This window comes from Jaculus jaculus, chromosome 10, assembly GCF_020740685.1.
Source record: "Jaculus jaculus isolate mJacJac1 chromosome 10, mJacJac1.mat.Y.cur, whole genome shotgun sequence".
Classification (NCBI taxonomy): Eukaryota; Metazoa; Chordata; class Mammalia; order Rodentia; family Dipodidae; genus Jaculus; species Jaculus jaculus.
In genome coordinates, this window is record NC_059111.1 from 19,577,931 (window position 1) to 19,715,174 (window position 137,244).

At 41.1% G+C, this 137,244-nt stretch overlaps 1 protein-coding gene and 1 long non-coding RNA gene across 2 annotated transcripts; one reads left to right on the forward strand and one right to left on the reverse strand.

The window, feature by feature from the left end:
* Positions 1 to 7,995: 7,995 nt before the first annotated feature.
* On the reverse strand, positions 7,996 to 18,117 carry LOC123464038. The gene is made up of 3 exons (XR_006639327.1): positions 17,266 to 18,117; positions 11,688 to 11,790; positions 7,996 to 8,996 (listed from the first exon to the last, which is right to left on the reverse strand). It is a non-coding gene; the product is annotated as an uncharacterized LOC123464038 (long non-coding RNA).
* A 222-nt stretch (positions 18,118 to 18,339) lies between these two features.
* Arih1 (ariadne RBR E3 ubiquitin protein ligase 1) lies at positions 18,340 to 119,815 on the forward strand. The gene is made up of 14 exons (XM_004666712.2): positions 18,340 to 19,157; positions 64,275 to 64,342; positions 76,862 to 77,006; positions 86,633 to 86,725; positions 88,131 to 88,186; positions 93,264 to 93,330; positions 96,435 to 96,541; positions 97,597 to 97,639; positions 98,122 to 98,193; positions 100,680 to 100,810; positions 106,387 to 106,444; positions 112,814 to 113,074; positions 114,620 to 114,732; positions 116,492 to 119,815. Exons 1-14 carry the CDS (start codon positions 18,756 to 18,758, stop codon positions 116,574 to 116,576), a joined length of 1,701 nt encoding a protein of 566 aa, XP_004666769.2. The 5' UTR covers positions 18,340 to 18,755; the 3' UTR covers positions 116,577 to 119,815.
* The last annotated feature ends 17,429 nt before the right edge of the window (positions 119,816 to 137,244 follow it).

Genomic DNA, 137,244 nt, shown 5'->3' on the forward strand with positions numbered 1-137,244 from the left:
CCCCCTACGAGTCTAGTTGGTTCGTCAGTCATTGTGATTTTAATTTCTTTTCTCCTCCTAATACCTTCTTTATATCTCAGAGTGTCCGGATCCTGAGACGCCCCATACAGGCCCCGAAATTGTGACTGGAGGCTATCTAATACAAAAACAGGAAAGGTCTTATCTAGTTTCTTTGCTAAAGGCCTAAACCAACAACCTACCTTTCTGGTAGACCTTGCAGACCTCTGGTCTTCCATCACCAGGAAACTGCCAAGGGCCTGAGACCCCCTGGAGGAATCAATTTACTCATATACACTTATGACCTGTGCCCCATGAATCAATACATGGGTGGTCATCTCTGTATTGAGGGGACTAGTTTTTGTGTACAATGGGGATGTGAATCTGAGACAATAGGGCCAGGAAAATGGAAGGTCACCAATCCTGATCCTGACCTCGCTGTCTCCCTTTCCTGCATCCAACCCTGTAGTTCAAACCATTGGGGGCACATGTTATCCCTTTACCCTAATCATAAAAAGCTGGAATCCAGCTGACCCCAAGCCCTGGCAGACAGGAAAAACCTGGGGGCTGAGAGCCTAGGTGGCTGGCCCAGACCCTGGAACTTCTTTTACTATCCAGTGTGTGCCACAAAGGAAATCTATCCCCAATCTCCCCATTGGACCCCTAGCCTCTCTACCTAGAGGCACACAGCCAAAGGCTCCCAGACCTAGCCTGTCCCTCTGTCACTACCCTAGTGGACCTAGTTAACACCACATACTCAATCCTAAACTCTAGCCGTCCCTACACCACTATTTCTGGCTTTGTCTGGACCCTAGACACTCCTACTATATGCAGGTGGCCTTTCAGGACCCCTTTCCGTTTTCCAAACTAAATACTGTTTCTTCTAATGACTCCCACTCATGCCCTTGGTCATCCTCCATTACTGTGGGTGACATCTCAGGAAATGGTACCCGCTTTCACTCTGACAACTACCAGTTAGGGGGCTCCCCTACTCATCACTATGCCATCCCTCCTCCAACCATGTTGTTCAAGTCTCTAACTCCTGGGGAGGGTGAGGTGAATACACTCTATTAGTTGCTCCCATCCGGGCATGCTTTGCTTGCACCCTAGGACTGACACCTTGCCTCTCAGTACTCTTCTTCACAAAGAAAATAGCCCTGGGGCTGCAGAGATGGCTTAGTGGTGAAGTGCTTGCCTGTGAAGCCTAAAGACCCTGGTTCAAGACTCAATTCCCCAGGACCCACATAAGCCAGATGTGCATGGTGGCACATGCATCTGGAATCCTTCTCTTAGCCCTTACCGTTTTCAGAGGGCTGTTCCCACCCTAATCCCCACCTTAGTGGGAATAGGGATAGCAGGGTCTACTGCCATTGGGGCCACCTCATTGGCTCTTGGACTCATCAACAGCTCACTGAAGTGGTAAACAGGTACTTAATGAGACTTCGGGAGACGACAGCCTTATTAGAAAACCAAGTCAAGGGCTGGAGAGATGGCTTATCAGTTAAGGCGTTTGTCTACAAAGCCAAAGGACCTCCGTTCTATTCCCCAGTACCCACATAAGCCAGATGCAAAAGGGACACATGCGTCTGCAGTTCATTTGCAGTGGCTGGAGGCCCTGGCGTGCCCATTCTTTCTCACCCTCTCTCTACCTCTTTCTCTCTCTCTCTCTCAAAGAAATAAGAAATAAAGTTAAAAAAAAAAAAAAAGAAAGAGGGCTGGAGAGATGGCTTAGCTGTTAAGTGCTTGCCTGTGAAGCCTAAGGACCCTGGTTTGAGGCTTGATTCCCCAGGACTCACATTAGCCAGATGCACAAGGGGTTGCACGCATCTGGAATTCATTTGCAGTGGCTGGAGGCCCTGGCGCGCCCATTCTTTCTCTATATATCTGCCTTTCTCTCTGTGTCTGTCACTATCAAATAAATGAACAAAAAAATTTAAAAAAAAAGAAAAGAAAACCAAGTTAATTCCTTGGCTGATGTAGTCCTTCAAAACAGAAGAGGCTTAGACTTCTTGTTCCTTAAGGAAGGGGGACTATGTGCAGCATTAGGAGAAACTTGCTCTTTTAATTCTAATCATTCCGGGGTCATCAGACAGACTCTAGAACTCCTAAAAGCAGACAAAGAAAATAGGCAAAAAGACAATGGACAGTCATGGTCTTTTGTTCACAAAATATTCAACTGGTTCCCTTGGCTAACTACCTTGCTTACTGCCCTCGCTGGTCCGTTAATTCTCCTGCTGTTAGGATTAATCATAGGACCTGACATCCTTAATTAGTTGATTGATTTATTAAACAAAGTACTTCTTCCGTAAAACTCATGGTACTCAGAACTCAATATGACCCCTGGTCACAGAATTATCTGAGGGACATAATCTTGAATCAAAGGTTTGATTCATTCTCAAGTCAAAGGAGGGAATGAAAGGACTAAGCTGACCATGGAAACTCCATTTTATTAAACATCCTCCATTTTGTTCATGTACTTTTGTTGACCTCCAGTTACAGCAATAACCACAAAGTATTTCCCTGTAACTGAGCCAACCAATAGGAAGTCAGATCCCCTCTCAGAATGCTCTCCATGTTTGCCAACATCCTGGAACCAAAACAACTAGTTCCTTATCTACAGTTTCAAAGTGTCTCTCTTGGGCTGGAGAGATAGCTTAGCAGTTAAGGCATTTGCCTGTAAAGCCAAAGGACCCTGGTTTGATTCCCCAGGACCCATGTTAATCAGATGCACAAGGGGCATACTTGTCTGGAGTTTCTTTGCAGTGGCTGGAGGCCCTGGTGCACCCATTTTCTCTTTCTCTCTCCCTCTTCCTCTGTCAAATAAATAAATAAATAAATAAAAATAAAGAGAAATTGTTTAAAAAAACAAAGTATCTCTCCATCCGGATCCCACCAATCCTGTTAAAGGTCACCCCAACTCCTCCCTGAAACTGTTGCTTTGTTTGCCTAGCACCTGGTGTGGTTTTTTCCTTTAAAAGGCCTGTGAGCCCACTCTTGGGGTCACCGTTCCAGCTCCTGAGTTTGGCTGCCTTACTGATCTATCAGCTTTGTTTTGCCTTGACTTTAATAAACTTCTTTCTGGTTTTGGTTGAGCTCCAGAAGTCTCTGCCTCATTACTTGTGCAACTCCTCTGACCCAACAATATGCTATTTTATTATATAGCTTCCATATTCATCGTGGAACACAAATACATACATATATATGTATTTAATTTATTTAAAAATTTTATTGGGCTGGAGAGATGGCTTAGCGGTTAAGCGCTTGCCTGTGAAGCCTAAGGACCCCGGTTCGAGGCTCGGTTCCCCAGGACCCACGTTAGCCAGATGCACAAGGGGGCGCACGCGTCTGGAGTTCGTTTGCAGAGGCTGGAGGCCCTGGCGCGCCCATTCTCTCTCTCTCCCTCTATCTGTCTTTCTCTCTGTGTCTGTTGCTCTCAAATAAATAAACAAATAATTGAAAATTTTATTTACTTATTTGAGAGAGAGAGAGAAAGAGGTAGATAGAGACAGAGAATGGATACTCCAGGGCCTTCAGCCACTGCAAACAAACTCCAGAACCATGCATCACCTTGTGCATCTGGCTTATATGGTAACTGGGAAATCAAACCTGAGTTCTTTGCTTTTCAGGCTAGCACCTTAACTGCTGAGCCATCCCTCCAGCCCTGTATTTAAATTTTTTCATCTTTTAAAAAAAGTATTTATTTGAGAGAGAAAGAGGCAGAGAAAGATAGAGAGATAGAGAATGGGTGCACCAGGACCTCTAGCCATTGCAAACAAACTCCAGAAGCATGTGCCACCTTATGCATCTGGCTTACATGGATCCTGGGGAATCAAACCGAGATCTTTTGGCTTTACAGGCAAGCACATTAACTGCTAAGCCATCTACCCAGCCCCTTCATTTTCATCTTTTTGAAAATTTATTTATTTTTTAATTTTTTACTCACAACTTCCATAATTGTAAATAATATCCCATGGGAATTCTCTCCCTTCCCCCACTTTCCCCTTTGAAACTCCACTCTCCATCATATTCCCTCCCCCTCTCAGTCAGTCTCTCTTTTATTTTGATGTCATGGTCTTCTCTTCCTCTTATGATGGTCTTGTGTAGGTACTGTCATGCACTATGAGGTCATGGATAGCCAGGCCATTTGGTGACTGGAGGAGCACGTTGTAAGGAGTCCTACCCTTCCTTTGCTTCTTACATTCTTTTAGCCACCTCTTCTGTAATGGGCTCTGAGCCATGGAAGGTGTGATCTATTTCAGTGCTGAGCACTCCTCTGTCACATCTTCTCAGCACCATGGTGCCTTCTGAGTCATCCCAAGGTCACTGCCATCTGAAAAGAGAAGTTTTCTATGCAAAAGTGAGAGTAGTATTAATATATGACTATGAACATTAAGAGAAGTGCTTACTGGGCAGTTTGGTGAGCATAGTCAGACACCAGCAGACATTACACCCCTAGGGCTCCTGACTACCCCTATTGTAGGTTTTCAGTATCCAGGATGTATTCCCTCCCATGGAGCGGGCCTCCAGTCCAATTGATTGAGCATTTGGTTTCCCCCATAACAGACATGCCACTATTGTACCCATTGGCTCATTTGGCCTGGCTGGCCAAATAGACTTACAGTGTCCACTGTTGAGCATCTTCACTGGTGATTTCTCTCTCTCCCATTGAACTGCACGCAGCATGGCTGTTTCCTGCTTTCTGTCAGCTGGTCTACATGGAGGAGGTTTACAGCTCAGCTCCAGCAGGATTTCTCAGTGACCTTGCAGCCCAAGTATGTGGAATCTTTGGCAATATGGTCTTACCATCTACTCCTGATGGGAAACCAAGGGCCTCGACAATGGCCTGTAATGTTTCGGGGGTATCAGGGACCTCCCTGGCCAATAACTCACTGGAAGATGTCCCATCTCTGGCGCTGAAAATTTTCTAGCAACAATCTGTGACTTCTGAGTGTTCCATTGTCCAAAAAATAGGTTTCCATATGACTTATTTATATCCTCTTAGAATTTGATTAGTCCTCCCTCCACCTTTCCGGTACTCAATCTCTTCCCCTGACCTCACTTAGGCCGTTTCACCCACAGTAATCTGTTCTTCTACTTACACACATACAATACCATCCTATTAAGACCCCCGCCCTTTCTATTCCCTTTATATCTCTTTTCTAGCTTACTGGCCTCTGCTACTGAGTTTTATTCCTACTTACATAGACGTTCAATCATTTGTAGCTAGGATCCACATATGAGAGAGAGCATGTAATGTTTGGCTTTATACTACTTTCTAGCCCCTTCATTTTCATTGTTTTTAAAAAATTATTTATTTGAGGGAAAGTATATTTAAACTTTTTAATTTATAAAAGAGAGAGAGAGAGAGAATGGGCACACCAGAGCCTCTTGTTGATACAAATGAACTCCATTCCCATGTGCCATGTGCTTTGGGCTTCTGTGAGCACTTTGGAATTGAACCTGGGCCATCGGGCTTTGCAAACATCTTAACTGCTGAGCCATTTCCCCAGCCTGTGATATGGATGTGTGTGTGTGTGTGTGTATATATATGTATATATGTATATATGTATATATATATATATATATATATATACACACACACATACATACACACACACACACACACACACACACATATTGTTGTTGGTTTTTTTTTTGAGGTAGGGTTTCACTCTAGCCCAGGCTGACCTGGAATTCACTCTGTATTCTGAGGGTGGCCTCGAACTCACAGAGATCCTCCTGCCTCTGTCTCCCAAGTGCTGGGATGAAAGGAATGTGCCACCACTAAAATACTTTTTTTAAAATTTTTAATTTTTTTTTAATTTATTTGAGAGCGACAGACACAGAGAGAAAGACAGATAGAGGGAGAGAGAGAGAATGGGCATGCCAGGGCTTCCAGCCTCTGCAAACGAACTCCAGACGCGTGCGCCCCCTTGTGCATCTGGCTAACGTGGGACCTGGGGAACCGAGCCTCGAACCGGGGTCCTTAGGCTTCACAGGCAAGCGCTTAACTGCTAAGCCATCTCTCCAGCCCCTAAAATACTTTTTTAAAGGACTGGACAGATAGATGGATTAGCAGTTAAGGCTCTTGTCTGAAAAGCCAAAGGACTCAGGTTTGATTCCTCAGATGCACAAGGTGGTGCATGCTTGTGGAGTTTGTTTACAGCAGTTTGAGGCCCTGGCATGCCCATTCTCTCTATCTGCCTCTCTCTTTCAAATAATTAAATAAATATGAAATAGTTAAAAATATATACATTCCAAGGCTCAGGGTCTATTGCAGAAGAGGTGGTGGAAAGAATGTAAGAGCCAAAGGAAGGGTAGGACTCCTTACAACGTGCTCCCCCAGACACAAAATGGCCTGGATATCTATGACCTCACAGTGCCTGACACTACCTATACAAGACCATCATAAGAGGAGGAAAAGATCATGACATCAAAGTAAAAGAGAGACTGATTGAGATGGGGAGGGGATATGATGGAAAATGGAGTTTCAAAGGGGAAAGTGGGGGGAGGGAGGGTATTACCATGGGATATTTTTTATAATCATGGAAGTTGTTAATAAAAAAAATTTTGAAAAGAAAAAAAAATATATATAGGTTTTTGTTTGTTTCTTTTTTGAGGTAGGGTCTCATTCTAGCCCAGGCAGACCTGGACAGATGAATAATGGTTGAAATTCGCCAAAGGCTCACTGCTTTAAAACAGACTGGTCAAACCAAACAAAGCATGGTGAATCTTCTGTGCCCAGTAATTATAATGTGAGTCCTTTACTTTTTTTTTTTTGAGGTAGGGTCTCACTCTGGTCCAGGCTGACCTGGAATTAACTCTGTAGTCTCAGGGTGGCCTTGAACTCACGTTGATCCTCCTACCTCTCCCTCCCGGGTGCTGGGATTAAAGGCATGTGCCACCATGCCCAGCCTTTACTTTTAACTCAATTATTCATTATAGCTATTCATTATAGTTCAGTGAAAAAAAATACTATTTCAGCTTTCTATTCTGACAAGAAATCAGGCTCATAAGAGGATAAATAATTTGCCTAAGATGATATACTTAATAAGCAGAGTTTTAGCCTCTGGTGCCAACTGCCTCTGAAAGTTACCTGAGTATGGGCATGGTGATACATGTATGTCTGTAACCCTGGCACTTGGGAGAGAGACCAAGGTGGGCAAGGAGACTTTTTTCAGACCAGCTTGTGCTACACAGGGAGACCCTGTCTGAAAACAAAACAAATACAACAAAAACAGTGGAATAAGAGAATGGGATGGAATTCAGCCACAGAGAGTCTGCTTAGCATACATAATACCTGGTTTCAATCCCCAGCACCCAAAAGAAAAAAAAGAAAGTACAAAAAGTTAGCTGGTCAAATAGGATATCTATTTTTCTTTTTCTTTAAATATTTATTTATTTGAGAGAAAGAAACAGAGAAAGAGGGAGAGAGAGAGAGAGAGAGACAGAATAATGGGCATGCTAGGGCCTCCAGCCACTGCAAATGAACTCCAGATGCATGTGCCACCTTGTACATCTGGCTTACGCGGGTACTGGGGAATAGAACCTGGGTCCTTAGACTTCACACCATAAGTGCCTTAACCACCAAACCATCTCTTTAGCCTGAGGATATCCATTTTTCTTTTAAAGATTTATTTACTTATTTGAGACAGAGAGAGAGGAAGACACACACACACACACACACACACACACAGAGAGAGAGAGAGAGAGAGAGAGAGAGAGAGAGGGAGGGAGAGGGAGAGGGAGAGGGAGAGGGAGAGGGAGAGGGAGAGGGAGAGGGAGAGGGAGAGGGAGAGGGAGAGAGATAGGGAGAGAATGGGCACGCCAGGGCCTCCAGCCACTGCAAATGAACCCTAGTCACATGCACCACCATGTGCATCTGGCTTACGTGGGACCTGGAGAATTGAACCTGGGTCCTTAGGCTTCACAGGCATGTGCCTTAACTGCTAAGCCATCTCTCCAACCCAATATCTATTTTTCTACAATATCCTTCTGTCTGGTCCTCTTTACCTGCAATGTCTCACATACATTCATTCACTTAGTTACAAAGGGCTCATAGCTCTTACCTGCATCTTATTATATTTTATCTGAAAAGGGCCCACACATACCTTGCTTTGCCTTATGTGAAGAAATGTACTGATCCATAATATAATATACCCCTTTGGTAGCATTCTATGTTAGTAACATTGAGCTGCAATATAGTGATTTTAACATTTTATTGCCCTTTCAAATTTAAAATAGGAACTCCAGTGCATCAGGAGTTGAGTGTGTCAAATCACATCTCCAGTCATGTTAAATAATCTTTCATAACAGCACCATGTGAAGCAGCTCATCAAAATTCCAGACAAGAGGCCATGGATCACAAGCCTCCCATTATTACTTTGCTGATGACGCCAGTGATGGGATAGCTGGAAAGACAAAACTGAAAAACCGGTTCTCTGCCGTATTGCAAAATGACTGAAAGGAGTGGCACGTGGTCCCTGAAGTTGGGAGAGATGACTATGTCTGTTATCATTCTTGTTGTGCTGGGGAATCAAGCCCAGGGCCTTGTCTGCTGAGCAGCTGCCCTACCACTGAGCTATGTTCCCCAGTCCCTTTACATTATTCCTTTTAAATCATGGTATTGTTTCAAAAAAAGCATACCAGAAGATCCAAAAAACCAAAAGAGAAAGGAAAAGAAGAAAAAGGTAAAGGAAGACTGTTTGCATGTCTGAAGTGTTGGTGTTCTCTGGCTGTATCCAGTGCTGCTGTTTATGGCTTCTCTCAGTTACCCCATCTGTAGTCCTTTGCTCACTGAGCACCACCAAGCCTACCTTGCAATGGATTCTATATTAAAAGCAGAGGTACTATTGCAAATGTGGAAGGTGAGCCAGATATTTGCCTCAAAGAAACCCTAGATTAGAAGTGGTGTGGAGGAGATAGGCATCCGCAGTTTCTTCCTCTTTTCTTCCTTCTCCTCTTCCTTTTCTACACAACTTTCGAGTTTTCATAGAGACCTAGAAGAATTAAGCAGCATATCAATTTCTGTTTAATTTTGGCAAGATTCCTGTACTTGGAGGTAAGAAGGATTGAATACCTATTGGCGCGTGGCTTTAGGGTTATAACTAATTCACCTCAACATTGTCAAAAGCTTAGATGTGTGTTGGGAATGGGAGATACATAGAGGATTCAATTTTAGGCATTAAGTGCCAGGTTTGGAATGACTTGAAAATAAAAAAAGTTTGAAGCTCATAGATTAGGTAGGGGAAAGAAGGTCTGGTGGAGGAACCAGTAGGTTAAAAAGTGTTGAGCCGGGTGTGGTGGTGCGTGCCTTTAATCCCAGCACTCAGGAGGCAGTAATAGGAGAATTGCTGTGAGTTCTAGACCATCCTGAGACTATATAGTGAATTCCAGGTCAGCCTGGGCTAGAGCAAGACCCTACCTTACAGAAAACCAACCAACCAAACAAACAAACAAAAAGTGGTGTAGCAGGAGAAAGTCCCGTATATTCTGGTTTCTTAGAACACCCTAGTTTAAGTGACTTTCGTCTCCCCTGAACTCCTTCAGCACTACCATTTGTTCCATTCTTCTTGGCTTGTGACATCTCTCCAATTACACAATTACAGCCTTTAAATTTTGTAAAATACTTTATTTGTGAGGGGAGAGAGAAGGGGGGCAAGGAGCTAGAGAGAGAATGAGTGTGGGCACACCAGGGCCTCTTGTCACCGTAAAGAAACTCCAGCTGCCCGCACAGTTGTGTGTCTGGCTTCACATGGTACTGGGGAAGTGAAGCCAGGCTGGCAGGCCTTACGAGCAAGTGCCTTTAACCACTGCGCCATTGCCCAGCCCCGCACAGTTACGTGTTAATAATTTGCCTTTTCTTCTAAAATCTCTCCTTAAAATAAATTATGACCTCTTAGATGGCAAGATTCTGCATTTCTCCAGAATGCCTAGAGGTGTTTTAGAGTGACTAGACATCAATAACCATTGTTTGACAAAAAATCATGTTTATATATTTTTTTCATTAAAAGTGCAAAGACAAAGGGGAAAGTGTGGGGGAGGAGGGAGGGTATTACCATGGGATTATTTTTTTTATAATCATGGAAAATGTTAATAAAAATTAAATAAATAAATAAATATATTTTTTAAAAGTGCAAAGATTAAGCCGGGCATGGTGGTGCACGCCTTTAATCCCAGCACTCGGGAGGCAGGGGTAGGAGAATTGCCTTGAGTTCGAGGCCACCCTGAGACTATATAGTGAATCCCAGGTCAGCCTGGGCTAGAGTGAGACCCTACCCCGAAAAAACAAAACAAAACAAAACAAAACAAAACAAAACAAAACAAAACAAAACCAAGAAACAAACAAAAGAAAAAAAAAAAACCCAGGGTCTCCAGCATGCTATGCATACACTGAGCTATGTCCCCTGACCCTATATTCTTTTTATTTATTTGTAAGCAGAGGTAGAGAGAAGACTGAGGGAATGGGTTTGTCAGAGCCTTCAGCTGCTGCAAAGGATCTCCAGATGCATGAGCCACTTTGTGCATCTGGCTTTACATGGGTACTGGGGAATTGAACTTGAGTTCTTAGGCTTTGTAGGGAAGTGCCTTCACCGCTGAATCATCTCTCCAGCCCACATCCTACTTCCTTTTTTTTTTTCTTTTTCTGAGGTAGGGTCTCACACTAGCCCAGGCTGACCTGGGTTTCACTATGTAATCTCAGGGTGGCCTCGAACTCACGGCAATTCTCCTACCCCTGCCTCCCGAGTGCTGGGATTAAAGGCGTGTACCACCATGCCCGGCAGACCTAACTTCTAATGACCAGGTAACCTCAGTATTTCTATGTCTTATTATTGTTTATCACTTATAACTGATGAGATAGTATCTGCCTGTCAACAATGGTGTAACAATTTGTATGTTACAAAGTCAAAAGTATACAGACAGATGTTTTTAAAGAAATGCAACATTATAAATTAGCTTAGTAATTCCTTGTGTTAATGATAAAAATTGCTTTTAAGTTAAAATGAAATTAAATTTACTTTGTGTCTGGCTTTATATGTGTGCTGGGAGTAATCTCCAGCCAGCAGGCTTGCAAGCAAGCATCTTTACCTGCTGAGCCATTTCCTCAGTTCCCTCCATTTAGTCTTCGTGACAATTACATACTGCATTTTTTGGTGTCGTGTCCTATAGGGTGACCAAACTATCTCTGTTCACCTAGGCTTTTCAGTTTCAGCATTGTGAATCTCGTGGGCCAGCATATTTGGGTCCTGAGCCACTAGTGTGGTCAGGTTCTCTAGTAACCTGTCATGACCATGAGGCTTTCCATAGTTTACAGTTCTGGTATCTGTTGATATTTATGTGGTTTTGTTCCATGAGTATTTTGGAAGTATATACCAATATTTTGTGAGTGGTTTTGTGGTCTTTGGTTTTTTATGAGATTCACTTACAGAACAGGCTGGTTTCAAATTCATGATCCTCCTATCTTCTAATTGTTGTGATTACAGGTGTGCCCTACCAAGCCACAGGATGTCTTGTTATGTTGTCTGGGTTGGTCTCAAGTTTCTGGGCAGAAGTGATTTTTCTGCCTCAACCTCCTTAGTAGCTAGGGTTACAGGTGTGCTCGACAGTGTTTCAATAGCTAATATACATACACATAGGTATAAATATATATAAACTTATTAGGGTATGGGATGATGGGAGTACTGGATTACCAACAGTGTCACTTCCAAGGAAGTAATGTTGTCTCTGTTTCTTTCTTAAGGTTCTTGTCCTGCTGTTTGCAGACTTTGCATTTCTACCCAGGAATCACCATACCTGAGAAGACAATAATACAGCAATACCTTTAAGAGCAAGTCAGTCTAATAAAGCCAAACACTGTATGTGGGTCATCTCTTGGCTAATTTGGGGCTATAGAGAAGTTGTTATACTGGTTTTCCTTAAAGAGCACCATGAGTTAACCTTAATCTAAGATAAATAGTTTCCAAAGTATGAATGGCATGAATATTGGTTAGCATCATGTGATTATGAAGGCTTATCCATGAGTAGGAGATTAAAAAATTTAGAAGTACTCTGATACTGCTGATAATATTCATCAAAACATTCCTGAGCAGCTGGAGGGATGGCTTAGTGGTTAAGGCGTTTTCTTGCAAAGCCAAAGGACCCTGCTTCGATTCCCCAGGATCCTTAGTGAGCCAGACGCACAAGGTGGCACATACATCTGGGGTTTGTTTGCAGTGACTGGAGACCCCGGTGCACCCATTCTCTCTCTCTCAAATAACTAAAACTTAAAAAAATAAATATTTTTTAAAAAGCATTCATGAGGGCTGGGGATGTAGCACAGTTGGTATAGTGCCTGCCTATCATTCACGATTCCCTAGGTTCAATCCTAAGTCCCAAATTAATTGGGCATGGCAGAACACACCTTTAACCACAGCATTTATAATTGAGGTGAGAATGGAGGCAGGAGGATCATATGTTCAAAGTCATACTTGGTTAAAATTTCCTGTACCAAACAACTTAGTGCATTCGTTTTGAATTCAGCCTCATTCAAGTTTTCAGGACATGGACAGAATCCATATATTTTTGTTTTTCCAGAATGTAACATAAATGGTTTCTAGCTCAGTTTTTGAGAGACTATTTCTCTTGAAAACCTCTTGAGACTGACCTCCATTGTCTGCATTTCTCTTGCCATTCTGGTCCTCCAAATTCTTTTTTTTTTTTTTTTTAAATATTTTTTGTTCATTTTTTATTTATTTATTTGAGAGTGACAGACACAGGGAGAAAGACAGATAGAGGGGGAGAGAGAGAATGGGTGTGCCAGGGCTTCCAGCCACTGCAAACGAACTCCAGACGCATGCGCCCCTTGTGCATCTGGCTAACGTGGGACTTGGGGAACTGAGCCTCGAACCGGGGTCCATAGGCTTCACAGGCCAACGCTTAACCGCTAAGCCATCTCTCCAGCCCATGGTCCTCCAAATTCTTAACAGAAGGGCACAATAAGCTGTTTACAGCATTCTAGGGCATCTTTAGGCCACAATTCCAAACTTTTCTGCATTCCTCCAGAAACCAGGTCAGAAGACCTATGAAGCCAAATGGTCAGGTTTATCACTGAAATGGCCCTACTCCTTGATATTAATTTCCTGTATTAGTTACTCTTATTGTTGCTGTGACAAAATCCCTGACAAAATAAATTTAAGGAAGGGTTTATTCTGGCTCACAGTTTGAACAGATACAGTTCATCACAGTAGAAAAGGCATGGTAGCAAGAGGGCGGGCAGGTGGTCCCATTGTGCCTGCAGTCAGGAAGCAGAGATGAATACTGGTTCTCCTATCAGCAAATCTGTTGGCTCTGCTTTCAAATCACATGGGAATCTGAACACATTGTGTTCAATGCCACAATCTACCTTAAATCATTATTACTATCCATCTGAGTTACTAAGATCATCTCATATTGGCCTCTGCCATTGTAGCCCATATTCTACAAAGCACCTAGAGTTATTTTAAAAAGTTTTTAATAATTTATTTATTATGAGAGAGAGAGAAAGTGAGAGAGAGAGAACTGGCATGCCAGGGCCTCCAGCCACTGAAATCAAACTCCAGATGTGTGTGCCACCTTGTGTGCTTGTGTCACCTCATCTGTCTGGCTTACATGGGATGTGGAGAGTTAAACACAGGTCTTTAGGCTTCATAGGCAAGCACCTTAACTGCTAAGCTACCTCTCCTGCCCTAATATTTTATTTATTTTGGTTTTGGAGGTAGGGTCTTACTGCAGCCCAGGCTGACCTGGAATCACTATGTAGTCTCAGGGTGGCCTTGAACTCATGGCGATCCTCCTACCTCTGCCTCCGAGTGCTGGGATTAAAGGGGTGCACCACCATGCCCAGCTTGTGTTTTATTTCTTTCTTTATGAGAGAGGAGAGAATGAGTGCGCCAGGGCCTCTAGCTATTGCAAATGAACTCCAGAGGCATGTATGCACCACCATGTGCATCTGGCTTATGTGGATTTTGGGGAATTGAACCTGGGTCCTTAGGTTTCGTAGGCAAGCACCTTATACTAAGCCATTGCTCCAGCCCTTAAAAAGTCTTCTTAAAAAGTTAATTCATTTGTGTGTGTGTGTTGGGGGGGCGGGGAGGGCACAAGTGCCATGGCTTATGTCTGGAGGTCAGAAAATACCTTCTGTGTTCCTCCTCCTTTCTGACAGGTTCTTCTTGCCATTGCAAACAAACTCCCAGGCTGCAAAGGAACACCAGACTAGCTGGCCCACAGGCTTTGTATTCTAGCTCTGCCTCCCAATTTTGTAGGCATGTTGGGATCACAGAGGCATGCATGTACCACTTTGCATCTGGCTTCACATGGGTGTTGCAGTCAGCTTTGTGTTGCTGGCAGAAAGCACCCAAGAGCAGCTTCTGGGAGGGAAGGGTTCATTTTGGCTTACAGACTTGAGGGGAAGCTCCATGATGACAGGGAAAGTGATGGCATAAGCAGAGGGTGGGCATCACCTCCTGGCCAACATCAGGTGGACAATAGAAGCAAGAGAATATGGCAAACACTGGCTATAACACCCATAAACCTGCCCCCTACAATACACCATCTTCAGGAGACTCCAATTTCCAAATTGCCACCAGATGGGGGACCTAGCATTAAGAACACATAAATTTATGGGTAACACCTGAATTAAATCACTACAATGGGTGTTGGGGAATTGAACCCCGGCCACTAGGCTTTGTAAGCAAATGCCTGTAATTTAAAGCAAATCCTTAGCTTCCAAAGTTATCTTTAAATTTTTTTTGTTTATTTTTATTTATTTGAGGGCAACAGACAGAGAGAGAAAGAGGCAGATAGAGAATGGGTGGCCAGGGCCACCAGCTACTGTAAACAAACTCCAGATGCATGCGCCACCTTGTGCATCTGGCTTACGTGGGTCCTGGGGATTCAAGCCTTGAACTGGGGTCCTTAGGCTTCACAGGCAAGTGCTTAACCACTAAGCCATCTCTCCAGCCCCTCTTAGATCACATCATTTCACTCTTCTGCTGTAAATCCTCTAATGCTGGCCTATAATGCCCTGGTGGCCTTCTGCCCTGATGTAACTCCTCTAACTTGCTCAGCATGTTTCAGTCACATTGGTCCTAATACTTTCAATCTTCTTTGTGACTTATAGTCATCTGCTTTGAGAGGATTGGAAAGTGCAGGTTTGAAGTGCTTATCATTGTTTTTTGTTTGTTTTGTCTGAGACTTGGTCTCCTTAGGTAGCCCAGGCTGGCTGGTTTCAAACTTGAATCCTCAGTCTCCACAATGCTGGCATTACAGGTGTGAGCCACCACACCTAGGAGGGTTGGAAGTTTGAAGAAACCAGCTTGAAAGAGTACGTTAGAGAGAACAATTCAACAAAATTTAACAGGAGGGCTGGGGAAATGGGTCAATGTTTAAAGATGTTTGCTTGCACAGCCTGCTGAAACAGGTTCAATTCCCCAGCACCCATGTGAAGCTGGCTGCAAAGTGGTACATGTGTCTGCAGTTCATTTGCAAAGGCAAGGAACTTTGGCACATCAATACACACACGTGCAATAAAATTAAAAAAAAATGAAAGAAGAGGATTTTCAGACTTGACATGTTAATAGTTTTTTCTGTAGCTGTAGTACAACAGGGATGGGGTAGAGAGAAAGGTGTTTATGTCTATGGTTTGTCCAGTTGTGGCAACAACCTACAACTGGTAAATAAAACACTGACTTTAAAAGAACCAAGATAAGCCAGGCTTAGTGGCCATGCCTTTAATCCCAGCACTTGGGAGGCAGAGGTAGGAGGATACTGTGAGTTCGAGGCTACCCTGAGACTACATAGTGAATTCCAGGTCAGCCTGGGCCGGAGTGAGACCCTACCTTGAAAAACAAACAACCAAAATAACCAAAACAACAACAACAACAACAAAAAAGAACAAAGACAACTCAGCACATTAGTTAGGGCAGCTGGGGCAGGATCCCAAATCCCAGGATAGCTTGGGCTCTGGGCTATTTAGGGAGACAATGTCTTAAAAACAGGCTAGGGAAATGGTTCAGTGGATAAAGCATTTGCCTCCCACATGTGAAGTCCCCAGCACCCATGTAAATGCCAGCGGGGCATGGAGGCCTGCCTACCCGTAATGCCAGGACTTGACAGAGATGGGGATCCCTGGGGCAAGCTGGTTAACAAGACTAGCCTTATCTAAGAGCTCTGAGTTCAAGAGAGAAACTGCATCAGTAAAGAAAGTGGACAGCAGGTGGAAGACACAAGATGTTAACCTCTGGCTTGCAGGCACATATGCACCCATGTATATACACATGTACACCACACACATACACAAAATAAGCAGTCCTTGAGTTTGTAAATTATGAGATTTTAAGAAATGTGATTGCTTAAGTCGGTTCAAATGGTTCATACCTGTAAACCTAGCACTGAGAAGTAGAGGAGGCAGAGGGTATGAGCAGTTCAAGGAAGAAAAAGGAAGAGAGAGAGATAGAAAGGAGAAAAGTCTAATTGTTTGAATACAAAATGGGCAAATTAGTAAAGGCATATTTATATTATTTTACTTTGTTTTAAACCAGGTCTTTTTAAAACATTCATTTTATTTATTTGAGAGAGGGAGAGAGAGATAGAGATAGATAGAAAGAGAATATGAATGGGCACACCAGGGCCTCCAGTCACTGCAAACTCCAGATGCATGCATCCCCATGTGCATCTGGTATACGTGATTCCTGGGTAATTGAACCGGGGTCCTTTGGCTTTGCAGGCAAGCGCCTTAACCGCTAAACTATCTCTCTTACCCTACTTTTTTTTTTTTTTTTTTTTTTTTGAGGTAGGGTTTCATTCTAGCCCCGGCTGACCTGGATTCACTATGTAGTCTCAGGGTGGCATTGAACTCATGGTGATCCTTCTACCTCTGCCTCCTGAGTACTGGGATTAAAGACGTGCATCACCCGCTGGGCTTTTTAACTTTACAAAATCAATCTCTAAATGCAATCTATATGTTAAGTTCGTTCAATACATTTAGGGTTCAGATGTTAAAATATTTTTTCAGGCTGGCCAATCCTTTATCAGAAGAGGCAGGCTTCTCCTATCCTTTTTAGAGACAACTCCAGTCTTGGAATGGCACAAAATGCTCTGACATGATCTCTGATTAACTTGTCCAATATTTTCCCACTTACTATCTGAATTTTCAGCTCCTCCACTATTGACTACCATACACTTTCTGTGCTTTTACTTCTGTTTTCAAACCAGACCATCTTTCTTCTTCGTTGAACTAACCATTTTACCTACCCTCAGCTCACAGCACCCACTCCAGATTGAGTCAAGCAGTGTCTAGCTGCATTTGGTCCTTGTTGGCATCTGTATTATTTGCCTGTATTGGGCCATAGAATAATTAATACATCCTATATACTATGTAATAGATATTACGTATCATAAAGCCTTTTGTCTGTCTCTTGGGGATTGAACCTAGACCCTTTGCACGTGTAGGGCAATCATGCCACCAAGTGGGCTACATACACCCTTATCCCTTCTTTCTCTTGAGTCCTGGGGCTCAGTGACAATGAGAGCTAATGTACGTATGGAAGGCCTTTAGTGACCAAGGAAAGCCCCGGCCAAGTTCACATTGTTTGGGACCCTCAAGAGGGGCTTGTCAAGACGAGCTCAGGAAACGCCTCTTGGCCATGACGTCACTATGGGAGAGCCGGGAGAATCAACGTTAAGCGTGGAACGACTTAAAAAACTGAGGTTCGCCTGTCACGCCGCTGATGGAGGTCCCGCGTACAACCACCTAGCAGCCAGTATCTTGGGCAACAGGGAACTTTAGCTCAGCAGCAGGCGGAGGCTTCCTGGAATGACCCCCGGGCGGACGGGAGGGAAGTGCCTTTTAGGGGGGCCGGGTAGGAAGGAAGGAAGGAAGGAAGGCCGCCTTCCCAGGTGGACTGCATGGGGGAGCCGGCTTCCTAAGGCCTGCGGAAATAACCTGCGCCTGGGCGGTCCCGGGGCCCTTCTCCCGGCGACCCGTACGCCCGCAGCTGCTTCTACGGCGTCTCCGTCGGGTCACAAGCACCTCCGCGAACCGGACTGGGGCGGGGGGGAAGGCGATTCCCGCGTCCGCCCTCGTTTCCCTCAGCCTCCCACCACCGCCACCTCCGCCACCGCGGTCGCCGCCACCACCAGCACCCCGACCCCCGGGGCCGTGGGGTCTCCTCACACTGTACGCAGGGGCGGAGGGGAGGGGCGGGGCGCCGTGACGCCCGGGGGAGGGAGGGCGTGACGCCACGACGCAGCGCGACGCGGTGACGCACGCCCCTTTGTTGGCTCAGTAGCGGTAGCAGCGGGGCCGCGGAGGTGGCGCGGGGGGGGGGGGGACTGTTTTCCGTCGGAGGCCGGAGCGGAGCCGCGTCTGACTGGAGGCCGGCGGCGAGCGGCGCTCCGCTCCCTCGTGCGCCTCGCTTCCTTCCTACCCTTCCTCCGCGTCCTCTTCCTCCTCCTCCTCCTCCTCCACCGCCCCGCCGCCGGCCGTCAACCGCCGCGCCCTGGGAGGAGCCGCGGCCCGCGGGGCCAGAGCCAAGGCCTTGCGTCGGGACATCCGTAGCCGGAGCGCGAAGCCGGGGCCTCGGCGTCCCCGCCCTCTCTCCCTCTCCCTCTCTTTCTCCCTCTCTCTTTCCGCCTCGGCCCAGCGTCCGCCGGGGGGGGTGCTCCGCTTCCTCCCCCCATCCTCCTCCTCCTCCTCCGCCTCCTCCACCCCCCGCCCCCCCAGCCCCAGCGCGCGTCGCGCCATGGACTCGGACGAGGGTTACAACTACGAGTTCGACGAGGACGAGGAGTGCAGCGAGGAGGACAGCGGCGCCGAGGAAGAGGAGGACGACGAGGACGACGACGAGCCGGACGATGATAACCTGGATCTGGGCGAGGTGGAGCTGGTGGAGCCCGGCTTGGGCGTCGGCGGGGAACGGGACGGACTGCTGTGCGGGGAGACGGGCGGCGGCGGCGGCGGCGGCGGCAGCGCCCTGGGACCCGGCGGCGGCGGTGGCGGCGGCGGCGGCGGCGTCGGTGGCGGCGGCGGAGGAGGAGGACCCGGCCACGAGCAGGAAGAGGATTACCGCTACGAGGTGCTCACGGCCGAGCAGATTCTGCAACACATGGTGGAATGTATCCGGGAGGTCAACGAGGTCATCCAGGTGAGAGTTTTGGGTGGGGGGATGGACGACGCCGACGACGACCCCGGCCGCGCTGTCCCTGACCGGGGTTGGGGTGCGGTGGGGGTGGGGAGGAGCGGAGTGGAGCAGCCCGCGCGGGTCCCGGGAGACGGGGCGCCCTCCTCCCCCCACCTCCTCCTGGGCCTGGTGCGCACTCCAGCCCGGCGCTTCCCGGGCCTGTCTTCGCTGCTTGGGGAGAAGAGAGTGGTGGAACGCGCACGTTAGGCCGGGGCGGGGTTTCGGGGGGAGCCGGGGTGTAAGGGAGGTAGGCCGGGGCGGTGCTTCCCCACGTCCTGCCATGGCGGAGGTCTGAGGACGGCTAAGCCTTCTTTGGCCGGCAGGGATTGCCGGCTCTAGTTGTTCTTCCTCGGGCCAGGGCACAGGAGGAGGAGTGGGGGGGGTGGGTGGGTGTGTGTGTGTGTGTGTGTGTGTGTGTGTGTGTGTGTGTATGAAAGAGGAGTCACACAATTTGGGTCCCTTCCACCTGGGTCATCCCGGTCTTCGGTATCTTGAGCAGTTTGGGACGGGATTAAGGGTAGGCCTAAGGGTGCTCGGCGATTGCCCCAAGTGGGCACCGGCTAATAAAGACACGGATCTCCTTGGCAGTATGGAGTGTCTACTTAAAAGGTGGGGGGAAGGGAACTGTTTCTCAGCAAGAGGGGCTGATGTGGGACTCCTGTTCTGCTTGTTTCTTGTTAAAAACGCCTTTTGCTGTATTGGTGACCTGCTATCGTTTATAGCAGTAGCTTAGAACTTGGAGCTGTTTGAATGGTTACTACAGATTGCCTGTCTGTCCTTGCAGCTACAACAACAATCAAACGCCCTGTTGTCTAATTGGACAAGACGCTATTGTGAGTCAGAAAGCTGCTTTTGAACTTTTCGCTGAAAATTTCTAGTTTGTGTTCAGTGAGTTAGCTTGGTTCAAGTGAAGAACTATGTCTCAACGTTGGGCGTCAGGTGTTGTGCTCTGAGTTACAGGAAGTACATTTTTCAGTTGTTTATCACGAAGGGTCGAGGGATATGATTGACAAATAGTGCCACCTCCTTGGGATGCTGAAGCAGGTGTACCCTAGTTAAAGATAAGCCTGGGCAATTTAGTGAGATCTTTTCTGAAAGTAAAGCCAAAAGACGGCTGGAGATGTATGCAGGCTCAGTGGACGAGCACTTGCCTCGTATGTTGGCGGCTCAATCCCTAGCACTGCAAAATAAAAGCGAAATTTGACTCAGTACGACTTTCAGAAAACACGAATAAAGTGGAAGGCACATCACTCATTTTTTCCTCTTTAAAGTTGGTTGCTCAGTATTCTATCAGCAGATTACAACATGTCACTGCCTACTTGTTGACTGGACGTTATTAACAGACTTTTATAGTATATACTAAGCCTCGGTTTTGCAAATTGAGCCAACCATTAAGGCGATATTTGACACAAGCTTTGAATAATAGAAAAATATTATCTAGTGCTCTTTCAAGATAGATACTGCAGTCCAAGAAGGAGATAAGTTGTAGAAGTTAAGTTTTATTGCTCTTTTTCTGATCTTAAAAATCCAACAGTTCTTGGCCACTAGTTGAGAAATTTATTTGAGTGACACAGAAGGGAGGGGTGAGGGGCATACTGGGGCCTCTAGCGCACTGCAAACTGACCCCAGACACATGCACCACCTTGTGAACATCTGGCTTTACGTGGGTACTCAGGGATCGAACCTGGGTCCTTTGGCTTTGCCAGCAAGTACCTTAACTGCTAAGCCATCTCTCCAACCCCTTCATCGTCTTTTTTGTTGTTGTTAAGGAGCAAAAGAATTGCCGAGTCGAGCCTGGAACTGGGGTCCTTAGGCTTCACAGGCAAGCGCTTAACCGCAATAACTTTTAGTAAAATTTTGGATTCTTTGTCACTATATAAAATCTGATATTCTCAGAGTTTACTACTACTAGCAACTACTTAGCTTACTAGAATTTTACTCAAGGTTACTTATGAATAACTTTTTCACTTATGAATGCTTATTTTACTATAGTTAGGTCTCATCCAGTTTTGTCAGTTCTTAGATTTTTTACAAAGGCTAGAAACATATTCCTGTGTCATTTCTGGAATAGAAATGTAGCTGATTATTTCTTAACTTAGGTGAGAGGATAAATGCTGATTCCCTAACATGGGGTTTACTTTCTTTTTTTTTTTAATTTATTTATTTGAGAGCGACAGACACAGAACAGAGAGAAAGACAGATAGAGGGAGAGAGAGAATGGGCGCGTCAGGGCTTCCAGCCTCTGCAAACGAACTCCAGACGCGTGCGCCCCCTTGTGCATCTGGCTAACGTGGGACCTGGGGAACCGAGCCTCGAACCGGGGTCCTTAGGCTTCACAGGCAAGCGCTTAACCGCTAAGCCATCTCTCCAGCCCCAAGGGGGTTTACTTTCTTAAAATACTTTTAATTTAATTTTTTTTGGGGGGGAGAGACAAAGAGGGATAGGGGGAGAGAGAGAGGGAGGGAGGGAGGGAGAGAATGGGTACGCTGGGGCCTTCAGCCAGTGCAAACGAACTCCAGACACATATACCACCATGTGCCTCTGGTTTACGTGGGACCTGGAGAATTGAACCTGGGTCCCTTAGGCTTTGCAGGCATGTGTCTTAACCGCTAAGCGATCTCTCCCGCCCACATTTCCTAATTTTTGAGAAACTTCCCTTTTAGTCTGCTTCATTCTAAGAACGTTCCCCCCGCCTCCCAAGATAGGGTTTAACTCTAGCCCAGGCTCACCTGGAATTCACTGTGTAGTCTCAGGGTGGCCTTGAACTCATGGTGATCGATCCTTCTATGGAGCTTTGCCTCTTGAGTGCTGGCATTAAAGGTGTGCACCACCTAAAAATACTAAGTTTACTTCATGAGTGTGTAAGTTACATACCTTGTTTAAGGTTTGTATTTAGACATGTCAGAAAAATCCAAGGTAGTATCTTTCTGTCTTACTACATCTAAACTAGACTTAGTTTTATTTTTAGATTATGTTAATACAGTTAGACTTGAATTATGCAGGTGGTAATGTGTGTATTGTAAGTAAAAGCTTCCTGAATTAAGAAAAAAATTTAAAGACAAAGTGAACCTGCCACCAGGGAGATACACCAAAATGTGTGAATTTTTTTCTAGATCCTGCCTAGCTATACATACATTAATTTTTTTGTTTATTTCTTATTTACTTATTTGAGGGTAACAGAGAGAGAAAGAGGTAGAGAGAGCGAATGGGCACATACCAGAGCCTCCAGCCACTGAAAACAAATTCCAGATGCGTGCACAACCTTGTGCATCTGGCTAACATAGGTCCTGGGGAGTTGTGCCTTGAACTGGGATCCTTAGGCTTCACAGGCAAGCGGTTAACCGCTAGGCCATCTCTCCAGCCCTGAATATACATTAAAAAAAAAAATTCTCATTTATTTGAGAGAGAGAGAAAAGGAGGCAGATGAGGGCAGGGAGGAAGAATGGCTATGCCAGGGCCTCTGGCCATCGCAAATAAACTCCAGACGCATGTGTCATCTTGTGCATTTGGCTCACGTGGGTCCTGGGGTTATTAAACCTGTGTGCTTAGGCTTCACAGGCAAGTGTCTTAACCTGTCAGCCATCTCTCTAGCCCTATATATATATACTTTAAAAGCAGTAGAATGATTTTATATGTTCTGTTTGTTTTCAATAGGGAAATAAAAAGCAGGTTATGAAGCAGAAATCATTTGTACAGTCTATCACTGTTTTTTGTTTTTTTGAGGTAGGGTCTCAGGCTAGCCCAGGCTGACCTGGAATTCACTGGAGTTTTAGGGTAGCCTCGAACTCATGGCGATCCTCCTACCTTCCTTCCAAGTGCTCTGCCTTCCAAGTGCTGGGATTAAAGGCATGCACCACCACACCTGGCTTTATCGCTGGTCTTTTATTTATAGTTTTTTTTTTTTGTTTTATTTTGTTTTTATTTATTTTTTTGAGGTGGGGTCTTGTGCTAGCCTGGGCTGACGTGGAATTCATTATGTAGTCTCAGGGTGGCATTGAACTCAACAGCAGTCTTCCTGTGCCTCCTGATTGCTGGGATTTAAAAGTGTGTGCCACCATGCTGGGCTGTTTGTGACTTTTATAAATATACAGTATCATAGAATATTAGTGTTTGGATATGTCCAATTAAGAGTTAAGAGAATTGGCTCATTTTCAGGGCTTTGACACATGCTACCATATGGCTTTCAAGTTGCACTAATTGTTGCCTAATGAGCATCAGTCAGTTTATCTCGTGTGTGTGTGTGTGTGTGTGTGTGTGTGTGTGTGTGTGTGCGCCCCCTCCCCCTCTCCCTCATCCAGGCTGATCTCAAACTCAGTGATTCTCGCACCTCAGCCTCCTGATTGCCCATTCTCTTTCTCTGCCTCTTTCTCTCTGTCGCTGTCAAATAAATAAATAAAAAACCAAACAAACAACTTAAAAAAGCCAGGTTTAGATCCCAGTATGGTGGCACACTCCTTTAAAAAAAGTTAAATATTTATTTGCAAGGAGCGGGGAATATAAATGGATGAATATGGACATACTAGAGCCTCTAGCTGCTGCAAATGAACTCCAGATACATGCACCGTCTTGTGCATCTGGCTTTACGTGGGTACTGGGGAATCAAATCTGAGTCTTGTGGCTTTGCCAGCAAGCACCTTAACCACTAAGCCTCCTCTCTAGCCTTTGTGTTTTTTTTTTTTTTTTTCATCTATCTCTTACTGGTATATAAAACTTCTTTATATTCATAGAGATCTTAAGTGTCAGGTTTTTAGATTTTCCACTTGAAATAAACCATAAAGTGAGTTTAATACAATAGCGCATTCCTAGCTAGCCTCAGCAGTTTCTTTTTTTTTGCTGGGGATCACATGCTAGGCAAGCACACATTATCCATGAGCTAAATGCCTCCTTCCAACCAACAAAAGGGCTTTGTTTTTAAATTTAATTTAATTTTTTTGTTTGGTTTTTCGAAGTAGGGTCTTGTACTAGCTGAGGCTGCCCTGGAATTCACTGTGTTGTTTCAGGGTGGCCTCAAACTCAGGACAGTCCTACCTCTGCCTCCGGAGTGCTGGGATTAAAGGTGTGTGCCACCATGCATGGCTTTTTATTTTATTATTTTGGTTTTTCAAGGTAAGGTCTCACTGTAGCTGAGGCTGACCTGGAATTCACTATGTAGTCTCAGTGTGGCCTCAAACTCACGGCGATTCTTCTACCTCTGCCTCCTGAGTGCTGGGATTGAAGGTGTGCGCTACCATGCTCGGCTTTATTTATTTTTTAAATTATATATATTTACTTGAAAGCAAGTGCCTTTAACCACTGAGTGATCTCCCCAGCCCAATAGTTATTGGAGAGAGACTGAGGGGGAGGTAGAGAGAGAGAATATGAGAATATATATGGGCATATCTGGCCCTCTTTCTGTTGTTTAAAAAAAAATACTCCAGACACATGTGCCAAGTTGTGCATCTTGTTTTAAGTGCACACTGGATAATGGCACCCAGGCTTGCAGGTTTTCCATGCAAATACCTTTAACCACTGAGACATTTCCCCAGCTCCAAGAGCAGGTTTTGTCAAGTTAAAAAATAATAAATTTTACTTAGTTCACAGTAGAGAGCTTTTGGAGCTAAAATGCCAAAAAGTTTAAAGTTCCTGCTTTCAGTGCTTTTTTTGGGGGGCATTTGTGTGCATGTTCTTGCCTGTCAGTGCACATGAACATGTGTGTGCATGTGAAGGCCAAAGGACAATCTCCAGATGTCATCCTTAGGAACACTGTCTACTTTTTATAATAATATTATATTTATTTATTTATTTATTTTTTTCCCGAGGTAGGGTCTCACTCTAGCCCAGGCTGACCTGGACTTCACTATGGAGTCTCAGGGTGGCCTTGAACTCATGGCAATCCGCCTACCTCTGCCTCCCGAGTGTTGGGATTGAAGGCGTGCGCCACCACGCCCGGCTTAATATTATATTTATTGAGGGAAGTACAGAACCAAGGAAAGGCATCCATGTGGCTAGAGCTCCCATGTGCAGAGCCTGGAAAAACTGTGGAAAGAAAAAAATTCATGGAGCTCTTGCCATGTGTGGAGGTTCAGGGGATAAAGAACCCATGTGGAGAATAAGGGCTGGGGGGGGGTCCCTCCCCTCATCTCAGTCCCAGTTGAGGGAAAATTTCACCCATAGCTGGAAGTTCACAAGTGGTCAGAGAGCTACTTTTTGGTTTTTTTTTTTTTTTCTCAATTTTTATTAACATTTTCCATGATTATAAAAAACATCCTATTGTAATACCCTCCCCCCTTTCCCCTTTGAAATTCTATTCTCCATCCTATCCCCTCCCCATCTCAATCATTCTACTTACATATATGCAATACCAACCTATTAAGTACCCTCCTCCCTTCCTTTCTCTACCCTTTATGTCTCCTTTTTAACTTACTGGCCTCTGCTACTGAGTTTTTTCCTTCTCATGCAGGAGCCCAATCATCTGTAGCTAGGATCCACATATGAGGGAGAACATGTGGCGCTTGGCTTTCTGGGCCTGGGTTACCACTAGTATAATCCTTTCCAGGTCCATCCATTTTTCTGCAAATTTCATAACTTCATTTTTCTTTACTGCTGAGTAGAACTCCATTGCCACATCTTCATTATCCACTCATCTGTTGAGGGACATCTTGGCTGGTTCCATTTCCCAGCTATTATACATGGAGCAGCAATAAACATGGTTGAGCACGTACTTCTAAGGAAATGAGATGAGTCCTTCGGATATATGCCTAGAAGTGCTATAGCTGGGTCATATGGTAGATCAATCTTTAGCTGTTTTAGGGACCTCCACACTGATTTCCACAATGGCTGGACCAGATTGCATTTCCACCAACAGTGTAGAAGGGTTCCTCTTTTTCCACATCCCCACCAACATTTATGATCATTTGTTTTCATGATGGTGGTTAATCTGACATGAGTGAGAGGGAATCTCAGTGTAGTTTTAATCTGCATTTCCCTGGTGACTAGTGACGTAGAACATTTTTTAGATGCTTATATGCCATTTGTATTTCTTCCTTTGAGAACTCTCTATTTAGCTCCATAGCCCATTTTTTGATTGGCTTGTTTGATTCCTTATTAGTTAACTTTTTAAGTTCTTTGTATATCCTAGATATTAATCCTCTATCAGATGTATAGCTGGCGAAGATTTTTTCCCATTCTGTAGGTTGCCTCTTTGCTTTTTTCACTGTGTCCTTTGCAGTGCAAAATCTTTGTAATTTCATGAGGTCCCAGTGATTAATCTGTGGGTTTTAAAAAAAAATTTTATTAGCATTTTTCATGATTATAAAAAATATCCCATGTTAATTCCCCCCCCCCCACTTTCTCCTTTGAAATTCCATTCTCCATCATATTACCTCCCCATAACAATCTAATCTGTGGTTTTATTGCTTGAGCAATTGGGGTTGTATTCAGAAAGTCTTTGCTAAGACCAATATGTTGAAGGGTTTCCCCTCCTTTTGCCTCTAGCATTTTTAGAGTTTCCGCTTGTTGTTTTGTTTTTCGAGGCGGGGTTTCAGTCTAGCTCAGGCTGACCTGGAATTCACTCTATTCTCAGGGTAGCCTGGAACTCATGGTGATCCTCCTACCTCTGCCTCCCGAGTGCTGGGATTAACGGTGTGCACCACCATGCCTGGCTTCTAGAGAGCTACTTTTATTTTTTTTGGTTTTTCGAGGTAGGGTCTCACTCTGATCCTGGCTGACCTGGAATTAACTGTCATCTCAGGGTGGCCTTGAACTCATGGCGATCCTCCTACCTCTGCCTCCCGAGTGCTGGGATTAAAGGCGTGCGCCACCACCCCCGGCTTTTTTTTTTAAAGATTTATGTTTGTTTATTAGAGACAGGGAGTGGGAATCAGTGTGCCAGGGCTTCTAGCCACTGCAAACAACTCCAGAAGCATGTGCCACCATGTGCATCTGTTTTATGGGGGACCTGGTAAATCAAACCTCAGTCGTTAGGCTTTACAGACATGCATCTTAACCACTAAGCCATCAGCGCAAGAGCTACTTTTAATAAATATTTTTATTCATTTAATAGAGATGAGGGGGAAGAAAGGGAGAGAAAGTAGATGGAGAGTGAGTATGAGCAGGCCAGGGCCTCCTGCCACTGCAAAGGAGCTCTAGATGCATGCAACGCTGTGCATTTCGTTTCATGTGGGTACTAGGGAATTGAACCCAGGTGGCCAGGCTTTGCAATCAAGCGCCTTTAACCAGCGAGCCTTCTCTCCAGTCTTCTGTCATCATACAGTTTTGAAGATTAAAGGATAGGCTGTATGGATCAATAAAATGATGAGCCTGCTGATATACTTTTTTGGGGGGGTGGAGGGGGTTGAGGTAGAGTCTCACTCTAGCCCAGGCTGACCTGGAATTCACTATATAGTCTCAGGGTGCCCTCGAACTCACCATGATCCTCATACCTCTGCCTGTGCTGGGATTAAAGGTAAGGGCTGCCATGCCTAGCTCATTGTCGTTGTCTTTTTTATTATTATTATTATTATTATTATTATTATTATTTTAATTGTCGTTGTCTTTTTGAGACTATCATTGGCTTGAAACTCACCAATTAGCCTAGACTGGTTAGCCAGCCAGCTCCAGGGATTCTCCTTTTCCTGCTTCCCCAATACTGATTGATTACAAGTATCTTGCCTGCTGCTCCTGGCATTTTACATGAGTACTGGGGATTGAACTCAAGTTCTCTTGTTGGCATGGCAAGCATTTTTTTTTATCCACTAAGCTATCTCCCCAGCCCCTAGTGCTACTTTTTAATATGCATTCTGCTATGTTATTAGAAAACATGAAAACACATTTGGAGAATAAAAGCTTGAAATGCAAAAAGATGACCAAGTTAATCTTTCCATGTGAATTTTTGGTGTTTTGAAAATCTTACTATGTACTTCAGAATGGCCTCCCAGCTCTGAGCAGTCTTTCTGGGAGGAAGCCTTAGCCTGCCAGGTGCTGGGATTACACGTATGTAGTGATAGGCTCCAACCTTTTAGTATAAACAAGACTAAAGTAATATTGTATAATTTCTTAGAATTGGTAGGAATTTGGAATTCTCCAGCTATTTTTTAAAAATATTATTTTATTTACTTGAAAAAGAGGCAGATAGAAAGAATAGGTGTGCCTGGGTCTCTAAGCCACTGCAAACCAACTCAAGATGCATGCGCCACCTTGTGCATCTGGTTTTACGTGGTGCTGGGGAATTAAACCTGGGTCCTTTGGCTTTGCTGGCAAGCACCTTAACCACCAAGCCAGCTAGCTCTCCAGCCATTTTTTTTTCTAAAGATACTTTTCTGAGAGAATTGGCATCCCAGGTCCTTAGCCACTGCAGTTGAACTCCAGATGTGTGCACCACTTTGTGCATCTGGCTTATGTGGCTTCTGGGGAGTCGAACTTGGGTCCATTACTCCAGCCCAAGAGGAAGAAGCTGGGCATGGTAGTGCATGCCTTTTAATCCCAGCACTCAGGACACAGAGGTAGGAGGATTGCCATGAGTTCTAGGCCACCCAGAGACTACATAGTAAATTCCAGATCAGCCTGGGCTAGAGTGAGACTCTACTTCAACCCCCTTTCCGCCCAAAAAAATATATCAGCAGGCTCATCACTTTATTGATCCATACAGCCTATACTTTAATCTTCAAACTTGTGTACTGATAGAGCTTTATTTTTCTTTTTACAAATTTATATTTACTTGCAAGCAGAGAGATAAAAAAGAATGGGTACATCAGAGCCTTTACCCACTGCAAATGAACTCCAGATGCATGCATACTCTGGGTACTGGGGAATTGAACCTGGGTCATTAGGCTTTCCTGGTAAGTGCCTTAACCTCTTGAGTCATCTCCATCTCACAGGATTTTGTTTATTTATTTATTTAGTCTTTCAAGGTAGGTTCTTGCTGTAGCCCATTGTAGCCCAGGCTGACCTGAAATTCACTATGTAGTCTCAGGGTGGCCTCGAATTCTCAATGATCCTCCCACCTGTGCCTCCCAAGTGCTGGAATTAAAGGGCATGTGCCACTATGCCTGGCTAGGATTTGATATACATATTTATTTTTCAAGTATTTTATTTATTTATGAGAAAAAGAGAGAGAATGGGCATGCCAGAGCCTCTAGCCACTGCATAGGAACTCCAGACACATGTGCCCTCTTGTGCATCTGGTTTACGTGGGTCCTGGGGAATCTAACCCGGGTCCTTAGGCTTCATAGGCAAATACGTAATTGCTAAGCCGTTTCCCCACTCCTCTAGGATTTGATATTTTTAAAAAAATACTGATTTGGGATGAAAATTGATTTTGGCTGGCATTTGATGCTTATGTTATGGGAAAATATTCATACTTTTTTATGGTTTTTCAAGGTAGGGTCTCACTGTAGTCCAGGCTGATGTAGAATTTACTTTTAAGGTATCTGGATACAGGTGAAACTGTTTTTTAAACTTTCTTATTGACAGTTTTCATAATTGTAGATAATAAACCACGATAATTCCCTCCCCCATCCATACTTTCCCCCTCAAAAATCCACCCTCCATCATATTCCCTCCCTCCCTCTCTTTTTAAAAATTACTTATTTATTTGAGAGAGAAAAAGAGAGAGGGAGGGAGAAAGGGCGAGCAACTAAGTGTGAGAGAGGGTGGGCACTCAGGGCCTCCAGCCACTGCAGATGAACTCTAGACACATGTGCCCCCTTGTGCATCGGGATTATGTGGGTCCTGGAGAATTGAACCACGATCCTTTGGCTTTGCAGGCAAATGCCTTAACTGCTAAGCCATCTCTTCAGCCACTCAGTTGGATCTCTTTTATTTTAATGTCATCCTCTTTTCCTCCTATATGAAGATCTGTGTAGGTAGTACCACACACTGCAAGGCCATGGATATCCAGGCTGTTTTGTTTCTGGAAGACTACATTGTAAGCAGTCCTACCCCCCTCCTTTGTCTCTTACATTCTTTTTTCTTTTTTCTTTTTTTTTTTTTTAATTATTTTTCTTTCTTTTTGGTTTTTCAAGATAGAGTCTCACTCTAGCCCAGGCTGATCCAGAATTCACTATGTAGTCTCAGAGTGGCCTTGAACTCAAGAGTGATCCTCCTACTTCTGCCTCCCAAGTGCTGGGATTAAAGGCATGCGCCACCACACCTGGCCTAATTTTTTAAAAAATTATTTTTTGTTTTTTGAGGTAGGGTCTCACTGTAGCTCAGGCTGACCTGGAATTTATGTCGTGTAAGGGTGGCCACAAACTCATGGTGGTCCTCTTACCTTGCCTCCTGAGTGCTGGGATTAAAGGCGTGTGCCACCACGCCTAGCTCTGATTTTTTTTTTTTATTGACAGCTTCCATAATTATATACAATAAACCCTTGCAATTCCCTCTCCTCCCACTTTCCCTTTGCAAGTCCACTCCATCATATCCCCTCCCCATCTCAATCAGTCCCTTTTATTTTGATGTTATCTTCTGTTCCTCCTATTGTAATGGTCTTGTGTAGGTAGTGTCAGGCACTGTGAGGTCATGGATATCCAAGCCATTTTGTCTGGAGGAGCACTTTGTAAGGAGCCCTACCCTTTGGCTCTTACATTCTTTTTGCTACCTCTTCTGCAATGGACCCTGAGCCTTGGAAGGTGTGATAGAGATATTTCAGCACTGAGTACTCTGTCACTTCTCAGCATCATGGCTGAGTCATCCCAAGGTCACTGCCATCTGAAAAGAGAAGCTTCTGTAACCAAAAGTAAGAGTAGCATTAATATATGGGTATGAATATTAAGGAGTGCATACCAAGTAGTTTGGTGAGCATAGTATATACATTTAGCCAGACACCAGCAGATGTTATATCACTAGGGCTCATGACTTCCCCTGTCATTCATGACTTCCCCTGTCATAGGTTTCCAGTATCAGGCATGCATTCCCTCCTGTGGAGCAGGCCTCCAGTCCAATTAGAGAGCAGTTGGTTTCCCCAAAACAGAAAAGCCATTATTGTACCTGTTGGCTTATTTGGCCTGACTGGCCAAAGTTAAGGCTTGCAGTGTCGATTATTGTTTATCTTCACTGGTGACTTCTCCCTCTCCCATGATGCTGCATGCAGCATAGCTTTTCCAGCTTTCTGTCAGCTGCTCTACATGGAGGTTTTCAGCTCAGTTCCAGCAGGATTTCTCAGTGACCTTGTGGCACAAGCATGTGGAGTCTTCAGCAATAGGGTCTTGCCATGTATTCCTGGTGGGAAACCAAGGGCCTCGGCAGTAGCCTGTAATGTTTTGGGGGTGTCAGGGACCTCTGTGGCCAACAACTCACTGGAAGGTATCCCACCCCTGGCATTGAAAATTTTCTCATAACAATCTATGGCTTCTGGGTGCTTGGATCTTAACATTTTTTCTGCCATATATGCTGCAATGGACTTTTGAGCCTTGGAAGGTGTTATAGAGATGTTTCAGTGCTGAAGACTACTCTGTCTTAGCAGTATGGTGACTTTTGAGTCATCCCATTGGTCACTGCCATCTCAAAAGATACATGAAACTTATATTTTAAATGGGAGAGAGAGAGATAATTGGCACGCCAGGGCCTCTAGCCAGTACAGTCAAACTATAGACGCATGCGTCACCTTGTGTGGCTTACATGGGAATGGAGAGTCAAACATAAATCCTTAGTCTTCTCAGGCAAGTGTCTTTACTGTTGAGACATCTCTCCAGCCCTAGATGAAACTATTAAAAATATATCTTGGGCTGGGCATGGTGGTGCATGCCTTTAATCCCAGCACTGGGGAGGCAGAGGTAGGAGGATCGCCATGAGTTCAAGGCCACTCTGATACTACATAGTGAATTCCAGGTCAGCCTGAGCTAGAGTGAAACCCTCCCTCGGGAAAAAAAAATTCATATTTGAGAGAGAGAGATAATGTGTGTGTGGACATGCCAGTGCCACCCAGCACTGCAAATTAACTGCAGTTGGATGCACCACTCTGTATCTGGCATTACATGGATACTGTGGAATTATACCCATACTGTCAGGCTTCGCAAGCAGCCCCTTTAGACCCTGAGCCATCGTTCCAGCCCTAGATGAAACTTGTATTTGCATGTTGTTCCCTGGTACTCTATATGAACTAAAATAGTGTTACCAATTGAGTCACTTTAATATACTGGTTCTCAAAGGATGGTCCATCAATATTGGAACTGTTGCTATAACTAGGATATTATTTGTGTACATACGACATTTGTACCATACTGTCGTGGAAGCAGTGGATGGGTAAAACTACTGGTACTTGGCACACTACTGATACTCATTCACTGCTACACTTTTGCAATGTTTGTACCATTTTCACTTTAAAAAATAAATTATGCTGGGCGTGGTGGCACACACCTTTAATACTAGCACTTGGGAGGCAGAGGTAGGAGGATCGCAGTGAGTTTGAGGCCACCCTGATAGTACAAAGTGAATTCCAGGTCAGCCTGAGCTACAGTGAGACTCTACCTCGAAAAACCAAAAAGTAAATTAAGATATATATGTGTGTGTGTACATATATATATATATATATATATGTGTATATATGTATATATATAAATATAATGTGTATATATATATATACATACATACATATATACATATATTATATGTGTGTGTATGTATGTGTATATGTATGTGTATATATGTATATGAGAGAATGGGCATGCCATGGCCTCCAACCAGTGCACAAGATCTCCAGACGCATGTGCCCCCTTGTGCATCTGGCTTACGTGGGTCCTGAGGAATTAAACCTGGTTCCTTTGGCTTTGCAAGCAAACGCCTTAACCCCTAAGCCATCTCTCCAGCCCCCATTTTCCCTTGTAATGGTATCATTTTTACTTCTAATGGATGATGTAAAATTTTTGTTGTTGTTTTTGTTTTGGTACAGCTTCTTGCCTGGAAACTCACTATTTAATTGAGGCTGGCTGGCCTTGAACTTGTCGTACTCCTATCTCAGTCTTCCAAGTACTGGGAACAACAAAGGCATGCGCTACCGTTCCCCACGTAAGCCCGCACCATCTCAGTCGACTATAACAAAGTAAACGACATAAAGGGCTTCTACATGAAAAGTCTAATAGTTGTCTCAAAGAAAACATTACATACACTTTAAAATTACTTTGCAAGCAGAGAGAGAGAGAGAGAGAAGCAAAAGCAAAGCAGAAAAATGTGGGGGCTGGAGAGATGGCTTAGCCTTAGCAAAGCAAAAGGACCCAGGTTTGATGCCCCAGTATCATGTAAGCCACATGCACAAGGTGGTACATGTGTCTGGAGTTGATTTTCAGTGGCTGGAGGCCCTGGGGCGTCCATTCTCTCATTCTCAAATAAATAGATCAATAAATAAAATTTAAAAAGAGTATACCAGGGTCTTTAGCTACTATAAATGAACTCCAGATATATTTGCCACTTTGTACATCTGGCTTTACATGGGTACTAGGGAATTGAACTCAAGTTAGGCTTTGTAAGCAAGTGTCTGAACTTCTAAGCCATCTCTCTGGCCCTGTGTGTGCCTGAGTGATAGGATTATTCATATGTGCTGCCATGCCTGACCTATTTGATTCATTTTTACAGAATCCAATTTTATATTGATCTGTTTCCAGGTATTTGTGTATTTTTTCTTCATTTTCACTAGACTGCTAATCCTTTAATTACTTTTTTTAGTTTATTTGCTTTTTTTTTTTTTTTGAGGTAGGGTTTCACTCTAGCCCAGGCTGACCTGGAATTCACTCTGTATTCTCAGGGTGGCCTTGAACTCGCGGCGATCCTCCTACCTCTGCCTCCTGAGTGCTGGGATTAAAGGCGTGTGCCACCACGCCCGGCTTGGTTTTGTTTTTTGAGGTTAGGGTCTCACTCTAGCCCAGGATGACCTGGAATTCACTCTGTATTCTCAGGGTGGCCTTGAACTCTCAGAGATTTCCCTACGTCTGCCTTCTGAGTGCTGGGATTGCAGGTGTGTGCCACCACGCCTGGCTTCATTTAATTACTTTTTATAAAAATTTATTTTTATTTGAGAGAGATGGAGAATGGGTACACCAGGGCCTTCAGCCACTATAAAGGAACTCCAGATATATGTGCCACCTTGTGCATCTGGCTTACGTGGATCCTGGGGAATTGAACATGGGTTCTTTGGGCTTCCTGGGCAAGTGCTTTAACTTCTAAGCCATCCCTCCAGCCCACTTTTTTTTAAAAATTCTTTTATGTGCTGGGGTCTTATGTACTTCAGACTGCTTTTGGGATTTGGTACTAGCTGAGGATGATGTTAAATTTCTCATACACTTGTGTCTACCTCCCAAGTGCTGGATGTACAGGCATGTGCCACCACATCCATCTGCTTTGAAACAGGGTCTCCATAAATTGTCTGGGCTGCTTGTATTCCTCCTGCCCCAGCCTCCTGAAAACCTGGAATTACAGGCCTGTTTTACCTAGCTCATTCATTTACTGTCAAGGTTTTTCCAGTGAAGAATGTTAAGTATGGTATCTGAATCACCTAAGTCTCTTCTACCATCTGGTTCTTCCCCTTGGTTCACCTGTTCTTGTCACTTGACAGACTTTACAGTGTGCCATATATTGGGTATGAAGTGCATTTAGACATTCCAGATGATGAGATACTCCTCCAGTGAAGATTTTCATTCTTTTCTCTGCTTGATATAAGAGTTGTAGATAAGCACATTAATTTGGTAAAGCTGAGTTTTTTTTAATTTTTATTTATTTATTTATTTATTTATTTATTTATTTATTTATTTATTTATTTATTTATTTGAGAGCGACAGACACAGAGAGAAAGACAGATAGAGGGAGAGAGAGAGAATGGGCGCGCCAGAGCCTCCAGCCACTGCAAACGAACTCCAGACGCGTGTGCCCCCTTGTGCATCTGGCTAATGTGGGACCTAGGGAACCGAGCCTCGAACCAGGGGGTCCTTAGGCTTCACAGGCAAGCGCTTAACCGCTAAGCCATCTCTCCAGCCCAAAGCTGAGTTTTTGCTTTGTAGTCTCTCATCTGCCTTTGGCCTTGTTTTTTTTTTCTTTAATGTTTTTATTAGCATTTTCCATGATTATTAAAAAAATCCCATGGTAATTCCCTCCCTCCCCACCCCCCACGCTTTCCACTTTGAAATTCCATTCTCCATCATATTACCTCCCCATCACAATCATTGTACTTACATATATACAATATCAACCTATTAAGTACCCTCCTCCCTTCCTTTCTCTTCCCTTTATGTCTCCTTTTTAACTTACTGGCCTCTGCTACTAAGTATTTTCATTCTCATGCAGAAGCCCAATCTTTTTTTTTTTTTTTTTTGAGGTAGGGTCTCACTCTAGCCCAGGCTGACCTGGAATTCACTATGTAGTCTCAGGGTGGCCTCGCACTCATGGCGATCCTCCTACCTCTGCCTCCCCAGTGCATTACCACACCTGGCTCTGTTAGTCTTGAACTGAGAACTTGCTGTGCTTTTAGTGGTCTCCTATTTTTTCATCATTGCCTCCCTTAGATGACTCAGAATATCACTCTAGGTTTTTTGTTTTTTTTTTTAAGGACCTGTTTAATCCCACATCAACACGTATGGTGGACCTTTTATTGAAATACTTTTTCAAATCTCAGTTGATAAAATATTATTAATATTCTTATTGTTGCTCTGATAACTTACTATAGCTTTAGTGGCTTAAATGCAAATTGACTATCTTGGTGTTCTGAAAGGATTGAGTTGGAGCTCTGTAAGATATTTTTGGCGGCTCTAGGTGGAAGTCTGTCTTTTTGCCTTTTTCTAGACGCCCTTGTGCCCTGTGCTTGCAACAGCGCTTTCTTCCGTCTTTCAAGCTGGCTGCGTGGCATCTTCACATTTTTCATTCTGACTTCTGCTTTTGCCTCCATCTTCCGCTTTGAAGGACTGACCTGGATAATTAGGATAATCTCCTTATTTCAAGGTCAGCGGATTATTAACCTTAATTCTGTCTGCAAGGTTAATTTCTCCTTGTGTTATAATGGAACATATTCATCGGTTTTAGGTATTGGAATGTGAGCATCTTTGGATGCTCCCTACCATGTTGACTTTCAGCCACATCCCTTTCTGCTTTCTTCCAGAAGTACTGGGAGATATCCTCTGAGTTAAAGGCCTCTACAGATATCAGGTTGCCAGCCTCATAGTCTAGGAAGGCATACTAATTTATGATTTGATTATAAGGACAATAACTTGGGGCCCACTATGCCTCTTTATCTGTGTATGTCCTAGTTTCAATGATTTCTTGCTTCAGAACTTGCTCTGGCCTGATTTCCAAAGTTGAGAATCTTAGTATATTACCCCAGCTTGTCATTCATTCATTCATTCTGCCACATAGAACCCAGTGCCCTCACTAATGGTAAGCAGATGTTCTACCACTGAAACTGTAATCCTAGCCTTTCGAGTATTTTATAAGATGTCAACTCTGTTTCACTTTTGAATATTATCCCTTAATATTCAACTTAAGCAAAGCCTTATCCTCCAAATGGACTGGTTGGACTTCAGGGAAGAACTGGACAATCTAGACCTCTGTGAATAAATGCATTCTTGTTTGATGCTATTAGCAGTTACTACAAGGCTCTTTAGAGATGTTGCAGAAACATGACAATGGTAGAAAGTGGATCATTTTTAGTGTTGTTGATTTACAGTTACCACAGTTTTTCAGGGAGTGCTGAAATGTCCCCTCCTTTTAAAAAGCAAGTTAATAATCTTTCTCAGTTTGTGACATTCTTAGAAGTGTTCATATTTGCTCTGTATCTATAGCTTAAGTAAATATAGTCATTACTATTTATAAGTGGGTGTGTGTTACAGGCAAGACAGAACAAGTAATGGTACCAAGAACCTACTTAGCAGTACATGTTCTAAAGCTCGATATCCCAGTAACTAAAGGATGCTAATTAGGATAAGTTTCTTTGGCATAATAGATCAGCTTTTTTATAGTTTTCCCGTGTCTGCTTTATCTGCTATTTCTTGACACACGTTTTAGGATGGCAAAAATATATTTCTTGTGAATTTTTAAGGGCTGTTAAGTACTTTCTTTTAAAAAATATGTTCTTGGGGCTGGAGAGATGGCTTAGTGGTAAGGCACATGCCTATGAAGCCCAAGGACACGTGTTCAGTTCTCCAGGTTCCACATAAGCCTGATGCACATAGTGGTGCATGTGTCTGGAGTTCGTTTGTAGTGGCTAGAGGCCCTGATGCACCCATTCTCTCTCACCCCCCACCCCCATCTCTAATAAATAAATCTTTAAAATATGTTCTTATTTATGAGAGAGAGAATGGGCACACCAGGACCTCCAGCCACTGTGAACGTACTCCAGATGCATGTATTGCCATGCACATCTGGCTTACATAAGTACTGGGGAGTCGAACTGGGTCCTTAGCCTTTGCAGGCAAGGGCCTACTACTAAGCCATCTCTCCACCCCTATATGTACTTTCTCCTGATAAATTCATTCATACTTTAAAACTTAACAAAGCCATCTCTCCAGCCCCTCTAAGTACTTTTCCTGATAAGCTCATTTATACTTTAAGACTTACCTTAAACTTTGTTAATTCTCTGAATTCTTCCCTCCAAATAGGTCTCAGAATTTCCTTTAATGAAGTTTTTCCCTTGTATTATCCTATTAGATAGACTACGCTTTTTTTTTTTTTTTTAATTTTGAGGTAAGGTCTGACTGTAGCCCAGGTTGACCTGGAATTCACTATGTAATCTCAAGCTGGTTCTGAATTCTCAGTGATTTTTACCTCTGTCTCCTGAGTGCACCATCACACCTGGCTCTGCAATTCTTTAAGGGAGGACTAATATACTAACTTTGGAAATCTTATTTCCCAGCACAACCTCTGGGACATAGCTGGTAAGCATTGTTTAAGTAGCCAAATGTGAATTGCTTATTTAAAAAATACTTTTATTTGGGGCTGGAGAGATAGCTTAGTGGTTAAGTGCTTGCCTGTGAAGCCTAAGGACCCGGGTTCGAGGCTCAACTCCCCAGGGCCCACATTAGCCAGATGCATAAGAGGGCGCTCACATCTGAAGTTTGTCTGCAGTGGCTGGAAGCCCTGGTGCGCCCATTCTCTCTCTCTCTCTCTACCTGCCTCTTTCTCTGTCTGTCACTCTCAATAAATAAAAATAATAAACAAAAAATTAAAAAAAATACTTTTATTTGTAAGGAGAGAGAGAGAGTGAGTGAGTGTGTGTGTGTGTGTGTGTGTGTGTGCGCGTGCGCGTGCATATTGGCCCTTATGGAAACATAAGCTAGATGCATGTCCCACTTTGTGCATCTGACTTTATGTGGGTACTGGGGAATCAAACCCAAGTACTTCGGCTTAGCAGGCAAGTGCCTTAACCTCTGAGGCATCTCTCCAGCCCCTGAATTTTTTTTTCTTCAGGTAGGGTCTCACTCTAGCCCAAGCTGGCCTATGTAGTCTCAGCTGGCCTTAAAACTTAAGTGATCCTCCTACCTCTGCCTTCTGAGTGCTGGGATTAAAGGGGTGTACCACTATGGGCTGGAGAGATGGCTTAGCGGTTAAGCGCTTGCCTGTGAAGCCTAAGGACCCCGGTTCGAGGCTCGGTTCCCCAGGTCCCATGTTAGCCAGATGCACAAGGGGGTGCACGCATCTGGAGTTCGTTTGCAGAGGCTGGAAGCCCTGGCGCACCCATTCTCTCTCTCTCTCCCTCTATCTGTCTTTCTCTCTGTGTCTGTCGCTCTCAAATAAATAAATAAAATTAAAAAAAAATAAAGGGGTGTACCACTATGCCAGGCTGAACTTTTGAAGTTGGTTTTGTAGATGATAATGTCTTAGTACTATCCCGGTTTTTTCTTTGGGAGTTGTTCACATTAGTCTTTTGCTTACTTCACTAAATTAACTATTCTTATTTGCTAGCATACTTTTCTGGATTTTACGTTTAGCCAGTTATTTCAGAGTTTTAGGCATAGCTATTTTGTGAAAAAGATGTTATTAATGTGCCCAAGTTCACATAAATAGGTTGGAGCTCAGGGCGTGGTGTGCTTACCTGCAGAGGCAGGATAGAAATGTCCAGTATCTTTCCTCCATTATGTTCATTATTACTGATCCTGGACCTTGTTGTTTTGATTGGTGTTTGTGAGCCCAGTGATTCTTCCATTCCAGCTCACCACAAGTGTATGGTTATAGAGGATACAGATTCTTGTGGCTACTATACCCATCTGTTTATCTGGGTTCTGGGGATCTAACCCAAGGGGTCTTTGAAGGCCTTCTCATGCTTGCACAGAATGTGTTCTTAACTGTTGAGCCATCTCTCCAGCCCACAGAGTTTAATATAAAATAATTCCATTGTTTGATAAAAGTTAGAAAATGCATATATTACAAAATTTATTAATAATTTGTCTGTGAAGTTTCAGATCTCCTGTTCTACAAATCTGATCTTAAAGGAAGAATAGCTGATTACTTATTTTATTCAACAATTAGTGTATAGCTCTCTAGTAAAGATCCCAGATGAGTTTATTGCTGATACTGTTTCATCTCAAATATAAGAAAATGTATTATTCTAAATATTTTTATTTATTTGCAAGCAAAGGGAGACAGAAAAGAGAGAATGAATATGAATGGGTGAATGGGTGCCCCAGGGCCTCTAGACGTTGCAAACAAACCCCAAATTCATGTGCCTCATTGTGCATCTGTCTTTACATGGCTACTGGGGAATCCAACCAGTCGTTAGGCTTTGCAGGCAAGTACCTTAACCACTGAGCCATCTCTTCAGCCCAGAAAATGTATTTTTCTTTTAACCTACTGTTTATTGGAGCTCTTAAGGGGAAAGGTTAGTGGACTTTAAATTACTTGTCATCTAATAAGGATATAATCCTTGAAAAAAGTTATGTATATATTTTGTCACTGGTTTGTTGCTGATTTTTTTGTTTTGTTTTGTTTTTTTGGAGGTAGGGTCTTGTTATGTAGGCTAACTGGACTCCAAACTTTGAAATGATCTTCTTGTCTCCTTAGTGCTGGGATTATAGGCATGTATCACCTGACTTTATTATTGGATTTTTTTTTCCCCTCCAAGGTAGGGATCTCACTGTAGCCCAGGCTGATGTAGAATTTACCATATAGTTTCAGGCTGGCCTTGAACTCACAATGATTCTCCTACTTCTGCCTCCCAAGTGTTGGGATTAAAGGTGTGTGCCACCATGCCCGGCTATTACTAGATTGTGTGTATTGCGTGTGTGTGACAGATGGAGGAGGGAGGGAGGGGATATATATGTGCGCATGTGCAACCTTGCATGCTTGTGTCGCCTTGTGCATCTGGCATACCTGGGATCTGGAGAGTCAAACATGGGCCCTTAGGCTTTGCAGGCAAGCGCCTTAACAGTTTAGCCATCTCTACAGCCCATAGAAACTTAAAAAAAAAAATTTCTCTCTCCTTTTTTTTTTTTGGTTTTTCTAGGTAGGGTCTTGCTGTAGCCCAGGCTGACCTGGAATTAACTATGTAGTCTCAGGGTGGCCTCGAACTCACATTGATCCTCCTACCTCTGCCTCCCAAGTGCTAGGATTAAAGGCGTGCGCCACCACGCCCAGCCTTCTCCTAATTTTTTAAAGATTTGTTTTTATTTATTTGAGACAGAGGGGTGGGGGAGAGAAAGAGAATGAGAATGGGCGTGCCAGGGCCCTAGTCACTGCATACAAACTCCATGTGCCAACATGAGCATCTGGCTTACATGGGACCTGGAGGATCAAACCTGGGTCCTTAGACTTTGCAGGCATGTGCCTTCACTGCTAAGCCATCTCTCCAGGCCCCCCCTCCCAATAAAAACTTTTAAGGTGGAGTTCGTGTTCAGAAACACCACTCTTCTGCCAGTTTAAGGAATAGCAGAACAGGGTAAGATTGGAAACCCGAGAGGAGTGAGAAATCTTTTAAAATAGTCCTGGCAGAAAAAGGTGGTGAGGTTTGTAAGGCTTGAATGGAATGAATGAAGGGTAGCATTCGTAATACTACATTTAATTAGTAAAAAGTGGTGAACTAGTTAATGAGGAGACTGAATAACTTACGTGTTTGACACCATCTTAGTCCTAAAATTTATTTCCATCTTTGCCTTCTTCTTACTTGTGTGACTTTGTATTATTTAACTTTTTTATTTAAATGAATTGTTTTGTCATTTGTAAAATGAGTATCATAGTGTAACTAAACTTTAAACAGCATGTAGTAATCTGGTTGAATTATAACTGTTTTCTGTATTTACTCAATAAAACATACCTGTTGGATACTATTGCAAGCTCTTAGCTTTGTTATTTTTATTTATTTATTTGAGAGCGACAGAGAAAGAAGCAGATAGAGAGAGAATGGGCGCGCCGGGGCTTCCAGCCACTGTAAACGAACTCCAGATGCTTGCACACCCTTGTGCATCTGGCTAACATGGGTCCTGGGGAATTGAGCCTCGAACCGGGATCCTTAGGCTTCACAGGCAAGCAGGTATGGTAGTTGGATTGCTGTGAATTAGAGGCCAACCTGAGTGAGACCCTTCCTTTAAAAAAAAAAAAAAAAAAAAAAGAGTCCGGGCATAGTGTCACGCTGGAAGTTCCAGGCCACCCTGAGAGTATATAGTAAATTCCAAGTCAGCCCGAGCAAAACCTTGCCTCCCCTTAAAGAAAAAGGTTTTCACTCAGACTACCCTAAATGCTTATTTTGTCCTCAGCAAAAGTTTATGTGCATGCAAAAATACTTTTAATATTATATTTTGCATAACCTAAAAAATAGATTGTGTTCCATGTTTGAAGGGGAAAAAAATGTTCCCCCTTCTATTTCCAGGGAATCTAACCATTTGTACATTCCTTATCATTGTAACCTATCAAAGCCATGGTCTCATATATATGTGTGTGTGTGCATATGTGTGTATATATATACACACATATGCACACACACACACACACACACACACACACACCCAAGGCTCCTAGAAAGCCACACTTATGCTCTAGCAACCATATTTATATACTAAGTCAAAAAGTAGTAGAATGATAGCATGCTTAAAAGGGAGTTTCATTCATTTTGAAGTACAAGTTAATTACACAGGCATTAGCATTAGAGCAGGAATGTAATAACTGGCATTTTAACTTTAAGAAAATTTAGATGTAATAAAAATAATTGGTTGTGTATGGAAGAGCTATAGCAATCGGTGTTTGAAGAAACTGATATGTTACCAAAGTGCCTACCATAATCTGTTAAACTGGTGGTGCTATTAAAACTGATGAATTTGGGCTGGAGAGATGGTTTAGTGGTTAAGGAACTTGGCTGTGAAGCCTGTGGACCCATGTTTGACTCTCCAGAGCCCATGTGTGCCAGACAGAAAAGGTGAAGCAAGTGCAAGATCACATATCCCTAGGTGGCACAAGTGTCTGGAGTTTGATTGCAGTAGCTGAGTCCCTGGTGCGTCAAGTCTCTCTCCCTCCCTCCCTCTCTCTCTTTCTCTAAAAAAAAAAAAAAAAACCAAAAAACAAAAAAACCTGATGAGTTCATTTTGCCTATTGTGGTAGTCCTGTTTTACTGTCCTTGTAAGAAGTATGCAGTCACATAATTTATTGAGAGCTGGGATATAATTTAGTTGGTAGAATGCCGTTCTGTGCCCCTGGGTTTGATCTTCAGCACCACATAGAACCAGGCTGTGTGGCTCATAACTATATCCTGCCCTTGGGAGGTGGAAGATTAGGAGTTTAAGGATATCTTCCCCCCAGCCAACACACACAAAGATTTAGTGAGTAAGTGAATGGGAAAGTTAAAAATATCAAGTTTTATGTCTTACTATATAGCATAGAGTTAGATGGTTTTTTCTTCTGGTTCCCCCTCCCTTGATAGACCTTGATTTTAACTTATCAAGTCTGTGTCTCTGGCCTTTGCCGCTGTGGCCCATTGATCTGTCCATCTGTCTGTTACAGTGCATATTGGGTACTTCCAGAAGTTTGAATTCAGTGATGCAAAGGACAGGCGGGCTGCAGCAGCAAAGGTAGGACAGAATCATTCCAAAGACAAGTCATTAAAGGATATTAAACACACATACTTATATGCTTCTGTGTGCATACACATGCGTTGGGGGCAAGTTCGTCATTTAAAGGTGTATCTTTTATTTTGTAAATCTTTATGAGAAAGTCTGTTCAGCATAACAAATCTGAAATAATTGTGAAGATCACACTTTAGGCCAAAGTCTACCTAGATCCAGTGACAGAGCACTTGGCTAGCATGCACAGGGCCATGAATTCAATTTGTGGTTCTCAAACAGTAAAAAAATAGGTTGCATTCTGCAAAGAGCACCTGTGTATCTTTCTTTGTGTTGCTTGGGTTTATACCCACAGCATGCCACAAGTATTGTAAAACTACTATTGATCTACTCAGCCCCATTTATTTTTAAACAAAACAGTACTACTTGGTGCTTAGACAATGAATTGGTATTTACTACTATTTTTGAGTAATAGAATAGATAATTTAATTGTGGATATTAATGATATTAGCTTGATTCATAGATCTGGTTATAGTGATGAATGATTCCACTTTAGAAACTAAGGATCAGGAAAGACAGATTGAGCTATGTTTATAAATTTATATTAAAGTCTTTTAAGGAATTTTAAATATATGTACCACTTGTTATATATTGGCAATTACAGTAGCAGTTCCTGGTTCTTGTTGCTGCTACTGCTTCTTTTTAAAAAATATTAATTAGAATGGGAGAAACATACTGTTTTTGTACTGGATTCTAAACCCTAAATTATAGGTAAGTTTTAAAAACTTAAGCTATTGCTGGGGATGTAATTTAGCATTTGCCTAGCATTCATACAGTTCTAGCACTGCTGATACTGCATGAACAAACTAAAATTCAAAAACATTGGGCCATACAATAAAAATGAAATAGATGCCATATAATAAGATTATTAACGTTTATATCATTTTAGTATTGGCTATAATGCAGATGAACTCTAGATACATGCACCACCTTGTGCATTTAGCTTTATGTGGGTATTAGGGGATGGAACTTTGGGCTATCAGGTGTTGCAAGCAGGTGTTTCTTTCTTTCTTTCTTCTTCTTTTTTTTTTTTTTGTGGAAGGGTCTCACTCTAGCCCAGGCTGACCTGGAATTCACTATGTAGTCTCAGGGTGGCCTTGAACTCATGGTGATCCTCCTACCTTAATCCCAAGTATTGAGATTAAAGGCATTTGCCACCACGCCCTGCTCGCAAGCAGGTGCTTTTTAACACTGAGCCATCTTTCCAACCTAGGACTCAATATTTTAAAATATTTATTTATTTGCAAGCAGAGACTCATCGTGAGTACACCAGGGCCTCTAGCCACTGCGAATGAACTCCAGATGCATGCACCACTTTGTGTCTAGCTTTACATGGGTACTGGGGAATTGTACCTGCATCACTAAGCTTTGCAGGCAAGTGTTCTAACTTCTGAGCCATTTCTCTGTCCTCAAGGATTTGAATTTTTTTTTTTTTTTTTTTTTTAAGATAAGGTCTCATTCTAGGTCAAACTGACCTGGAATTCACTATGTAGTCTTAGGCTTGCCTCACACTCATGGTGATCCTCCTACCTCTGTTTCCACAGTGCTGGAATTAAAGACGTGCACCAACATGCCTGGCATATACATATAAATTTTTTTTTTTTTTTGAGGTAGTGTCTTGCCCTAGTCCAGGCTGACCTGGAATTTTATTTTTATTTATTTAATTTTGAGAGAGAGAGAGAGAGAGAGAAAGAAAGAAAGAAAGGAAGGAAGGAAGGAAGGAAGGAAAGGAAGGAAGGAAGGAAGGAAGGAAGGAAGGAAGGAAGGAAGGAAGGAAGGAAGGTTGGTTGGTTGCACCAGGGCCTTCAGCCACTGAAAATGAACTCCAGACACATGCATCCCCCTTGTGCATCTGGCTAATGTGGGTTCTGGGGATGTGAACCCTAGGTCCAGCACCAGGATTTTATTTTTTTTTAATATTATTTTACTTATTTGTTATTTGAGACAGACAGAGAATGGGTGCGCCAGGGCCTCCAGCCACTGCAAACAAACTCTAGATGCATGCGCCACCTTGTGCATCTGGCTTACGTGGGTCCTGGGGAATTGAACCCAGGTTCTTAAATGCCATAACCACTAAGCCATTTCCCCAGTCCCCCCAGGATTGATTTTATTTATTTATTTATTTATTTATTTATTTATTTATTTATTTATTGTGGGGGAAAAAGGTTTATTTTGGCTTACAGGCTTGAGGGGAAGTTCCACGATGGTGGGGGAAAACAATGGCATGAGCAGAGGGTGGACAGCACTCACTGGCCAACATAAGGTGGACAAGAGTAACAGGAGAGTGTGCCAAAACTGGCAAGGGGACACTGGCTATAACACCCGTAAGCCCGCCCCCAACAATGTACTGCCTCCAGGAGGCATTAATTCCCAAATCTCCATCAGCTGGGAATCTAGCATGCAGAACACCTAAGTTTATGGAGGACACCTGAATCCAACCACCACAGTGGGTGTAATCTATCCATTTAGCCAATAGCAGTAGTCAATAGGCTTTTGATTAGGTTTTCAGTACCAGATATGAATTCCTTTCCCGGAGCAGGCCTGAAATCCAATCCAGGCCAGTTGGTTTCTCCTATAACAGACATACCACCATTACACCACTTGGCACATTTTGCCAGCCTGGCCAGTGGTGAAGCCAGCAAGGTCCACTGCTGGTTAAGACAGTAATCACTTTTCTCCTCTAAAAAATAGGTCTTTCCAGCATAACACCTAGTCAACCAGGAAGAGGCTTGTAGCTCCAGTTTGATTTCTTTGTGTCCTGTAGCCCAAGCATGTGGCATCTTCAGCACTAGGGTCTTACCATCTAGTTCTGGTTGGCATCCGAGAGCTTTGGCAATAGCCTGTAATATTTGGGGGGGGGCATTAGGAGTCTCCCTAGCCAACAACTCACTGGAAGTTGCCTCATGCCTGGCACTGAAATTTTCTTGTAATAATTTATGGCTTCTGGGCACAACATTGTCCACCTCCATAGAGTGCTTTTGCTCAAGCTGTCACTTTTTTTTTTTTTCCTTTTGGTTTTTCGAGGTAGGGTCTCACTCTAGCCTAAGCTGACCTGGAATTCACTCTGTATTCTCAGGGTGGCTTCAAATTCACAGTGATCCTTCTAGATCCTCCTTCCTCTGCCTCCGGAATTCTGGGATTAAAGGTGTGTGCCACCATGCCTGGCTAAAACAGGGTTTTCTTATGTTAATGAATGTCAGACTCTCAGAATTTTGTTTGTGTGTTTAATGATGCTGGGAATTGAATTTAGGGCCTCACATGGTAGGCAAGTGTTTTAACATTGAGCTGTGTCCTTAGCCCTTACCAATAAATTCAACCTGAAATTGAATGTTTTATATATTTTACTTTTTGGTTTTTCTTTTTTTAATGTGTATATATATGTATATGTAATATATATATAAAAGAGAAAGAGGTAGAGAGGGTCCACCAGGGCCTCCAGCCACTGCAAACAAACTCCAGATGCATGTGCCACCTTGTGCATTTGGCCCTTTTTTGGTTTTTGAGGTAGGGTCTCACTCTAGTTCAGGCTGACTAGAATTCAACTGTGTAATCTCAGGCTGGTGTTGAACTTGAGGTGATCCTTTTAATCTCTGTTTTCCAAGTGCTGGGATTAATTAAAGGCGTGCACCATTATGTCTGGCTCTATTTATTTTTTTCATTTATCATTTATTGTCTTCTATGGTAACTGTGATTATACATTTATCATTGGCTGCTCTCCTTTCCAAGGTCCCACTTCTTTTTTTTTTCCCCCTCAATTTTTATTAACATTTTCCATGATTATAAAAAATATCCCATGGTAATACCCTTCCTCTCCTCTCTCCCCCCTTCCCCCCCCCCCCGCTTTCCCCTTTGAAATTCTATTCTCCATCATATCCCCTTCCCATTTCAATCATTCTACTTACATATGTATATTTATTTTTTAATGTATTGTTTTAGATGGAAAATGATGAGTCACGTTTGTACTTATTATTTTCTGGTTCAATTCCATTTTAATTCTTTAAGTTGCTGATTTTTTACTTCAGCAATATACTATGGATTTAACAATTGTATTATATTACTGTTGCAGTCTGGTTTGCATTGCTGGTAGAAATCACCCAACCAAGAGCAGCTTCTGGGAAAAAGAGGTTTATTTGGCTTACAGGCTCGAGGGGAAGCTCCATGATGGCAGGGGAAAACGATGGTATGAGCAGAGGGTGGACATCACCCCCTGGCCAACAGAAGATGGACCACAGCAACAGGAGGGTGTGCCAAACACTGGCATGGGGAAACTGGCTATAAAGCCCATAAGCCCGCCCCCAACAATACACTCCCTGCAGGAGGCATTAATTCCCAAATATCCATCAGCTGGGAACCTAGCATTCAGAACACCTAGGTTTATGGGGGACACCTGAATCAAACCACAATTACCTTTTTTATTTTCTTGTTTACTATGCCCTCATATTTATTTTTTTTTTTCAGTGTTGGTCATTTAGTTGATTCTGTGTAGTAGATCTTGCATTTCCTTCTCTTTTGATATATAAATAAGGCTACATTAAAAAAAAAAGGAGGTTGTTGGGCTGGAGAGATGGCTTACTGGTTAAACACTTGCATGTGAAGCCTAAGGACCCCAGGTCGAGGCTCGGTTCCCCAGGACCCATGTGAGCCAGATACACAAAGGGGTGCACGCATCCGGAGTTTGTTTGCAGTGGCTGGAGGCCCTGGCGTGCCCATTCTCTCATTCTTTCTCTGCCTCTTTCCCTCTGTCGCTCTCAAATAAATACATAAAAATGTTTAAAAAAAAAAGGTTGTGGGTGCATCCTTACACCAGTAGTAGCGTTGTGCTATTTTGTACATTTGCTGACAGTTATTAGGAAATTCATATTTGTTTGATAAAATATTACTTGATTTATTTTTAATTTGTAGTTCTCAAAAATACCATTTTTTATATATGTGTGTGTGAGAGAGAAAATATGAGAATTGGTGCCTCAGGGCCTCTAGCCATTGCAGACATACTCCAGGTGTATGTGCCACCTTATGCATCAGGCTTACATGGGTTCTAGGGTGTCATGCCTGGGATTAAAGGTATACGCCCCCATACCTGGTTTATATTGGAATCTTTTTTTTTATTTTTAATTTTTATTTATTTGACAGAGAGAGAGGGGAGGGGGGACAGACAGACAGAGAATGGGCATGCCAGGGGCTCCAGCCACTGCAAACAAACTCCGGATGCATGTGCCCCCTTAAGCATCTGCCTAATGTGGGTCCTGGGGAATTGAATATGCAACCTTTGGCTTCACAGGCAAACGCCTTAACTGCTAGGCCACCCTTCCAGCTCTGATTTTTCTTTTCTTTTCTTTTTTTTCTTTCTGTATGGCACTTTTTTTTTCTCAATTTTTATTAACATTTTCCATGATTATAAAAAGTATCCCATGGTAATACCCCCCCCCCCACTTTCCCCTTTGAAATTCCATTCTCCATCATATCCCCTCCCCATCTCAATCAGTCTCTTTTATTTTGATGCCATGGTCTTTTCCTCCTCTTATGATGGTCTTGTGTAGGTAGTGTCAGGCACTATGAGATCATGGATATCCAGGCCATTTTATGGAGGGAGCACGTTGTAAGGAGTCCTACCCTTCCTTTGGCTCTTCCATTCTTTTCTGCTACCTCTTCCGCATTAGACCCTGAGCCTTGGAAGGTGTGATCGAAATGTTATTTGATTTTTCTTTTTGAATTTGTCTTTTTGTCTTTGGTGTTTTGAAGAGAGGTGTGTGAATTTTTAAAGTTTTTGATCTGTGCCATTATTGAACCTCAACTTGGAAACTTGTCTCCTTTTAAATATTCATTTTTAAATTTTTAGAGAGAATTGGTGTCCACTGCAATTGAACTAACTCCTGATGCTTGCGCCACCTAGTGGGCGTGTATGACCTTGCACTTGCTTCACCTTTGTGTGTCTGGCTTATGTGAGATCTGTAGAGTAGAGCATGGGTCCTTAGGCTTTGCAGGCAAGTGACTGAACTGCTAAGCCATCTCCTCAGCTACCCCGGCCAGTGGGGAGTCGAACAAGGACTCGAGGAGAAGCTAACCTGAATGGGGGGAGGCAAACAGACACAAGAAGGAGACCAAGCTAGGTATTTGTTAAGGTCTCGAAGTTTATTTTTACACATAGGTTTTTATAGGGTTATAGGGGGAAGGAGTCATAATCAGGCCAGAGATCACAGGGTTACTGGCTAAATGCAATTTCTTTGTTTCTTCATCAATTACCGGCAACACCAGGAGAGGCTATCACCCAGGCGTAACGACTCCTTCATTTCTGATAATAGATCATTAGATGAGAAAATAGAAACTTAACTTGCTATTATGGCGGTTTCTGTCAACATGGCCGAGGTTTGGTTCATAGCTCCCAACACTCAGCCCTGTAAAAACTTGTGTCATTTATAGCTTTGGGAGAATTGTTATAGCTGTTTGCAATTTCCTTCTTTCCTTTCTAAAATTTCCATTACTTGAATTTTAAAAACAATGGGTAATGGTTTAGCTAAAAATTTAGTGCCACAAGATGTAGCAGTACTAAATATTCAAGGCAAGTGATAAATTATATCAAAAGCGGGAAAATAATAAGCTGTGAACGCTAGCCATCATAATCAGGATGAAAACATTCTAGAAGACATGAAGCTTCTGGGCCATGGTGGTATATACTTTTAATCCCAGTACTTGGGAGGCAGAGATAGGATCACCATGAGTTTCACTACATTGTGAGTTCCAGGTCAAAGAACAACAACAACAAAAACAGCAAGTTATTAATGCCTCAACGATTGGATACAAAAAAAACTAAATCTTTACAAGATTTAAACTTTGAAATAGTATTAGCTTCTACATTCATTAAATAAAGTAATTCAAAACAGTGAATAACGTAAATCAGCAGTCCAGTTAGGCATTTAGTGAGTATTTATTATTATTTTTTTTTGGTTTATTTTTATTTATTTATTTGAGAGCGACAGACAGAGAATGAGGCAGAGAGAGGAGTGTGCCAGGGCTTCCAGCCACTGCAGACGAATTCCAGATGCGTGCACCCCCTTGTGCATCTGGCTAACATGGGTCCTGGGGAATCGAGCCTTGAACCGGGGTCCTTAGGCTTCACCGGCAAGCGCTTAACCGCTAAGGTATCTCTCCAGCCCTTACTGAGTATTTTTTATAAACCAGAAAGACAATTGGCATGCCAAGGTCTCTGCTCACTTCAGTCAAACTTCAGATGAGTGCACTAACTTGTGTGTATACATGATCTTGTGCATCTGGCTTAAGTGGGTGCTGGGGAGTTGAACCTGTGTCCTTTGGCTTTACAAGCAAGTGTTTTAACTGCTAAGCCATCTTTCTAGCCCTTTCTTAATTCTTTTTTTTTTTTTTTTTGAGGTAGGGTCTCACTTTAGCCCAGGCTGACCTGGAATACACTATGGCATCTCAGGGTGGCCTTGAACTCACGGTGATCCTCTTACCTCTGTCTCCAGTGCTGGGATTAAAGGTGTGTGCCACCACACCCTGCTCCTTTCTTTATTCTTTAAAGTCTCATCAGGCTTGGCATGGTGGTGCATGCCTTTAATCCCAGCAGTAAGGAGGCTGAGGTAGGGGGATAACTGTGGCTTTGAGACCAGTCTGAGCTATGGTGTGAGTTCTAGTTCACCCTAAGCTTGATAGAGTGATGCCGGCTTCAAAACCAAATCAAACCCAGAAAACCAAAATAAAAATCCCTCAGCAAATATATCGACGCATATATTTAGTCCAATTTTTCATTATGAGCTTGAGCATGTCATGCGTTCCTTTGTCATTTTTTAAAAATTTTTATTAGCATTTTCCATGATTATAAAAAATATATCCCATGTTAATTCCCTTCCTCCCCCCCACACCCTTTGTCATTTTTAATCACTGAACTGTATATTTTGAGGATAATTGGCAAGAGAATGTTCTGGAGGAATGCCTGTTATGGTTTTGTTGTAAAATTTTTGTTAGAGAATATAGGATTAGAGAGTATTTTAAGCTTAATTTTGAATTATTTGGATTTATGAGCTTTAAAAGAAGTCTAGCTTTTAAAAGTTTTGGTGGATATTTGTCTCATGTGTGAGTGTGGGTTTAGGTGGGTTATGTGCGGTTGTTAGGGAACAGTATTCATGGTGTTGGTCCTTACCTTAAACCTTGTTGGAGGCAAGATCTCTTCTTGGTCACCTTTCCATTTGCCAAGCTAGTTATTCTACAAACTTCTCTGAGATTCTTCTGTGTCTGCTCCCATTTTACAATAGCTGTGCTGGGATTACAGAAGCCCACCACCATAGTTTCCAGCTTTTATCTGGGGCTTCAAAGTCAGGTACTAAAGTTTGCAATGAACCATCATCTCAACCGTGAGTTTGAGGCCACCCTGAGACTACATAGTGAATTCCAGGTCAGCCTGGACTAGAGCAAGACTCTACCTCAGAAAACCAAAAAACGTTCTGATTTGAGAATGACTGATACTGATATTACTTACATTTGTTGAGTAGTTGGTGGCTTAGCGGTAGAGTATATGCTTAGCATGCATAGTTGTGAATTATTTTGTAACTGAAAGTTTGCAAAATAATATTTTTGTTTTAATAGTCTATTTCCTTTTCTTTTTAACTTTAGACAGAGAGAGAGAATTGGCGCCAGGCCCTCAGCCACCTAGTGGTCATGTGCGACCTTGCACTTGCCTCACCTTTGTGCATCTGGCTCATGGGATCTTGAGAGTCGAGCTTGGGTCCTTAGGCTTTGTAAGCAAGAGTCTTAACTACTAAGCCATCTCTGCAGCCCTGTTTTCTTGTTTTTGAGAGGGAGGGAGGGAAGGAGAGAGAGAGAGAAAACGGGTGTGCCAGGGCTTCTAGCCACTGCAAACAAACTCCAGATGTATGAGCTACTTTATACATCTGGCTTACATGGGTCCTGGGCAGTTGAACCTGGGTTCTTAGGCTTCACGGGCAAGTGCCTTAACTGCTAAGCTATCTCTCCAGCCCCAGAATAATTTTTTGTTTTTTGTTTTTTCAAGGTAGGATCTCATTCTACCCAGGCTGACCTGGAATTCAGTATGGAGTCTCAGGGTGGCCTTGAACTCATGGCGATCCTCCAATCTCTGCCTCCCGAGTGCTGGGATTAAAAGTGTGCGGCCCCAGTATAATTTTTAAAAATAATTATTTTCAAAGCTGGGCATGAGGGCGCATACCTTTGATCCCAACAACAATCTCAGGACAGAGGTAGGAAGATCACCATGAGTTTGAGGCCAGCCTGAGAATACGTAGTGAATTGGAATTCACTACTCAGGTCAGCCTGAGTCTGAATGAAACCCTACCTTGGAAAAAAAAACAAAAATATTTGTATGTATACATGTTGGACAGGGTGGCATACCAGGGCCTTTTGCCACTACATATGAACATTAGGCACTTGTGCCACTTTTTGTGTCCAGCTTAAGTGGGTGGCTTGGCAGTTGAACCCCAGCTAGCAAGCTTTGCAAGTAACCATCTTTAACTGCTGGGCCTTCTTCCCAGCACCCAAAAACTTTAATTATTTCTTAAAATTCTTTTTTTTATTTGTGTATTTTTAAAAATTTTTTTATTTTTTAATTTTTATTAACATTTTCCATGATTACAAAATATATCCCATGGTAATTCCCTCCCTCCCCACCCCCACACTTTCCCATTTGAAATTCCATTCTCCATCATATTACCTCCCCATTACATTCATTGTAATTACATATGTACAATATCAACCTATTAAGTATCCTCTTCCCTTCCTTTCTCTACCCTTTATGTCTCCTTTTTACCTTACTGGCCTCTGCTACTAAGTATTTTCATTCTCACGCAGAAGCCCATTCATCTGTAGCTAGGATCCACATATGAGAGAGAACATGTTGCGCTTGGCTTTCTGGGCCTGGGTTACCTCACTTAGTATAATACTTTCCAGGTCCATCCATTTTTCTGCAAATTTCATAACTTCGTTTTTCTTTACCGCTGAGTAGAACTCCATTGTATAAATGTGCCACATCTTCATTATCCACTCATCTGTTGAGGGACATCTAGGCTGGTTCCATTTCCCAGTGAGCAGCAATAAACATGGTTGAGCACGTACTTCTAAGGAAATGAGATGAGTCCTTTGGATATATGCCTAGGATCTTAAAATTCTTAACCACCAGAAAATAAATAAAAGTAGTATGAAGTAGTCTGATTCATGACTTGAGTTTTTATTGTACCAGCATAGCTTGGATTACAGTTACCTGCTTTTCGGTGTTGTCTTTAATTTCTTACCCAGTTAACATATGCTATTCTCATATCTCAAGGAAAAGCCAGATAGGAAATGCAACCCAAGAATATCTTGCTTGAGTTATATCTCATGTAGTGGAATAAGATAGTTTTAAAACAGGATTATATTTATTATTAATATTTTGTTTTTTTTGAGGTAGGGTTCCGCTTCAGCCCAGTCTCATCTCGAATTCACTATGTAGTTTAGGGTAGCCTTGAACTCACAATGATCCAGGATTATTTTTAAACAATATGTATCAGTAGCATCCCTCTTCCATTTATAGAAGCATCTTATTAAAATTCATGTTTTTTAGAAGTAAAATATCTAAGCTTTCAAACCTGGGATGACATGGAAGGAAGTATGTTTATTTTAAAATACATGATGTATGGACAAGGGAAGAACTCTAATGTCATGATGGGCCCTTGGCTAGGTGCATTAGTTAACAAGTTTTGGCACCTCAGGATTACTTTCAGTTCCCATACATTCTTGAGCAAAATGTCAACTGAAGAGTCACAGATGTGCTGTGGCAGTACAGATACTTCATCAGATCTTACCAGTGTTATTTTTTAAAGAATGGTGAGTGAAAGTCAACTGTTGAGAGGTCTTCTGGAAAAGATCACCCAGTGGGAGATCTCCCAGGAATATTACTCTCAACCTTCCCCTTTTGCCTTCCTTCTCCTGAGGGTGGCTAAGAAATAGAAAGTAAAAAAATATATATATGTATATGGAAATAAATATTCTTTGATAATTAGTATTGTTCAGTTGTAACTTGGTTTCTTGTGTGTGTGTGTTTAGGGGGGTGTGTTGAGGCAGGATCTCATGATATGTAGCCCAGGCTGACCTCAAATTTTCCCGTATTATTTTTGTCTCTGTCTCCTGAGCTCTGGAATTATAAATCTGAACCACTGTACTTGGCATGCTTCCTTCTCTACACAGTGACATCTCATACATACAGATTCATATTCATTCTCCCTGCTCCTCCAGGCTCTCATTTTGTAACACAGGCAGAACCCACTATATAGCTTGGGCTCTTAAATGCTGGGATTACAAGCATGCACTACCACATCCAGCTCTTTTCTTGAACCATTGTGTAACAAACGTGAACATTGTGTGGTTTGTTGGCAATCTCTTGGAAAACTTTGGAAATGGAAAAATAATTTCCAGAAGATGGAGATGTGAAAGTTTTTATTGTTAAACTTCTGTACTTGCTTATGTCAGTTCCCTAGAAGAATTTCTATGTCCTAGTTTGTATTCACTTAAATTTCTAAAATATATTTATTTATTTGAGAGAGAGGGGCCAGCAGATAGAGAATGGGCGTTCTAGGGCCTCCAGCCACTGCAAATGAACTCCAGATGCCACCTTGTACATCTGGCTTACGTGGGTATTTGGGAATCAACCTTAGTTCTTAGAGTTCGTAGGTAAGTGCCCTAACTGCTAAATCATCTCTCCAGTCCCTTATTTAAATTTTTAATCACTTTTTTTTTTTTGGTTTTTCAAGATAGGGTCTCACTGTAGCCCAGGCTGACCTGGAATTCACTATGGAGTCTCAGGGTGGCCTTGAACTCGTGTGATGCTCCTACCTCTTTCTCCCCAATGCTGGGATTAAAGGCGTGTGCCACCACGCCTGGCTTTTAATCACTTTTGTCAGATTATCCTCATAAAAGGTTTGCCAATGTTTTCATCTCAATGATACATACTTTAACTAATTTATAACACCTGTAGTACTGGATATTAGCACTGTTAATAGGCTTAGACATAGTTGTAGGCTTAAAATGTTTATTGTATTAAGGAGGCTGAATATTTTATTGTATATCTGCCAATTGTTTTTTTGGGAGTTCATATATTGCCTATTTTTGGTTGACTTACTTTTATGGTTTCATATGCTTATTTTACCTTTTGCTTTAGGATTTGCACGTATTTAATATACAGATAATTTTTTACTCTGTGTCTTTGGAGTTTCTAATGTTGTGTAAGAGCAGTTCTCTGTATGAGTTTGTAGATTAAACTAGATAGAAATGTATAAAAATGTGAGCCATTGGGGCTGAGGAGATGGCTCAAGCACTTGTTATGCAAACACTTGAACCCCCAATACCCTTGTAATTGCTAGGCATGGTAGCATGCCTGGGAGGCATAGGTGTTTCCTTAAGGTGAGCTAACTTTGGTGAGCACTGAGTTCAGTGAGAGACCTTGCTTCATTCAATAAATAAGGTGGAGAGCTGTTGATACTCAACTATATTAACCTTTGACCTTCAGATACACACATATGCCTCCCCCTTGAAGGTTCTTTTGTAGAAAAATCTTCAGATTGAGCTTCCTTTAGCCTATTTCATTCTACTCTGGATCAAATTGTGAAGTAAATAAAAAGCTAGGCTTTTATGTTTGTTGGAGTAAAAAAAAAACTTGCTGTAGTATCTCTCTGTCATAAGATTTGTTCATCTAACATTTAGATTTCTCCTGAAATAAAGTTTCTTGAGAATTTTCTAGAGACAGTTCCCTCCCATTTCACTACCCATGAGAATGCCTTCAATAGCGTGGGGGTGAATCTGCATGGAGATCTTCTGTTTCAGCCTTCCCAGCGCTGGGATTACACTTACACATGACCACACACCTTACCATTTCTGTCAGCTTTTTTTTGTTGTTGCAGGGCTGGGGCAGGAAGCCAAGGCAGGTGATAGACTGTGCTATATCTCCAGCCTTAAAATGCAAGCCTGTCTGTTCACATGCATGCATCTAGACTTGTGGTTCTCTACATTGACTACTTATTTGGAATTATGAGGAAGCTTCTAAATAATGGTAACATGTCTCACTCCTTCAGACATATTTGGCATGGGGTGTGGCATGCACATCAATTTTTTAAACTACTCAGATGATTTATAGGTTCTACTAAAACTGAGAAGTACTTCATCAAGGGGTAGGTGGCAATAGAGCGTTAGTTAGATTTAGACTTATTAACTGTTTAAAAATGCAAAATCAGGACTTTGGAGATATTTTCAAAGCAAACACTTAGGCTTTAGCCCTGAACAGTCATTTTTTTTTCCAATTACTAAATTACACTGCTATATTCATATGGGGAGGTCTGGAGGTTGCTTTTTCAGAACCCTTTGGATGGGAAATGGTTAGATCAGTAGTTGCCAATTTGTCAGCAAACTTTAAATAAAGCTTACTTTAGCCAAATAACCCTAGGGAGGGTTGAATTCTCCTCATCTTCTCATTTTTGCTATTTTTTCTTGGATCACATTAATATAGCTATTCTACAAACCCATTTTTAAAGTTGCCTTTTTTGGTCAGTGTCATTTTTTTTTAAAGATTTAAGAAATATAATCTGGCTACAGATCATTTTTTGTATATGTGTGACTTGCAAGTACTTCCATTCTAGTCTATCTTCATATTCTCTTTCTTCCCCTCCCTTATTTCTTTTGTCCCTTTGTCTTTACCTCTTTCTCCTCTTAGCAGTGTCTCCACCTTTTCTTTTAGGAAGGATCTCACTCTGCACCCAGACTGATGTGGAGTTCTGTATACCCATCACACTGGCCTTAAACTTGTGGTAGTCCTCCTTCCTTGGCCTCTTGAATACCGGGATTATATTATGAAGCTATTAGGCCCAGCTAAACAGTGTCTCAATTTTTGATGAATTCCAGTTTATCATTTTTGTATAAAAGATTATACTTTTTTTTTGATTTTTTTTTTTTTTCGAGGAAGGGTCTCCCTCTAGCCCAGGCTGACCTGGAACTCACTATGGAGTCTCAGGGTGGCCTCGAACTCCTGGCAGTCCTACCTCTGCCTCCCGAGTGGTTGGATTAAAGGCGTGCGCCACCACGCCTGGCTTAAAAGATTGTACTTTGAGTGTGCCTGATTCATAGTCACCAAGATTTTCTTAGTTTTATAGTTTGATTTATATTTAGGTATGATCTATTATTCATTATATATAAAATGTGAAGTGTAAAGCCGGATGTGCACCACCCTGACTCCATAGTGAATTCCAAGTCAGCCCGGACTAGAGTGAGACCCTACCTCGAAAAACAAAAGAACAAAACAAAACAAAACAAAACAAAAAAGTGAAGTGTAAAGTATATCAAAAAAATATTTTAGGGCTGGAGAGATGGCTCAGCTGTCAAGGTGCTTACTTGCAAAGCCTAACAACCTGGATTTGATTTCCTAGTATCCATGTAAAGCCTGATGCACATGGTGGCACATGCATCTGGATTTCATTTGCAGTGAGTGGAAGCCCTGTTATGCCCATTCTCTCCCTCCTCCTCCCCCCCCTCTTGCTAATAAACAAAATATTAAAAAAAATTCAATGGGCGGAGATGGCCTAGGGGTAAGGTGATTGCTTGCGTAGCCTAAGAACCCATGTTGACTCTTCAGATCCTACATAAACCAGACACACAAAGGTGAGACAGGTGAAACATTGCACATGCCCACTAGTTGGTATGAATGCCTGCAATGGCTGAGGCCTTGGCATGCCAATTCTTTCTCTCTCTAACATAAATTTTTTTAATTGCCATTTAATATAATTATATATGTGGTTGGATTTAGATCTTGATTTTATTTTTCCTCCTGCTGCCTTATTTTGGATAATTTAAAATTTTGTAAATATTATAATTCCTATATCTATTGTGCCCCCCCCCCCCCCCCGGGTTTCGCTGTAGCCCAGGCTGACCTGGAATAAACTATGTAGTCTCAAGGTGGGCTCAAACTCATGGTGATCTTTCTATCTCTGCCTCCCAAGTGCTGGGATTAAAGGCATGTGCCATCATGCTTGGCTTGTTGTATTTTTTTTATTCTTATTTATTTATTTGAGAGAGAGAGAGAGAGAGAGACAGAGAGAGAGAAAGGGTACGCCAGAGCCTGCCTTATTTATTTGAGAGCAACAGAGAGAGAGAGAGGGAGGGAGGGAGAGAATAGGTGCATCAGGGCCTCCAGTCACTGCAAAGGAACTCCAGATGCATGTGCCACCTTGTTCATCTGGTTTTTGTGGATATTGGGGAATCAAACCTCGAACTGAGATCCTTAGGCTTCCCAGGCAAGCACGTAACCGCTAAGCCATCTCTCCAGCCCTAGGAGATGATTTTATATCTGTTCTAAAGGTCTTTTATCATCAGGCTACCCAGGAGTCATGTAGAAGTCAGCTTTTATTCTGTCCTTTGAGAATTAGTAAGATTTTCTTGTGTGCTAAGTCTAGAGATTTGGATTCCATTTCAGACATTTTCTATTTTATGTGATGACATTTGGGGTTCTATATAAGTCCTTTGAAATATGTTGGAGACTTGATTGTTGTAGTATATAATCACCCAGTTCTGCCAGCAACTCCCAAGTTCTTTCTCATCTTAGGCAGATTTTCCATTTCTTTTTAATATTTATTTTTATTTATTTATTTGACACAGAGAATGGGTGCACCAGGGCCTCCAGCCACTGCAAAATCCAGATGTGTGCGCCCCTTTGTGCATTTGGCTAATGTGGGTCCTGAGGAAACGAACCTGGGTTCTTTGGCTTTGCAGGCAAATGCCTTAACCACTAAGCCATCCCTCCAGCCCCATTCCATATTTTTCCTCAATTTTTATTAACATTTCCATGATTATAAAAAATATCCTATGGCAATACCCTCCCTCCCCCTTCGTTCCTCTTTGAATTTCCATTCTCCATCATATCCCCTCCCCATCTCAATCAGTCTCTCTTTCATTTTATGTTTTTTTTTTAAATATATTTATTTATTTGAGAGAGCGAGAGAGGCAGACACACACACAACACACACTCGCAGAGAGAGAGAGAGGGGGGGGGGGAGAGAATGGACGCGCCAGGGCCTCCAGCCACTGCAGACGAACTCCAGACGCGTGCGCCCCCTTGTGCATCTGGCTAACGTGGGTCCTGGGGAATCGAGCCTTGAACTGGGGTCCTTAGGCTTCATAGGCAAGCGTTTAACCGCTAAGCCATCTCTCCAGCCCCAGTCTCTCTTTCATTTTGATGTCATGATCTTTTCCTCCTCTTACGATGGTCTTGTGTAGGTAGTGTCAGGCAGGCACTATGAGGTCATGGATATCCAGGCCATTTTATGTCTGTGGAGGGAGCACCTTGTAAAGAGTCCTACCCTTGCTTTGGCTCTTACATTCTTTCCGCCACTTCTTCCGCATTAGACCCTGAGCCTTGGAAGGTGTGGTTGAGATGTTACTCAGTATTCCAGTCACTTCTTTCCAGCACTATGATACCTCCTGAGTTGTGGACCTGCTGGAGCCGCTTCTGCCGGCCTGTGTGAGCTCTGGATGCCCTGGATCTCTCTTACTTCTCTGCTGCCATTTCAGTTTCCTACATGCCTCACTTTTTAGTAAAAGTGTGTACTTTGCTGTGTTTATTTATTTATTTATTTATTTATTTTTTACTTTTTGCTTTGGTGTGGTACCTACGCCGCCATCTTAACCGAAAGCCTCCCGTTCTGTTTTCTTAAGTTGGTTTTCAGAATCTTTGCCATATTTGTTTTTTTCCCCCCAATTTCCACTTAGATTGATCTAGGATTTAGGTAATGATTTTGGTTTTTTTTTTGGAAGCTTCTCTTAAAATTCTCAAATTTTTTTTTTTTTTTTTTTTTTTTTTTTTGGTGTGTGTGTGTATGTCCTGCAAAATGCACAGCTTCAGACAGACCAATAGAGGCATCTTCTTTCCTCCCAGGAATTTAGTCTAAACTCTTTGGCGTCTAGCTCTGGGGCCCTTTCTTTATTCCCTAAACCAGAACCATAGAGTTCTTTGAGTTTCACAGTTCTGCCTGTTACGCTTTTGGATTAAAATGGTAAGAGAGGGCTGGAGAGATGGTGAGCGGTTAAGGCGTTTGCCTGCAGAACCAAAGGATCCTGGTTTGAGTCCCCAGAACCCATATAAGCCAGATGCACAAGGGGGCACATGCGTCTGGAGTTCTTTTGCAGTGCCTGGAGGCCCTGGCATGCACATTCTCTCCCTCTTTGTCTCTCCCTTTCCTTCTCCCTTTTTCTCCATCTCAAGTAAGTAAATAAAATATATTTAAAAAATGGTAAGAGAAAAAAAATAATAGGGACTCTACCACATTTCTCTCAAAACCATAACCCACTTCCTGATTTATGGGGTTCTTTTCTCTTGGGCTTTTCTGTGGGACTCTGCAGAGGTATAGTTTTGTGACTGAGAGTGTTCAGAACAGACAGAAGAGGAAGCATGTATTCTCTCTACATTCTCTAAGAGTTTTTACCTTTCTCTGGGAGAAAGGATGCATATACCAGTTTGTACTGTGCTTTTAAGTTTTCTTTTGGTACAACCTTGGGTCCAAGCTAGGAACTGAAAAATCAAAAAGTACTCACTACTTTGTGTGCACATTGTTGAGTATGGGACTTGAGTTTCTCATGTGCTAGGCAAGCATATCACCATTAAGTCCAGCCTGCCCCATCTCCCCAATGTTTTTATCCAAGCTGGCATTCAACTTGTGATCCTTCATCCTCATCCCCATGAGTAGCTGCTACTATTTATTGTGTACTTGGGCCACCAGGCCAGGCTTTAGCACTCTCATTCCCGTACAAACTGCCTACTGTTATTTAATTTTCAGTCTTCTGTTTACTGTATTTGATATTTTACTCATAATTTTTAGATATCAATGGTAGATGGAGATAATTCCAATGAACTTGTTGCTCTTTCGTAGCTGGAATCAGAAGTCTGATTTGTTTTTCAAGAATATCACTATTACAGTGGTCTCTGTGGTTTTGCTTTCTGTCCTGTAGGTGCCTACTGTCAACCATGTTATGAAATTATCAAGTGAAAAAAATCCAGAAATAATTTGTAAGTTTTTTTGTTTGTCTCACTCTAGCCCAGGCTGATCTGGAAGTTACTCTTTAGTCTCAGGGTGGCCTCGAACTCACAGTGATCCTCCTACCTCTGCCTCTTGAGTGCTGGAATTAAAGGTGTGCGCCACCACACCCGGCTGTAATTTGTAAATTGTAAATTTAGCACTCTCCTGTATAGTGCAATGACATTATACACATTGCACTTGGAATATATGAATCATCCCTTTGGTGAATCACTCGGGTTATGTTCCATTCCATTAGTCAGTTACCCTCATAGGTATCAGCAAGTGTGGGAGACTTAACTACATAGACTTAATGCTGTCTGCAGTTTCAGGCATCCATTGAAGAGTTTTTTTTGCAGTGTATACTCCATGGATCAAGAGGCTACTTACTATATAGGTGACTTTAATGTGACTAAATGCATGTATAAGTTGAGTTTGAGAAATGTGTACTTTAATGCCCCTTCTGATTCCACTCATGAGTATTAGATCCAGATTCCCTTCTTTCCCCTTTGTTAGAATTTTCACTATTTCACTTAACCAGTTGCATGAGATTAATTTTGAAACCTAGTTGTATGTAGTTTTCTCTTATTTTAAAGGGCTTTTGAAGTCAGTGATAGTGTGGCTGTAATCCCAGCACTTGGGACACTAAGTAGGATAATCTCATGTTCCTTTGTAGCTTGGGCTGAATACAAGGTACTCTACCTCAAAAACCAAAATCAGAGGCTGCAGAGATGGTTTAGTGGTTAAGGCATTTGCCTGAGAAGCTTAAAGACCCAGGTATGATTCCCCAGTGCCCATGTAAGCCAGATGCACAAGGTAGTGCATGCATATGGAGTTTGTTTGCAGCAGCTAGATCCTCTGGTGCCCCCATTCTCTCTCTGTGTGTGTCTGTCCTCTCTCTCTCTACTTGCAAATAAAATATCTTTGAAGGACAAACAAAAATTAAATAAAAATAAATGAGTAAAATAAATGAAGGCAGTCATGGTGACACATGCCTTTAATCCCAGCACTTGGGAAGCAGAGGTAGGAGGGTTGCTGTGAGTTCAAGGCCAGCCTGAGATTACATAGTAGATTCCAGGTTAGCCTGGGCTGTGGCAAAACCCCACCTCGATTCCTCCCCCGCCAAGAATAAATATGAAAAATATATATAAGTGATCAAAACAAACCCAGGTTTGAGTTTCACTTCTTTTTTAAACAAATTATTTTGTTATTTATTTATTTATTTATTTATTTGAGAGCGACAGACAGAGAGAGAGTGGGTATTCCAGGGCCTCTAGCCACTGCAAAGGAATTCCAGACACGTGTGCACTTTGTGCATCTGGCTTACATGGGTCCTGGGGATTTGAGCCTTGAACTGGGGTCCTTAGGCTTGACAGGCAAGCGCTTAACTGCTAAGTTACCTCTCCAGCCCGAGTTTCACTTCTGCCAGTATAACTTGGTCTTATATTTTTGGATGAGTCTGGTCATTGATCTCTTAAGCATTTTGGTGGTTTTCACAGGGTTTCATTATATAACCTAGGTAGGCTTGGAACTTACTATGTAGCCCAGGCTGGCCTGAAAGTCACAGCAATTGTCCTGCCTTAGCCTATCAAGAGCTTGGATTACAGGTGTGCATGTGAACCATCCAGCCTAGGCCTGCTGTTTTTTTTTTTTAAATTGGTTTTTCGAGGTAGGGTTTCACTCTGGCCCAGGCTGACCTGGAATTCACTATGTAGTCTCAGGGTAGCCTCAAACTCTCGGTGATCTGCCTACCTCTGCCTCCCCAGTGCTGGGATTAAAGGCGTGTGCCACCACGCCTAGCTTTGTCTGCTGTGCTTTTAAGTTAAAAAAAAAATGTACTCATATAGTGAGCTTTATGGGAAATGTAGATATTTGTAGCATTTGTGGCAATAAAGTTTGGTTTATATCATAATGTTAACTTTTCCTTCTAGAAATGAAAAAACAGTGCACATTATTATATGTTATAACATGTACAGATATTTTGTAGTTTGTTTAAATACCTCTGTAGTGTACTCTTACAACCTAAAATTCTTTGGGATTATGAGTGAATGATTAACAACACATAAGTCCTGAGAATTTTTTTCTTAAATTTACTGTACTGATATGGCAACTTGTTGAAAAGTTGGCACTAATTAATTTTTTTTAGATAGCATCTTGCTATGTAGCCCGGGCTGGCCTCAAATTCTTTATTCTTCTGTTTTAGCCTCCTATATGTGGAGATTATAGGCATGGGAAAACACATTTGTCTTATTAACTGGTTTAATAAACAGTCATTTGTCATAATCTTGTTTCTGTTTTTGGTAGGTGGGGCTTTTTCTGAATCTCATAAAGCCTGAGGCATATGGCAAACTGTTTTGAAATAGTTCTGATCATATAATTAAATTTTTATATCTCCTTTGGGGCATAAAGAAATACTCTTAAGAAAGGTGGTTGGCAGTAGGAATCAATGGTAGAGTGCTCATCCAGCACTACCCCTTCTCCCCTGCCAAAAGACAAAATTTTTGATGAGTTATTATAGAAATTTATTACACATTTTATGTATAGTGTGGTATGTATATGCTAATATGCTTGGAAAATAGCGAACAACCTTGGGCATTATCCTTAGGTATGCTACCTACCTCTTCAGTGGCCTGGAGCTCATCAATTAGATTACTGTGGCCAGAAAATTCCAAGGATTCTCTGTTTCTGCCTTTCCAGTACTGAGATTATGCCACCATGCCCCGTATTTTTTGTGTGAGTTCTGAGATCAAAGTTATGTCCTCATATTTGTAAAGCAAGTGCTTTACCAACTGAACTCTCTCTACAGCTCCTCTAGAATTTTTTTTTTTTTTTTTTGTCAGTGAAATGGCTGGGTGTAGAACATGCTTTATAATCCCAGTGCATGGGATGCTGAGGCAGGAGAATTGTGAGTTAAAGATTACCCTGCTAAACAAAACCTCGAGTCCCCACCCTCCACCCCAAAAAACAATTAAAGAAGGAAGTATGTAATACATTTACTTTAAAATGATTTCTTTCCCCTCCTTCCTCAGAATCCAGCAACTATCACGAGAATACTCCTTAGCCACTTCAATTGGGATAAAGAGAAGCTAATGGAAAGGTAAGGAACATTGTTAGCTTTGCACTTAGAGGTATCAGAGAAAGCCTGTTGAGCTGAATTTATAAGTAAGTAAGGAATTGATTTATTATACTAGTATGTGAACAAACCTGTGTGACTGCTTGAGTTTCTTGTATTCTTATGCAAATGGTGGAATAAAATTAGTGTTAGGAAATTCAAGCTTAATTTTTATTTATTTATTTAGAATGTTTTATTTTTATTTGTTTATTTGTTAAAGAGACAGAGAGAGAGAATGGGCACACCAGGGCCTCCATCTACTGCAGACGAACTCCAGACATGCACCCCCTTGTGCATCTGGCTAACGTAGGTCCTGGGGAATCGGACCTGGGTCCTTTGACTTTGCAGGCAAACACCTTAACAGCTAAGCCATCCCTCCAGCCTTATTTTTATTTTATTGAGGTTTATTTTTTAAGTATCAAGAACTAAATATATTTTTGGGGAAAGTACTTGGTACATAAGTAGAGCACAGAAATAAGATGTTCCCAGTTAAACACTTAAAAATATTTGTTCTTGAACCTTTAAATCTGTGTTAGCCATCAAGTTGACGTTTGTTCAGTAGAACCAAAATCAAGGTGTTTCTTAGGGTTTCTTGGCTACTAAACCAGAGCTTGGACATGTTCTCTGACTTTAGAGCTGGGTTCTCTTATATTAAGTGTTTTATAAACGTTACCTCTAAAAATTCTTCTAGATTTAAAGGAGAAAGTAGTCGGGACTGGACTGGCAGTATTAATGCCACTCTTAATCTTTTATACCTTAGATTGGAAATTTGAGGCACTTGTTGAGTTGCCAGGGTGGTTATCTTACAATTATTGTCAGCCTTATTCCATTAGTAATCCTCATTTTAATTAAGCAGTTGCTATATGTAGCAGGTTATCAATAAGATTTTTAAAATTGTAGCTAGTTGTTGGGAACTGAAAATTCAGTTGTTGTGAGAAATAAGTAGCAAATATAACCCATTTGATTTTAATATTCAGAGTGCTTTTAAGTCAGATATTAAATAATATCAGGAATACTAGTCTATTTCTCAGACTTTGTGTCCCAGTTAAACTTTAATACTAATAATAGTAAGGACCCATTATTCAATACTGTATTAAACATTATTTGATTGTTTCTACCTCACAGATTTGTGGGACTACAAACCATTTTCCCTGCTTACGCTCAGGCGCAAGTTCTTTCCAGGTTGGCTTTAACTTAGAACAGTTTTCCTGCCTGCCCCCCGCCCCTCCCCTCTTTTTTCCTGGGTTTCCAAGGTAGGGTCTCACTGTAGCCCAGGCTGACCTGGAATTCACTGTGTAGCCTCAGAGTGACAACTCTAGGCAATCCTCCTGCCTCTGCCTTCTGAGTGCTAGGGTTAAGGCGTGCGCCACCATGCCAGACTTTCTTCTTCTTCTTCTTCTTTTTTTTTTTTTTTTTGTTTTTGTTTTTGAGGTAGGATTTCACTCTAGTCCAGGCTGACCTGGAACTCACTATATAGTCTCAGGATGGCCTTGAACTCACGGTGATCCACCTACCTCTGCCTCCCAAGTGCTGGGATTAAAGGCATGCGTCACCATGCTCGGCTAGTCTTTTTTTTTTTTTTTTTTTTGTAAAGATATTTATTGATTTGTGGAAGGGGGAATTGTCATAGCTAGGCCTCTTTCTTAGAAATGCAAACAAATTCCAGACATATGTGTTAGGCTTTATGTGGGTACTAGGGATTTAACCTGAGCTGGAAGGCCTTGCAGGAAATCACCTTTAACCTCTGAGCCATCTCCCCAGCCCTCTTTTGCCTCTTAAATACTGGGATTATAGACCTGAGCCACTGTGCATGGCTGTCAAATATTCATGCACCAAAATAATTAGAACAAAATAAGAGTACATATAAATAAATGTGAGGTGTTTCTGAAGATGTACAGAGAAATTACCATTTTTGAATATCATAAGAAAAATAACGTAAAATTAGAACTAAGCCTTTAAAGCAAGAAATTAGAGCCAGGCGATGGTGGCACACATTTAATCCCAGTACTTGGGAAGCAGAAGTAGGAGGATCACCGTGAATTCAAGGCCACCCTGAGACTACATAGTGAATTCTAGGTCAGCCTGGGCTAGAGTGAGACCGTACCTGATAAAACATACCAGGGCCGGAGAGATGCCTTAGTGGTTAAGGCACTTTCCTGCAAAGCCAAAGGACCTCTATTTGATTCCCCAGGGCTCTTGTAGGCCAGATGCCTAAGGTGGTGCCTGTATCTGGTGTTTGTTTGCAGTGGCTGGAGGACCTGTTGTGCCCATTCTTTCCCTCCCTCTGCCTCATTATCTCTCTCAAATAAAAACAAACACAACATAGAGCCTGGCATGGTGGCACACGTCTTTAATCCCAGCACTCGGAAGGCAGAGATAGGAGGGTCATGAGAGTTCAAGGCCACCCTGAGACTACATAGCTAATTCTAGGCCAGCGTGGCCCAGAGTGAGACCTTACCTTGGAGGAAAAAAAAAAAAACACAAAACAAGAGAACAAAAACCAAAAAGAAAAGAAATTAGAAGAATAGGTACTGGAGAGAGGGCTTTGCTGTTAAAGGAACCTGTTTGTAAAACCTGGTGGCCTGGGTTCAGTTCCCACTACCAACATATAACCAGCTGCATGAAGTAGTGCAGGGGAAAGAGGCCTGCTGTATCCACGCATGCACATGCACACACTCTGTCTAATAAGAAATAAACATTTAAAAAAGAGAATGGGGGCTGGAGAGATGGCTTAGCAGTTAGGCACTTGCCTGTGAAGCCTGAGGACCCCAGTTCGAGGCTCGATTCCCCAGGACCCATGTTAGCCAGATGCACAAGGGGGTGCACGCGTCTGGAGTTCGTTTGTGGTGGCTGGAGGCCCTGGTGCGCCCATTCTCTCTCTCTATCTCTCTCTCTCTCTCTCTCTCTGCCTCTTTTTCTGTCTGTCACTATCAAATAAATAAATAAAAATAAACCATAAAAATTAAAAAAGAGAAGAATAACATAAAAACAGAGGTAGGATAGATATTTACAATAAAAGCAGACGTTACTGAAACACAACAGTCACCACTAAAATGAGAATCACAAAACTATTTCCAGTGAATTTTAAGAATTCAAATATCAAAAGACTAACAAGACAAGACATAAATTTGGGGGGAAAATCCAAAACACTTAATCTGTATTTGGGTCAGTCCTCTTACCCAAAATATATAGAGAACTCGTACTCCAATAACAAAACAAACATCCTGATTAAAAAAGTGGGGCCCTGGAGAGATAGCTTAGCAGTTAAGTGCTTGCCTGTGAAGCTTAAGAATCCCGGTTTGAGGCTCCCTTCCCCAGGACTCACGTTAGCCAGATGCACAAGGGGGCTTTCGCGTCTGGAGTTCGTTTGCAGTAGCTGGAGGCCCTGGCATGCCCATTCTCTCTCTCTCTGCCTTTCTGTGTCTGTCACTCACAAATAAAAAAATGAACAAAAAAATTTAAAAAAAAAGAAAATTAGAAAACTTATTTAAAAAAAAATGGGGATGGACTGGAGAGATGGCTTAGCTATTAAGCACTTGCCTGTGAAGCCTAAAGACCCTGGTTTGAGGCTTGATTCCCTAGTACCCACATAAGCCAGATGCACAAGGTGTCACTTGTATCCTGAGTTTTCAGTGACTGGATGCCCTGTATGTACCCATTCAGTCTCCCTCCCCCTCCCCTTCTCTGTCCTTAAGTTAATAAATTTAAAATAAATTTAGGGCTGGAGAGATGGCTTGCCTGTTAAGGCCCATGCCTGCAAAGGACCCTGGTTTGATTCTCCAGGTCCACTGTAAGCCAGGTACCACCTTTTTGCAGTGGCTAGTGGTCCTGGCATGCCCATTCTCTCTCTACCTCTCCCTCCCTCCCTCACTTTCTTCCTCTCTCCCTCACTCTCTTCCTCTAATAAATAAATAAAAATTAAAAAATTAAGATTATGGCATCTGGTCAAAAACAAAAACGCTTTTTTAAAATGGAATTTTTAAAAAGGGCTATAAGCCAGGGATATTGGTGCATGCCTTTAATCCCAGCACTCTGGAGGCAGAGGTAGGAGGATCTCTGTGAATTTGAGGCCACCCTGTGACTATGTAGTGAATTCCAGGTCAGCCTGGGCTACAGCAAGAGACCCTACCTTGAAAAACTGGAAAGGGTGACAGCAACATGGCAGTCATGGCCACAAGTGACTATTGTGTAATATTTGAGTCTTAAGCTTTTCTGTTAGGGATGGTTGACGTGCTCATGAGCCCCTCCCCCAACCCCTTCCTAAGTAATTACTGGCAGAAACTGGCTTATTGGGAGCAGGAGACATTTTCTTCATTGATGTGTATCCACTGGTGGTAAATTATACCTATTCTCCTAAATTATCCTCCATCCACGCTCCTGTAGGAAACCCTAACTAAACTCAGTAGAGAAATACACACACAATCAATCTCTCTCTGTCTCTGAAATCATGCCAGGCTTGGTGGCACATGCCTTTAGTCCCAGTACTCAGGAGGCAGAGGTAAGAGGATCACTATGAGTTAGAGGTCATTTTGGGGTTACAGAGTGAGTTCCAGGTCAGCCTGGGCTACAGTGAGCCCTACCTGGGATTCCCCCCCCCCCAAAAAAAAGAAAGAAAAGACATCAAAGTGGAAGAGGGGCTCAGTGGTAAGAAGGAGTTCTGTGGAAGGGGAGGGGATTGTTATCAAAATACTTGTATATAAAAAGTGTCAAGAAAAAAAACTTTTAGAAAGCACACAAAAAAAGCCAAGCATAGTTGGGTGCTGAGGCAGGAGAATCAAAAGTTGGAGGCCTTGGTCACAGTGAGTTCCAGACCAGCCTGGACTACAGAGACAAGTAAGAATAGCAATGGTTCCAAAGTTATATGCATCGTGAGTAAATCACCTTTATTATAAACATAGCTGTTGTATTAATAAATAAGGTCAATTTAATTGAACAAATTGATGGCTGATGTATTTCTCTTAGGAGTGTAGGAATAGATCATCATCAAGGAAAACACTCGCGTATAACATTGATTATATAACAGATTAATGAAGGGTAGCCAAAACATAAATAACCCTGAGCTAGAGAGGTGGCTCAGGGTCACAGTGCTTGCATGCAAAGCCTACAACCTGTGTTTGATTCCCCAGTACCCATGTAAATCCAGATTCATAAAATGGTACATGTGTCTTGAGTTTGTTTGCAATGGCTGGAGGCCCTATTGTACCCATTCTCCTATTCTCTCCCCTCCCTCTGTCTGCTTACAAATAAAAAAATAAAATTACCACTTACAAAGATAATAAAATTGCATAGTTAACCCATGGTTTTGTAAAATAAAAATTCTTAGCAGGCTGAAAAGATAATTTTTCAGCTTGATAAAGAATATTGACCAGCAGTTTGTAGCAAAATTATAATTAGTACTGAAACACTGAAGTACACACAGAAATCTAAGAAACATCGGTTGCGAGCTTTTCTCTTTTAGTCTTTGGCTCTTGTGGCTTGTTTTTTTGTGGTGCTAGGGACCAAGCCTAAGAGGGTTTGCCTATGTTAGGCAAATGCTCTACCACTGGGATTTTTCTGTTCTTGAGGTTTTTCTCAAATTCCTCTGGATGACACAAAGCAGAGCAGAGCAAACTGTAACCACTGCTGTGCTGCTCTGCTACCATAGGGTTTGTGGGATACTTCTTCCATTGTTTGTGTCATACCTTAACCTACCCTCTTACTTTCCTAGCCCATCAGTCAGGATTTGTAGTCATAAACTAAGAGATTAAGTGAAAACAATGTCGATTATTGGGAATCATCCTGGTCTGTATGGTCAGTTCCCAGTTACCTGGGAAGCTGAGTTTCTTGAGTTTATGAATTTGAAGTACATCAGTCTTTTGTCTTTAAAAAAAGTTAGCCAAGTCACATGTCTTTAATCCCTGCCTGCACTCTGGAGGCAGAGGTAGGAGGAATCACCATGATTTCAAGGCCGCCCAGACTACATAGTGAATTCTAGGTCAGCCTGAGCTAGAACAAGACCTCGGGGGAAAAAAATAAGAAATTATTTTTAATAATAAGTCAGACATGAAGGTTGTGTTAATAGGAAATTGTCACAGTACCAGGTACTCTTTTCGTGGAGGTACTGTTTCCACAAAGGCACAGACATCAGTGCTCACTGGTGTCCTCAGTACTGTGGCATGGAGCATTAAAGGTAGTGTTGCGGCCTTGAATCTTCTTGAAGTGCTGAGTTTGATTAAACTACTGCAGCATGAATCCTACTTAGCAGGCAGGCAGGCAGGCAGCAAAATTGAGTTGTCCCTGTTTCCCCTTCTGTTTATGACAGCAAGACTTAAAAAAGTCCTGCTTCTATCTAATTTTTTTATTCTTTCTTTTCTTCTTTTTTCTTTTTTTCTTTTTGGTGTTTCAAGGTAGGGTCTCGCTCTAGCATAGGCTGTCCTTAGTTTTTGGAAGTGTTTTTCATAGCCAGGTGTTGATAGCACATACCTATAACCCCTAGCATTTGGTAGGCATGAGGACTAAGATTTCCAGGCCATCCTGGACTCACTAAGGAAACCTTACCTAATCCAAAACAATCAGAAAAACCCAAATTGGTTTTCTTGTATCTATGCTGTTTTTATTTTCTATGCTTCCTCAATACTTCATAAATTTCAGTAACTTTTTACTTATCAACTGTATGTAAAATACAGAGCAAGACATTGGTAAACAAAGCAATATATCACAGTGTATTCAGACAGTGCTTAAAGTTTTTTTTTTTTTTTTTCCTTCCAAGGTAGGGTCTCACTGCTCCAGGCTGACGACCTGGAATTAACTCTGTCATCTCAGGGTGGCCTTGAACTCATGGCAATCCTCCTACCTGTGCCTCCCGAGTGCTGGGATTAAAAGCGTGTGCCACCACGCCCGGCTTGTTTTTTTTTTTAGGTAGGTTTCACTGTAGCTCATGCTGACCTGGAATTCACTATGGAGTTTTCTCAGGGTGGCCTCAAACTCACAGGGATCCTCCTACCTCTGCCTCCTGAGTGTTGGGATTAAAGGTGTGTGCCACCATGCCCAGCTGGAAAATATTTATAGATGAGCAGCATTTGATTGGGTTAGGAAAAGCAGAAGAGATGAAAACTTGGGCACTTCAGGTTGAGAAACAAAACCACGTATGGTAGAAATGTAAGGCATACATATTGAACAGTGATGACATTCAGTAGAATGAAGAAATAAAGGAGAAAATGCTTGGAAATGCTTAATCAGAGGCGCATTGTGGAGGGCTTTGAATTCTAGGCAATTGAAAATAAGGTCTTCCTGTAGCCCAAGATGACCTGGAATTCACTATCTAGTCCCAGGCTGACCTTGAGCTCTCCACCAGCCTGGTGTACAAATAGTGAGTTGTAGGCCAGGCAGAGCTACAGAGTGCAAGACATTGTCCAAGAGATGTCAGAGTTTTAAAAAAAAATCTATTAATTTAAAAAAAAAGTAACGTCTAACAGCTGGAGGGGTTAGCTCAGCAATAGAGTGATTGTCTGACATGCCAAAGGTACTATGTTCAACTCTGAGTTAGGGGTGGGGATGGAGTTAACAGATGATTGACTGCTTCTGAACTACATTGCCTTTAGGTTCAACTGTAAATGGTTTTATGTTGCACTTAGGGTTGGTTGGTTTGTTCATTTATTCAGTTTTTTAAAATTTAAAGTGTTTTATTTGCTTGAGAGAGAGACCAAGAATGAGCAAGCCAGGGCCTCTAGCTACTGCAAAGGAACTCTAGAGACGTGCACCACCTTGTGCATCTGGAATGTGGGAATTGGGGGATCATACCTGAGTCCTTAGGCTTTGCAGGCAAGTGCCTTAACCAGTAAGCTCTTTCTCCAGGCCTCATTAATTTAACAAACAAAAAAAAAATTTTGTTTGCATTTTTCAAGGTAGGCTATTTATCTAGTCCCAGCTGTCCTGAAATTCACTATGTAGTTTCTTGCTACAGATCCTGCAACCTTTGCCTGAATAGTGCTGGGATTAAAGGCATGCACCTGGTTCATTTATTTACTTTTATTTTTTTTTTGGTTTACTTACATTATTCTTATTATTCTTTTTTTTTTTTTCTCAAGGCTGGGTGCACTCTAGCTCAGGCTGACCTGGAATTCACTGTGTATTCTCAGGGTAGACTTGAACTCATGGTGACCCTCCTCCCTCTGCCTACAGAGTGTTGGGATTAAAGGCATGTACCACCACGCCCGGCTTAAAAAATTGAAATTTCAGCCTGGGCGTGGTGAAGCACATCTTTAATTCCTGCCTTTGGGAGGCAGAAGTAGGAAGATTGCCGTGAGTTCAAGGCTACCCTGACACTACTTAGTGAATTCCTGCTCTTCTTGGGCTAGAATGAAACCCTACCTTGAAAAACAACAGCAGCAGCAACAAAAATTGAAATTTCATAAGGAAATAGCTAACTTGTCTGAAGTATGCCTAAAGTAAAGGAATTTAGATTGACGGTAAATACCTTCAAATATTGGAAAGCCAGTTTGCTGAAATATTTGCAGAGTTTGCGTAATGGACAAAGTAAAAGTACTGAGAAAAAAATTTATAATGGAAGATTTAAAGAGTTTATTCTTGGCCAGAAAGACTTCTGTTATAGTCAGTGTCTATATATTCTCAATATAATTGTAGTGAAAGTTCCAACAAAAGTGTTTTAACCTTTAACCAAACAATATAAACTACCTTGAAAAAATAAATAGGGATAAATAACCAAGAATTGTGATAAAGTGACCCCTATCAAAGAATACTGGAAATCTGTCCTAAGCTATAAGAACTGTAAAGTTAAGAAAGAGTCTAGGAACTTATTTATCTTACAATGGAAATGTAATAGGTAGCTACAAGGATGTTAATAGAGTTAGATCACTGTAAGAAATTGAGTGCATTGTAAGACACTTGTAGGGGATGGTAGCTCAGTGGAGAAAAAGGGTGCTCTAGACTCTGGTGCTCTAGCAATAAAGTAGTGCCCATGAGGTATATATTCTAGCAAAAATTCCCAGCAGTACTGAATATAGTCAGTAACATTCTGCAAAATAGTACAAAGTACCATTAGGATGTAATACAAAAGGACCATATATACTTAGTGACAACAAACTGTCAGAGAAGGCACATATCAGAAAGGGAAGTAGGAAAAAGTATTTGAGACAGATGAACCACACGTCAATAAATGATTACCTATTTGAATTAAAATGAAATGGAAGTCTACCTTTTTTCCACATTATACAAGAAAATGTTCCAAGTGAACTAGTAATTATAATGGAGACAATTTAAAGGAGAAAAATATAAATCATGAATTGGCTTTTTAAAAAAAAGTCTTTGTGAATAAAGAACAAATGTCATGAAATCTAGAAATTGTGATCACGCTGCATGATAAATTTGCCTACATAAAAATTCAGAGTGGGGCCTGGAGGAATAGTTTAGTAGTTAAGGTGCTTGCCTCTCAAGCCTAAGGACCCATGCTCAACTCTCCAGATCCCATCTAAGCCAGGCACACAAAGGTGACTCAAGCACAAGGTTGAACATGTGCACAAGGTGGCTCATACAGCTGGGGTTTGATTCCAGTGGCCTGGTGGCCCTGGGACCCCAAATCATATTCTCCCCTCCCCCCCATGTCTGTCTCTCTCGTATAAGAAAAGACCAGTCTGTTGGGCTTGCCTCAAAGAAAAAAAAAATTCTGAGTGGTAGGTGCTATGCAGATGGCTCAGTGCACAAAAGTGCCTGTATGCAGGTGTGACAGCTGGCGTTCAGATTCCCAGGACCCATGCAAAAAGCTGATAGTAGGTGCTGGGCATGGTGTTGCATGCCTTATCCCATATCCCAGCACTCAGGCGGCACTTAGGAATATCTCTGTGAGTTCAAGACCACCCTCAGAATACAGAGTGAATCCCAGGTCAGCCTCGGCTAGAGTGAGACCCTACCTTGAAAAAAAAACCAGAGCAAGCAAACAAAAAGCTGATAGTGGGATTTCCCTTTTGACCCTTCACACACTCCATGCTGCCCCATCCCAACAATCCACAAAAATTAGTTCAAAGTGGTAATTACACAACATTAAACAAAGTTAAGGAAAGGTAGGAACTGGGGAAAAAAGCATCACCAAGACAAAGGATCATTAGTTTTACATAAAACAATGTTTGACCTCAGTAGTAAAGGAATACCAATCTAGATATTTTCCCTCTTTATAAAGGACCAAAGTTGAATTCAGCATTCTAAATCTCCTTCAGGATAGATTCATTTGAGTATAATACAGTGGAGTATTATGCAAAAATGAAGTCATGTAGATAAATGTTTATGAACTAAAAAAATGTGTGTTAAATATTGTTAATGGTGAAAGGAAGTTACAAGTCGCAGAGTATGGTGTTATTTATATGGCGTTATAGACACATGTCTTTGTGGTTGTGTATGCATAAAATGCTGTCTGGAATGTTAAAACAGACAAGCCATCAATTCCATATACTCACATTCTGGATAACCAAACTGTCCTTAATTAAAACATGAATACTTATTTTAGGACAAGATGTTCATTGCTTTACAGATCCGTATTTATTGTTAGCTTCATCTACTTCTGCTTTGCAGGTAAAACTTGACCTCTTATGTTTTCTGAGAGAGAATATTCGTCGGGAAGCATTTGGCTTTCTCCCTTTAAATATATTCTGTTTATCGGTATCACTCAGGGCGACTGTATAGATTCCTGACAGTTTTAACTTTATGAGTTCCCCTTTAAAGCGTGCTGGCATTTCCTAAGTACTTTGACTAACAGTTTATTTCAATGAAATATTCAAATTATCAATCAAAATGGGAGTAGTATGATTTGTTCTTTGATAAGCTTTTTTTTTTTTTTTTTTTTTTTTTGCCCAGAGACAAAGTAAGGCTTGACACAGGACTGAAGAAAACCCTCATTCAGTATATTGGTGATCTGTTGATTGTTTTTAGATTGAAAATGTACTTATGTATCAAAAATGTTATTGGGGGGCTGGAGAGATGGCTTAGCAGTTAAGCACTTACTTGCCTATGTAGCCTAAGGACCCCGGTTTGAGGCTTGATTCCCCAGGACCCATGTTAGCCAGGTGCACAAGGGGGCATACATGTCTGGAGTTTGTTTGCAGTGGCTGGAGGCCCTGGCACACCCATTCTCTCTCTTTCCCTCTCCCTCCCTCTCTCTTCCTGCCCTTCTCCCCCTTCTTCCCTCTCTCCTCCCCCCCACCTCTTTCTCTATCTGTCGCTCTCAAATAAATAAATAAAACAAAAAAATGTTTTTGGGCTGGAGAGATGGCTCAGCCCTTTAAGGTGCTTGCCTGCAAAGACTAAGGACCCGGATTTATTAACCCAGTACTTACATAAAGCCAGATGCACAAAGTGGCATATGTAACTGGAGTTGGCTTGCAGTGGCTGGAGGTCCTGGCATGCCCATTCTCTCTCTGCTTGCAAGTTTAAATAGATTCAAAAAAAAGAATGTTGTTAATAGCATTCTTGTGTTAAGCTAGAACATAATTGAGCAGCTTTTACATGAATCTTTTGCTGGTTGTATTGATTCACAAATTTGAAAGTTTGAGGGTTTTTTCCCCCTCAGCTTGTTTGCCTTTAGTATATTAGGATATTTTAGTAGGCTAAGGACCATGTTGTTGGAGACATTGTACTGGGTACATATTCACCACTGTCTTCTGTGAAGTTGACCAGTCAGTTCGAACACCATAAGTAGCACTTGGCATACTTGTGTATCTGTTGGTATATCAGAGGTTCTACTACTACTTTATTTACGTATGCATTTGATGTAACTGTCTAAAAATCATAACTTTATTATAAGCAGAGAGAAAGAATATGGGTGTGTCAGGGCTTCCTGCCACTACAAAGGAACTCCAGTGCATGCACCACTTGTGCACCCGGCTTTGCATGGGTATTGAGGAATGTAGCCCGGGCCAGCAGACTTTGTAAGCAAGCACCTTTACTGCTAGGCCATCTTGCCAGACCTGTTGTAACTATTTTAAAATATACTCTTAATTTCTTTTTTATTTACCTTTCCTACTAACTTAAAAAGACAGCTCAAAAGGAGAAGTAGAAAGCAAGTCAAATTTTTAGAATGAGATATGTGTAAAGTTTGTGTTGTAAGTAGATACAAAAGCTAATGTATTTGAACTGTTTTAACTAAAATTAGTAATTAAATATCTTCATTGGTTTTTGATACCAATACTCTACATAGATAACAGTAGCTAATAACATTCATTCTAAAGTTATTACATTACTATTAAAATGTTAGTGGCTTAGTCTCCCAGAACCCCTACTTTAAAACAGACTTAAAAGCAAAGCAGCAAAGCCTCAGTGTACTCTGATCTACAAACATGCACCCCTTCTTTATGCCATCATTTTGGCTACACCATCTCTTCTGTCCTCACAGCAAACAATTTCAATCTTGCTTTATTTTAATTTAGTTAATTGCTTTTTCCCTATATAAAATTATTATTTTTTTGAGAGCTCTGACTGTGCTATTGCTGGGCTCTCATCCTTTCTGTTTAAATAATGCAGGTACTTTGATGGAAACCTGGAGAAGCTCTTTGCTGAGTGTCATGTAATTAATCCAAGTAAAAAGTCTCGAACACGCCAGATGAATACAAGGTCATCAGCACAGGATATGCCTTGTCAGATCTGCTACTTGAACTACCCTAACTCGGTGAGTATCTGGTAGTTTAAGGCTAGCACCAACACTATATTTTAAAGGGTAAATCCACTTAAAATATTTAAACAATGGAAAATCTTGAGTTCTGGGAGCCATAAGCTATATAACCAGCCAATCAATGTATTACACATAAGGAAAGGAATAGAAAGAATCAACACTAAGTTCTTAAACTTGTATAGTTTATCTGCCTAAGTTTTTCTAGAGTTTATTTTAACACTATTTGGAGAATTGTGTAACAGGTAGACAGTAAATTATTTTTTATCCAAATTAAAATACTCAAAACTTGTCAGACATAGCTGTACAGTCCTTTAATCCCAGCACTTGGGAGGCAGCAATAGGAAGATAACCAACCTGGGATTATACAATGAATTCTAGGTTAGCTTGGTTTAGAGTGAGACCCTACCTCAAAAAAACCCGAAGGTAATCTGGCGTGGTGGCATGCACCTTTAATCCCAGCCAAAGTTGGAGGATTGCTGTGAGTTCGAGACCACCTTGACTATGCTGTGAATTTCATGTTAGCCTGAGCTAGAGCAAAACCCCACCTTTAACATCCCCCCCTCAAAAAAAAAAAAAAAAGGAAAAAATTCAAAACTTTCTTGCTTTCAACATCCAAAACCCATATAAAATGCATTTTATATTTGTTAGGGAATTTTCAGAATGAGATTTTTCATTCATAAAAATCTATTTTGGTAAAGATTATTTTTTAAATTTCAATATTTATTTATGTGTTAAGAGGGAGAATGGGTTTACCAGGGCCTCCAGCCACTGCAAACAGACTCCAGATGCATGTGCCACTTTTTTGCATCTGGCTTTACTTGGGTATTGATAATCAAACTCTTGGATTGTTTGGTTTTGCAGGCAAGCACCTTAATCATTGAGCTGTCTTCAGCCCTGTGGAGATTGTTAAACATAGCAAGTGTGAACAGAATTAGATCAGAGAATAGAACCAAATAAGGGGTGTTTTCTTAAAAAAAAAAAAAAAAAAAACTCAGTATTTTATTTAAAATAGTTTACTTTGGAATGTTTAATAATAAAATTTAGGTTTAAACTATTCTATGATGGGATTACTTTATCAGGAACTATAGGAAAATTATATTTGTGTGTAGTTACTTGAAATTCAACTTCTAAGATGTTTCAGTAATATTTAAGAAATCATTTAACACGACAATAATTAGAACTATCTTATTTTCTTAAGTGAGCAGTTCTTTCTAGTAGTTAACTATGTACCAGGTCTTTCTTACCAGAGTAATACTTACGTGTTTTGACATATTAAAGATTGTTTACCTTAAGTCCTAGATGTATATCTCTAAAGCTATCCTTTTGAAAAGATAATTTGCTTAAATGTATAACTGATCAAAAAGAATTTTCAAAACGACAACAGTTTTAGAGAAATAGAATGATTACTGCATTAGGTAAAGTGTAGAACTAGATTTCTGAATTCTCAGGTTCTGATCATATTTCTCATACTGAGTAGTTAGCTTTATGGACTGCTGAATCGCCGCATTTCATTTTAGATGACATTTGAAAAAAAAAAAAATTTGAAGCTGGTCGTGGTGGCACACGTCTTTAATCCCAGCACTCGGGAGTAGAGGTAGGAGGATTGCAGTGAGTTCAAGGCCACCCTGAGACTACATAGTGAATTCCAGGTCAGCCTGAGCTAGATGAGACCGTACGGGGGGGGGGGGTATGGGTGGTGGGGGGGATTGATGTCAGCCTGGAGAGATGGCTTAGTGGTTAAGGTGCTTACCCTGAGGACCCATGTTCGACTCTCCAGGTCCCATCTAAGCCAGATGCACAAGATGATGCAAGTGCGTAAGGTTGCACATGTGCACAAAGTGGTGCCTGCATCTGGAGTTTGATTATAATATCGGGAGGCCCTGGTGCACCAATTCTCGCTTCCCTCCCTCCCTCTTCCCCCTCTCATAAAAAAAGAGGAGGGTTGCCGTCTATTGGTCTTGCCTCAAAAAGAATTAAAAAAAGAAACAACTGACGTAATGTGCTGATTTATTCCTTCAGATAGCTTCCAGCCTGAGAACTATGATTTTCCTCTCCTCAAGTTACAACCCTAATGAGTATTTTTTTTCCTAACAAGTATTTGTTTATTTATTTATTTTTGGTTTTTCGAGGTAGGGTCTCACTCTGGTCCGGGCTGACCTGGAATTAACTCTGTAGTCTCAGGGTGGCTTTGAACTCACGGCGAACCTCCTACCTCTGCCTCCCGAGTGCTGGGATTAAAGGCATGCGCCACCATGCCCGGCTTATTTCGGATTTTTGAGGTAAGGTCTGACTTGGAATTCACTATGTAGTCTCAGGGTGGCCTCAAACTCTCACTGATCCTCCTACCACTGTCTCCAGAGTGCTGGGATTAAAGGCATGCACCATCATGCCCAGCTCCCTAACAAATATTTTTAAAAACACAACAATCAGTATTACTATTAAAATACATTAAATTGGGTTGTGAGTATTTTATTGTCTTCAACAGATTCCTTGCCAGTAGACAGTCATATTGTGCTTCTAGGTTACAAATGTTTCTATGACTGTTATACATGGTTTCCTCATTCTGTAATGTTCTTCATGCTCTAGTTATAGCCAGCTTTCCCTTCATTTAAATCTTAAATCTAATATGACTACTAAAGATAGCTGTTTGTAAATATTCAAAGTTTTTTCAGTGCCCTTCATATTGTCTAATAGCCTCAACAGAGTTAAACATGACAGCTTGACACTTGCAATGAACTTTTAAAAGTATGTATTTATTTGAGAGAGAGAAAGAGAGAGGCAGATAGAGAAGCAGATACAGAGAGGGAATGGCTATGCCAGGGCCTCCCATGCAAACGAATTCCATGCACATGAGCCAATTCCATACACATGAGCCATCTTGTGTATCTAGATTACGTGAGTACTAGGGAATCGCACTCTGGTCCTTAAGGTTTGCAGGCAAGCACCTTAACTGCAGAGCCATCTCTCCAGCCTGCTATGAACTTTTGTGTTTTGTACTTGCAACTAACTACTGAAGGAGAACATAAATAAATCATCATTTAACATGGAAGAATCTGTCCTAAATTCTGAAAACTTAATACAAAAAAAGTACATAATTTGTTTTTCACAGATTGGCTGGGCAAATAAATACAGGGACATTCAGAAAGATTGGTAGGTAGATTAAGTGGCAAATAGAAGATACGATGCTGAAGATGGTGTCAGAGGAAAATTGTATGTATTGTAAGTAACTTTGCTTGATGTTGTGACTACATACCTGACCAGAAATAAGGGAAGATTGGTTTACTTTGGTCATGGTTTGAGAAGATACAGTTCATCAAGAAGGGAAAGGAGTATGAGGCATCTGTCTGGTCATATTGCATCCACACTCAGAAATCAGAGAGTGATGAATACTTGTGTCATTCTGGCGCATGCCCGCCTGCCCTCCCCACCCCCCTTCATTCTGGACCCTCATCCAATGGAATTGTGCCCCCACTTGAAGGTGGGTGTTTTTCAGTTAATCTTCAAAATGTTCCTGACAGTTTACTTTATATAGTTCTTTGGAGTCTCAGCTTTGAATTTGTGATGACTTTGGGGTCACTTTGTAATTTAATAGATTCACTGCCATTACTTGTGTTGGGGCATACACAGCAGTTTCTTAATCTTGGCAGTAGTTACTTGTTTGGATTCAATGTAGTATTGTCGTGTACTTACCCATCATTCTACAAGAAAATGTCACATAAGTTATTAATCACTTACTGCCATGTAGTAAATGCTTTGTATTTTCTAAAAAAAGATATGTTAGTTGCATGCTCCCACCCTCACCTTGAAGGCCTATATAGAATGTTGGTGCTCGGGGCGCCAAGCACCAACAATGCTGTTAGCATCTCATCAAGGTCTAACCTTATGTTTTCATTAAGCTCCTGGGAGACAAACAAAGTGACTTCAATTTTAGAGAGTATATTGGCAGTTTCTAGTGGAGGAAAGATGATCCTGCTGAAGTGTTTTTTCTGCCATTGAACATTAGTTCCTGTGTATGAAAAGTAGCAGAGATGAATGAAACTTGAATGAATGCTCTATTAAACCCTTTAAGATTATTAATTTGTTATGCATAATACTCCATAGGTTATTAATGTATTTTTGTTTGATTTTATTTGCAGTAGAAGCAAAGATAAGTTTATTGAGTAGGTAGCATAATCCTCTTAGTTAGGGGCAAACCAAGGAGTCAAGGATGTTGAACATGTAGTAAGGGGCAGAGAGGTCAAAGGGGAAAGGAAAGGAAAATATGACCCACCAGATGGAAAATAACCAGATGACACAATAATGACACACATTTCTTTTTTAATTTTTTTTATTTGAGAGTGACAGAAAGAGAAAGAGGCAGATAGATAGAGAATGGGCATGCATGCCAGGGCCTCCAGCCACTGCAAATGAACTCCAAATGCATTGGCTTTTGTGGGTCCTGGAGAATCGAGCCTGGAACCGGGGTCCTTGGCCTTCACAGGCAAGCACTTAATGGTAAACCAGCTCTCCAGTCAGACAGGTTTTTATTTTTTTATATGTAGTACATCCTGTCCTAGAACTTAATATTATCTCAGGCTGGATTCTCATGATCCTCCTACCTTAGGCACTCATCTAGCACTATTGGCTAGCAGCACAATACCTTGGCATTATATGACATTGTACATACTCATAATGGACTAGAAGTCAGTGTGGTTTAGGACATTCACTTAGTAACATTGTGACCATTAATTTCTCAGTCTTAAGGATTTTTTTTTTTTCAGGGCTGTGAGGTGAACTGAACAGCACACAAACTCTATTAGAGATCTCATAACAAATTATTGTCAATTTCTTTCAATGATGGTGAATTAATAAGATTATACTCTTTGGTACATATTTTACTTGTGATTTTCTTTGTAAAACTAGTTTCACAACTGGGGTACATTTTCTTCCAGGGCTATTTCTGTGGATTTAAAAATATAGTTGATATGCTATATATAGAATTTTCTGTCTTCTAACTCTGCATTTAATATGAACATAAGAAATTTCATAAGCATATTTCAATAATAGCTAATCAGAAAATAAAGTGAACTTTAAAAGCATTCGTTGTAAGAGCCACAAAAGAATAAAAGGACCAGAAATAAACTTTATAGGAAATGTGTGAAAGAAAAGAATACAAGTCTGATGTGGTGGCGCACACCTTTAATTCCAGCTCTTGGGAGGCTGAGGTAGGAGGATTGCTGTGAGTTTGAGACTATTCTGAGACTACATAGTGAATTCCTGGTTAGCTTCGGTTAGAGTGAGACCCTACCTTGATAAACAAGCAAACAAACAAAAAAGAATATTTGAAGTACTATTAAGACAAATGACTTGAATGAATATTTGGGAAGATGGAGCAATAGAAAAATGCTAAAGAAAAAGAATAGGTTTCAGGGAGAGAAAGCAGAGTGAGGACTACTCTACCAGATGCAAGCATAGACAGAACAGTGGAACCAAGGGAGTCAGATGTTCATAAAGAGAAAATGTATTATAAAATAGGAATTGAAAGTGAGGTGGCTTTCTCAATATACAGTGTTGAGACAACTTGGCTAGCTCTCTGGGGAATATGAACAGATTTCTAATTAGAGACATAAATCAAAATTGCTGAATTTAGAAACCATAAATTTGAAGACTGATGCATGTCACTCACTATAAAAAAGTGCTTTTTCATAGCAACAAAATTTAAACACTCAGATTGAAACAGAAAATATATTTCATAACTGTAAACATCCATTTTGGGGGTTTTTATTTTTATTTTTTACTTAATTGCGGGTGTGCATATATGCGTGTATATGGGTGGGGTACGTCAGGGTTTCTGGCCGCTCCAAACAAATGCCCATTTAGCTTTACATGTGTGGCTTGGGGATTTATCCTGGGCAGGCGGGCTTTCCAAACAAACCAATGCCCCAGCCCTTCTGTTCTCTTAAATAGGTAAAAATCCCCATACATTGAAAAAAAGTCAGTGAAAAATAATGAAAATATGTCATGAAAAAAGCACAGAAAAGTAAATATGCAGCTTTGTCTTTTCCCAGCAAACTTGGGAACAAGGGGGCTGATTCATGGCTCAGACTGTAGAATGCTTGGCTCGAAAGCCTGAGGGCCTGAGTTTGAGTCCTTGGCATTCCACATATTGCCCTGGGAAGGTGATGACAGGAACATCAGGGGCTTGCTGACCACCTAGTTTAGCTGAATATTATCCCTGATATGTCATGTGATTACAGAGGTGTATATGTGGTCACTGTGATAGGGAAATGGGGGGGGGGGTGTCTAAATGTCCACTAATGAACTGCAAAAAATAGTAGATTATTTTTCTACATATTTAAAAAATGGGTAAGCCAGCCAGATGTGGTGGCTCATTCCTGTAATCCCAGTACTCTGGAGGCTGACATAGAAAGGTTGCTGTGAGTTTGAGGTCAGCCTAGGTTACTGTGAGACCTTGTCTCAATAAAACCATAGGTAAGTCAGTGTACAAGTATGGAGCCATATCAAAATAATATAGCCCTCTGAGTGCGGTGGCACATGCCTTTAAACCCAGCAGAGGCAGAGGTAGGAGGATTGCCATCAGTTCAAGGCCACCCTGAGACTACATAGTGAATTCTAAGTCAACCTGGGCTAGAGTGAGACCCTACCTCAAAAATCAAATAAACAAACAAACAAACAAATAAATAAATAAATATAATAAAGCCCAAAACAAGCAGCAAGATAAGAGCATATGAGGTTCACTTGTTTGTATATATTAGAATACCTCTAGAAGAACATGTGCAAAATGGAAATAACGGTTACTTTTAGGTGGAACAAACAGAACCAGAGGTAGGAACAAGGGAGACTTCTATTTATTTATTTATTGGGGTGGTGGGGGAGAGGCAGAGAGAGAGAGAATGGGCATGCCAGGGCCTCTAGCCACTGCAAATGAACTCCAAACACATATGCCACCTTGTGCCTCTGGCTTTACATGGTCACTGGGGAATCAAACATGGGTCCTTAGGCTTACAGGAAAGTCCCTTAACCAGCCGTCTCTCTAGCCCAAGATTCATTTTTTAACATAAACTCATACTATAATAGACTTTATGGTACTATATGTAGTCCATACTCTTCCTGGACAGAAAGGATCCTTCTTCCTCTCAAGCCACTGGGAGTACATGTGCATGCCACTGTGCCAGCCTCTGTTTAAAAAAAATAGTTTAGCTGTATTTTACTTAATTAAAAGTAATTTAGCAGTAAATATTTTACATTTTCTTTTTATAGTCTGGGGAGTCTAACCCAGGGCCTTATACTTTGTAGGCAAATGATCAGCCTCTAAAGTGATAGGTACCTTTAGCCTTATCAAGTTTTCTGAAACTAGGGCTGGAGAGATGACTTAGCAGTTTAAGCGCTTGCCTGTGAAGCCTAAGGACCCCGGTTCGAGGTTCTATTCCCTAGGACCCATGTTAGCCAGATGCACTGGAGGCCCTGGCATGCCCATTCTCCCCTCCCCCACGTCTGTTGCTCTTAAATAAATAAATTAACTTCTGAAACTAAAACAGGTTAGCCTCAAGTCTTTATAACATATTCATAATTGTCCAGACTGTTGCATGTTATTTTTTTATATTTTACTTTTATTTATTTTTGTGAGAAAGAGGCAGATAGAGAATGGGTGCACCAGGGCCTTTAGCTGCTGCAAACAAACTCCAGATTCATGTGCCACGTTGAGCATTTGGGTTATGTAGGTCCTGGGGAATGGAACTGGGTCCTTTAGGTTTGCAGGCTAGCGCCTTAACCACTAAGCCATCTCTCCAGCACTGAATATTATTTAAAGTAGTTGATGTCCTATTATTAGAATGTAGTGTACTTCATTTATCCATCACTCATGTTATTAACTTTTCAAATCATTTTGAGTATGAGAGCAAAATACTACTATTCTTGTTTGTTTAGAGACCTAAGATGGGGCTCAGGCTGGCCTAGAACTGCCTGCCCTCTTCTTTCAGCCTCCTCGGTGCTAAGATATAGATAAGTATTAAAATGCCCACCTTTTCCTACTATTCTTAGCTTATTTAGACTAAATCTTTATGTGTGTGTTGGGGGTGGGGCGGGGCAGGGCGGTTATTGTGCATATGGTTATATATGTATGTGTGGAGCCCAGAAGACAATCTTAAGTAGCTTTCCCCAGGAACATTTCTGCCTCTCTAGCACTGGGATAACAAGGTTGCACTACCATGCTCAGAATTTTTACATGGTTCTAGGGGTTGAACTCGGGTTATTCTGCTTGGAAGGCATTCACTAAGTCCAGCATTTGTATAACATTTATCAAATAATAATAAGATGATGATGGTGATGATTAGTATTTTGAAAGACAATCTCCTGCTGCCCATTCTGGCCTTGAAAATCTTATTCTCTTATTCCTCCTAAATGTTGAGACTTTTCACATTTACCATTATACCCAGTTTTTTCACGTCCCAAAATTCTGTACTGTTTTCTACTCACTCCTCATTTCTCTATCAGCCCATCAGTCCTAGATGGCCATGCACGTTTTCTTTGTCTAAGAGCTTGCTGGTTTTGGACTTTAATGTCAATGGAACCATACTTTATGTGGCCTTTTATTATCAACATTATTCACTTGGCGTACTGTTGTTCAAATTGAGATACATACTTTTTGTTACTAAATATGCCATTGTGCATTTTGCATAATTGTTCATCAGTTGATGAATATCTGGTTTTTCCCCTAATTTTTGGCTATTATGAATGATGCTACCTACTATGAACACTTCTGTACAAGTTTTTTGAATAATATGCCTTAGGAGTAGAGTGGTTGGGTCATATAGCAACTGTATTTAATATTTTTAGGTATTTATTACCTGATTATTTCCCAAAGTTGCTGTACCATTTACATGTAATGAACAATATATTGGAACTTGCTTCTAGTTTTCCTGCATCCTTGATTGTTCATCTTTGTAATAACAGCTCTTCTGCTGGGTGTAAAGTGGTATCTCATGTGTTTTGATTTTTATTTCAATAGTGGCTACTGATATGTAACATCTTTTGTACTCGGTGATATGCTTATGGTATATTTAATATAAACTCATCGATTCTTGATTCTTGCCTCCTGAAATACCAATCATAGAGACTTTTTTTTTGTCGTCCCCCCCTCCCCCCATGTGGTAGGGTTTCATTCTAGCCCAGCTGACCTGGAATTATAGTTTCAGGGTAGTCTCAAACTCATATGGTGATCCTCCTACCTCTTCCTCTTGAGTGGTGGGATTAAAGTTGTGCACCACCACACCCAGCAGAGAGAGAATGGATGTACCAGGGCCTCTAGTCACTGCAGATGTATGTACCACTTTGTGCATGTGGCTCTATGTGGGTACCGGGTAATGGATAATCGAAGTCGGGCCATTTGGCTTTGAAGGCAAGTGTGCCTTAACTGCTGAGCTATTTCTCCATCCCCTAATTAAGGTTTTTTTTTTCTTAAATGTATTTGCATGTCTAGATCTTGTAGAAATTAACTTAAGGTTCTTGTCAAACTGGACATTTTAGTCACTGTGAGGTATGTGACCTAACAACGCCTTGAAACATTATGTATATTATTAAAATATATATATTTATTGAAATTTTTGCTTATTATTATTTTGCAGTATTTCACTGGCCTTGAATGTGGACATAAGTTTTGTATGCAGTGCTGGAGTGAATATTTAACTACCAAAATAATGGAGGAAGGCATGGGACAGGTACTGCTGCCATTTTCTTTTTTGTTGTTGAATTTCCTGTTGTGTTTAGATCATTTCATAAATATTAGCAGGTGAAAGTTCCAGAATTAAACACTTTATTTTTTTTTAATATTTTTTGTTCAGTTTTTATTTATTTATTTGAGAGCAACAGACACAGAGAGAAAGACAGATAGAGGGAGAGAGAGAGAATGGGTGCGCCAGGGCTTCCAGCCACTGCAAACGAACTCCAGACGCGTGCGCCCCCTTGTGCATCTGGCTAACGTGGGACCTGGGAAACCGAGCCTCGAACCGGGGTCCTTAGGCTTCACAGGCAAGCACTTAACCGCTAAGCCATCTCTCCAGCCCAACACTTTATTTTTTGAAGCAACGTCTCACTTTAGCACAGGATGCCCGAAATTAACTCTAATCCATGCTGCCCTCAGTCTCACAGGAGTCCTCCTACCTTAGCCTCCTGAGTACAAAGATTAAACGTATGCCCAGCTTGAAAACACCTTTTTCAAGCTTAAAACACTTAATGGATTGCTGGCTTTTTTCCTATTTTCAATATGACATTTTATTTTAAAAATCTGACATAGGTAGTTTCCTTAGGAGGCATCAGCCATAGTATCGGTTAGGCTGAACTTGGTGGACAATTTCTTCAGGGTTCCCCCCTCCCCTGCAAGGTAGGATCTCAGGGTCTCATTGTAGCCCAACCTGACCTGCAGTTCACTATGTAGTCTCAGGGTGGCCTCAAACTCATGGTGATCCTCCTACCTCTGCCTCCTGAGTGCTGGGATTAAACGCATGTGCCACCATACTCAGCTTCTTTTTTTTTTTTTTTTATTAATATGGCAGATTTATTTTATTTTTGAGATAGACAAACAGAGAGAGAGAGAAAATAGGAGCACCAGGGCCTCTAGCCACTGCATACAAACTCCAGACACATGCGCCATCTTGTACATCTGGTTTACATGGGGCCTGGAGAATCGAACCTGGATCCTCAGGCTTTGTAGGCATGAGCCTTAACTGCTAAGCCATCTCTCCAACCCCATCCTTTTTATTAAAGAACAATTACAAGGACAGGTGTACACATGCATATTCCCTTTGATAGGAGTGGATGGAGATCTTACAAACATTAAAGTCATGTGTTGTGGCACATGCCTTTAATCCCAGCACTCAGAAGCCAGAGGTAGGAGGATCCCCATGAGTTCAAGGACACCCTGAGACTACATAGTGAATTTCAGGTCAGCCTGGGCTAGAGTGAGATCCTACCCCCAAAAACAAACAAACAAAAAAAAAAAAAAAAGAAAAAGGAAAAACAAACAAACACTGAACTATACCTAGAACCTAGCAAAAACCTGGCAATTGTAAATATTTAGTTAATACTTGTTGAATGAAGCTATAGTTTAAATTTAATCTTTTCCAGACTATTTCATGTCCTGCTCATGGTTGTGACATCTTAGTGGATGACAACACAGTTATGTAAGTATTTTTTTTATAATCTGTAAGTTGAATACAAATAAGCAGGTTAAGCCAAATTAACTTTGATTTAGTACCTCAAAGGAAGTGAATTCTATGAATCTTGAAGAAAGTTTTTGATCTATATACCTTTGTAATACAAAAGGACACATGGGCTGGAGAGGTGGCTTAGTGGTTAAGCGCTTGCCTGTAAAGCCTAAGGAACCCGGTTCTAGTCTCAATTCCCCAGAACCCACATCAGCCAGATGCACAAGGGGGCGCATGCATCTGGAGTTCGTTTGCAGTGGCTAGAGGCCCTGGCGCGCCCATTCTCTCTCCCTCTCCGTCTTTCTGTCTGTCACTCAAATAAATAAATAAAAATAAACAAATTTTTTTTTAGAGGACACATGTAATCTTGTTAGGTGCAAAATCACTATTCAGGGAAATGTGGCAACACATTGTCTCTAGATATTAGTAAATCTTGGATTTGGAGAATGGATTAATTGGTATCCTCTGGGAATAGAGGCTAAAACAGAATTAAAAATTAAGATTTAGGGCTGGAGGAATGGCTTAGTGGTTAGGTGTTTGCCTGTAAAGCCAAAGGACCCATGTTCGATTCTAGGACCCACATTAGCCAGATGCACAAGGGGTGCACCCAGCTGGAGTTCATTTTCAGTGGCTAGCGTCCCTGGTGTACCCATTCTCTCTCTCAATCTTTCTCTGTCAAATAAATAAATAATTTTTTTTTTTAAATAAGATTTAGAAGCTTGGAAGCTCGATGGTACAATGATTACCTAGCATGCATGAGGACCTAGGTTTGATCTCCAGCCCAAGAAAAAAATGGGGGGTGGAACTGGATGTGGTAGCACATGTCTAGGACCCCAGCACTGGGGGAGGTGGAGGCTGGAGGATCAAAATGACCTAATAACTATCTTTTCTTTGTTTGCATATGCATGCACGCTCACACACATTCCTAGAGCCTGTTGTTACTGCAAATGAATGCAAGACACTTAACACTGCATTTTGTACCTGGCCTACATGGATGGTTTGTGAATTACTACACTGGGGCTTTAACTACTGAGGCATTTTTCTTTTTTTTTTTTTTTTTTTTTTTTTAATTTATTTATTTTATTTGAGAGCGACAGACACAGAGAGAAAGACAGATAGAGGGAGAGAGAGAGAATGGGCGCGCCAGGGCTTCCAGCCTCTGCAAACGAACTCCAGACGCGTGCGCCCCCTTGTGCATCTGGCTAACGTGGGACCTGGGGAACCGAGCCTCGAACCGGGGTCCTTAGGCTTCACAGGCAAGCGCTTAACTGCTAAGCCATCTCTCCAGCCCTACTGAGGCATTTTTCAAGCCCAGCTTTCAATACAGGCAATGTAATAGATTTGTGTCAGAATTAACATATAAATGGCCAGAAGTTGAGTTTATTTTGAGAATACTTATTCTCAAGTTTGGAAGGCCACATTCTTCTTGCCTGTCATAAAATAAAATGAGGTTGGAAACATTAACATAGTAACTTCACTCATTTTAGTTCTTCGGTCTTCATAGGACATGCCAGGTTTATAGATAGCTGTGTAGGCTAAGAAATCACCAGTTTGTGATGTCAAAGAAGCATATGGGTAATCGATATCTGAAATGTATTTGTTCAGGATATCTGACTTTGGGTCACATGCTTTGTTTTATTAATCTAAAATCCACATGTGCAGCTAAGGAGATAGCTCACTGGATAAAGTGCTTGCAGCAGCATGAGGACATGAGTTCTGATCTCCACATCTATGTGAAATGGTGGTGGCATGGTGGTGCATGCCTGCAATCTCACTGCTGAGATGGTAGCAAAAGGCAGATCCCTAAGGCTTGTTGCCTAGCTTGTCTAGTGTAATTGGTGAGTTGTAGGTTCATGAAGAGACCTTTTCTCAAAGATTAAGATACAAAGTGACTGAAGAAGGCACCGGTCATTGACCTCTGAACTTGACACACACATGCAAAATAAAATATACCTGATAATCCCAGTGCGTGCTGGATCACCACGAGTTTGAGGCCACCCTGAGACTACCAAGTGAATTCCAGGTTAGCCTGGGCTAGAGCAAGACCCTTCCTTGAAAAACTAAAAAAACAAAACAAAACAAAACAAAACAAACAAACAAACAAATCCAAAGCAAAACAAAATCCACATGACATAAAATCAAACATTGTAGTATTTTAAGGCATACATATAATTCCCTGGTGCAATCATGACCACTATCTAATTCCAGGATTTTTATAGAGACCAGGTCTTAATCCTTCTGCCTCATCTCCTCCTAGTTGCTAGGGTTATAATCATTTCCAGAATATTTGAACATCCCATATACATTCAACCATTCTCACCCACTCATCTGTTTTATGTGTATATGGATTTGCCTATTCTGGAAATTTATGGAAATGGAATCATAATCATAATGTGTATTTTGTCTGGCTTCCTTCACTTTGCATGATTTCAAAATCCATCCGTCTTGTGGCACGAGTCACCCACTTTATTCCTTTAGTTTCGGGTGGTAGGATCTCACTCTAGCCCAGGCTGACCTAGAATTCACTATAGTCTCAGGATGGCCTCAAACTCACAGCAGTCCTCTTGCCTCTGCCTCCCAACCAAGCCTGGCCTTCATTCCTTTTTATTGTTGACTAACGTTTTGTTTTATTGGTATTCCTAGTGTTAGAAAATACTTGTTTTATGAATATATGAACATTATATATACAGTTTTTCATTTGGACATTTTTTTTACCCCCAAGATAGGGTCTCACTATAGTTCAGGCTGACCTGGAATTCACTATGGAGTCTCAGGGTGGCCTTGAACTCAGGGCAATCCTCCTACCTCTGCCTACCAAGTTCTGGGATTTAAAGGCATATGCCACCACGCCCTGTTCATTTGGACATGTTTTTAATTCTCTTAAGTGCATATATACTTAGGACAGGAGGTTACTCACATTGTATCATAATGCTGTGTTTAACTTTTGAGAAACTGCTAACTGGACTAATATGAAGGTTCATTTATTTCAAAAATATTACTGTTAGGTCAGGTGCTGAGCTGGATATAGGAGTTCTTCTAGGACCTTATTGTTCAGGCTTAAGCCAGCAGGAAGATAGCTATTAAACCAAATGATTATGCAGATAACCACCTAATTAAAATTAGGTTAAATTCTTTAAAGAACATATGTAAGATGTCTAGCCAGGCATGTTGTTGTGCACCTGTAGTCCCATCACTAACGAGGTGCAGGAAGGAGGATTAGGAGTATAAGATTACCTTTGGCTTCATAGTGAGTTAGTTTGGGCTACATGATACCCTTCCTCCGAAAACAAGTAAAATCTAAAACAACAACAAAAGGTGTACATGCTGCATAAGAGAAGGCCCTCCATTTAGACTGTTTTCAGGAAATGTTGGAAAACACTTCCTTGAGTGAGGAGCAGAATGTTTAGTGCTTAATATGTATTGAATACTTACTATTTGCCAGATGCCGATATAGTACTACAAATTTTTATTTCTGCTATCTGTTGTGCATTTTACTAACCTCGGGAACAGAGAAGTCAAAGATCTTTACCTCAACTCATAGCTAATTAGTTGTGAAATATGTATTTGAATGTAAGCTATTCCACCTCAAGGCTCCATGATGAATTCTCCTCCTCCTCTTTCCTTTCCAAGAGAGGCAGTCTTGTATAACACCACTGAGGAGGGATAGTGCGCACTTTTTTCAGCAAATGTAAGAATATGGCGGGGCGTGGTGGTACACGCCTTTAATCCCAGCACTCCGGAGGCAGAGGTAGGAGGATTGTTGTGAGTTTGAGGCCACCCTGAGACTCCATAGTGAACTCCAGGTCAGCTTGGGCTAGAGTGAGACCTTACCTTGGAAAAAAAAAAAGACTCCTGGTGCTATGAAAGAACCTTAGTGGGTAAGGTGCTTGCTATGTAAACATGAGGACCTGCTTGCAATCCCCAGCACCTTCTTTAAAGGCATGAGAGTAGATGCCTACATTTTCAGAACAGGATAGACAGCAAACTCCCTGGGCTAGGTAAATCGGTGAGTTTCAGGCTTAGAGACCCCGTCTCAAAAAAAAAAAAAAAGTTACAAAGCAACTGAGGAAGGTAGCTGATGTCAAACTCTGGCCTCCACACATGCATAAGTGTATGCACATCACACACACTTGCACCAAAAAAAGAAAATACAGCTTACATCTGTAGTAGCAACAGCATGGGAGGCAAAGGCAGGAGGATTGCTTCAAGTATGAGGCCAGCTTGGTCTGTAGTAGCAAGTACACAGCTGACCTAGGCTACAGAGTGAGACCTTGTCTCAATTTTCCAAAATATGGTGTGACAGGAGCACCCTGAAAGTAGTATAGGTCACAGTGGGCCTTGAGAACAAAAGAGTGGCAGACTATGAAATTCAAGAATTCGATGAGGGCTGGAGAGGTGGCGTAGTGGTTAAGGCGCTTGCCTGCAAAGCCTAAGGACCCATATTTGACTCTCCAGATCCCATGTAAGCCAGACACATAAGGTGGCACATGCATCTGGAGTTGTTTGCAGTGGTTGGAGGCTGATTTTCTCTCTTTCTTAAATAAGTTTATTTTTATTTTTGTTTATTTATTTGAGAGCAACAGACAGAGAAAGAGGCAGAGAAAGAGAGAATGGGCGCACCAGGGCTCCCAGCCACTGCAAACAAACTCCAGATGCATGCACCCCCTTGTGCATCTTGTTAATGTGGGTTCTGGGGAATCGAGCCTCGAACTGGGGTCCTTGGGCTTCACAGGCAAGCGCTTAAGCCATCTCTCCAGCCCATCAAATAAATACATATTTTTTAAAAGAATTAGATGGAGCTAGAGTGTACAGAATAGTGCCCTGAGGGGATTGGATTATATGAATGTTCAGTATTTGTCATTGGTTGTGCTTCACTACCACTGGTTTTAACATTATGTTTGCATGGCTGGGAATTAAACCCAGGGCCTCACCTGTGCTGGGCAAACTACTACTCAGCTACATCCCAGCCCTTATGCCACTTTCTTACTGCTTTTTATACATGTAGGAAATACTCTTGGCTAAAACTTCTTAAACTCTTTATTCTTGGTTTCAGGCGCCTGATCACAGATTCAAAAGTTAAATTAAAATATCAGCATTTAATAACAAATAGCTTTGTAGAGGTAAGTGGTTTATGTTTTATTTGAAATTCTGTGTATGGATAGAAAATCAATTTTTTAAAACAGCAAAAAGGGACCTGACTGTGGTGGTACACATCTTTTACTCCCAGCACCCAGGTGGCAGACTTAGGAGGATTGCTGTGAGTTCAAGGCCAGTCTGGGTCTACAGAGTGAGTTACAGGTCAGCCCAATCTTGAGTGAGACCCTTCCTCAAAATAAATAAATAAACCACGATATTTATGAAGCATATTCTAAAAGAAATAGAAACTTAAAGGATGTTGAGTTCTGATGATAAAATGCTTTTATAAGTATTTATTCACCTTTATCCATACCAGAGAATTATAGTAGATTATTAGACATGACATGTTTGTGTTTCAGGTCCTAACCCTATTTTTCCAGTTATATGTTCCACTGCCAATAAAAAAGTTACTTGACCTACTTGATCTTGTAGAACAGAGGTTGGCAAATGACAGCTTGCTTTTTTTTTCCCCATAAAGATTTATTGGAATATTCCCATGCTCATTTGTTGTTACTAATTATGTGCTGCATGGGCAGAATTTGAGTCCTGCTGCAGGGAACATTATAGCCTGCAAAACAAAAATTTTTTTTTTAATATTTAAAAAAAATTTTTTTGTTCATTTTTTATTTATTTATTTGAGAGCGACAGACATAGAGAGAAAGACAGATAGAGGGAGAGAGAGAGAATGGGCGCGCCAGGGCCTCCAGCCACTGCAAACGAACTCCAGACGCGTGCGCCCCCTTGTGCATCTGGCTAACGTGGGACCTGGGAACCGAGCCTCAAACCGGGGTCCTTAGGCTTCACAGGCAAGCGCTTAACCGCTAAGCCATCTCTCCAGCCCAAAACAAAAATTTTTACTATGGCTTTCAAAGAAAAAGTATGCCGGCACCTATTAGAGGAATATCAGTATAGTTTGATAATGTAACTTTAGAAAAAGATTTTTGATTTTTTGTTTTTTTCAAGGTAGAGTTTTGCTCTAGTCCAGGTTGACCTGGAATTCACTATCAGCGTGGCCTTGAACTCACAGCAATCCTCCTACCTCTGCCTCCCAAGTGCAGTGCTAGGATTAAAGGTGTGTGCCACCACACCCAGGTTATTAAAAAGATTTTTATCTTGTGTTAGAGATTTTTTAACTAGGAAGTAGCATATTTTGTATATTTTCTGAAATGATTAATGCAATGTTTTGTTTTTCAAGGTAGGATCTTGCTGTAGCCCAGGCTGATCTGGAATTCACTGTGTAGTCTCAGGCTGACCTCAAACTCACATCAACCCTCCTACTCTGCCTTCTGAGTGCTGGGATCAAAGGCATGTGCCACCACACCTGGCATGGAATTTTTGTTACTATTTATTTGGTAGTAGCACAGACTGAACCCAGATCATACTGGGTAGATGAGTGGCTATAGCACTCTGTTATATCCTTGGTTCTTGAGTAGACGTCCCCCACCCCTACCTCACCCCTGCCCCAAGGCAGAGTCTCTCTCTATAGCTAGTCCTGGCTTAACGGGAACCCACTCTATAGCCCAGGCTGGCTTTCAAGTCAATTGTGGTCTTTTTACCTTAGCTTCCTGAGTGCTAGGATTAAAAGCATGCATGCATGGAGTTCTGAAGCTTGGTTCAGAATTTTACTTGAGCAGTGTTTCATTCCACAAAGAGAATACTTCAAAATTTGTATTTCAGTTAGGCAGGGTGGTTGGTATACACCTGGAATCCCAGCACTTCAATGACTAATGCAGGAGAATTTCAAGTTTGTGTTTGGCTTGGGCTACCTTGTAAGATATCTCAGGTGATGGGGAGATGGTTCACTGGGATAAGTAGTTGTCACACAAGCATTAGGATCTGAGTTTGGATTCCCAGCATTCATATGTAATTTTGGGTGTGGTGGCATGTCTGTAATCTTTGTGCTGGGGGTAGGGGAGGTGGAAACAGGAGAATTCCTCAGGCTAGCCAGCTGGCTTGTCTAATTGAATCTCAGGTTCATTAAGGGACCTTGTCTCAAAATGAGGTGTCAAATGACTGAGGAAGTCACTCTACATTGACCTCTGGCCTATGCATGCATACACATGTGCTTGTGTACATATGCAGATACACAAAGTAAAATTAATTGATGTTTGGAATCAATTTAAAAGACATTTTCTGGGCTGGGGAAATGGCTCAGTGGTTAATAGCTCTTGCTTACAAAGCGTGCTTGCTTTGTTGGATTCCCCGTTACCCACATAAAGCCAGATGTCCAAAGTGACATTTGTCTGGAGTTGGTTCACAGCAGCAAGATGTCCTGGCATGCCAATTCTCTCTGAAGTAAATGAATAAATTAATTTAAAGATTAAAAGTTATGTTTTCTTTTGAGGAGTTAAGATATAGGCCTTTCCTATGGCTTAAGAACTGGCTTTTGTTCTTGCTATGGCTAGAGGGAGAAATGGCACATACATCCATTAGCTGATCTCAGACTACTCTGTAGCTAAGTATCTTTCCCAGTTAGGAGCTCTAGCTCTCTTACATCTTAAGACAATTACCCTGAAATAAAATATACACATAAATTGAGGTTAATGATCAGAAAATGGATAACTTAAAATTTTCTGAGCCGGCCATGGTTACTTACAATTGTGATTTTATCAATTGGGAGGCTAAGGTAGTAGGCTTGCCATGAGTTTGGAGCCCGCCTAGGCTATAAGCAATAATCCATATATTTTATAAAACTTGGGCCTTAAAGATTAATAATCTTGAGACAGCAGTGCATCCAGAAACAACATTGCAGAAGACTACAGCAGAATTGATATGCTTGTCTCATTTGTTCTTGCACTGGGTATGTTAGGAAAATTTGCATGATGATTTAGTTTACTATTTTAGTTTTCTTTAAAAAAAATTTTTTTTTCATTGCAAGGAGAGAGAGTAGACAAAGAGAGAGTGAGTGAGTAAGTACGGGTGCTCCAGGGTCTTCCACCACTGCAAGTGAACTCAGATGCATGTGCCTCTTTGTGCATCTGGCTTTATGTGGATACAGGGGAATTAAAACTGGGACATCAGGCTGTGCAAGCAACCACTGAGCCATCTCTCCAGCCTCTATATTTTAATTTTTAAACTTATTTTTCAGTGCAATCGACTGTTAAAGTGGTGTCCTGCCCCAGATTGCCACCATGTTGTTAAAGTCCAGTATCCTGATGCTAAACCTGTTCGCTGCAAATGTGGTCGCCAGTTTTGGTAAGAAAAATAATTATCTAAATGAGAGTTGTTCATGTAGCTCTGCCCTTTTTTTGGGGGGGGGGAGAGAGTAGTAAAATAGGGGCTGGTACTCAAGATATATGATAGTAGTTTAAATTTGTGTATATTTCTTTGAGGTAAGATTGGATTAAAAAAATCACACCTTAAATTTTCCTTTTGGTTAAGTGCTGTATCATTTGGAGGGCTGGATGTGTGTGTGTGCAATGTGCATGTATGTTTTTGTTTTGTTAAGTGTCTTGCTATATATCCCAAGCTGGCTTCAAAGTCATGACAGTCCTCTTTTGTCACCTGGATGTGAACTACTGTGCATAGCCTTTTACTGTTTTTTAAAAAATATTTTATTCATTTGCAAGGAGAGGGAGGGAAGAGAATGATAATGTGAATAGGTGTGTGCCAGAGCCTCTTGTCCCTATAAATGAACTCTCGATGCTTGTACCACTTTGTGCATCTGGCTTTATTGAACTCAGGCTGTCAGGCTTTCAAGGAAGCACCATTAAGTACCGAGCCATCTTTTCAGCCCTGTTTTCTGTCTTTTAAATACATTGGCCAATACCATATCTTTCTACAGGGCTGAGGTTAGTCTATTCATATTGTTGTTATGTGCCTGTTTGCTCGCTGTGTATTGTTTATGGTGTATTAGTATAAAATTATTATTGTCCTACAGAATCAGGCTTTACTCTTCAGTTGGTATACTAAGTAAGATTGAACATGTATTGATGAAAATAGTAGGTGCTACTGAACACAAATCTAAGACATTTTTAGAACAGCTACTGTGACGTTACTACTGATTCATGTCTTCATGATTTTAGTCATTTTCCATGTCACATGAATTTTGTATTCTTTACTTGCTAGTCCCAATACACACTAAATTCTATGCAATTCACTGTAAGATAGAACAGGCACGGTCCTTACCGTGGTATGCTTCAGTCATTAGGAACTTACATAGCAATATTAGGAAATTCTAAAGTGTGAGATAGTTTGTTTTTCACAATGGGTAGAACTTAATTGTTTTAACTCTTTGTATCGCTTAACAGCTTTAACTGTGGAGAAAATTGGCATGATCCTGTTAAATGTAAGGTAAGTTTGATATTTTTGCTTTTAAATAATGGAATGACATATTTTTGAGACTTGATTGATAACAGCTGATAACTTTACTGTCTACATATTAGTTAATAGTTTTTATTGTACCCTTATTTCAAGTAATGATTGCAGGTATTCATGGAACATTGCTTAGGATAAGTCCTAGGTTGCATTTTTAGGTTAGTCATAGTTAAGGCAGCTATGTTGTCAAATTTTGTTTTTGAGAAAATAACATGGGCTTTAGCTTGGCTTCTCCTCAGGCTCTTGGCTCCCACTCAGCTTCAGTTAGAGAACAATCCTTCTTTGGTTGATCTTAACATAGACTAGGTATTATATCTATAAGAGTTCCCTTGCTCAAGACTTGCCTGGTGATAATCCTGTTCTTTGACACATTTAAATCCTGACTGTACTTAATGCTGTAGTAATTTTCTACCGGTTTTAAGTCTTTTTGTAAACTAACAGTTATCATTTTCAAACAGTGGTTAAAGAAGTGGATTAAAAAGTGTGATGATGACAGTGAAACCTCTAATTGGATTGCAGCCAACACAAAGGTTGGTGTTTTTCTTCAGAGACTTTTGGTAATGAAAACTGATGAAGATAGGTCTTATCAAGCATTAGCCCCAGCAGTAAGTTCACATAGGTATTGGGCGTTAAGACACCTGTTTTCCTCCATCCTTCACAATAATTACCTGCTAGCACTTTTTTTTAATGGTTGAAGTTTTGGATTTATCTTATTGAGTAGTTAGTTCATTCCTATAGAATTGAGTAGTCAGTATTACCTATAGAACAGGAAGCTGTTAATTTTTCTAGGCTAAGGCTTGTTCTTTATTGCCTTTTATATACAAACATAAAGGGGACACAGTCTTGTTATTGTTAGGCTAATAAACATTTCTACCTTCAATCACTGGACTTTACTTTTTTTTTTTTTAATTTTTATTATACTTTTTTTTTTTAATTTTTATTATACTTTTTTTTTTTTTTTAAGAATGGGACTTACTTTCTTTATTTTTAAGTTTGTTTATTTATTTCCAAGCAGAGGGAGAGACAAAGAGAAACAGAAAATGAGTGCGCCAGGGCCTCCAGTCACTGGAAACAAACTCCAGATATATGTACCACTTTGTGTATTTGGCTTTACATGGGTACTGGAGAATCAAACTAGGGTTAGGCTTTGCAGGCAAATGCCTTAACCACTAAGTCATCTCTCTAGCCCTGGAGTTATACTTTTAAGAGCATCTTTTAAGGTCAGGATTGTAGCATGGTAACTGAACAACTATTATGTTTTTATTATGTAACAAAAATAAGCTTAACAAAACAATTTCTATGAATTTATATCATGTTGAACTTCTAAAATATGATTAGTTAAGAAATTAGGCTGTGGGCTGGGCGAGGTAGCGCATGCTTTTATTTCCAGCACTCAGGAGGCAAACATAGGAGGATTGCTGGGAGTTCAAGACCTCCCTGAGACCATAGTGAATTCCAGATCAGCTTGGGCTAGATTGAAGACCCTTCCTTGAAAAACCAAAAATAAATAGAGTTTAGACAGAAATACCTATAGGGATGGATAATGCTACACCCAGAAGCCATATGTTACAGAAAACACCCAGTGCAAAGGTGGGATATCTCCCATTGAGCTGTTGGCCAGGGAGGCTCCTGAAGCCCCTAAAATAAAACAGGATATTGCCTGTAGTGGTTGTAGATGTCAAATTCAAATACAGTTAAAAAATTACAAACTTAAGCCGGGTGTGGCGGCGCATGCCTTTAATCCCAGCACTCGGAGGCAGAGGTAGGAGGATCACTGTGAGTTCAAGGCCACCCTAAGACTCCATAGTGAATTCCAGGTCAGCCTAGGCTAGAGTGAGACCCTACCTCAAACAAACAAACAAACAAAAAAAATTTACAAACTTTCACTATGTGAAATATCATTAATATGTTTTTTTTTTTTTTTAATTTTCAGAAGTAAAAAAAGACTTACATGACAGTTTCTTCAACTGACTAGTCACTAAAGCAAGACAAATAAGCATTTGGCCATAGGATGTTTGGTCAAAGATTAATGGGCCAGGGTAGTAGCTTAGTTGGTCAATCCAGTTAGTCTCCAGTATAGCATAAAACCAGCTGTGATGGCATATAACCATAATCATAGTATGTGGAAGTTAGAGAGGGAAAAGGATGATCTTTGACTACATAGCAAGATCATTGCCATCCTGGGCTACATTGGACCCTGATTCAAAAAACTTTGTTTAGCCGGGTGTGGTGGCTCATGCCTTTAATCCCAGCACTTGGGAGGCAGAGGTAGGAGAATTGCCATGAGTTCAAGGCCACCATGAGACTACATATGAGTTCCAGGTTGGCCTGGACTAGAGTGAGACCCTACCTCAAAAAAACAAAAAAATAAATAAAAAAAAATTTTTTTTAAGGGGGAAGTTGGAAATTATGAATTTATCAATCATGGACTGATTTCCTGCTTGCTTGAATTTGGAAGTAGATTCCTTGAATATAGATTATGTATGACCTAGTATTAATTTCCACTGTAAGGATTCTGAGTTGCTTCATATGAAGTACTGAGAAGAGTACATAGATAGGATGTGCTCTGTAACTACATGGAGATCATTTAAATGAGCAAAAATAGTTCACTTTCCGTAAAGTGGATATTATTTATATGATTCAAACTATTTAGGCCGGGCGTGGTGGCACATGCTTTTAATCCCAGCATGCAGGAGTCAGAATTAGGAGGATCGCTGTGAGTTCAAGGCCACCCTGAGACTACAGACTAAATTCCAGTTCAGCCTGTGCTAGAGAGAGCCCCTATCTTAAACAACAACAACAACAAAACACTATTTAGAATGTTTTTATGCCCTCATCTCACTTTAAAATCTAGGAATGATACAGCTCATTTTTAGTGGTGCTTGTTTCATGTTTACAATCATCATTATGTGTATTAACTACAACAAATAAATGAAATGTATAATTGGCTTCTCCTGAATGGTAGTAATACAACTTAGTGTAGCATTGACACCAACTTTATAGTTTCTCTTCATAGGAATGTCCCAAATGCCATGTCACAATTGAGAAGGATGGCGGTTGTAATCACATGGTCTGTCGTAACCAGAACTGTAAAGCAGAGTTCTGCTGGGTGTGTCTTGGCCCTTGGGAACCACATGGATCTGCCTGGTAGGTTGGGGAAATGGAAGGATATGTTCATGTAGCATATGATAAGTACCCAGTTATTATGAATAATTTCTACTTTGACAAGATTACCACCTAATGGGAGCTAAATAAATATTAGTGTGTCAGAGAAGCGTGTACAAGATATCCACAGGAGGGATTTGATGAACATATTTCTCACAGGGGTAAACAAGTGACATGAACTTTTGGACTGAAATTTCATTGGTTGGAACAGTAGTTATAAATATGTTTAAGGCAAAGGAGCACCCAAAGGTAGAATTACATGAAAACTATGTGACTTTTTCAGTTACATTGTCTAATATGTCTCTGTTAACAAAAGTTGTAACTGGAGTCTATTGACAAAAATCCATCCTGTGTGTTTTTCTTGGTTTGTTAGTAGTCAACACTCTTGTCCCAAACTTTAAGTAATCACCTAGACCTGGTTAGTAACCCTTGCCATGGGCCTTTACTTTTCAACTCAGTAGGCTTCCCCAGGACTGAAGAGGAATGTCAGCTCTACGTGCAGTTGTTCTTCAGCATCTCATAGAGCTAGAATGCACTGTTAATACCACTGTCTGTGAGGGCTTGAGTCCATTTTATATAGTAGGTTAGTATTTACATGTACACTAAGTATACCCTCATGAATATTTATTTATCATCTGTAGTTTATTTGGAATCTTTAATACAGTGTAAATGCTCTATAATTGTTAAACTGTATTATTTAGGGAATGGTGACAAGTTGCAAGAAGTCTGTATTTGTTCAGTGTAGATGTAATTTTTCTCTCACATATTTTTGTTCCAAATAGTAGGTTGAGTCCATAGATGCATAGCTGTTAGATATAACTGTATTACATGGCACATTCTTTTGGTTTTCATTTATTAGTGATAAATAATTTTATTCATTTGTATTTCTTACTTGGGAAAAATGCAGGTTAGACTGTGGGTGAGTTTTGACAAAATTGGAACTAGCACATACCCTGCTAGAAGTGAAAATGTTTGTGAGTGCTACAGTATACAAATGGTCCACTTTATTAATTTGTGTTACTTGCCTGTCTACTGTTGGTATTTAAATTTTTGGCTCCTGGCAAAATGTAGGAATAGAGATTGTGGTGTAAGGTGATGTTACCATGTGGTTTTAAGTAGAAATAACATGGCTAGAGCTATTATTTTGATGAGAAGGATCTGTATTTTGTGCTCTATCTACATTTTCACATAATTCTAGTGCTTTATAGGGTACATGGGAAGGGAAGGATGGCAGATAAAACAATTGACAAATCTTTCCTTTTAGATACATTGGAACTTTTATTAATTGCATTAGTTGGAGATAGAGATTATTTCTGAAATTTATTCCCATCCAGGTAAAAACCGATTGGTTTCCTGAAAATAATGAACCTACGCCATTGTCAGAACTAAGAAAGGGTATTTGTTCTTAGCCAGACAGTCCACATTTTAAGCAGGAAGGTAAAGGATAATAGTGTTCCTACGAACCATGTTCTCCCTGTGCCGAGCATAATGAATGGGGTAAGGGAAAGAGAGTAGAGAAGAAGAGTTTTTGGGCTTGAGAGATGGCTTGGCACTTAAGGCACTTGCCTGCAAAACTTAAGACCTAGGTTTGACTCCCCAGAACCCATGTAAGCCACATGCACATAGGGGTACATGCTTCTGAAGTTGATTTGCAGTGCCTAGAGGCCCTGGTGGGTCCATTCTCAGTCATATTTCTCTCTTTCACTCATAAATAAACAATATTTTACAAACAAGAAGAGTTTTTAATTGCATATATTTGTGTGATGCTATCTCTAATCACTACTGAGATTTTAAATGAGCTGCACTGAAACCTGTAAAGGAAACAAAATAGTGACAAAGAACAATGAACAATGACCTGGACAAGGGTCTGAGGGATGCTGCTATGTCTTTTTTGCCTGTTGATATTACAAGGGAACTGTGCTTTGTTTTCTGGGTACATCTTAGAATGCTTCTGAGTTGTTAGAGCAGCCGTGCATGTAGCTCTGTCAGGGAAAAGCCTATCTTGAGGTGAGGCCTTTGAATACTTTATTTTTTGGTTTTTCGAGGTAGGGTCTTTTACTTGTAGCCCAGGCTGACCTGGAATTCACTATGTAGTTAGTCTCAGGGTGGTCTTGAACTCACAGTGATCCTCCTACCTTTGTCTCCTGAGTGCTGGGATTAAAGGTGTGTGCCACCACTCCTGGCTTTAAATACATTTTTAAATAACCAAAAAGAAAAAGTTTGTTAGGAGATAGGAAGAGGACAAAGATATTAATAGTTGACAAGTAGGTATCAAGTGGAGCAACCATAAATACTTTAATGAAAGAAATTAAGATCAGTATGGGTGAAAATTAACATGAAATATCTTAACCCACTTGACTTGTTAACTGTGTTATTGAAAAAACTTGAAGACAAATTGTTTGTTATTTGTAACTATGGAAAGTAGAGCACTGTTAAAGAATGCATGCAAATAAAAATGTAATCTGAAAGTTCTGAAACTTACGGCTTAGTTCCAGAGACTATCTGAACCATATAACAATTTTTCTATCATAGAATCCCAGCATCAAATTGTTAGGATGATTCGTTATGGGATGTATTAGTTACTTCTCAACTGTGATAAAAATACCTGACAAAACCAACTTAAGGAAGGGAAAGGTTAATTTTGATTGGCAGCTTGAGAGTCCAGTGTAGCGTGGCAGGGAAGGCACAGCAGCAGGAGCTCCGTGTTGCTGGCCACAGTTCAGCAGCATCCAGGAAGCAGAGGGCGCAGAGAGTCTGGTGCAGTCCACTCTTCGCTCTATACAAGACCCTCCCCATGGATTGGTAGTGCACACAGTTAGGGTGGATCTTTCCCTCACTTAATCTAGAAATTCCCTCACCAACAAGATTCTTTTGAAGTTTGTTTTTACTGAATTCAAAATCCTATCATTTTGATACGATAAACCATCACAAGATATTTTTTGGATTTCATTGTAAGCTGAAGTTTTTGGCTTATGCAAGGATATAAGCAAGGATGTTTTGGATGGATTGACCATTTCCTGGAGCCCACATAATGTTCCTTGGGAAGACCTTCAAAAACTTGCTTCCTTTCTATAGCCCCTCAGAGTGTGCTTTCTTGGTCTTGGTCATCCTTGATGACTTGCTTAAACTACTGTAAAAATCAAAGAAAATGAATACATACTTACTATTACATGTCTGAAGAGATTGTGGTATAGTTCACTGTGTGTGAGGTCCTGGATTCAGTGCCTAAGTAGTTCTATGCGACAGGCATGTAATAGCAGCTCGAATTCAACCATGTTAGTTTGAATTTGACAAACTCTCTCTTCCTTTAGAATGTAGTGGCGAGTAGGGTAACTTGAATTTAAACCTCTCTCTTTAGAATGTAGGGTGGATGGGGTTCAAAAGAAAAAACAAAAGCTGGTCATAGTAGCTCACTTGGAAGACTGAAGAAAAGGATTAGGAGACTGAAGTAGAATTGCCATGAGTGTGAAGCTTGCTAGGGTTACAAAGTGAACTCCAGGTCAGTTAAGCTAGAGGGAGATAAACCCTGTCTCAAATAAAAACAAAACTAAAGGGCTGGAGAGATGGCTTAGTGGTTGAGACGCTTGCCTGCGAAGCCTAATGACTCATGTTTGACTCTCCAGATCCTGCATAAGCCAGAAACAGTGACGCAGGCATGCATTGTTGCACATGTATCTAAGGGTGACACACGTCTCGAGTTTGATTGCAGTACCTGGCAGCCTTGGTGTGCCAATTCTCACTCTCTCCCTCTCCTCTTCTTTCTCCTGTTTTTTTTTTTAAAGGCCATTCTGTTGGTCTTGCCTCCTCCCCCCCCAAAAAAAATCATGCTTTATATTTAAAATAAGAAGTCAGGCTGGGCGTGTTGGCACATGCCTTAAATCCCAGCTCTTGGGAGGCAGAGATAGGAGGATTGCCATGAGTTCGAGGCCACCGTGAAACTACATAGTTAATTCCAGATTAGCCTGGACCAGAGTGAGACCCTACCTCGGAAAAAACAAAAATGAAAAAAAAAGAAAGAAAGAAGAAGTTAACTATTGGGGCTGGAGAGATGGCTTAGTGGTTAAGCCTAAGGATGCAGGTTCAATTTCCCAGTACCCATGCATGCCAGATGCACATGGTGACACATGTATCTGGAGTTCGTTTGCAGTGGGTAGGGGCCCTATCACACCCATTCTCATTCATATATTCTCCCCATAAATAAAAATAAGTTTTTAAGTGAAACGTTAAAAGAGTCTAAAGATATCAACATATGAATGTGTTCACTATGAAAAGCATGATCTAATTCCCTGCTCTGAAACTTTTTCCAGTGATTTATCACTTAAATAAGGACAATACATATTTCATAAGGTGCATGAAGGGATTAAATGTCCTCAGTAAGTACATGGTATGTGTAGTAAGTACTAAATAAATAAGTCACTCACAGAATGTAGGCTCTCATAAAAGAAATATAGTAACCAAAACAAAAATCATCCCTACTCTGAGCTGATTTCTCTGAACCTGTTTCCTCCCCCGCCCTTTTTGTTTGTTGTTAACTTTTTTCAGTGCTAGTTAGTTAATAAACTATAACGACATGTAAAGTACATAATGGCACCTGTTAGAGAATGTCAGCTATTTTCTCTGGCTTACAGAGGGCAGATCAAGTGAACAATGGAAAATTGAAAATACAGTTGGTGCTTGAGTAACAGATGGTTTAAGGAGATAAAACCATCTTTTTCTTCAAAAGTTAAGTTCAGGGCCAAGGAGGTGGCATAGTGGTCAAAGGTGCTTGCTTTCAAAGCCCACCAGCCCTTGTTCGATTGTCCAGCACTTGTGTAAAGCTGAATGCAAAGTGGAGCATGCTTCTGTAATTCCAATAAGCCTGGGCCTATGACACTGGGAGGCTGAGCAAGAAAACCTGAAGCTCATGGGCCAGGTAGTGTTTTGTTCATTCACAGTAGCAAGAGACCTTGTCTCAAGAAGGTGGAGTATACACTTTTGAGGTTGTCCTCTAAACCTTCATGTGTGTGTCCATACACATCAACTCACACAAAAATTAAGTTAGAAGTTCAAATTACAGATAATAAACAAAAGTTGTAGAGTGCCTGTGTTTTCTAATGATTATAGGTTATCTGTTAGGGCATGAACTGCCTCAGTAGGTGTGAAATTTCCTATTACTTGAGAGAACTGATTACAAAGAAGATTGAAGTACTAGGTGTTTGAGTTAGATTTTACAACTTTTTCAGTTCCTTGTAGCCTTGTAATTCTGTCAGTATAACAGTAGAACTTTTATTTAGTTTTTTTGAGGTAGGGTCTTGCTCTAGCCCAGGCTGACCTGGAATTCACTGTGTAGTCTCAGGGTGGCCTTGAACTTGGCAATCCTCATGCCTCTGTCTCCTGAGTGCTGGGATTAAAAATGTGCGTGTGCCACCATGCCCAGCAGAACCCTGAATTTTTAACATCTGTTTTTCTGTTGTAGAATCAGAATATAGGTTCTGGATAATTACAAAACCAGGTTAAAAGTCTTGTGATCTGTGTTCCATTTTTATTGAGCTATATGGAATCCTCTTACTTTATTTCAGGTACAACTGTAACCGCTACAACGAGGACGATGCAAAGGCAGCAAGAGATGCACAGGAGGTAAGTGCACTTCTTACAGGATGACAGTTGACCAGGAATGCACCTGATTATTATTATTATTTTTTTTTTTTGAGGTAGGGTCTCACTCTAGTCCAGGCTGACCTGGAACTCACTATGTGGTCTCAGAGTGGTCTTGAACTCATGGTGATACACCTACCTTTGCCTCTCAAGTGCTGGGATTAAAGGTGTGCGCCACCACACCTGGCGTCCTGATACACTTTTTAAGGGAGTAATTTAGTAGAAGCCTTTAATTCTGAAATATTTGTAGTAAGACATTTCAGTAAATACTGCATAATTACCTTCATCTGGAAAGGAAATCTTATTGATAAATGCTTATTAAGAATGTTCTTTCTTTTAATTTGTTTTCTGAGACAAGGTCTTCCTGCGTGCTGGGATTATAGAAGTGTGCTACCATGTTCAACCTCCCCCCATCATTGTTTTGGTTTTTTTTTTTGAAGTAGGGTTTTATTCTAGCCCAGGCTGGCCTCAATCTCATAGCAGTCCTCCTACTTCTGCCTCCCTGCTTCCTCCTCCTTTTTTTTTTGTGCTGTTTTATTGTTTATTTTGAGATAGGATTTTTATGCTAAACTTGAATTCATAATCTTCCTGCTTCAGGCTGGGATTGTAGATGTGTGCCACTATACCCTGCCACAAAAGCAACCTTACTAATTTGTTTGCTTCTTTTAAGTTAAGCTTGTGTTGCATAATTTCAGATTTCAGTAATATCCTGGCATCAGTACTGACCTCTGCATCCTGCTTACCCAGAAAGCAGGGTAAAGGAGCAACTGTAAAGTGACCCTACTTCTGTACTATGTTAGGCAAGATACCTCCCCCCTTCCACACACATGTATATGGACAGGTGTGCATGTGTGTATACGGAGGGCAATGGTCAACATTAGGGGTCTAACTCAGTTGCTCTACACCTATTTCTTTTTATTTAGAAGAGTCTTTCACTAAACTTGGAGCTGACCGATTAAACTAGTTGGCCAACAAACAACAAGGATCCTCCTGTTTCTACCTCCTCAGCATTGGGATTACAGCTGCCTACCACCATACTCTATTTATTTATTTTAAATATATTTTATTTATTTATTTGAGAGAGGGAAAGAGGCAGAGAGAGAGAAACAGAATGGGCATGCCAGGGCCTCTAGCCCCTGCAAACCAACTACAGATGCATGCGCCCCCTTGTGCAGATATCTGGCTTATGTGGGTCCTTTAGAGTCAAACAAGGATCCTTTGGCTTTGCAGGCAAACACCTTAACTGATAAACCATATCTCCAGCCCTTATTTATTTATTTTTGAGAGAGAGAGCATCCGCGCACACATGCCAGGACCTTCAGCCTGCTGTGAACAAACTCCAGTCATGTGCACCCCCTGTGGTACATCTGTGCAACATTGTGTCACTGCTTCTGGCCACATGGAATCTGGACATTTGAACATGTGTTCTTAGGCTTCTCAGGCTAGCACTTAAACTGCTAAACCATCTCTCCAGCCCTTTTTTTTAAGGGTTTTTTTTTTTTGAGGTAGAGTCTCACTGTAGCCCAGGCTGGCCTTGAACTCACAGCTATCCTCCTACCTCTGCCTCCCAAGTACTCTGATTAAAGGCGTCCACCATCGCGTTCAGCAACCATGCTCTTATTTTTATGTGGATAGTGGGGATCTACACTCAGGGCCTCATGTTACAGGCCATCTCCCTAGCCCCTGTCAGGTTTGTTTTTACCTCATTGTTCCTCATGCAATTATAATGACTAGAGGTGAGCCGATTTGAATCAGACTGTCACAGGAGCTGGGAAATAGATATTAAGGGATAAGAAAATAACTTGCCTAATATAGAAGGAATTAAAACACTAGTTGTAGATTAGATTTCAACACTATCAGTTTCTTTTATTATGGTTAAGTCTTACCATGGTTGGAGACCCTTTGAATTTGGTAGTATCCTTCCCCTCCCCCCGTTTTTTTTTTTTTTTTTTTTTTTTTTTGATGTAGGGTCTCACTCCTGGAATTCACTGTGTATCTCAGGGTGGCCTTGAACTCATGGTAATCCTCCTATCTTTGCCTCTCAAGTGCTCTGAATTTGGTAGTTTTATCCATTGTGAACTCCTGGGAACACAGACCTGTTTTGTAAAATGGTTTTCCCAGCTGGATGCAATTTAAACTGTCGTTCACAGCATTTTATCATTATTCATTTTTGTCAGATTATTTCTTTAAAATATACCTGGTATAGTGGTGCATACTTGGAAGATCTCAAATTTGAGGCCAGTTTAGACTTTATAGAGATTCCCTTGCTCCACCCCAATTAGTTTCTAATAGAAAATGCCATTAACACAAATCTATACATTTTTTTAGATTGTCACATTGGTAGAAACTAAAGTACCATGTCTTTGTAATTATACATTGTGAGTATTTGATAGTCTTGAACAATATTCTGGGGAGTGTGAATTGGGTTTTTTGAGGTAGTTTTAACACTTAAAGACTTGCTTAGCTAGCCTCAGTTAGGGTGCTCCTTGAGGGCAGGAACGTGCTTGTTCATGGCTGTAAATTGGTTGCCTAAGCACAAGGAGGTCTCAAGGTCAAAACTAATTTTCATGACACCAGCATGATGCCATTTTTCATTGTCCAGAGTGCAACACATATGTGATGTTTAGTAGTGACAGTGTTACTGATGTTTGTAAAGGGTGCTTTATGCATAGCTCTGGAGTTTCTCAGGTTCTGTTAGGATTAGGCATGAATATTTATTTTTATAAGTCAAGTTCCATTTCAGGTTATATCTTAAATAATTTATGCACTCTCAGTGTATGAAATGGTTATTTTAAAATTCTGTAGCTTGCTTTGTGCCCAAGGGTAAATATAGATATATTTGGGGGCTGGAGAGATGGCTTAGCAGTTAAGGTGCTTGCCCACAAAGCCAAAGGACCCAAGTTCATTCCACAGTGTCCACATAAAGCCAGATGTACAAGGTAGCACACATGTTTGGAGTTCATTTGCAGTGGATAGAAGCCCTGGTGCACTCATATTTCTTTCTCAAATGAAAATAAACTTCAAAAAAAGACTTTTTATTGGATTAAGAGAAGGAAAGAGAGAGCTGCTTTTGATTTTTTTTGAGGCAGGATCTTGGCTGTTTATGTATCTGAAACTGGCATTACAGGGATTTATTTATTTTATTTTATTTTTTGCAGGGATGGTGGGCGGTTTGAGGTAGGGTCTTGCTCTAACCCAAGCTGTATATAGTCTCAGAGTGCCCTCGAACTTTTGGCATTCCTACCACCTCTGCGTCCCAAGTGCGGGGATTAACGGTATAAGCTACCACACCCAGCCAGGATGCTATTTTGGTCATTTCAAAGGACAAAAAAAAAAAAAAAAAATGCTCACAGATTCCAGTTTTTGGCTTTAATATATATATTTAGTATTTATTTGAGAGGGAAAGGGAGAGAGCATGAGCATTCGAGGTTGTCCAGCCATTGCAGATGAAATCAAGATGCATGCGCCGCCTTGTGTATCTGGCTCAGGTGGGTCCTGGGGAATCAAACCTTTGTCCTTAGGCTTCACAGGCAAGCCCCTTAACCACTAAGCCATCTCTCCAGCCCTGGCTTAAATATGTTTACTATAGTATCTTGAAAATATGTATAAATGTAAATCCAGCTATAAATTCTTACTGTTCTTATACTTCATTGTAACCAAACCAAGAGAACTATAGAATGAATGAGACTTAATTAGATAAGTCAAACATTTGATTTAGCAGTTATGTGCTGAAATGAAATGACTACTGGTGGGCTGCTATATGGCTAGTTTCCTTTTCGCTTTATTGTTTTATAGCACTGTCATATGATAACTTGGTCTGCCAATTTCCTGTATTTTGGCTATTCCTATAGAACTTCTTGATTGGCCTAGCATTAAGTATTTACATATCACTTGTTTTCCTTACTAAATTATTATTGTTTGAGGCCAGATTTTAGCAATTTCAAAAATATAAGACCTGAAATTAGATATCATTTTTCTGTTAAAAGAACTTTATTCAGCTGGGCATGGTGGTACGCACCTTTAATCCCAGCACTCATGAGGCAGAAGTAGGACATAAGGCTGACCTTAAACATCCTGATCCTCCTGCCTCCCTCCCAAGTGCTGGGATTACAGGGGTGTGCTACTACCATGCTCAGTTTATGCACTGCTAAGGATGCTAGGGGTTTCATGCTGTGCAAGCATTCTACCCTCTGAACCACATTCCCAACCCTCAATTTTCTTTAAAAAAAAAAAATCAAAATTCATGGTACACTGAGACCGGGTTCTACCCATTCTTATCTACTGACCTTCAGCTTTTATTTATTTATTTATTTGAGTGAGAGGTAGAGGGAGAGAGAATGGGCACGCCAGGGCCTCTAGCCACTGCAAACTAACTCCAGATACATGTGCTCCCATGTGCATCTGGCTTACATCGGTACTGGGGGATTGAACCTGGGTCCTTAGGCTTCACAGGCAAATGCCTTAACTGCTAAGCCACCTCTCCAGCCCAGACCCTCAGCTTTTAACTTAAAATGTGTCACTTCTTTTTCTTTGCATCTCTTGGTATATTTTTTGTTTTGCTTTTTCTAGTGTATATGTGTTTGTATGTTCATGCATGTGAGAGTGGGAGTGTGCTTACCACATTGTATATGTAGAGGTCATAGGTCAACTTGCAGGTGTGAGGTCTCACTTTTCACCTCTTTTGAAGCAGGGTTTCTTATTTGCTATTTGTGCACTGTTCTGTTTGCCAGCTAGCTAGTCCAAGAGCTTCATGGAACCTCCTATTTAGCTTTAGGCAAGATGGGATTATAGAAGCCCTCCATGCCCTCTGACATTTCTATGGGGTCCAGAGTTCCTAACTCAAGTACTTAATTAACTGAGCCATCTCCCCAGCCCAGCCCTTTCCTCTTGCTTTTAATCCACTAAAATACAAGGCAGTATATATATATTTTTAACATTCTTATCAGGTCTTTGTCGGGGGTGGGGGCTATCAAGGTAGGGTCTTGCTGTGTAGGTGGGCTGACCTAGGCCTTGAACTCATAGTGGTCCTCCTGCGTGTTGGGGTTAAAGGCATGTGTCACCATACCTGGATTTTTCAGATTTGATCCTTTTTTTTTGAATTAACAAAGAAGTGGTGTTGTTCTTCTCTACTACAGTGTATATATTTTTTATTTTTAGAGAGGCAATTGGTGCGCCAGGGCCTCACCATTGCAGTTGAATTCCAGATGCTTGTGCCACCCAGTGGGCACGTGCAACGTTGCACTTGCCTCACCTTACGTGGACTTATGTGAAATCTGGAGAGTTCAACATGGGTCTTTAGGCTTGCCAAGCAAGCACCTTAACTGCCAAGCCATCTCTCCAGCCCTGCATTGTATTTTTAATTACCATGGTGGACTTTGGCTTCTTCTTATTTTGAATGATGAGTAGTTTGGCCATAGTACTTAAATGACGAGTAAGTAGTCTGGCCATAGTATTCAGCCCCTATTACTTTGTTTTGATGACCCCACTATCTCAGTTCCATTACCTAATTAAGTTTCAAGACGAGTTTTGACAGGTTCAAGCCACATTGAAACCATAGTACCTGGTGGTGCAGTCCTGAAAGCCAACTACTCTTGAGTGTTGATAAAATCCTGTTCTAAGCTCTTAAGGCAGGATGAGATATTGTATATAGCTTGTAAGCTAATTTATTATATTGTTAGCTAAGGGCTGGAGAGATGGCTTAGCGGTTAAGCGCTTGCCTGTGAAGCCTAAGGACCCCGGTTCGAGGCTCAACTCCCCAGGACCCACGTTAGCCAGATGCAAAAGGGGGCGCACACATCTGGAGTTCGTTTGCAGTGGCTGGAGGCCCTGGCACGCCCATTCTCTCTGTGTCTCTCTCTGCCTCTTTCTTGCTCTGTCTGTTGCTTTCAAATAAATAAATAAAAATAACAACAACAACAAAAATTTTATATTGTTAGCTAAGATACATTGTTCTAGTATACATGTATGTTAGGCTGACCTAGAATCTTATAAAATCATAGGTTGATTTTACATGTGTAGGCTGTTTGTTGTGGACAGTGCTAAAAATAAACTGAAAGTGTAGGTATACTCAGTGTGATGATTTTGGGGGGAGGGTTATATACCTGGACATGGTAGGGCTGTATCATATGATAGTAATGGTTTGATTTTTTTGAAGAACTTCCACATATAGTGGCTTTACTAGTTTACATTCCTGTCAGTAGTGGTGAATGGAAGTGTATCCTCACCAATACCTCTTTGGAGAAGAGCCATCCTAACAAGAGTGAGGTGCTATGTCATTGCGGTTTCATTTGGTATCAGTTTTGGTATATAATACATATAATTATCTGACCTTTACTTTTCTTAATGGATTAGCGATCTAGGGCAGCCCTACAGAGGTACCTGTTCTACTGCAATCGCTACATGAACCACATGCAGAGCCTGCGCTTTGAGCACAAGTTATATGCTCAGGTGAAACAGAAAATGGAGGAGATGCAGCAGCACAACATGTCCTGGATTGAGGTGCAGTTCCTGAAGAAAGCAGTTGATGTCCTCTGCCAGTGTCGTGCCACACTCATGTATACTTATGTCTTCGCTTTCTACCTCAAAAAGAATAACCAGTCCATAATCTTTGAGGTAGGAGTAGCTCCTGGATGGGGCAAAGGCCAGCTCTGTCGTAGATCTACTTAGTCTTTCATGGTAAAATAGTGTTTTTAATGTGGTTGTCTGCTCAAAATTGTAGGTAAAAATGTCCTTATCAAGATAAAGTTCTAATCCTTGTACCAAACAATTTAAATTGATGTGATTGAGCCAGCTGCTAAGTATACTGGCTCTATAATTAACCCTAGATTAGAATCTTTGCTTTATTACTTTTTAGCTGTTGAATTTTTTTTTTTTAAGGCAAGATTTCTCTTTTGTAACCCAGGCTGTCCTCAGACTCAGAAATCTGCCTGCCTCCTAACTTCTGAGTGCTAGTATTACAGAAGTGACTCATCACACACAGCTAGTATTTTTCTGTTAAAGGGATTATTAACTACTTTAGGATATTATGTGGTTTAAGTAAGATGATCTGTATGAATTTGACATATTGTAAGTTTTCAGTAAGTTTAACCTATAATATTAGTAATATGGTGAAAAGAACAGTTATCAGTAAAGATTTTTTAAGGTAAAGATGTTCTTTTAAAACTCAGAGTGTGAAATACTGATGTCCACAGATAAGTAGGCAATAAGAATAACAAATGGAAGCCGGGCATGGTGGTGCATGCCTTTAATCCCAGCACTTGGGAGGCAGAAGTAGGTGGGTTGCCCTGAGTTCGAGGCCACCCTGATGAGACTACATAGTGAATTCCAGGCCAGCCTGGTCTAGAGCGAGACCCTACCTCAGAAAAAAACAAAACAAATAAACAACAACAACAAAAACAATGGAGCCGGATGTGGTCAGTGCACGCCTTTAATCCATGCCCTCTGGAGGCAGCGGTAGGAGGATTCCCCTGAGTTTGAGGCTAGCCTGAGACTACATAGTGAATTCTAGGTCAGACTGAGCTACCCTACCTCAGGGAACAACCAAAAGAAAGAAAGAAAGAAATGTAAATGACTGGCTTGTGTAGAACCGGTAGCTGTAGGAGCAAGGAATTGAATTGTATAGTTTGAATCTTGTGTTCAGTGTTCTTTGAAAGGTGTTCAGTTGTATGGAATAGCTACAGCCAAGGAAAGCAGGAACAGGGCTTTAACATTTCAAGTTTTCTTGTGAGTTTTGAGCAAGGAACAACTCTCAGATCTAGAAGAGTCCAAAAGACTTTCAAATCGGTGCTGGGGAGATGGCTTAGCAGTTAAGGCGCTTGCTTTACAAAACTGGAGGACCTAGGTTTGCTTCCGTAGGGCCTACACAAGCTAGATATACAAGGTAGTGTGACTGCAGGCCCTGGTGCACTCACTCTCATTCTCTCTCTCCGTCTTTCCTAAATAAAATAAATAGACTTTCAAATTGTTCTCAACATTAAAAAATTGTTATTTAGTAAGAATTGTTATAAGTGAAAGCCATTTGAGCTTTATAAGTATAGTTAAGCTGCTTACCAAAATTACAGTTATTGTTGACAGCATTTTTTAGGTAGCACACCAGCTTAAAATGATTTATAACCCTATTTTGGAGCCAGAATTTACTTTGTATTCCTTTTCTTGCAGAATAATCAAGCAGATCTAGAAAATGCCACAGAAGTCCTTTCTGGCTACCTTGAAAGAGATATTTCCCAAGATTCTCTGCAGGACATAAAGCAGAAAGTCCAAGATAAATACAGGTGAGATTTTAATAGCTGCTGGGCAAGAATTTCTGCCTATGGTGTTCTAAATGTCTTGGTGGTGAAATTCTTTGTGGTGGTACTGGGTTTTACAAATCCATTAAATTACCAGCCTTGTTTCTCATTGATTGTTTCTGTCCATTGAGCAAGGAGTTGCAAAGAGTAACTCTGGTGAAGTGCAGAGAAGGAATTAAGCCCTTTATTTTAATGGCTGATTCTATTTCAGTTAAGTTTTAACTATTTAATTACTATACTGGAACAAAGGAGGTTTAAAAAGGGCAAGTGGCCATTAGGATGAGGGGATGAAAATAAGATAGTGGATTTGTCCAGGGAACATTCTGGGTCATGGTTATTTACAAGTGAACTCTATATATTTAATCTTAACTTTTTTTTTTTTTTTTTTTGAGAGAGAGAGAGAGAAAGAATGAGAATGGGCATACCAGGGCCTCCAGCCTCTGCAAACAAACCCCAGATTCATGCACCCCCTTGTGCATCTGGCTTACATGGGTCCTGGGGAGTCGAACCTAGGTCCTTTGTCTTTGCAAGCAAGCGCCTTAACCGCTGAGTCATCCCTCCAGCCCCCTATACACTTAATTTTTATAGAATTGTTAAGTTTTTAAAATTCTCAGAGGTTTAACTAATATGCTATAGGAGCAAATATGACACTTCAAGATATGATGCCATTTAAGTTAAAGTTGTAAAATCTTTGATTCCTCAACATAAAACTCTTTTAAAAAATGTGTTTTTGAGTATGAATCAGGGTCTCACTCTTGCTTAAGCTAACTTGGAACTCAGAGGGATCCTTACCTTAGCTGCCTCCTGAGTGCTAGGATTAAAGGTGTGAGCCACCACACTGGCCTCAATGTAAAATTCTTTCTTCCAAAGTTTTCCAGCTTTTTGTTTTGTTTTTCGAGGTAGGGTTTCACTCTTATCTCAGGCTGACCTGTAATTCACTATGTAGTCTCAGGGTAGCCTCGAACTCATGGCGATCTTCTTACCTCTGCCTCCCGAGTGCTGGGATTAAAAGTGTGCGCCAATGCGGCCGGCATAATAGAGTATGAAACTTGGGGTTCAGTTCTAATATTTTCACTTTGCTTGACTAATTGTAGCTACTACATTAGATTTATGGTAACAGAATTTATAGATGTGCATACCATTAAATGACTTGTTTTCTTAAACTCTTATGAACCTGTAGAACTATGGGTTTGAATTAGGATTTCTGAGGCCCATCAGAACTAATACTTTATGATCCCAAAATTAATTTCCAGAGCGTGGCGTGGTGGCACATGCCTTTAATCCTAGCACTCAGGAGGCAGAGGTAGGAGAATCGTCATGGGCTCAAGGCCACCCTGAGATTACATAGTGAATTCCAGGTCGGCCTGGGCCAGAGCAATACTCTTACCTTGAAAAACAAATCAACAGAAAAATTTAATTTCTAGAACTAAGATTCATGACTTGCAAAAACAAACAAACAAACATACAAAGTACTCTTTAGCTTAGTGGTAGAATGTTTGCCTAGTATATATGACATACTCGATCCTTGGCACTAGTAAAAAAAGAAAAAGGAGGTCTCAGAACAGTTAGAAGTAGATTGATGTGCCTATATGTTTAGACCTAAAAATGTTCCTACTAAGGTATTTGTTCCAAGTGTGGATAAATGTAGGGATATTGCAAAAAGGTAAGAAAATACCTCTCTTTTTCCATTATTAGGGGCTGACAAGTTTTGTTGTTACTATTTTTTTTTTCTCTTTGACTGCAGATACTGTGAGAGTCGACGAAGGGTTTTGTTACAGCATGTGCATGAAGGCTATGAAAAAGATCTGTGGGAGTACATTGAGGACTGAGAATGGCCCTGCATAAAATGAACTCTGAAAACTTTACCATCTAGAGTGCTCATGCAATTAAAAAACAAACAAACACAAACAAGGAGGCACTAAGCCTATTCTGACACTGCTGGTCTGTAGTACCAGAATTCTGTTTTGTTAACGGAAAGTTTAAGTAAATTATATTGTAATAAAAAAGGTAGATAAACCATTGTACAACAGTATTCTAGGCCGCCAACCAAGTGTGACAGACACACTAAAAGCCCTCCAACTTTAACTTGTAACGTAGCTTCATTCTCAAAGCTGACTTCTTTTTTTTTTCTTTTTTCCTTTTTCCTGAGTGTAGTACAGTTAAATTTCAAATAGTTCATTGACACCGCTTTTCATGTCCAAACAGCCATTTTGTTGTACTTTGGTAAAGAACCTCTTCCCCTTCCTCCCCTGCACATACAGATACACCCACATACAAATTGACTCTCTTTCTCTCATACCCCAAGGTCATGAGTGAATGATGTTTATTAGCTACTTCTTAAGAGAAAATTCTTGGGAGGGGGATAGGAGTAGGCAGCAAGAGGATTAAACAAACAACCCACATAAACTTTGTATATGACTTTTAAAACAAGAGGACAACACAGTATTTTTCAAATTGTATATAGCGCATATGCATGGACAACGCAAGCGTGGCACGTGTTTGCATAATGTTTAATTACAAAAATATTTATTCTTTAAAAATCTTCAAGATTACGTCTATTTGCTGTGCATTTTCTTTCAGTTGGCTTTATTTTTCTGGGGTTGGGAAACAGATGTGAAGACCTAACTAGAATGTTTCAGTTCCCCAGTCCTGAGGTTACTTTGCCCTTTGTGATTTTGGTATGCCTTTTGCTGGTCATGGGCCTCATGCCTTGTATTTATTCTCAACATTTGATTAGGAACAGGGTGGTCAAGTTCTGATTAAATGTCATGGCCGGTTAAGGACTACAACAAGGAGTTTTGCTGTTCCAGTTCATGAATGATCCTGCCCTCCCCTACTCCACCATGGCCTTGTGCCTCTGTCCCTGCCCCCGTGTGCCCAAGTCATGCACACAACTGTAGGCTTCCTAGAATCCCTACCACATCTGGAGGAAGCATTTTAAGTTTCTTTTCCTGTTTTGTTTTCCCTGAATTGCTGCTTTGAGCCTTTTCAGATTTTAGTTAGGCTCACCTCTCATACCTTTTCTGTGTTAGGGTGTTGAATACAAATGTTTTTGCTTTAAATATAAATAAATAGCCATTCACTTAGTCTCAGATTGTGAATTTAAAATGGTGGATACTGAACTTGCTTGTGTGCGTTGCAGTGGGCTGTTTGAAGGCAAGCATCCCAGAACATGATAATACCATCCAGTGCATTTAAGTAGAATTCACTGAGTTTGCTTCTTTTCTATTGTCAGCAGATAGGAGAATTAATAATGCATTTCAGCTGTGATGTCCATTTTTGAGAAATTTCTACTAAAAGCTATGTTAAAAGTAAAGGATGGTGGTGGTTCTGTTAACTACATACCTGCTTAGGCCATTCTGGCTAAGGTATTTTTCAACAGGTCAGCATCCCTGAATCTGTCAGTTTTGTATAAGAGTGCAGAGTGAACTAGGCAACTAGATTAAGAGGTGTAACTATTAAATACCAGTTTTGGCTGAGGACCTCTTTGTCTTCCTTTAACTGTTTCGTGCCTAGGGAGTGTTTACCTTTTGTGAGGCAGCTTTGTCTGCTCTTGCATTGTACATCTTATTACTCCATTGGGAAGTAGGTTCACTTTCCTCTGGCCTTTTGCCTAAGTTAGGCTTTGCTGAATCAACCCTACTTTTCCTTTTAGAAAAGGTTGTTACAGGAGATGGACTTGCAACTTCTTTTCCCATCACAAGTCAGTGAGTGTTTGCTGAGTACATTATGCTGCTTCCTTAAACCACATGTTGCTTTAGGATCAACTTGACCTGTTTGTACCTTTTTTACTCCCCTTCCTTACCACCTCAATGTTTGCTTCTTTCATATTCTCTTTGCCCCTTTCTTCTCCCATCATCCATTTGACTTTGACTTTATTTTACATTAAATAACTGCATCACTCTTAAAAAGATATCTATCAAAACCAAGGAGATTTTTTTCTTAAAGAAAGTTCAAGTAAGTTCCTTTCCCTGGTAACTTTGAAAAGCAACCAGAATTGTTATATAGATATATGTGGTCCCTTAAAATGCTTTGTATATATGGTGTTCTAAAAAAATTACCAGTTAACTTTGCAGTATCTAGATTTTGAGTGTCATACATCCTCTTCACATGCCCCCTCGTAACAAGTATCCAAAAAGTGTGTTGCGCTTTATAGTGTCAGCCCCCCCTCATGGAGGAGTAGTGCTTTTTAGTTCCAGTGTTGGCATGCGACCTGAGGGTATTGGCAGTTGTGGGTGCACTCCCTAACTTGTATGGTTAAGGTGAATTAGCCCGTCTTGCTACTTCCAAGCTTTTATAGCTGTCTCCATACTTGACAGAATTAATTGCTTCTGTTAGTAGTTTCAGTGCCCCCAGCTGAGATAGGCAAGCCATATTGTATGACAGCTTCCCTATTTCACCTACCTAATTCTACCAGAGGGCTCTATTTAAAGTGAGCACCAGGGGTCTCCCTGTCATGCAGAGGTTAGTTTGTCTTGAAAGTGCATGCTTCATTTGATCAGTTCATTAAGCAGCAGATGGACATTCAGTGATTTACAATAACATTTTGACCCAAAGCTCAGGACACATACCATAGTGGTAAAATGGAGTAGCATATAATATCACCAGGCTAAATTCTGTGTAATTTGCTGCAACTCAGATTGTATGTTTTATGTGTGTTTAAATAAATTTATTAAATACACATGTGTATACATACACCCATATATATATATATAACAGATCCAAGACTGACTTGATTTGAAATGATTGAATCTGCTGTGTAATATATGTGGTTCAGCTGTGATTAGGAGCTGAAATTTAGTACAAGAGAAAAGGACAATATAACAAACAATTTAGCTATATATCCCGGTATAGAGCACTTGGGGGAGGGTGGGGTGGGTTGGTGAGACAATCAGATCAGTAAATTGATGACATGCTCCTGACCCTGTGATTTTTGTGCATAGAGCAAGCACCCTGTGCTGTGCTGTGGAAATAACTGTTCTTAGATTTTCATTGTAACTGGACTGTTCAGGTTGCCCACAGGGAAAGAACATTCCTAATTCTAATAAAATAAACTTTTATTTTGTTATTCCATTAGTTACTTACGTTTATTTTTATAGTTGACAATGACGACTAGGTGATCAAAAGCCACCTGTGTAATGTGCCTTGTTCACTGTTCCTACTTAATAAAATGTCAAGATTTGGTTCAGAATTCTTGCTGGGAACTGTGAATGAGAGACCATCTATAACATTTAACTTGGCTAATGAAACCTTCAGAGCATTTTCTGAAAGCTTTCTGATATCTCAAACACTGAAGTTAGAGTATTATTTGTATTGTAACAGTAACACATACTTGATGCTCAGTAGATTTTTAAAAAAATTTTAAATATATTCCAAGTTATTTTCAGCTCTTCCCCCCAAAGTACTTCCCGTTACTTCCATTTAGAAGCTGGTATTTCCCATGGGAATAAAGGGAAAGCTGTCATCAAGAAGATCTTAAAAGTTGATGACACTTATTTTTGTTATTTATATCCAAGGCCAGACTTTAGAACAAATTTAATTTGGTCTTATTGGATGTGCAATTATAATATTTCATTTTTATCATTTTCATCTTCAGAAAACTTAAGCATATATCACATTCTAAAAGACATGAGTAAAAACTGATGTGTCTTGCAAGAGGAAAATAAGGTTCAATAATCTGTAAGTAATGTGTCCAATGTTTCAATTTATTTTGTCATGAACCAGAGCAGTATATGACTACCTCTGTATAATTTTCTCGTTCTGGTCTCAGAATGATCCAGTGTTCAGGACTGGAAAAGGTAGTTTTTATTGTACTTTTAAACCACACATCAAAGGCTACATATAAATGTCTATTGGTACTATTTAGAGGATTGCCATTTCTCTGAACTTTAGTTGCAGAATTTGCAACTGATGTCTTGTTTTGCCTCATTGTTCAAAACCAGTCATGAATAGAAAAGCCTTCCCAGCTTTCAAATTAAAGCAGTCAGTCTCTGTGTAAAGATGGTCACATGTGATAGTTGAGGTTTAGCATGATTTATTTGCAGTTGATAGAACCTTCAGTGTGACAAACATTGGAGAGTTCCAAAACCTTGTTACAGGATTTGGAATAGCAACCATTTGGTCTCAGCATTTCTTTGGAACTGGATTTCATTTAAAAGGGGAAAAACATTCATAAACTGTAGCTCTGGCTACTTGTGGCGATCCTCCTGCCTCTGCCTCTCAAATACTGTGACCACAGGCATGTGTCCCACGCCCACCCATCAAGTAGCTAATACACAGCACAAGGGGGAACTCTTGACTTTCAGAAGCAGAAGAGTCTTTGGACAGAGCTTTCATATTTCCTAGGATAAATTTGGCATATTTATTTTTGGAATATACTTTCCTTATTTAAGATGAAATAGCCAATTCAGAAATCCTTAGTTGGAAGTCAAATTCTACTGTAATAGTGAATAGGCAACTTTTTTAACCCTTGGGGAATTAAAATTCTGCCCCCTCCCCCCCATAGGGTTTCACTCCAGCCTAGGCTGACTTGGAACTCACTCTGTGGTCCCCAGCTGGCCTCAAACTCACAGTAACCCTCCTACCTCTGCATCAGAGTGCTGAGATTAAAGGCACACATCACCACACCAGGTCTGTATATAGTCTCTATTTGAGAGTGAAGAGGTGGCTAGAAAGAAAATGGGTGCACCAAGGCCTCTAGCCACTGCAAACAAATTCTGGAGTCATGTGCTACCTTATATATCTGGTGTTAATGGGTACTGGGGAATTGAACTCAGGTCCTTAGGCTTTGCAGGCAAGCACCTTAACTGCTGACCCATCTCCAGCCCCTAACATGTTTTCAGGCAGCAGCTAATCTTGAAGCATTTAGAATGGGAGAAGTAATAAGAGTTTCTTGTGTAAAGCATTTTCTGGCTGTTATGGTTTGGAGGCATAGGTATGCTTATTCAGTGCCATTTTCCCTAGAGTAGCTTCTTTATAAACTAATCACATTGATAAGGAGCAACTCTAAAAACGCCCTCAGGGATACTCAAACATTAGTTTGGTAAAGAACAGAATGCCCTCATTGAGGTGGGCTATAAGAAGAAATGGACTATTATCCGATCACTGGAAAGGTACACATTGAATTTATAGTTGGGCCACGCTTATCTGATTCCATATAGACATTCTACTGTGCTATGTTGTCATTTTATAGCAACATGAGAATCAAAGAAAACTAGTAGGAAAATCTGGTTATTAGCAATAAGTATACCATTGCAAACTTCAGCAAAAATAGAGCTGTAGACTCTCAAAGGCAGGATAAGATTGGACCTGGAAATCTGGACCTGGAAATCAAAAGGCCATGTGAGACCCCTTAACTGGTAGTATCTACCACCTGTACCCCAACCTTGCTCATTTGAGCAGTTGCTGCTTCCTTCACTGCCCCACAGCTCCACGTGGTGGCAACTGTTCCTGACAGTAACCATGGGGTAGGATTATCATTACAAAGGCTCATGAACGCTTCCCCCAGTGGATTGCATGTCATGGTTAACTGCATAGAAAATAGCTTTGACCAAATAGAAATGCCCAGAAAGCTTAAGTGAATGGGGAGAATGAGTTCAAGAGTTGGGAAAATTGTTCAGTGGTAGATGCTTACCTAGCATGTGTGAGACCTAGCATCAGGTCCCACCAAGACATGCACACAGAGTTATATTAACTCCTCCTCATGACTTAAGTTTGGTTGACATTTACTTTGTTTCAATTCATCGTCTAATTAAATAAGCTTCCTTTTTTAGAAATAGAGATTCAGAGAAGGATCATGTCCCTGAGGTCATCTTGTTAGCTTAAAGTGGTGAAATTGAGGTTTCAAAACCTCAGTTCCTTTAACAGTTGGGCACTAGAGTACTGCAGTCTTTCAAAGCTCAGCCATGATTTTTATTTATTTATTTTTTTAGTTTATTGGAGAGAGAATGGATGTCCCAGGGCCTCCAGTCACTGCAAACAAACTCCAGATGTGTGCACCACCTTGTCCATCTCTGGCTTATGTGGGTCCTGGAGAATCAAGCTGAGTCCTTTGTCAACCATGATCTCTTAATTCAAAATGGCTCAGGCAGCTAAGTGAGCCACACAAGTTGCTTCGCAAACAGCCTAAAAGCACCTTTAAAAGTTACAGACTGATTTAACAGCTTCCAGTCTTAGATTGCTTTGGAAACCCCAATGACCAACTCCTTTTTGATCTGTTTTGTACTCAAAGCAGAGTACAAAATATCACATTTGCTGAAAAAAGGACCCCAAAGTATGTTTTTGCCCCCGTTAATTTTTTTTGTTTCAAGGCAGGGTCTCATCCAGCCCAGGCTGACCTGGAACTGTTGCTTCAGGCTGGCCTTAAATACATACATTCACACACACAAGGTCAATGTATATAAAGTAATGTATTTCCTGGGTGACAGTTGGTGTCTTGACACTTGTAAATCCTCCACTTTCTACACCTGGATAAAACTACACACATTTCTTTTGTTGAGATGAAAAAAGAGGCAGTGAGTATAGGTGTGTGCCTCCTGCCACTGAAACTCCAAATGCATACACCACTTTGTGCATCTGGCTTTATATGGGTATTGGGGAGTCAAACTTGGGCTGCCAGGCTTTGCAGGCAAGGCCTTTAATCGCTGAGCCACTTCTCCAGCCCTAAAAGTTTATGTTTAAAGCCATCACCACCTGCCGCAGTTTATTGAAGTCTCACTTATTAGGGTGGTTATAAAAAGATAAAACCATTTCTGTAAAGAGCACAATTGATTCCCCATTAATCTCTTCAGGCTGAAAACTTGAGTCTATACCATTTAGAATCCTTACTAATGGCTAAACTTTGTTTCCACATGTTAATACCTACAAGCCACTTAACATCAAATAGCTATTTGGATTTTTAAAAAGCAATTTATCTATTTTATTTACTTATTTGAGACGAAGAGAGAGAATGGGCGCACCAGGGCCTCCGGACACTGCAAATGGACTCCAGATGCATACACCACCATGTGCATCTGGCTTACATGAGACCTGGAGAATCGATCCTGGGCCCTTATGCTTCACAGGCAAATGCCTTAACTACTAAGCCATCTCTCCAGCCCCAGCTATTTGGATTTTTAATCTGTGGCTTGTTCATTGTGAATTCAGCTCGATAGCAAATTGGTCAGACTGGGATTTCTGAGAACTAAGCACACAGCTGAATTTCATTCTAAGTATTTTTTAGGGACCCTAAAAAAATTACGTCAATGTCTCAGTTTGCTCTTACAGGGGAAATCTCTGTGTGTACTCCCATTCTGAAGGTCAACATTTTCTTGGTGTGTAGTATAAATGATAATCAGCATATCTATATTTGGGTAGTAGACATTCAAATGAACTATTTCAAAGTTGTTAAATTAACCACAGCTGCTCTCAAGGCATTGATAACCTAGTTAACTTCCTGATATGAAAAAAAAAATGTTTGGTTACTAATAAAATTTTACCACAACCTTGACTTGTGGTTCATTTCTACCTATCCAGGACAAATACTAGATTTTTTTAAATAAGGGATCTGAGTGTGCACCTGTTTTGGAAAACATACCTACTTAGAATAGGAAAATTTTTTGAGACAGTGTCTTGCTATTGTAACTCAGGCTGGCCTCCAACTTTCAATCTTCCTGCCTCAGCCTTCCAATATTTGGATTATAGCTGTATACCATTATGGCCTGCCTAGCTAAAGGTTATGACAGTAACTACTAGAAAATACATGTCATGAAATTGCATATATCTCCATGTTCTTCATGCCCATTTTAAGAATTAGTCTATTATATTGACTAGTGTGCCATAAACTAACTATTCTACTTTAAAATGACCCCCATTATGTATTCTTATAAAAACTTAATACAAAAGCCAGGTGTAGTGGCACATGCCTTTAATCCCAGCACTCAGGAGGCAGAGATAGGATCACTGTGAGTTTGAGGCCACCCTAAGACACATAGTGAATACCAGATCAGCCTGGGCTAGATGGAGACCCTACCTCGAAAATCAAAAACAACAAAGTCAGTGCCTTAAAATGATCAACTGTTTGCACACTAATGGAAATAAAGTTTGCTGGTTCTACAAAATTGATTCACAGACCCCAAATGCTATTTCTTTAGGATATAGGGTTATAGGGCTCTTAAATTCCATCATCAAGGGGCTAGCCCAACAGGTTATAGCCCAAAAATTAGTAAATACAGAGTTGGAAACATGTTCCAGGAATAAGAATTATTTACTTAACTTTGTTTTAAACTGACATACAGAGATTTATATATAATTGCACACTTCGTGAGTATTTGGTTAGATGTGTTCACATTCCATTTCAAGGTAAGTTCTCACTGTAGTCTAGGCTGACCTGGAATTCACTATGGAGTCTCAGGGTGGCCTCAAATGCACAACCATCCTCTGAGACAAAAAGGCACACAGAGAACGGGCATCCCAGGGCCTCCATCCACTGCAGATGAACTCAAGATTCATGTACCACCTTCTGCAGCTGGTTTACATGGGTCCCAGGGAATCAAACCTGGGTCCTTAGTCTTCATAGGCAAGTGCCTTAACCACTTATATTTCCAGCCACTGGCTCTTGTTAATTTTTTGTTGTTTTTTCAAGGTAGGGTCTTGCTCTAGCCCGGGCCGACCTGGAATTCACTATGTAGTCTCAGGGCAGCCTTGAACTCACGGCACTCCTCCTACCTCTTTCTCCCAAGTGCTGGGATTAAAGGCGTGTACCACCATGCCTGGCTCCAATATATTTCTTAATTTTAGAGCAAGAGAGAGGGAGAAACAGACTGAGGGGAGAGAAAGAATTTGGCTTGCCAGGACCTCAGTCACTACAATCAACATTCCAGATGTGTGTCACTTAGTGGGCTTGTGCAGCCTTGCACTTGCCTCACCTTTGTGCATCTGGGTAACATGGGATCTAGAGAATAGGATTTGAGTCCTTGGGCTACACAGTTAAATGCCTTAGCCACTAAGCCATCTCTCCGATATTTATTTTGATCGCTTTTGAATTTATGAACTCTAGGATTTGGCTTCTGTCATTTCTGCTTTCAAGACATCCGCGTTGTATGTATCAATAGATCACCCAATATTGCTGAGTGGTATTTCATTTTATAAATATAACTTGTTTATCCATTTTCTTTTGATCACTTTTAAATTTTCAGTCTGTGGCAATATTTATTGTGCATATATGCTTTCATTTCCCTTGGTTAAATATCTAATTGCAAAAACATAGCAGAGTAATGTTTTAACCTTACCTTTAACTTTGTGAGCTTTTGTCATTTTATTTTTATTTTTGAGGTAGAGTCTTGCTCTAGCTCAGGCTGACCTGGAATTTACTATGTAATCTCAGGGTGGCCTGGAACTCATGGGGATCCTCCTACCTCTGCCTCCCGAGTGCTGGGATTAAAGATGTGTGCCACCACACCTGGTTTGCTTTTGTCATTTTGCATGTCTGTCATTGATGTATGGAAGTTCTAGTTGTTCATATTTCTTTTAACCTTTCCTGTCGTCAATGGTGTTTTTTTTTTTTTTTTTTTTTTGCTTTGTTTTGTTTTGAGACAGGGTCTTGTCTGGTTAAAGCTGGTCTCATATTTAAGATGCTCCTGCCTCAGCCTCCTTAGTGCTGGGACTATAGATGGGTACCACCACACCTGCTCTATCAGTGCTCTTATTATACTAACCATCTTAGCAGGTATGCAATTTTCATTTGTCTTTTTTTTTTTTTTTTTTTTTTTGAGGTAGGGTCTCCACTGTAGCCCAGGCTGACCTGGAATTCACTAGGTAATCTCAGGGTGGCCTCGAACTTATGGCAATCCTCTTAACTCTGCCTCCTGAGTGCTGGGATTAAAGGTGTGCACCACAACAACCAGTTCATTTATACAACTTTTCTCTGATAATTAATACTCTATATTCTTTCACAAGGTAACGTTCATGTTTTTTTAAATTTTTATTTATTTGAGAGAGGGAAAGAGGCAGAGAGAGAGAGAGAATGGGCACACCAGGGCTTCCAGCCACTGCAAATGAGCTCCAGATGCATGTGCCACCTTGTGCATCTGATTACGTGGGTCCTGGTCCTGGAACTGAACCGAGGTCCTTTGGCTTTTCAGGCAAACGCCTTAACTGCTAAGCCATCTCTCCAGCCGTCTTTTTTGTGTTTTAAAATTGCTTTTTTTGTTTCAGTTTTTCTTTGAGACAGGATCTCTGTAATATAATCCATGACCAAGTGCTGGGATTACAGGTGTGCATCACCATCCATGTTTGATTTATGGCAATCTTTTAAAACATTTTATTTGCAAGGAGAGAAAGAGAAATATGGGTGCACTACTGCAAACAAACTTTGGAAGCATGCACTGCATTGTGTATCTGGCTTCATTCACATGGGGACTGGGAAATCAAACTTGGTCTCCCACGCTTTTCAAGTGACCACTTTTAACCTCTGAGCCATCTATCCAGCCCTATTGGGATCTTTTGATAATTAGCAAAAAAAAAAAAAAATTGTTTTTAGGCAGGGTTTCATTCTATTCCAGACTGATCTGGAACTCACTTTAGTCCAGTCTGGCCTCAAATTCATGACAGTCCATCCCAATTAAAATTACCTTGGCTTGTTTTACAAAAGTCGCCCTTGGAATTTTGATGGAGGTTGCATTGAACCTATAGGAAGAATTAAATCTTTATTTTAGAGAGAACTGCATGTTAGGGCCTCAGCCAGTGAAATTGAACTCCAGACGCTTGTGCCACCAAGTGGGCATGTGTGACCTTGCACTTGCCTCACGTTTGTGCATCTGGCTTACATGGAATCTGGAGAGTTGAACATGGGTCCTTAGACTTCACAAGCAAGCTCCTTAACTGCTAAGCCATCTCTGCAGTTGGGAAGAATGAGTATTTTAATTCAATGACTATGATATACCTTCCCATTTTTCTTCCCTGCCTCCCCATTCCTCTTTCAGTCCAGGTTTGTGCTGAACCAGTATGTAGTTTAAGAGGACCTCTGTTCTTCCAGCTTCTGCTTCACACATACTGGAATTACAGGCATGTGCCACCATGCCTGGCTGTTAGGTTTTCTGTTTTTCATTGTTTTTCATAGCTGTCCTTTTATATGATTGGCATATATTATTATTTTGGTTTCTCAAGGTAGGGTCTTGCTCTAGCCCAGGCTGACCTGGAAGTCACTTGGTAATCTCAGGCTATCCTCGATCTTATGGCAAGCCTGCTACCTCTGCCTTCCTAGTGCTAGGATTAAAGGTGTGTGCCACCATGATGTGCCTCTTTTAGATTTTTTTTGTAGGTTTTTTTTTTGGGGGGGGGGTTATACTTGTTTGTTGAAACATGGTCTCACACTATAGTTCAGGCTGTCCTTGTCCTTCCTAGTTCAGCCTCCTGAGATGTAAGTGGCTATGTCTGGCTAGTATTAAATTTTTTTTTTAAGGTAGATTTTTCACTCTAGCCCAGGCTGACCTCAAACTCCATAGCCTAGACTGGCTTTGAATTGTCTTTGATCCTCCTACCTCAGCCTTCTCAGTGCTGGGCTTATAGGCATCCCACCACACCTGGCTTTTTATTTAATATTTTTATTTATATATTTGAGAGAGAATGGGCATGCCAGAGCTTCCAGTCCCTGCAAATGAACTCCAGGTGCATGTGCCTCCTTGTGCATCTGGCTTATGTGGGGTCCTGGTGGGTGGGGATTAACCAAGGTCCTTTGGCTTTGCAAGCAAGCGCCTTAGTCATGAAGCAGTTTCTCCAGCCTTGGTCTTTTTAGTGTAATTGGTTTCCCTCCCTCGATCCCCTTCCTTCCTTCCTTCCTTTTTTGAGATAGGCTGTCATTATATAGCCCAACACGCCATCCTCCAACTTCAGCCTCTCCACAGGTGAGGTGACAGGTGTGTAAAACAATGGGCTGAAGATGTAATTTTTGTGTCTTGTCTTCCCACACAGGGTTTCATGTAACCCAGATGCCTTGAACTTACTATGTAGCTGAAGATGGCCTTGAATTCCTGATCCTCCTGCCTCCATCTCCTGAGTGCTGGGGATGAAACCCAAAGCCTCTTGTATGACAGGCAAGCACTCTACCCACTGACCTCCAACCCTCTTATTGAATTTTTAATGTTAATTTTTGTTTCATTTCCATTTGTGCTACTTTAAAGAAATAAGAATTGACTTTATGTACTGACCTGAAAACCTTCCTTTTACTAACAGTTTACTTATTATAGAAACAGTTCTATTGATGCCTGTAGTTTCATATATGCAAAAATCATGTGTTCTGCAAATAACATTTTAACTTCATTTTCGATTTTGGGCTGTTTTTGTTCTGTCCTGGCTACAAAATCTAGTATAGTTTTTAATTAAGTGGCAAGAATGACTTCTTAGCCTCGTTCTCATCATTAGGGGTAAAGATTTTACTGTTTTTCCATTAGGTATAATGGTTCATGAAGTTTTTATTTGAGGCCTTCTCTAACCTGAGGAAATTCATTTCTATTAGTAGTTTTCTCAGAGTTTTTATTAGGAACAACTGTTAAATATTTCACCTGCCTTTTCTGTTCCAATTATGAATATCACATATTATCTATGAGGACAAACCCATGATCTCAATTTTTTTTTTTTTTTTTTTTTTTTGGTTTTTCAAGGTAGGCTCTCACTCTAGCCCAGACTGACCTGGAATTCACCTCATAGTCTGAAGGTTGTCTTGACCTCATGGCTACCATCCCCAGCTTCTCACTAAACTTTTTTTTTTTAAACATATTAATAGTTATAAGATCTAAGAGGAAGGAGAAGCAGAGATGATATATGATTTGTAGAATCTAAAGTATTCCCACATTCTTTTACCTTTCTTAACACCACTGTCTAAAAGAACTTTCTATGATGATAGGAACATACTCTGAGCTGAAAAGTATGGTATGTAATTGTTGGCTACTAAGCAATTCAGATGTGGCTACTGTAAGTGGATTTTTTTTTCCCCCCGAGGTAAGGTCTCATTCTGACTCGGGCTGACCTGGAATTCACTATGTAGTCTCAGGGTGCCCTAGTACTCATGGCAATTCTCCTACCTTTGCCTCCCGATTGCTAGGATTAAAGATGTGCATCACCACACCTGGCTACAAGTGGATTTTTAATTTCAGTGAATTTATATTTTGATAGGCTAGTGGCTACATTGGGGACTGTGCAACACTAACATATCTTGTGCTTGTATTATTTTATGTGTAACTTATACATACGAAACCTTAAATACTTGATTATTTGCTGTACCATTGAGGTTTGTGTAAGTACATTTAGGATGTTTTTTCACTGAAGAAATGGTCTAACTACATTTCTCAGAAAGTATCTAATTAGGCTACACATGATTGTGTTTGATTGGTGGATACTTTATACATTATAAAAGACACTGAAGTAAATATTATTCATCCCCAAAATGGGTATGCCCATTTTTGTTTCAGACAACTTAAAACAGTGGTTCAATTAGTAATGTATACTTGACATAGAGCTGGTAGCTTTAGTTTCATTTAGTTTACCACTGCCTTTAAATTTTTTTTTGTTTTGTTTTTCGAGGTAGGGTCTCACACTAGCCCAGGCTCACCTGGAATTCACTATGGAGTCTCAGGGTGGCTTCGAACTCACGGTGATCCTCCTATCTCTGCCTCCCAAGTGCTGGGATTAAAGGCATGCACCACCACTCCCGGCTTGTGCATCTGGTTTTAAATGGGTATTGGGGATGTGAATCTGGGCTAGCAGGCTTTGCAAGCAAGTGCCTTTAACCACTGAGAAATCCTCCTTCAAATATTTTGAGGGGAGAATGAGAACTTTCACTTCAGCAGAGTATTAGTGTGGTGTACCAGTAAGCTAACTGCTTAATACCCAAGCCACCAGCTTCTGGAAGTCTTCTTTCCCTGCTTGATAATCTGGCTGGCAGGTTATATTTGATCACTGGGGAAGGAGGCAGGATAGTATTTCTCCCTTGTGTGCTAGGCCCCCTTAATCATTTTTAGAGAAATGACTACAATGCCTAGGAAATAAATCTGCTCCTCCAAGGCAGCGCCTTCAAGTCCACACGGCTGCCAGTGGCAAGTTGTTAAGCCCCCTTGCCTTGCCCCTAAATTAACGAGGCATTTTGCATATGGAATACACCTTTATTTACCTCAAGGTGATCTCTCTCAGCTTTGTGTGTGTGTGTGTGTGTTTTGGTTTTTGAGGTCGGGTCTCACTCTAGCCCAAGCTGACCTGGCATTCACTGTGTAGTGTCAGGCTGGCCTCAAACTAACAGCAATCCTCCTCCCTCTGCCTCCTGAGTGCTGAGGAAACGGCATGCACCACCACCATTTCCTTATTTTCCTCCTCATGTCGACTTCCAATAATACTCAATTTGGTGTACTGTAGCCCTATACTTGCTGAAGAGCCAAGAGCTTTCCTCTTTGTATTTGGTTCCTCAAGATATTAATGTCCTGCTAGTCTTTATGAGGCTATTAAAACTATGTAAGCTGGGCATGGTGGCACACACCTTTAATCCCAGCACTGGGCAGGCAGAGGTGGGAGGATTGCTGTGAGTTCAAGGCCACCCTGAGAGTACATAGTGAATGCTAGGTCAGCCTGGGCTTCAGACCTTACCTCAAAAAAAGCAAACAAAACAAAAACTATGTTAAATTCAGTAGGCCTCTCTTTACTTTCCCTAAAGTAGATCATTTTTCCCTAGCAGAGTTTAACTGTGAGCAGCCATGGCACCCTTCTCACCAATAAAGTACTTGGAATTTTCTTGAATTTGGTTTATTTAGGTTTGTGTCCTGAGTTTGATTTTTTTTTTTTTTTTTTTTTTTTTTTTTGCTTTCTAGCCCAGGCTGACCTGCAATTCACTATGTAGTCTTAGGGTGGCCTTGAACTCATAGCAATCCAACTATCTCTGCGTTCTGAGTGCTGGGATTAAAGGCGTATACCACCATGCCTGGCTATGTCTTGAACTTTCTGATGAGTTAAAAATATTTGTAATTTTCTAGTTAAAGTGGCCCTTTTGTTTTCCCTGCATTGACAGATGAAATTTTATTTAAAAAAAATCACTTCAAATAAATACAAGGGACAACCATCAACTGTTCAAATTGTGAAGAAATATTTGAGACTCCAAGCCGCAGTCTTCTTAACCTCATTCTTCGTCCAATGGCAAAGCCCACGCAAAAGTGGACCTTTTATGTTTGCTATAGGGAGTTGTATTCTCTAGTAATTTTCTACATATACACCTCTGTATTTCAGGAATTTTCTGAGTTGAAAATGTTTTTATTGATGTACTTTTTTGTTGTTGTTGTTTTTCAAGGTAGGGTCTCACTCTAGCTCAGACTGACCTGGAATTCACTATGTAGTCTCAGGGTGGCCTCGAACTCGTGGTGATCCTACCTTTGCTTCCCAAGTGCTGGGATTAAAGGCATGCACCACCACGCCCGGCCTTTATTAAGTACTTTTTAAAATAAAAGTACATGGATAAAAAGTTAGGTTTTATGGAATTATAATGAAAAGAAACACTCTCACATTGTAGGTCCCCTAGTCCCTTTATTCAATGCCTGAGGATAATTACCTTCCCAGTATATTACCACAATTCTATTTATAAAATATGTAACTGTGTTGTCTCCTAGTTTTTAAAAACATTTATTTATTTATTTGAGATAGAGAAAGAGGCAGACAGAGGGAGAATGGGCACTCCAGACACTGCAAATGAACTCCAGGCGTATGCGCTACCTTATGCATGTGGCTTATGTGGGTCCTGGGGAATCAAACCAAGGTCCTTTGGCTTTGCAGCCAAATGCCTTAACTGCTAAGGCTTCTCTCCAGCCCCCTTGTTTTTTTCTTTTTCCAAGGTAGGTTCTCACTGTAGCTCAGGCTGACCTGGAATTCACTATGTATTCTCAGGGTGGCCTCAAACTCACCACAATCCTCCTACCTCTGCCTCCCAAGTATTGGGATTAAAAGTATGCACACTCATGTCTGGTCCCCCCCCCCCCGGCTTTTTTTCCCCTTTAACTATTTTTTTTCACATTTTGAGAGAAAAAGATAAATAGAATGGGTATGCCAGGCCTCCTCCAGCAAATGTAAATGAACTCCAGAAGCATGTGCCACCTTGTGCATCCAGCTTTAACTGGGTACTGGGGAAATGAACCTGGCTTGGTCCTTTGGCTTTGAGGACAAGCACCTTAACCACTAAGCAATCTCTCCAGTCCTCCCCTTGTGTTTTTTTCTTTTTAACCACAAATGGAAGGATACAATATTTCTCTACTTTTCCACATAAAAATTTTTTAACCATCTTTGGAAAACTGACTAATACATCTTAGTGGGAAACACAATGATTCATTTAAACAGGCCTTGGTGATGGACATTAGTTATGTATCTAGATTTTTTTTTCTCACCAGCAAGCAGTATGTATACATGTTTTTGTACACATTCCCCACTGATTTTTCCTATCTGTATTGTGAGGAATGGGCACATTTAAAATACTTCATGAAGGCTTACAAATAACAGGAATACTTTATATTGTTTAAAGTGTTTTCCAAAGGGTCGAATCAAGTCTCAGTATTAGTGGTTTGGGTTTGCAGAGGACTGGGTACTTCAAAAGAGGCATGAGCTGAGTAAGTGGCCCACATCTTTAATGCCAACACTTGGAAGGCAGAGGTAGGATGATCGCTTTGAGTTCTAGCCAGCCTAGGACTACAGAGTGAGATCCAATCTAGTTCAGCCTATACTAGAGAGAGAGAGAGACCATGCTTCAAAGAAAACAATAAAAAGGCACGACGTGCTAGAAGGCTGCTTAGAGGGCAACACTGGACACAGCCGTACCTTAAGAAAGTGCAGATGACGTTCACATATGAAAATGGAGAAACCCACTTCTAGCTCCTCTCTTATTTTTATTTACTTGTGGGTTTTTTTTGTTTTTTTTTTTTGGTAGGGGCTCACTAACCCAGTCTAACCTGGAACTCACTCTGTAGTCCCAGGCTAGCCTCAAACTCAGTTAACCCCTACCTCAGCTTCCCAAGTGCTGGGACTAGAGGTGTGTGCCACCATGCCCAGCTCTGTAAATTTTTCTTTCTTTTTCAAGGTAGGGTTTCACTCTAGCCCAGGCTGATCTGGAATTCACTATGTAGTCTCAAGGTGACCTCAAACTCACAGTGATCCTCCTTCCTCTGTCTCCCAAGTGCTGGGATTAAAGGTGTGTGCCACCATACCTGGCTTAAATATGTTTTTTGAGGACATTTTTCTAATTATATAATTATATAAGTGTTGAATGTGATTTAAGAAACCAATGTACTTACGAAAAAGGCCATTTCATTAAAAAAAGTACACTGCCTTAGCCCTAATAAGTTCTGGGGTTAAAAGAGAAGTTAGGCTGGAGAGACGGCTTAGCAGTTAAGGCACTTGCCTGAGAAGCCTAAGGACCCAGGTTTGATTCTCCAGGCACATCTTGGTGCATGTGTCTGGAGTTTGTTTGCAGTGGCTAGAGGCCCTGGTGCACCCACTCTCACTCACTCTCTATCTCTAATAAATAAATAAAAATAAAAATGTCTTAACAAAAAGAGAAGTTAAAACATGCAATAATGATGGCTTCTACTTATGAGAGATGATCAATGAGTCCTCACAAGGTCCTTCAGGAAACAGGCTCATTAACTTTTTACTAATATCTGTTACATAAAATCATATTTTGGGGGTGGGGAGGTTCGAGGTAGTGTTGATGTAGCCCAGGCTGTCCTGGAATTCAGGGTAGCCTCAAACTCATAGCAATCCTCCTGCTACTGCTGGGATTAAAGGTGTGTGCCACCACACGTGGCTTTTTTTTTTTTTTAAAGGTTTTTGTGTCTACGTGTGCAGGCACCAGGGTCTCTTGCTGCTGCAAACAAATGCACTTGGCTGTATGTGACTGGCTAGAGGAATTGAACCTGGGCCAGCAGGCTTTCCAAGCACATACCTTTAACCACTGCACCATCTCCCCAAAGGAGATACCTAGCAGTATTCCTTTGACATGATGCATTTCCCAGCTTCAGATTCTGTCACCACAGGAGGTCTTTCTTTTTTTGAGACTGGGTCACAGGATGTAGGTTTGGCTGACTTAGAACTCCATGTAGACCAACCTGGCCTTGAACTTGTGGTGATACTATGTCTTTGCATCTTTAGTGCTGGCATTACAAGTGAGTATCACCATGTGGATTCTTGCTTTCTCCCTTTCTCCCCTTCTTGTATCTGTCCTGCCCCCCACCCCCTTAACCCAGGGGAAGCCTGTAATACACATGTATCCTAGGCTGGCCTCAAACTCATAGTAATCCTCCTGCTACAACTTCATGAGTTCTGACACATGAGCCTCTATGCCTCGCCTGGCCACCTCCCCCCCCACCTGTTTTTTGAGACATGATCTCTTGTAGCCAGGCATGCTGACCTGGAACTTCCTATGTAGCTGAGGGTGTCCTTGAAATTCCCAATCCTTATGCTTCCACCTCCCAATTATAAGCATGCAGCACCACGCCTGGCTCTCCATTTAGTTTGTCATCTCTGGTCCAAGCACACTAGTCAGTATTCTTGTCACACTCAGTTCATTCTCTGCTCATTAACACAAACTCAGTGAAGTGTTCATGTTGACCATGCCATTCATTCCTTGCTCAATACTCTCTAGTGCCTTCCCATTACCCTAACAATAAACTTCCTCATATGTCCTTTGCGGATCTACACCACCAGTCTGTACAGCTTCTTCACTTACTGGAACTGACACTTAGCCGTGTTTCCTTTTTACTAGTCCTTTTCTTGTGCTGCAAGCTGACCAAGCTTCTTCCACCAGGGCCTTTGTACAAAGTCTTCCTTTGCCTTAGGATTGATTCTTCCCTAGCCTGCATGCTTCCTGGCCCCTGTCCTCCAGCTAGTGCTTCATTCTTCAGATTTCATTTTCAACATCTATTCTGTAGGAAAACCTCTCTAATCTAGGTTGATCCCCTAATTATTATTGGTCCTTACTATTCTATATTAGCTTCTTAGCATTTATCACAATTCTAATGCTATATTGTACCTTTCATTTATTTTTCTCTATCACTGGTCTGAGTAATATGACAACATAATATAAAAATTGTACAAAAGGTGTAGAGTAAAAAAAGTCTACTTCTGTTCCTTGAACCCCTTGGCTACCCAATTCTCCTCTTTAGAGGTAACCACTTTTAGTATTTGAATATCCTTGCAGAAATATTTTCTGAGTAAATAATTGTGTACATAATATTCCTCTTTATTTTTGCCTTTTTAAATCAACAGATACTATATGCATTTTCTGCACTTTGTCCTTATCTTTTAATAATGTATCTTGGCAATTCTGTCAACATGTAAATACCTGCCTCTTTTTTCCATGTGTCATATACTATGAACTTACAACTTGTTTCTACTGTTGGGTATTTAGCTGGATCTCAGGCTTTGGTTTATTCCAAACGATTCATTGGACACCTTTGTAAAGTTACTTCCCACACCCCCAGCTATAGAATAAACTATAATTGGTCAGTTAAAGTTGATGTGCCTTTTTAATTTTGTTAGTTATCGCTAAGCTACCCTCAATGGAGCTTTGACCAACTCATGTTTCTACTACTGTTGAAGAATGAATGCATGCTTCCTTACAACTCTGTTGTCAAGAATTTTTGTTGTCAATGAGACGGGGCATATTAATTTGCATGTTTTATCTCCCACGCAGTTTTACTTTCATGTTTAAAGCAACTTGTATTTATTTAGTAAACTGTTTCTTCATAAACTTTGCTTACTTATCTAATGTTTGCCTGACCTGCTATACTTCTAACGTCGTTCCCAGGGGATTCCGTTATGTTTTCAGACATTAAGATGAATGAGGCTCAAAACAACAACAACAAAACCACCTGTCTTGGGGCCTGGAGAGATGCCTTAGCGGTTAAGGCGTTTGCCTGCAAAGCCAAAGGACCCAGATTCGATTCAGCAGAACCTACGTAGGTCAGATGCACAAGGTGGCACTTGTATATTGGAATTCATTTCCAGTGGCTGGTGGCCCAGGTGTGCCCATTCTCTAGCTGCCTCAAAGAAAAAAAAATGTTCTTACAAAACGTGTCTTAGTGCATACTATTATCAAAAATAGAACTCATGTTGCTCCAGTCACCAGGTTCCCCCCCACCCCCCGAGGAAGGGTCTTATTCTAGTCCAGGCAGACCTGGAATTCACTACGTAGTCTCAGGGTAGCCTTGAACCCACGGCGATCTTCCTGCCTCTGCTTCCCAAATGCTGGGATTAAAGGCATGAGCCACCACGCCCGGCTTCTTCATTCAATTCCTTTGGAGGGAGGGCAGGTTACTCACCTGTAATGTGACGTAAATGTAATGTGAGTAGGGACCTGAGGACAGTGGACGCAGGGGAAGTGTTTACAACTCACGCCCATTTTCCTCGCAGGCAGGGATGCAGAGGCCCGGCGTTGGCTCTGTACCTGGCGGCCAGATTTCTGGCGAAATCTTTACAAATAACTTCCTAGTTCAAGCGAGGCCG

Excerpts from the sequence above, each read along its gene's own strand:
- Arih1 (XM_004666712.2), top strand. The coding sequence starts at position 18,756 with ATGGACTCGGACGAGGGTTACAACTACGAGTTCGACGAGGACGAGGAG. Across the intron at positions 64,343-76,861 it reads AAAGAGAAGCTAATGGAAAG|GTACTTTGATGGAAACCTGG; the intron begins GTAAGGAACATT and ends TAAATAATGCAG. Across the intron at positions 106,445-112,813 it reads CAGCAAGAGATGCACAGGAG|CGATCTAGGGCAGCCCTACA; the intron begins GTAAGTGCACTT and ends TTAATGGATTAG.